This window comes from Gopherus flavomarginatus, chromosome 1, assembly GCF_025201925.1.
Source record: "Gopherus flavomarginatus isolate rGopFla2 chromosome 1, rGopFla2.mat.asm, whole genome shotgun sequence".
Classification (NCBI taxonomy): Eukaryota; Metazoa; Chordata; order Testudines; family Testudinidae; genus Gopherus; species Gopherus flavomarginatus.
The window spans coordinates 144,206,026-144,347,313 of NC_066617.1; the positions used below are offsets into that span (position 1 = coordinate 144,206,026).

At 48.2% G+C, this 141,288-nt stretch overlaps 4 protein-coding genes across 11 annotated transcripts; 3 read left to right on the forward strand and 1 right to left on the reverse strand.

Annotated features, from left to right (window-relative positions):
• The first annotated feature begins 1,477 nt into the window (after positions 1-1,477).
• On the forward strand, positions 1,478-62,895 carry LOC127046266 (alpha-2-macroglobulin-like). 2 transcript variants are annotated; one of them, XM_050943080.1, is made up of 36 exons: positions 1,478-1,610; positions 7,104-7,287; positions 8,330-8,486; positions 8,782-8,834; positions 13,406-13,426; positions 14,567-14,735; positions 17,006-17,090; positions 18,394-18,517; positions 19,917-20,031; positions 20,211-20,320; positions 20,785-20,946; positions 21,296-21,523; positions 21,906-21,969; positions 22,943-23,085; positions 23,597-23,746; positions 24,223-24,393; positions 25,280-25,397; positions 28,918-29,053; positions 29,707-29,935; positions 31,832-31,958; positions 32,576-32,697; positions 35,191-35,242; positions 35,846-35,929; positions 36,412-36,588; positions 38,547-38,631; positions 39,865-40,021; positions 40,366-40,440; positions 42,283-42,448; positions 45,971-46,194; positions 47,174-47,392; positions 47,693-47,820; positions 56,598-56,688; positions 59,921-59,989; positions 60,431-60,533; positions 61,457-61,498; positions 62,781-62,895. In XM_050943080.1, exons 1-36 carry the CDS (start codon positions 1,522-1,524, stop codon positions 62,804-62,806), a joined length of 4,455 nt encoding a protein of 1,484 aa, XP_050799037.1. In that variant the 5' UTR covers positions 1,478-1,521; the 3' UTR covers positions 62,807-62,895. The 2 variants fall into 2 exon arrangements, with proteins under 2 accessions (XP_050799037.1, XP_050799046.1); XM_050943089.1 differs by lacking the exon at positions 1,478-1,610 and adding an exon at positions 2,656-2,787.
• A 13,639-nt stretch (positions 62,896-76,534) lies between these two features.
• On the forward strand, positions 76,535-96,763 carry PHC1 (polyhomeotic homolog 1). Of its 4 annotated transcripts, none has more exons than XM_050943390.1 (15): positions 76,536-76,792; positions 81,868-82,027; positions 82,759-82,869; positions 84,239-84,316; positions 85,253-85,402; positions 86,456-86,611; positions 87,900-88,398; positions 88,803-89,566; positions 90,707-90,854; positions 91,096-91,304; positions 92,029-92,143; positions 92,762-92,870; positions 93,607-93,757; positions 94,344-94,575; positions 95,425-96,763. In XM_050943390.1, the coding sequence occupies exons 2-15, from the start codon at positions 81,914-81,916 to the stop codon at positions 95,577-95,579; spliced, it is 2,991 nt and encodes a 996-aa protein (XP_050799347.1). In that variant the 5' UTR covers positions 76,536-76,792; positions 81,868-81,913; the 3' UTR covers positions 95,580-96,763. The 4 variants fall into 4 exon arrangements, with proteins under 4 accessions (XP_050799363.1, XP_050799347.1, XP_050799370.1 ...); XM_050943398.1 differs by lacking the exon at positions 76,536-76,792 and adding an exon at positions 76,960-77,296; XM_050943406.1 differs by lacking the exon at positions 85,253-85,402 and having other exon boundaries at positions 76,535-76,792.
• A 9,720-nt stretch (positions 96,764-106,483) lies between these two features.
• Positions 106,484-115,979, reverse strand: M6PR (mannose-6-phosphate receptor, cation dependent). 2 transcript variants are annotated; one of them, XM_050944561.1, is made up of 8 exons: positions 115,519-115,979; positions 111,779-112,014; positions 111,490-111,663; positions 110,743-110,912; positions 110,547-110,656; positions 109,968-110,098; positions 109,287-109,413; positions 106,484-108,598 (listed from the first exon to the last, which is right to left on the reverse strand). In XM_050944561.1, the coding sequence occupies exons 3-8, from the start codon at positions 111,660-111,662 to the stop codon at positions 108,476-108,478; spliced, it is 834 nt and encodes a 277-aa protein (XP_050800518.1). In that variant the 5' UTR covers position 111,663; positions 111,779-112,014; positions 115,519-115,979; the 3' UTR covers positions 106,484-108,475. The 2 variants fall into 2 exon arrangements, with proteins under 2 accessions (XP_050800518.1, XP_050800513.1); XM_050944556.1 differs by lacking the exon at positions 111,779-112,014.
• An 870-nt stretch (positions 115,980-116,849) lies between these two features.
• Positions 116,850-133,166, forward strand: LOC127047002 (killer cell lectin-like receptor subfamily G member 1). 3 transcript variants are annotated; one of them, XM_050944802.1, is made up of 5 exons: positions 116,850-120,004; positions 124,321-124,416; positions 125,290-125,451; positions 128,407-128,510; positions 131,939-132,031. In XM_050944802.1, the coding sequence occupies exons 1-5, from the start codon at positions 119,887-119,889 to the stop codon at positions 131,948-131,950; spliced, it is 492 nt and encodes a 163-aa protein (XP_050800759.1). In that variant the 5' UTR covers positions 116,850-119,886; the 3' UTR covers positions 131,951-132,031. The 3 variants fall into 3 exon arrangements, with proteins under 3 accessions (XP_050800759.1, XP_050800755.1, XP_050800764.1); XM_050944798.1 differs by having other exon boundaries at positions 116,855-120,004; positions 125,290-125,441; positions 131,939-133,166; XM_050944807.1 differs by having other exon boundaries at positions 116,856-116,998; positions 125,290-125,441; positions 131,939-133,166.
• Positions 133,167-141,288: the final 8,122 nt, after the last annotated feature.

The following is a 141,288-nucleotide window of genomic DNA, read 5'->3' on the forward strand; positions in this document are numbered from 1 at the left end:
GCCCTAGGCAGGGGTCCTTCCACGCTCCCTGTCGTTGGCAGCAATTCTGTGGCGGGGGGGTCCTTCCGCGCTCCCAGTCCTCGGGGCACTTCGGCAGTGGGTCCCGGAGCAAGTGAAGGACCCGCCGCAGAATTGCCGCCAACGATCTAGAGCGCGGAAGGACCCACCACCGCCGAATTACAGCTGAGGGCAGCAAAATGCCGCCCTCCCAAATCCTGGCGCCCTAGGCAACCGCCTAGGTCACCTAAATGGAAGCACCAGCCCTGTGTCCCAGGGCCCCAATTTCTCTCAACAGACCTGCCTGCACATGTGTCAGGGGCTATTATTGGAGGTAACTGGCTAAGATGCTGGTGGAATGTGCTATATGGTATTGCCAACATTTGAGATTTGTTTGTGAGTGATGAGACTTCAGAGGAGGCTGGAGCTCGCCTCACACTAACACAGGGCACCCACATGGGGCCAGAGTTTCGGAGACTCTCCCTTCCCATCACCATTCTCACAGGAGGGGAGTGGGAAGAGGGAAGCAAATAGACAAACCATTTCAGATGGCTCCTCTGCTCCTCCACAGTCCCCTCTCCTCCCTTCCACATCTGGTCTGGGAAGGGGCAGGGGGGAGGGGAGAAGAGTCCTGGTACTGCCACTCCAGCCTGGGAGAGGGGGGCCGGGGCCCCACAGCAAGACCTTCCCCTCAGACGTTGGAGAAAGAGGGGTGAAGAGCCTCAATAACGACCAACATGAGGCTGGAGGGGGCTGAGTAGAGAACTGATGGAACTGGGGACTGATGGGGCTGGGAAACAGGATTAATGCCTGGGCATGGGACAGGCAGATGTGGGGGTAAGAGCTCCTGCAGCAAGGCCCCAGATCCCCTTAACCCAAACCTCTGGTAGAGTGGGTCAGACTGATGGTCTCTCACACACACTCTGGGGAGGGGTCCGGGGAGTTCAAATGACCAAAACCAAAATGTCTTTTTTATGTAAAATTTTAAGATTTTGTGGGAGCTAATCTGATGATGTTGAGGGTCTGACTCACGCTTTTTGATCTCTTGTGGTTGGCAGTACTGGGGATGGAGACAGGAAAGGTTTCTCTGGAAACACTGGGCAGGATTTGGGAGTTCATTCCAATGCCCACAGAATGCTGGACTGGCCCTGTAATGAGATAAAGAGCTTCTCCAACCACCGCAGAGAGCTGCTGGAGCGATACAAACAGGGGTTTGGGGTGAATGATTCAGACACAGGAGAATGTTTCACATGAACACCTCCAATAAATATCTTCCCTCCCAGTTTGTCAGGGTCTGGCCAGGGACAGTCTCTGTGCCATGAGTCAGAGCTGTTGGCTCTGGATCTTCCTCACGTACCTCTCCCCATTTCCCAAATGGCCCTGGTCGCCTGCCCTTGTCTCGCCCCTCCCAGGGGCTGTTTGCAGAGAAAGGTATAAAGAGGCAGACCTAGCAGACAGCCAGGGTGCAGGGAGCCAGCGGACAAGGCTGTGTGTCTGCCTCACTCACCATCCTCGCTCTGCACCATGGGGAAGAACAGGCTGCCCGGTGGCCCCAGCATCTTCCTCCTGCTCCTCTTCCTCCTCCCTGGAGACACCTTGCCCACCACTGAACCGTAAGCTGCACATGCAGGGGCTCGTGCTGCCTTCTCTTTTCTTTCCTTCATCCCCCTCACAACTCTGCGAATGCCCCTCAGTCCGACCTAGCCATCCCCTGCTGTTCCAGTCCTGGGCTCCCCACACAGCTCTGCCAGTGCCCCTCAGTCCTGCCCTGCAACCCCCTGTTATTCCAGTTTCCTTGCCTGTGAGCGAGAGCTCAGAAAAGTGTTTCTCTTTTCTCCTCTTCTTTAAAACCAGTTTGCTTCCCTTGGCAACCACAGACAGTGCTTGTTCCCAAAGGGAGTCTGTGACCTAGATTCCTGGCTGTCAGCACAGACCCTGGCAGTGCCACCTGGGGCACCGCAAACTAGCAATTTGGCTGCAACCTTGCCTCCACTGAAGGGCCTGAAGAGGGCACATGGCCAAACTCAGCCAGGAGCGGGGCAGACTCAGAGTATCCCTTTGGCAGAGTTGACTGGCAGAGAGTTCCTGTGGATGGAGCCCAGCATAGATTAGAGCGTTTTCCCTCCAGTGGGCACTCCCCTGTCCTGGGTGCTGCACTCCTCCTCACTGGTGTACATGAGCAGGTGCAATTTACAATGCCCTGATTCAGCGGGCAATGGATCTAGGGTTGATAACTTTCTATTCGCACAAAACCGAATACCCTTGCCTTGCCTCCTGCTCCTCCTCCAAGGCCTCGCCCATGTCCCATCCCCCACTCACTCCACCCCCCCCCCTCTCGTTCACTCTTCCCACCCTCACTCACTCGCTCATTTTTACCAGGCTGACTCGGGGCTGGGGTGCAGGAGACGGTGTTGCAGAGATGAAATTAAGCCGGTCCAGTCCGGTCCAGCATACTGGCATGAGCCAGTACACTGTGTCGGACTGGACCATCTTCTCTGGCAGCAATTTAAAGCGCCCTGGGCTCCAGCTGCTGTGGGGAGTCCTGGGCCCTTTAAATCCCTGCCCGAGCCCTTTCCTGCTGGGGTAGTGGCAGCAGAGCTCCTATAGTGATTTAAAGGGCCTGGAATTCCCCTGTGGCCGGAGCCCAGGGCCCTTTAAACTACCCCTGAATCCTGGGGCTCCCAGCCTCCTCTGCAGCTGGTAGCTCCAGAGCCCCAGGGCCTCTGAATCTTGAAAGGTCCTGCCTCTTCCGGTTGAGGCCACGCCCTGTCTTAGGACTCTGGAGTACTGGTAAGTCCCTTAAATTACTTTCCCCACTGATGGCTCCAGCTGGGGTGCAGGCTCTGGAGTGGGGCCAGAAATGAGGAATTCAGGGTGCATGAAGGGACTCCAGGCCTGAGTATGCGGTTGGGGTGCGGGGGGTGAGGGCTTTGGCTGGGAGTGATGGCTCTGATGTGGGGTGAGGGATGAGAGATTTGAGGTGCAGGAAGGGGCTCTAGGCTGGGGCTGAGGGGTTCAGAGTGGGGTTCAGGAGGGGGCTCTGGGCTGGGGTTGAGGAATGGGAGGGTAAAGCTCTGGGTGGGGCTGGGCATGAGGGGTTTGGGGTGCAGGAAGGTGCTCCGGGCTGGGATTGAGGGGTTCAGAGGGCAGGAGGAGGTTTGAGGCTGGGGCTGGAGGAGGGGGTTGGCGTCTGAGTGGGATCAGGGGTGCAGGCCCCAGGCAGCGTTTATCTCAAGTAGCTCCTGGAAGCAGCAGCATGTCCTCTCTCCGGCTCCTACGCAGAGGCACGGCCAGATGGCTCTGACTGCTGCCCCATCTGCAGGCACCACCCCTGCAGTTCCCATTGGCCACAGTTCCTGGCCAATGGGAGCTCCAGGGGTGGTACTTTGGGCAAGGGCAGCGTGCGGAGCCCCGTGGCTGCCCTTACGCGTAGTAGGAGCAGGAGTGGGGCATGTTGGCTCCTTCCTGGCAGCTGTGTGGAGTGGAGGTTAGCAGGGAGCCTGCCAGACCTGCTGTGTGGAACCGACAACCAGACCATCAACGGCCCGGTCAGCAGTGCTGACCGGAGCCACCAGGATGCCTTTTTGACTGGGTATTCCGGTCAAAAACTGGACACCTGGTCACTCTAGATGGATCTAATTCCATAACTCCAATGTCAGATCTCTTAATCCAATTAACTCCATATTGTTTTGAATTGCCATCCTGCCAGAAATTCTGACATTTCAGAAATTGGTTTCATTGCAAATTGGAACACACAGTGCAAATTTTTTATGGAATGGAAATCCCAGAAAAATTTTAGTCAGAAAAGCTAAACACTACCTTTTGATAATGTCAAAACATTGTGCTATAATAGAAAATGTTGCATATTATAATACATAAATATTCTATAACATTCATATCATAATATAAAAGTCAAAATAAAACATTTTTACATTATATAAATGAGAAAGTCAAAACAATTCATTTAGACATTTTTCCACTCAAAATGTTGTCAAAATTGACACGCTCCTGCAAAAAGTCTCCATTGTGATGAAACTGCATTTTCCAACAGAAAATGGTTCCATCCGAATTCTCTCCATTTAAAGGGCTCAGGGTTTGTACAGGGGGGTGCTGGCAGCCAATATTAGACCCTTCACATTATGCTTTTGCCCCAACCAACTTCTGCAGCCTCTGCCATCACCTCCAGGCTGCTTGCTCTGATACACTCTGAGCATGTAGTTTCATCTGGTCAGATGTGTCTGCATCCTGCACCTTTAAATGGAGAGAAGACCTCTCTGTTCTGCAGAAGCAACTGCCATTTTGTGTTCAGTTGCATCTTACAGGAGAGGCCCTGCTCTTCTGTCTCCATCTGTCTTACCAAGACCTGTCTTTAGTCCTGTCTCGTTCTCTCGGTCTAAACTAAAGTTTGTTCTCGCTGAAAGGGCAGAGGAAGAACAGAACATGAGGCACTGTCACCAAGGCTGTTCTGCTCTGTGAGGCATTTATGCACATTTTAATGAAATAATTTGCATATTTGTGAATACTTTGCATATGAGCATAAATTTAAGTTTGTGGTTGACAAACCCTGCCCCAAGCAGAGGGCAGGAGGGCTGGCCAAGGAGCTCAACAACACATGGCAGCTATGGAAGGTCTGTGCTTAAAGGTCTCTGGGGACAGAGCTGCTGTGGCTGGAACTCCTGGGATGCATTGGGCTGCACAGATTGAGGGTGGCTCAGGGTTTGTACAGGGGGGTGCTGGTGCCAATATTAGACCCCTCACATTGTGCTTTTGCCCCAACCAACTTCTGCAGTCTCTACCATCACCTCCAGGCTGCTTGCTCTGATCCAGCAGGGAGAGAGAAGGCACCTGGCTACCTCCTCAGCAAATGCTACAGCTGCCTCTAGCAGCCATAATATGCAGCTGCTGGAAACTGCCTGCTTCCTTCTTGCAGCTCAGCCCTAGGTCTCTATTCGATGTAGGCTCTCATACTGTGTTAATCACTGTAGTACCAGCGAGTCTGCCACTAGAGTGTTAAGGAACACCACTGTCCCATGTTGTTCCTTCTGTCATCCTCACCCCAAAGAGAGAAGCATGTGTTGTGCAGCGTCTGGCAGAGGGGGTGTCAAATGCTACCAGAGCAGAACGGTGCGTTTCAGGCTCCCTTTGCACTCACTCTGCACCAGGTGCCAGTTGGGGGAGAATCAGCCCTCAGCCTTTATTGGCTGAGATTGAAGGTAGGGAGAAAATCACTAAGGGCTTGATCCAAAGTCCAGTGAGGTGAAAGGAAAGAGTCCTATTGACTTCCATGGGCTTTGGCACATGCCTAACAAAGGTTGAAGTGGAATTTAATCAGAGCCATGTTAAGGCTGCTCCTACCTAACTCTGTCACTTTGAAATCTTGGCTAAGCAAGATGAACAGCCCCCCCGGCAGAAAGCTGGGTGGCCCAGGGAGCTTCACACTGCTGCACGTCCAGCCTCCCAGGAGTGATGTTCTGCCAGCGTCTCTGCTCCGAGTCAGCAGGTTGCAGCCACAGCCAGTGAGATCTTCTGTAGTAGAGTTGCCGGGCCTCCACTTTTTGGCCAGAACGCCTGCTTGAAAAGGGACCCTGGTGGCTCCGGTCAGCACTGCTGACTGGACTGTTAAAAATCTGGTTGGCCACCCACAGCAGGGCAGGCAGGGTGCCTGCTTGGCTTTGCAAAGCTCCCAGAAAGCTTCCGGCATCTCCTTCTGGCTCCTAGGCTTAGGGGCGGCCAGGGGAGCTCCACGCACTGCTTCCATCCCTCCCCGGGAACCACGGCCAATGGGAACTGTGGAGGCGGTGCCTGCACACAGGGAAAGCGCAGAGACTGCAGAGCTGCCTGGCCGCACCTCTGCCTAGGAGCTGGACATGTTGGCAGGTTCCTGGGAGCCTCCTGAGATAAGCGCCAGCCGGACCCTGCATCTCAAATCCCCTCCCATACCACAACCCCTTGCCCCAGCCCTGAGCCCTCTCCTGCACCCCCAAACCCTCATCGCCAGCCCTATCCCAAAGCCTGCACCCGCAGCAGGAGCCCTCACCCCCTACTGGACCCCACTCCCCTGCCCTAGCCTGGTGAAAATGAGCAAAGGTGGGGGAGAGCAAGTGATGGAGAGGGGGGGATGGAGTGAGCAGGGGCAGGGCCTCAGAGAAGGGACGTGGAAGGGGCAGAACCTCAGAGAAAGAGCAGGGTAGGGGGCATGGCAAGGGTGTTAGCTTTTCTGCCAAATAGAAAGTTGGCAACCCTATTCTGTAACCCAAATCACTCTGTTGTCCTTGTTGGTGAGGTGTGAGCCAAGCTGAGTAAAGTCCTCATTAACATTTGAACCTGTAAGCGAGCATTTTTCATCCAAAGTTCTCCAGGCACATGAAAAGGGGGAAAGTGGGTGTAAGCAGCATCTTCAGGATCCCCATATCAGAAATGGAGAAACTGAGGCACAGAGCTATGAAGCCCAGTAGCACATGGCATGTCACTGATACACCCAGGAATAGCAATGAGGTCTCTGGCCAAAGCCCTGTACACTAGGCCACGCTGCCCCTTTAGCACAATGGCCATTCCCTACATTCAGATGTCAGTGCACTCGCAGCTACCTCTACATTTGTATCTCTCCATTACTGAGGGCAGCAGGTGACACACCTAGATCGAGGGGCAGCTAGAGAGAAGGTTGGATTAAAACCCTGATCCACACTCCTGTGTAACTGTCTGCCAGACTCCATGGAGGTAGAACAAACATTTCATCTGAGCTCCCTCCCCCTGTTCAGATAATACAGCCGGGGGCTGTGGAATACACAAACCTCAGTTAACAGCCTGGAACTTTTCAAGCCATCCCCACTCCCTGCTGGGAGCCTGAACAAACAGCCCTTGGACAGCAATCGCTTTTAGCACAGAACCAACTCCTTTGCTCCGGGTGGTATCCTAGGTTCCTGGCTGACCGAGCAGACCGGCTGGTATGTTACAAAAGCAAAATGAAATTCACCATCCTGCATGTACAAATTACAGTGCGGATGGATGGTCAGGGATTTGGCTGTCGCACTAGCCCATGCCCTTTCATCAGTACCTGCTCTGTTCCCCATCCCCGCCTCTCTGACCTGTGTCCTTCTCCTTCTCAGGCAGTACATGGTGCTAGTGCCCTTTCTGATCCACACCAACGTTCCTGAAAAGGTCTGTATCCAGCTGACCCACCTGAATGAGTCTGTGACGCTGAGCGCCACGCTGGAATACGCAGGGGAGAACAGGAGCCTGATCGCAGAAGTGGTGTCAGAGAAGGACGTGTTCAAGTGCATCCCGTTCACTGTGAGTCTCTGACCCCCACAGGGTTTATTACCTGAGTCTGTAAGATAGTGACAGCCTGGGATCAACCCCTGCAAGGCCTGATACTATCAGAAGTCACAAACAGAGACAGGCTTAGCTAGGAGACACTCAAGTAAAACCAGGGTCCCTGGCTGACAGTGCTATGGGTGACTCATTAGGAGTGATCTTAAGTGGGTACTGAGCTCAGTGACCAGCATGATGCTGGGAGAGACTGTGCTACAGGCTGTGGTGTGACTTCCTTTGTTGTGTGGTTTTCTTTCTGACTCAGTGCTGACCTTACGGCTGGGGACTAATCTCCCATTTCTCAGGGGGTTCCACAAGCCTCTGAGTGAGACCAAAAAGAAAACCATGGAAGGAGGAGATTAGAGAACTTCCTCTAGACCATCAACATCAATGAGCTCTCTTGTACCTCTCCTGGGGGGCTAGTTTAGGATTTCTCCTTGCAGCTCTCAAGGCTGGCTGGGGGGACAGCAGAAGAAAATGGACCCAGCACAGAAGTAATTAAATGTACTTCCCATTTTCATCCATCACTGGGATCCACAGCTGGGGGGACACGTCTCACAGTCCATCAATGCTTTTGAGAAAGTAGCATAACAAGGGAAGGGAAATGACCCCCAGTCTGGCAAGAGGCAACACAAGGGGTGATGGACAGAAGGAAAAGCTGAGACTAAGACATTGGGGGACGTTCTTAAGATACAAGCTACTGAAGTGGAGGAGTCAAAGTCTCCTAGTAGGGAGGGAATGGCAGGGGGTGGCAAGCAGAGTCTCCTCTGGAGTAGGTGGTAGAGGCCTCATCACTGCAAAGATTCCAGCAGCATAGGGGAGACCTTAGTGGGGATGGAGGAGAAGAGTCCTGCAAAACCAGGGTGAGGTCAGACTGGCAGAGCCCCAGACCCCACAATCCCTGATTCTGGTAGGTACGTGGTGACCTTTTTGTTTTGGTTCCACGTACAACTCCAGGCTCCAAAGGCTCAGTGCAGAGGGGAGAGTCTCTAAGGCAAGTGGCTCTTTTGCTGTTCTCCAGGTCCTAAAGTCCAGCAGCTCATCATCAGCGTTTCTCAGAGTGCTGGTGAAGGGGCCGACGCTGGAGTTCAGGAGCCGGAAATCGGTGCTGGTCAAGAACTCAGAGAGCCTGGTCTTTGTCCAGACAGACAAACCCATCTACAAACCGGGACAAACAGGTACAGGGAATCTGGTGGGGAATTATTTACAGAGCAGGAAATCCTCCCTGCCTCCCCAGAGACCCCACAACTTGTCACCAAGTTAGTACAGCCGGCAGTAACCCTGCCTTCCCGCCTCCTCCCCGCTAGTCACAAAGCTGAGGGACTGTGGTGTATGCATCCAACCCTGCCATGGGTCATTGCATCAGGGCCAGCCATGCACACAGCAGCTGCCTCAATGACCGATGGTCCCTGGGTGAGTGGCTGCAGGTGTAACAGTGAAAATCTCTTCCTCTCTCAATCATGCCCTCTGCAGTTCTGTTTCGGATCGTCTCTCTGGACGAAGACTTCCGTCCTCTGAATGAGAAGGTAGGTCTGATCGCTGATCAGTTTCCATGGCTGACTTGGTGAGCACTGATAATGACCCCTTTAAAGTCCTTTGTGATTCCCCGGCAACTTATTTCTATTAACATCCGTCTAGAGCTGTAAAAGCAACTCTGTAAATCAAATGATCTCGTCTGACTCCCCACATCTTCTACATGGGGATCAATTTCTGCCATGATTTACACTCCATTCTACTTCATTGACAGAGTGTACATAGGACACAATATGTCCCTTTATAGCACAATATGAATTATTATACTATATTACAATACTATAATTCTGGCTAGTATATAAATGCACCACTGCCCTCTACTGGTTGGAATCTGAAATGCACAATTGTGTATCATATGTTTACTACTTTGTTGCAGAGGTCAGAGTGGTCACAGAAATTGTGAATTTCAATAAAATCCATGAAATCTTGCACATGGCTGTAAAAACTCATTTGTTTAGCTCCCAAAACAAGTGGTTTTGAGATCTGGCACATGGGAATGCAGCCCCACTCTGGCTTGGCCCATCTGACCCTCCTTCTCCATCTGTAGGGGGGTGGACAGGCCAAACCTGAGTGGCACTGTGACCCCATGCACCAGGTCCCAATGCCCAAAATGGGGAGTAAGGCTCGGTGCGGCGGGACAGGAACTGCCGCTGCAGGGTGAGCACAGCACCCCAGGGTGCCCCCCTCACTGCCCTGGGCCTCCCCTTTCAGCATCCTCAATATACTCTTGTGCATGTTGATGTAGTGCAAACTATATTATTTGGTGACCTTGCCATGACTTACCGTTTCCCCCCCTACACACACCACTGCTGTGAAATTTACTAAAAACTTCTTTGCCAAAATCGTAGCCTTAGCCATAGGCCTTATGCTGCAGAGAGCTAACATAGATTCTTCTTTGGATTCCATGGTTGAGTCCTGGGCAGATGGGTCAGAGTTCTGTGCCTTCTGCTGTTGCCATGAGTTTCAAAAGGCCATGGTGTATGGTAGAGTGACAGTCATGACATCAGAGATGGTCACAAATTTGCTATAATGTGGAACCCCACAATGTTTTTCCAGAGTCACTGTTCAGAGACTAAATCCCTCTGAAGTGGTTTTATGGACAGCTACAAAATAGCCAATCATCCTGGCTTCCAAATGGGATCGTCTCCACCAGCAGCCCAGCTACAGAGGAGACTATGGGGTTGCCTCCTGTCTGCTTCCTGCCTCTGCCATTAGATCTGATCAATAGGCTGGCATGTGAGGAAGTACCCCAAGAGGAAGCAGGATTAAAGAAATGTTTAGATGGGATGATCTTTGCTCTGAGATTCTGGGCCACATTCCTATCTCATTGTACCACTCTCGATCCGGAACATCTCCATTGATTTCATGGGCACTGGAGTTGATGTGAGATCCTAAATTGATGAGTGCATTAGTAATGCCTTAGACTGGCACCCCTTACTGGGCGCAAAATTTGTCCAGTGGGGCTAAGCTGATTCTGAGATTGTCTTGGCAGAGGTCTTGGGGAGGATGTTCATATTTCCCCTGGAGCAGGGAATGGAAATTGTCCTGTTAGGATCATGTTGCCAGAAGTAAGTTAATTGGAAAAAGTCCAGAGGAGAGCAAAAAATGAGAAGAAGTTTTAAAAACCTGATCTGTAAGGAAAGGTTGAAAGAATTGGGCCTGTTTAGTCTAGAGAAGAGAAGGCTGAGGAGAGACCTGACAATAATAATCAGATATGTAAAACATTGTTATAAAGGAGACTAATTGGTTGTTCTCCATGTCCAAGAAGTAATTGATTTAGTTGGCAACAGGGGAGATTTAGGTTATAAAGTAGGAAAGCCTTTCTAATTCTAAGGATAGTTATGCACTGGAACAGGTTTCCAAGGGAGATTGTGGAATCCCCATCATTGGAGGTTTGTAAGAACAGGCTGGACAAACAACTGGCAGGGATAGTCTAGGTTACCTTGGTCCTGCCTCAGCACAGGGAATAGACTAGATGATCTCTGGAGGTCCCCTCCTGCCTTATATTTCTGTGATTCTATAATTCTGTCCTACATGATAAATTGCTCACAGTTGGTGAAGCTAAGAACCATCCTCCATCTTCTGTTACATCTTAAAAATCATAAACCTCTGTTTGTGGCACCCTTACGGGCCCTCTGCATATAGGAAACAGGACTTTGGGGCAGAGGGAATGAGCAGCAGGGCAGATGAATCTCCAAAGGCTAAAGCACTATAGTGTAACAGGAAGATTCTGATCACTTCATCTGATTACAAGGAAACGTAAAACACTACTAGAGAAGTTAGTGCTTTGAATAGAATTGCAAAGAATAACTATCGAAGAAGAAACCGTTGCTTTCAACATGCAGAGTAAGACTGGAATAACTGGCTTCTCCACTGCTTAATTTGTAATGAAAGAGGTGTTGGGACTCAAGCAATTTTTTCATAAGTGATATGGCAAGCCCAGAGGTGCTGGGGCTATTTACTGCCAAGCCCAGAAGTGCCGGGGCTCAGCCGTGGCACAGATTAAGCACTGGGCTTCTCCATTTGATAAGACTGAAAATCAGAGACTTCAGTGGTGGCTTTAGGAACATACTAAGTTCCTGATTCCCCAGTGCTGTGCACCTTGCGATATCATTAACACCAGAGCAAAGCGAGCATAAAACATTGCCAAATGAGGCTGATTCTGTGTGCCCCACTTTGCACTGATGTGAGTGACAGTACCGGGGTGGGCTAGCAGTGAGTCAGGCCCTGAGGAGATCACTTCTATCTTGTGGGAAGCCATGTGACTGGGCCTCAAGACCCCTGTACCTGGCTCTGTCCCACCTTTCTGCGCATCTTACACTGTGATCTAGCTGACCCCCCTCCATAACCTCACTGTGAATTTGCAGGAGCAGGGATTCCTGAGGAGACATCCCAACAACAGGCCCCACCTGATGCTGCAGAGAAGGGCACAGAGAATTGAGTTGCCACCTGAAAGCCCTGGAAACCAGCAACTTTCCAAATGGCTACACTCTCAGGGGCACATTTCCAAAGTGCTTCAGTGACTTAGAAACCCAAGTCCCATTTTCAGAAGTGACTTGGGCACCTTGGGCCATATTGCCTAAGGGATTTAGATGCCTAAAGCTGCAGGTAGGTGCCCAGTGGGATTTTAAAAAGCACATAGGCAGGGTTAGGAGACTAACTCCCATTGGCTGCAGTGGGGAACTAGATACCTCAGCACTTGGAAACTCCACTCGGTGCCTGTTTGCATTGTTGGGCACTTACACACCTTTACAAATCTGCCCCCAAGTGTCAGTGGCTCTTTGGCTCCTAAACCACAGAACTGCAAAGGTACATAGGTGCCTGACTCCCATTGAAATCAGTGGGAGTTAGATACCCAAGTCCCTTTGTGGATGTGACCTAAAGTACCTAAATCACTTCGGAAAAAGGCTCCTGTGATAAATGAAGAGTGGGGGAGCTTCCTTTTATGGACCCCCAGCCAATCAGTTAGCTACAAAATCCCTGTTAGTAGCTGTTCTCTACTTGCTTTACCTGTAAAGGGTTAGAAAAAACCATCAGTAAAAGGAAGAGAGTGGACATCTGGCCAGAAGAGCCAATGGAAAGGCTAGAACTTTTTAAAATTGGGAAAAAACTTTCCCTTTGTCTGTCTTTTGTTCTCTGGAGAGAGGAGACACAGAGCAGCAATGCTGTGAAAGCTTTAAAGCAGGTATGAAAAATCATCAAATCATATCTCGAAACTACTTATCTGAAACCCCAGATATGTAGGTAGATCAGGGAATGTCTAGGAAGATGCAATTATTATTTCTTTATGGCTTATGTTCTAACCCTAGGTGTTTTTGTTTTGCTTGTAACCTTTAAGCTGGACCTTAAGAAAACCATTCTTGATGCTTAATTATTAATTTGCTCTTTTTTAAATCTAGCAATAGCGTATGTTCCAGATGTATTTTCTTCCTTTTGTTTTTAAATAAAATTTACCTTTTTTTAAGAACAGGATTGGGTTTTTGTATCCTAAGAGGTTTGTGCATATATTATTTATTTAGCTGATTTCCTTTGTTTTCTTTTTCAGCTTTTCCCCAGCAGGGGGGTGAAAGGGCTTGAGAGTACTTCACAGGGAGGAATTCCCAAGTGTGCCTTTCTGGGTTCAAAGGGGTTTTTTGCACTTGGGCAGTGGCAGCATCTACCCATCCAAGGTCAGAGAGAAGTTATAACCTTGGTAGTTTAACACAAGCCTGGAGTGGCCAGTATTAATTTTCAGAATCCTTGTGGGCCCCCACCTTCTGCACTTGAAGTGCCAGAGTGGGGCATCAGCCTTGACAGCTCCTAAGTCACTTGGGTGGTTTTGAAATTTTTACCTTGAATCCTCTAAATGCAGAACAAAGTGTTTAATTTCACAGCTGTGTTAAACTGACCAGTTCAGGCTCTAAAACATTAGAAGACTCTGCTGGAGTTTCTCATTGAGTAACAGAGAGCAAGAGGCAGAGGGAAATGCGGAGGAGAGACGCAGAAGTCCCCTGAACAGGATAAATGAGCCTAGTGCACGTCTGACCTGTATTTCTAACTCTGCTTCTCCCCGTTTTCCCCACAGTTTCCATTGGTCTTCATCAAGGTAAGTGGCCCATTGATTTTTACTCTCACAACCGCTGGCAGAAAGCTAGGGCTGTTTCAGGGATGGGCAGACTCCTGTGCTCCACAGCAGAGGGAGGGTGTAGTGTGGTGTTCATTGTGAATGGGTAGTGTAGTCACTAGGGGGCTCAGAGCAAGGACGTAAGGGTGAGCCTGTGTGAACAGGAAATAGAGTCCTGCATGCACCCCACTCACCCTCGGTGCTGTGTCTCTGGCATCTCAGCATTGGATCACCCAGAGATTTCAGTTCTAAGCTGCAGCACAACATTGGAACATGACCTGGAAAGGGGGAAAATGGGCCTGTGGCCTTTTCTGCTTCTTTAGGTTGTTTAAAGGAACCTGAAAAGGGTCTTTTGTGATGGTGAGCCCTGGTCCGCACACAGATTTCATTCCAGTTTAACAGTGTCAGTCAGAGGTCAGATTTTAGATCAAAGTAGTTATACAGGTGCAGTCACTAGCATGGGCACGTTTATACCAGCATAGAGGTGCCTTATATTGCCACAGATCATTCCCCTTCCTGTACAGGCATAAGCTATACTGGTCAAAGATATACTGGCTGTCTGAAGAGGAATAGCAGCCCAAACAGCATATTTAAGACCAGATGAACATTTCCATAGCCCATTGCCTTCCACATACCTGCCCCAGAGGTAACTTGAGTATTTCAATCCTCAGCCAGAGCAGTTGCCAGTTCTCAAACTGCAAATATAACATTAAAGCTCCAAGGCACAGAGAAACTCATCGCATCCTGCCGTCTGTGCTTTGGTCTTTTAGCCTGGCTCTCTCTCGTCCTCCTTGCCCACTCCATGCGGATGTGGGCATGTTGATCAGGTGGGCAGACAATGGAATAGATTCAGTGCTGGTATCTGGCTGTTTAATCACATGCTGATTGCGCAGGACTTGACTGCTTAATCCTTACAGACTACTAGGAAAGTACAGAGCTGGCCGCCAGGTGCGCTAACCTCATCTATAGGAGAGGGAGATGATCGCATATATCCTGTATCTCTGCTGAACATTGGACTGCAACTGCCATGCTCTCCAGCCTCATGCTGTGTAGACACCCTGCCTGTAAATGAAAGATTAAGAGTCATCCTGTCTTATGACCTTGTGCTCTCCTCACCTCTAGGACCCGCAGAAGAACCGCGTGTACCAGTGGCGAGAGGTGGAGTTAAACGTGGGTCTCACCCAGCTCTCCTTCTCCCTCACCTCCGAGCCCATCCAAGGCACCTACAACGTGGTGGTGCAGAAGGAGTCGGGGACCAAACTTCAACACCCCTTTACTGTGGAGGAATATGGTAAGGAAGGGTCCCACTCGTTCTGGGGCGGGGGGCGTTGGAAGCAGGAGCAACCGTCTGGGATTCAACCTTTCCAGGCACAAAAATCCAGTTCAGGATTGTCTGCGGGGGTAGCTCAGTGAAGAGTTGTCTGAGGAATGGGCCAGGAATACACTCGATGCTTTTAAGGGTTCAGGATCTGAGCCCCCATCCAGTGGTGTGTAGCTTTCTCCTCAGCACTTGAACTGTCAGGGTCACTGTTCACTGTAAGCCAGGGAGTATCTGGGTGTGAATACAAAGGCCTATCCCTTGGGCCTACTGGATTTGGGCTGTGATTCCAGCCTCAGTACAATGCAGCTTTATTTTTGTGTAGGGTCTTTCCTACCAGTTGTGTGCAGTATATGATACGGATGCAGAACAAACTACGTGAATGCTGCATTTCAGTGGCACAGTTTGCTCCCCCTGTGCTCAGCCAATGAAATTGGCTTAACTCACCTCTCCTTTCTCCCCTTCTCCCACTCTGGTCTTCACTCCTTTGTCCTTGTGGCCCCTGGCACCCAGAACATCTTCAAAAGCAGCAAAGAATCCTGTGGCACCTTATAGACTAACAGACGTTTTGGAGCATGAGCTTTCGTGGGTGAATACCCACTTCGTCAGATGAATACCCACTTCGTCAGATGACATGCATCTGACGAAGTGGGTATTCACCCACGAAAGCTCATGCTCCAAAACATCTGTTAGTCTATAAGGTGCCACAGGATTCTTTGCTGCTTTTACAGATCCAGACTAACACGGCTACCCCTCTGATACAGAACATCTTCAAACATTCAAAATAAATAAATAAAGACACTTTGGCTGGAGACCAAGCCTGGAAAACATCAGCCCCAAAGGACAAACGTTCAGAAGATTCATCAGGAAAGGAAAATGAGGCCAGTAGGAGTGGTAGATTCTCAAATAACTATAATTATAGTGGTTACCACTAATCACCCAAGGAGAGAGAAATTACAGCTCTGTCTAGTCTAGGGAAATGAACCACTCCAGCCCCATTCCGACCACTTGTGAACTGACCCTCAGAAGTGCTCCAGCCACTTACAAGCATTCCAAGAGCTTGATCTCAGCAAGGCTAAGAACCAGCTCATTCTGATCGGGTTAGTAACAGTGGCTCCACTAGTCCTCTTGCTGCTGTCCGACAGGGCATTCTGAAACTTCCCAGAATCCACTGCTTCCGGGGTCTGTGCTGGGAACTGCGGGATGGGTACCACAGGGTGTCACAACTGAAGGGCTTTAAAGCAGTGCTCTTGTAGGGCAAACCCGCAGAGCTCCGAACACCTGTTAGCATGGCAGTGGGGCACAGTGACCAACCTGTGTTCCAGCTGGGCCGATCTCACTGGTTCCAGTGCTCCAGTGTGACCTGAATCTTGACAGACTGTCGCCTCCTTCCTTGGGATGCCTCTTTGTGTGCCACTCTCAGCCATGCTGGCTTTTGCCTGAGCCTTATAGCTACAGCAGCTCTTCTTGAGTTTGCTCTCCACTCTCGCCCTCACCCTTCCCATCCTGCCAGTTTCTCTCTCCCATTATAACCCCCTCATTCAGTTAGTTCAGAACTTCTGAGAAAATTCACTTTGGGGGCTGAAACTTAACATTCTAGTGCCCAGCCAGGAGGCGAATGCAGTCTGTGAGCTCAGCCAGCAGGAAACAATATTTAATTTTAGTGTGTTAAGAAACAGCTTTTATCTGACTCTTTTCATGCAGGGATAAGTTTAAAATGGCTGAACTTTCGTGGCCAGATTCACTGGTGCAGTCTGTCTGCTTTGTACCACTCCAGAGATGCAAAGTAACCAGGCTTATGGCTGCTTTGCTTCACTGGAGCAGCACAGGAGCCAGAGCACACAGTGATTGTGGCCCTTTATATCTGGTGAGTGATGGTGGTGCACTGGGGAGTCGGACCCTCACTAGGTATCACTTGCGTAGCATAGTTTGGAATAGTGCCTATAAAGCAACGACAGCCTGGAGGTCGGGGTTGGGCAAGGGGAGCAAAGGGGAGAGGGACAGCGGTTATGGTGTCTTTCTCTTCAATTCCACAGTCTCTGGCCAGATCCTCAGCTGGTGTAAGCTGGCACAGCTGCACTGACAGTCATGGAGCTGTGGTGATTTATAGCAAGCTGAGGATCTGGCACCATGCGTTGGGGATGGGGGGAGGGAGGCTGTGTCTGTCACTCAATGGGGAAGTGACAGTGAAGTACATGTGTTCCCACCACTCTGCTCAACTCTGGCCCATCTCTCCCACTCAGTGCTGCCCAAGTACGAGGTGTCGGTGAAGCTGCCCAAGAAAATCACCATCCAGGACGAGGAGCTGAAAGTGGCCATCTGTGGTCTGTGAGTCGCAGGGTTTGAGTCACCGTTCTTTGTGCTCGTCCACCGTTGCCTTCCTGCTGCTACTCCAGAAACCAGAGCTGGAGAAGGTCCCTGGGGTCACTTTCTCTCCATCCCCAGGGGCCCTGGGCAGGATTGTTCCTACTGTCTAGTCTGCATCCAGCCCAAGCTTTAAATATCCCAAGAAATGGGGCTCCTCCCCCTGCCCCAGGAAACGATACCTCAGCTCTGTATAGCTCCCTCTCAGAATGTTTTTCTCCGTTATTCAACCCAAATTTCCCCTTTCTTAACATCATTCCATCCTTCCTAATCAGACCCCCAAGTGCCTCCTTAAATAATCCTAGCCCCTCTTCGTGATGCCTCCTTTAGACACTTATAGGCAGAAATTATGTCCCTTCTTAGACATCCCATAACCAGACTCTCCAGATTTAACTCTTCCTTCCGTCCGCATAAATCCCTCCCTCCAGCTCCCTGCTCATATTTCTTGCTCTTCTCTGAACTCCCTCCAATTTGTCAATGGCCTTTGGGTAAGAGGTGCCCGGAGCTGAAAACAGTGCTCCCGAGGTGTCGTGTAGCAGTGACGGGAGATGATAATCCTTCTCTATACAGCGTTAGTGCCGGGGCGGCTCTAGGTATTTTGCCTCCCCAAGCACAGCAGGCAGGCTGTCTTTGGGGGGTTGCCTGCGGGAGGTCTCCGGTCCCCTGGATTCAGCGGCCCGCCTGCGGGAAGTCCGCCAAAGCCGTGGGAGCAGCAGACCGTCCGTAGGCATGCCGCCGAAGGCAACCTGCCTGCCGCCCTTGCGGTGACTGGCAAAGCACCCCCCATGGCTTGCTGCCCCAGGCATACGCTTGACATGCTGGTGCCTGGAGCTGCCCCTGGTTAGTGCGACCCCACCTGGAAGACAGTGTTCAGCTCTGGGCCCCACAGCTCTGAGGAGACTGCACCTGGAATATTGTCTACAGGTCTCGGCTTGTCCGTACCAGAAAGGTTTGGCCAAATGGGAGGGAGCTGGGAGAAGGGAAACTCAACTGATTAAGGAGCAGAAGAGCTGGAATATCAGGCAACATTTCCTAATGGGGCAGGCCTGCTGGGTAATGGAATAATATCCCTCGGGAAATGCCTGGAACCCTGTCACTTGAGTCATTGGAAAACAGGACTAGACCAAGCTCCAGAGAATAGATATTAGGAAACCAGCAACAGAGTCCTCAGGGGCAATGGTATAAAGGGCCCCAAAAGGCCTCTTCTGTCTGACTCTGTCTCCCCGTCTAAGCACCTTGTGTCTCTTTAACACCTCTGTGGTTACAGATACACCTATGGGACCCCTGTCCCTGGCCTGGTCAATGTCCATGTGTGTCGGAGATTCTCCCAGTCCAGGTCACGCTGCTATGGAAGAGAGGCCGAGGCTGTGTGTGAGGAATTCACCAGACAGGTGAGTCCAAGGCCCATCCCATAGGCAGGAGGTGACGTCTTGAGGAGAGTGTTGAGATTTTGTGGTTCCCAATGAGTAAGATGCTGGGCAGAATCAAGAGACTTCGATTTGATGCGATTCAGTTAGATGTGATTCAACAAGGCTTTATTCAAAGTGCACAAAGGGAGAGTCTCAGGTACCAAAAATCAGGCAGGGTCCCTCCAGCCAGGAGGCCCTCCCCTTGCTATTTTATAGCACATGGCACTTACATAACAAGTTATATGACACAAACCTCTAACCAATCAGATCTGACCTTTCCATAAATGGATTTGTTTATCACATGCTCATAGTTCTCCATTCCACATGCTGAGCTTCCCCCCCTCCACCTTCTCTAGAATGTTCCTAGGGTGGTGAGGCACAGCATGCTTCCCTATGCATAAGCACCCTGCAAACCACATTTTATCCAAAATGAACACAAGCATACCCTTCAGAGGTGATCTGTGTCTGTCAAAGGGGATTGTTAGACCTCAGCTGGGATTCTGTGTTTTGGGCTGGGCTCTGTCTCACAGGAGGGAGGTATTGGTTAGAAGGAGGTGAAGCCAGGGCTGGGGGATATAAATTATGAAGAAAAACCCCTCGGGTGAAATCCTGGCCCCATTGAAATCAATGGCAAAACTCCCATTTACATCAGTCAGATCTGGATTCACCCCCAAATGTGCATTTCGTCCCTAGCTGGGAAAAAGAAGACCTTAAGAGGTTTTTGTATCAGTGAACGGGATTGAGATGGGAAGAGGAGCAGAGCAGAGCAGAGGAGAAAGCAAGAGGGAACTGTAGGATCTGGAAGAGAGAGAAAACTCGGGAGGAAGAAGAAAGAGAGAGACAGGGCAAGGAGGTAGAGAGAATGGGGTAGAGCAATAAAGAGAGAGAGGGAGAATATGAAGGAGAAGAAAGTAAGAGAGAAAATAGAAATAGGTTAGACAGAGATTGTTGGAGGAGAAGAAAGAGAGAGAAGGAAAGAGAGAAGGAGGAAGAGAGAGAATGTGCATGGAGAAAGAGAGAGGATTCCAAGAATGGATAAAAGACAATTGGATTTATCACACTGATGGGAAGTTGCAGATCTAGGGGATCTGATTTGAACAGTCAGGGAACCAGGTGTGTAACCTGGAGAACTGGTGATGAAATGCATCACAGAGGGCAGCATGTTGGATACGTCACTGGGGACCAGAGATGCCTTGATTGGTTTGGTGAAGAAGAAGGGAAGAGAAGGAGTCAGGTTGGGTGAAGCCAGTAAGAGGATGGGATTAAAGCAAATCAAGCAGCGGGCAAATGTCTCAGGTGCTGAGGTATCTGTTCCTGTTGCACACAGACCTGAATTGTACAGGGATTTCCATGGTAATTTCCTCTTTGGTCTCTGGCTCAGGCGGACGTTCGAGGCTGTGTCTCCAATGTGGTGAAGACTAAAATATTCCAGCTCAAGCGAAAGGGTTATAAGATGAAAATTGAAGTGCAAGGCAAGATCACAGAAGAGGGTACAGGTATGCATCATGCTGCCCTGATGGAGCTGTGGGGCTGCACTGCAATAGCAGTGGGTGTTGCAAACCAGCACTGAAGGGCACTGGCAGAGCTAGACAATGTGGGGGGCAGGACTGGAGCATGTGGAGATGTTGCAGGTCAGTGCATTAGTTCAAGCCCCCTTTGCCATGTTTTCTTGCAGGGGTGGAGTTAACTGGGACAGGCTCCAGTGAGATCACAGACACCATGAGCAAAATCAGCTTCGAGCAGGTGGACTCTCATTACAAACCAGGGATGCCCTTCTCTGGGCAGGTAGGGAACCTCTGAGAGCCCAGGAAATTATCTGACATGCAGTGTGCTTGTCTGTGGAGAATGAGAACTTGCAAATGGAAAAGGGAAAATGTGGGAGGATCACAGGAGCCATCTCCCTCTGCCTCTACACATGCTGTGCTATCCTTGCCATTGGTGGGATTTGCCGCACCTTCCTCTGACCCCCTGGTGCTGTCAGAGACAGGATACAGAGGAGAAGGTCCATTGCTGTGAGCTGGCACAGTCCTTCCCATGTTCCCAATCACACACTCTGTGAGGACGTGCCACCTCCTCAGGTGATTCAGACTCACCCAGCATGTTCATACACATCTGGCCCTTGGTCGGCTCTGTAAGAAACACCCTCTGGAGCTGTATCAGGGGAGTAATGTGGGCAAAGGGCCATGAGGACTGTGGGGACTGCTCTCCCTGCCTCGTATAAGCAACAGAGATTGGATTTGTACCTTTAGGTGAAGCTGGTGGATGGGACCGATGCTCCAATGGCGAATGAAACAATCCGGATTTCCATAGGGGGAAACAAATATGAAGACAACTACACAACAAATGAAGAGGGCCGAGTCTGGTTTTCCATAGACACTGTCAACTTCACAGACACCTCCATTCAAATCAATGTTAGTGGCTAAATCCAGGGAGCTAGAGGATGGGAGGTGTCACTGACTGAGCTCCAGAAGAGATGTCCGTGGGTTTATTTATCTCTCTGCCCATCGGAAGATAAAACAAAGAGTTTGTTGGCTGGGAATTTCAGTCTCCTCTTCTCTGTCTTGCTCTCTCTCTGTCTGCCCCTTGCTCTCTGTGTCTTGCACGCACTCTATCACTCTCTCTCTGGTTCTCCATCAATGCACTGTATACTGAAAAATCTGCCAGAACGCGTTTTTAGAATTACCCACTTTTTCCTTCTGAAATGCTAGTAGACTTGTTACTTACTTTTTGATTTGATGTAAAAACGTTCTTCTTTCTCAGGCAAACCATAAATCTGAACTGAACTGTTACGACACAGACTGGGTCACCCCTGTGTATGGTAAAGCCGCTCACACAGCAACACGCTTTTACTCCCCGAGTAAGAGCTTTCTCAAAATCGAGCCTGTGTCTCACACTTTACACTGCGGCTCCAATGAGATGGTCTGGATGCACTACATCCTGAAGCCAGAGGCCGTGAGGGAGCAGAAGGAAATCGTCTTTTACTATGTGGTAAGCCCGGACCTAGTGACCTCTACCTCCGTATACATGACACAGCACTGGAGGCCAGACACCCATATATGTCCCAGGCCACCAAACTGCCCCGAGGCCAGGTTCACTTGACTTTGACAATTACATGTAAAAGCCAATGAAGGAAATGCAGAACTGGACAGCCAGTGGATGGTTTCTGCAGGGAGAGAGAATTTCTGACTTGGTCGAGGTCCCAGTAAACTCCAGTCTGGGTCTGGGACTCTGTTTGGCTCTGCGGGATTTTCTGCTCCTTCCCCACAGAAAGGCATCTGTATAGGCACCCCCCACCCCCAGCATTCCCCCATGAGCATCCCCCATCTCTCACCAGGACCCCTGTAACAGGAGAGTTTCTTCTTCCTGGCAGGTGATGGCCAAGGGAGGCATCGTGAGGGCAGGCACTGAGGTGCATCCCGTGGGGGATGGAGAACGTGAGTAGAGCTGTGTGAATAACTGATTTCCTGGTTCGCTGGCCGAACCAGAAACCTCAAAAAACAATTGTTTGGGGGTGACTGAACCATTTCACTTTTGAGCTGCTTTAATCTTTTCAAAATAGAATTGAAGGGAAATTGTAAATGAGTTGTTTTGAATTGAAAAACAGAACCTTTCATTTAGGAAATGTCAAAACAAGACCTGCTTTGCTGCTGATTTTTTTTCTGACAAAAACCATTTGGTGAATTTCACACAAATCTGTGAAATGTTTTGGTTGATCTGAGTCTACATTTTTCAACAACAAAGAATCACCTGAAAAATTTCAGCTCATTCTCATTGTGAGCTCTCCCCAACCCTTTCCCTGTATATCCTGGGAGGCTGAGCTGCTGTGTCTGAAGGAGGTGCCGAGAACAGCACCCTTCTATCCTCTTCGCTTTCTCTCTTTCCTTCTTGTCTCACTAGTCATGGTCTCTCTCTCCCTTTGACACGCACACAGTTCCTCTGACCGATTTCATTTCATTAATGGCAGTCTCAAGGGAGTCCCAGTTTGACTGATTCAGGCTGGCTGGGCAAACTCCACCTTGAGGAACAGGAGTGTGGAATCCCACCCCCTCTGCAGCCCTGTGCACACAACCGTCCGCACAGAGCCGCTGTTCAACATGCACTTCTTGCCTCGCCTTCATTATTGCATGGGCAGGGGCATCCTGCACTGATGGAGGACAGTGCTAGACTCTAGCTGATATGGATTTAGGGGACATGCTGAGATCCATCAAACCCATCTCACCTGAATATCCCACACCGGGTGTCTGCAGTAAGAGTCAAAGACCTCAACTATGCACCAAAACTCTTACTCTTGGATAGCGAATTTTTCAGGGTGGCTGATATTGCAGCCATAATGAGGGAGCCTAGGGAAATGTGTGGCCCTGGAGCTGATTCTCTACAGCTTAGTCACCCCCCCTCTCTGTTTGCCAGTTATCCAGGTATTTGAGCTGAGGCTGCCCGTGGGGCCTGATATCGCCCCCCTGGCCCGGGTACTCGTATACACTACTTTACCCAGTGGAGAAGTTATCGCCAGTTCCGAAGATTTCAGGATTAAAAACTGCTTTGCCAATAAGGTGAGCATCCTGTTTCTATAACTCTCATTCACCCATGGACAATGGCTCACCTGTGGAACCTGGAACAGCAAATTTCAGGGAAGACTCAGGAAATGTTCAGTGGCTCCATGAGCCCATGGAGCACTGACCATGGATCAGCAATTGAATATGAGAGATGAATGCGCATCAGGAGTTATTTGCATAGGCAGAATTATGGAGGGTGGAAGCAGAACTGACGTATCAGGGCGCTGCTGGTCATGGTTGAAATGCATTGGCCAGGACTGAGGGGCATTGGCAGAGCGGTGTGCGGAGCCCAGCACTGGAATAGCAGGGGGCTGCAGGGCAGGACTGAGGAGCACTGGCAGGGTTGTGTGGGGAGCCCAGCATTGGAATAGCAGGGGGGGCTGCAGGGCAGGGCTGAGGGGCATTGGCAGAGCTGTGTGTGTTTGTTCCAGGACTGAGTTGTGCTGCAGGACAGTGTGTGAAGGTATCTGGAGAAGTAGCTCCTCTAACTCCTTTTCTGGGGTTGCAGGTCAACTTGAATTTCTCACCGGCCGAGGGCCTCCCCGCCTCCGACACTCACCTCCGGGTCGGAGCCTCCCCGGGCTCCCTGTGCGCCGTCCGTGCTGTGGACAAGAGCGTCCTTCTCATGAAGCCTGAAGCCGAGCTCTCGCCCAGCTCTGTAAGTGCCAGCCTGGCCCGGTGATCAACAGACACAAGAGCCGGTCTTGTCTGGGAAGTGCCAATAATCACTCGTGTGAGCTAGGGCAGAGCAGTGTGTGTTATTGTAGGGTCCCTCATCAGCACAGGGACTGCGCCAGCTGCTTGATCTATGTAGCGCCCTCATGAAAACTATTGCTGCACCCAGTGGTTTATAGTTCTGGGGCCGCTTGTGAGGACACAACCACACATACTGATTTATTACTGGAGGGCCACTGGTGAGCACTGGTCAGCACATACTCGGTTATTATGGAAAAGTCAGTGCTGAGCCCTGGAGTCAGACATTCTGCTCTGTTACTGTAGGGTTTGTTATTGTAGGGTCACTGGGATTGCACGTATGGGTGTGTTAGTTTAAAGTTGTGATCACTAAGGTGGCACATGCTGGTTTATTAATATTGGGCCTGTGGTCACTGACATCAAGACGTGTCATACCCTCAGGTGTATGATTTGCTCCCCGTGAAGGAGATCAGGGGTTATAATTACCGAGAGCACCATTTGGAGGAAGAAGACAATAACCCTTGTGTGAAACTCAACAACATCATTTTAAATGGATTCATCTATGGACCTGTTTCTCCTGACGGTGAAGGGGACGCCTACAATGTTCTCAAGGTGAGTGCCACATCTCCCTTTAGTGTGTGAAATCACTGTTAGTTCAGAAGATTTCCTCACTGGATGCTGTCTGAGCTGGATGCTTGTTAGCCAGAAGATTCAAAGTAATAACTTAAGCAGGGCCAGAAAACCCCAGATGGGAACACCGTAGGTTTGGGAACTGAATGCCTCTTTCCCCATCATTAATTTAAACATGACAAGGAGACGTCCTAACAGCTGGGGCAAAGAAATAGAGCCCAGAAATGGGCAACTCAGCCTCTGCAGCCATTTTGTCAAAGAGATCCTGTCTCACATGCTCTCTATCCGGTTTACGTAGGTCTCTGAAGTACCAGTCTCAATTTTATCTAGACACCCACACGCACACACATGCACACATGTGCGGAGTGTTGCTCTGAGCCAGCATCGAGGGTAATTACCCAGCCCCACCTGGTGAAGGTTTGGTGTCCTGCGGGATCTCAGGTTTGTTCCCAGTGGGACTCGCTCTCAAATCACCCAAACCCCAGCACACCTGACAATGACTGTTAGGCGTCTCAGCAGAGAAGCAGGGGATGGACTGGGCCAGAGAGCCTGAACTCCCTCCAAGGCAGGGCAAGCTGGCAGGTGCTGAGTGCATGGTGGAAGCTTGCACTGTTCGTGCCTCTGATGAACCTGCTCTGAGGACACACTCCAGCTGCTGGTCTGGCACCTTTCACTGACATAGACCTCTCCCTTGGCTTCCCGCCAGCCACACTGGCATTGACTTCTCAGGCCTTAGTATCTGCTCTTGCAGTGACCCATCCCTGCTCTGTGATAAGTCCGTCACATCCCGATCCAGACCAGACGGCACATTTATCTCCCGACATATGGTTTACTTTACCACATGGCTGTCTGGGTTATCTTTTTACAGGAGATGGGTTTAAAGGTCTTCACCAGCATGAAGGTCCATAAACCCAGACTCTGCATGGAGAAAATGTACCGTGTACCTGGACCTGGACCATATGTACCTGTGGCAGCTGGTATTGGCGGTAAAAGAGCCTGCTTTGTTTTACCCCACTTATATCCCCCTGTTAGGTGCGTTTCCTGCTCCCCTCCCTTTCACCCTCTCCTCTGCACGGAAACTAGACCAACTGGACCAGACTCTGTTCTCAGCTGTGCTGGCTGAAATTCACTAACGTCAGTCCTGAAATAGGAATCTGGTCCATTTCCACCTGCTCGCTCACCTACCTGTTTGCTCCACCTGCTTGCTAACCTTTCACCAGCTAAGGAAATATGCACTGTTGTAACTACACTGATGCAGTAGCACCTTGCACCCACTAATGTAGATTTGCTGCACTGGCACAAAATGGCTGCTAAATCTTGCTGATTTTGGTTGCAGCTGTCTCAGCCTGGGACAGGACAATTTCCACTTCCAGGTTTTCACCTTCCAGCAAGTGCTAGAGAAAAAACTAAACAGAAAGAGAACCAGCTTCAATGAGGAGGGAGTGTGAATCCAGGGGGAAAGTTTAGGATTGGGAATCAGGAAATGTGTACTCCATTCTCAGGTCTCCCATCAACTTGAACTTGGATGAATCATTTCACTTCTTTGTGCCTTAATAGTCCTATCTGTAAAAGGGAACTAATTATACTTAGTCTTGTGAAGAACTCTGAGATTGGATGACTAAATATTAGTGTTAATTATACTCTCAGCTAGTGGAAATGAAGAGTAACCAGATCAGATTACTGACCCCGTAATCCAATGTCCCTATTCCTACTGTAGAACATCAGACTACTGGTCTATATATGGCAGTCTCCTGCCTCCTGACCATATTGGATCAGCACTGTCGTCTTTTTAGTGCAGGATCTCTCTTCAGACAGTGGCCAATGGTGGCTGCTTCAGAGTAAGGTGGAAAACCTTGGTAATACCCCTCACTGTGCAGTACTGTGGGGCAAATTTCTTCCTGGCCTACGGCTTCTTATCAACTTGTATCCTGATATACAATGACTGATATCCCTGATCATGTGAATCCTAGCTGATGTCACTAGTGTTGCTGCTACTCTTAGTCATATACAAATACATTTTTTCCCCCGTGAACCTGACTCAGCTACTGCATCTATAATATCTTGGGGTAGTGAGTTCCACAGGCTAATTCCATATTGAAGTGGATCTCTCAGGGTTGCTTCAACACAGTCATTACTTCTGGGCTTCCCATGCACTCTGGGATTGGAGGTGGAGGAATAAATATGTCCATCCATCCATCCCACCCCTGTAAGGAGTGCAGAAGTCTTTAGAAAGCAAACAGTTTGAGATCACAGTAGAGCAATAGAGATGTTTTTTTCAATGGCTTTGAAAAAGGTTCTAAAAAGATGATGACTCTTGGAGTGGCATGCGGAAGAGAATGACTGATTGAAAGCATCAGAGGTGTAGCCGTATTAGTCTGGATCTGTAAAAGCAGCAAAGAATCCTGTGGCACCTTATAGACTAACAAACGTTTTGGAGCATGAGCTTTCGTGGGTGAATACCCACTTCCTCAGATGCATGTAGTGGAAATTTCCAGGGGCAGGTGTATATATGCTAGCAAGCAAGCTAGAGATAACGAGGTCAGTTCAATCAGGGAGGATGAGGCCCTGTTCTAGCAGTTGAGGTGTGAAAACCAAGAGAGGAGAAACTGGTTTTGTAGTTGGTAAGCCATTCACAGTCTTTGTTCAATCCTGAGCTGATGGTGTCAAATTTGCAGATGAACTGAAGCTCAGCAGTTTCTCTTTGAAGTCTGGTCCTGAAGTTTTTTTGCTGCAGATGGCCACCTTAAGGTCTGCTATAGTGTGGCCAGGGAGGTTGAAGTGCTCTCCTACAGGTTTTTGTATATTGCCATTCCTAATGTCTGATTTGTGTCCATTTATCCTTTTCCATAGAGACTGTCCAGTTTGGCCGATGTACCTAGCAGAGGGGCATTGCTGGCATATGATGGCATATATTACATTGGTGGATGTGCAGGTGAATGAACCAGTGATGGTATGGCTGATCTGGTTAGGTCCTGTGATGATGTCGCTGGTGTAGATATGTGGGCAGAGTTGGCATCGAGGTTTGTTCATGGATTGGTTCCTGAGCTAAAGTTATTATGGTGCGGTGTGCAGTTACTGGTGAGAATATGTTTCAGGTTGGCAGGTTGTCTGTGGGCAAGGACTGGCCTGCCACCCAAGGCCTGTGAAAGTGTGGGATCATTGTCCAGGATGGGTTGTAGATCCTTGATGATGCGTTGGAGGGGTTTTAGCTGGGGGCTGTATGTGATGGCCAGTGGAGTCCTGTTGGTTTCTTTCTTGGGTTTGTCTTGCAGTAGGAGGCTTCTGGGTACATGTCTGGCTCTGTTGATCTGTTTCCTTATTTCCTTGTGCGGGTATTGTAGTTTTGAGAATGCTTGGTGGAGATTTTGTAGGTGTTGGTCTCTGTCTGAGGGGTTAGAGCAGATGCGGTTGTACCTCAGTGCGTGGCTGTAGACAATGGATCGTGTGATGTGTCCGGGATGGAAGCTGGAGGCATAAAGGTAGGCATAGCGGTCGGTAGGTTTTCGATATAGGGTGGTGTTAATGTGACCATCACTTATTTGCACCATGGTGTCAAGAAAGTGGACCTCCCATGTAGATTGGTCCAGGCTGAGGTTGATGGTGGGGTGGAAGCTGTTGAAACTGTGGTGGAATTTTTCCAGAGTCTCCTTCCCATGGGTCCAGATGATGAAGATGTCATCAATGTAGCATAGGTAGAGAAGGGGCGTGAGTGGACGAGAGCTGAGGAAGCGTTGTTCCAGGTCGGCCATAAAGATATTGGCATATTGTGGGGCCATGCGGGTTCCCATAGCAGTGCCACTGATCTGGAGATATATATTGTCATCAAATTTGAAATAGTTGAGTGTAAGTATAAAGGCACAGAGCTCAGCAGCCAGTTGTGCTGTGGCATCATCAGGGATAGTGTTCCTGACAGCTTGTATTCCATCTGTGTGTGGGATGTTTTTGTAGAGAGCCTCTACATCCATGGTGGCTAGGATGGTGTTTTCTGGGAGGTGACCAATGCATTGTAGTTTCCTCAGGAAATCAGTGGTGTCACGGAGATAGCTGGGAGTGCTGGTGGCATAGGGTCTGAGTAGAGAGTCCATATATCCAGACAGTCCTTCAGTGAGAGTGCCAATGCCCGAGATGATGGGGCATCCAGGATTTCCGGGTTTGTGGATCTTGGGAAGTAGATAGAATAACCCTGGTCGGGGCTCTAGGGGTGTGTTGATTTCTTCTGGTGTTAGTGTAGGGAGTGTCCTGAGTAGATGCTGTAGTTTCTTAGTGTATTCCTCAGTGGGATCTGAGGGAAGTGGCCTGTAGAATTTGGTATTGGATTGAAAGCAGGGACAGGTCTAAGTTTGCGTCTGAACATGGCTGAAGTTTGTGAGGAAGGGTTATTAGATCTTGGGTTTAGGATCAGGCCTATCACTAACTGGAAACAAAGTGCCATGGTTTAGAATAAGGTCTAACATATTATGTTCTCTCTCCTCTCGCCACACCCTGCACCCCTAATGTCTAAAAAAGAACGTATGTCTGCGCCGATGTATGCACTCAGTTTGGATGCAATCGATCATGTGCCTCACATCATCGATCATGGCCCATTGGAGACTGTCCGGAAGTATTTCCCTGAGACGTGGATTTGGGATTTAGTTCCAGTGAAGTAAGTGATAATTGTGGGATGTGAGTCGTGGTCAACTGGGTTACACAGACACTCAGAAGAAGTTGCTCAGACACCCATGAGATGTGCTTATATCCTTCTGTGATAGATGGAGTACCTTTTGTAGATAGCCTAGAGAGACACAAGTATGAGGGATGGATAGGCAGATAGAGGAAAGGCAGGAAGTAACTAGTTCTACTAATACACCACATCCACTCCTCCGTCTCACAGTAACTGGGAGACAATTAATTGTGTGGATCACAATGAACAGTCCCCTGTTAAATGTGTGTGTGTGTTAGAGGGAGATGTAATTTCTTTTTGGTCCCAGCTCTGGTGCAGAAGTTGCTATTAGCTATGCATTTCATCCTTTTCTATAGCTGTGTGTCTGAGGGATTTTCTATTGTTCACCATGGAACCCCATCCCCAGTCTTCTTACTTGGATGATTCTTCTGCAGACTGGATGTAGGATGGGATGGGAGGAAGTGCTCTGCGGTGAGCCTACAATAGCCAACCAGCATGCACACCCCCAGTGCTCCCAAGGGACACTGCAGTTACAAAGTGAGGGGGTGTTAATTCAGGATGCTGTGAGGGACACAGTTGTTTCTCCCAAAGCTAGGAAAGCTCCTCCTGTTTCCTTGTTCTTGCTTTGTCACCAGGTCTGTCGGAAGTGCTGATTTGGCCGTGACCATCCCCGACACCATCACAGAATGGAAAGCCAACGCGTTCTGCACTTCAAGTGACACTGGCTTTGGCCTGTCCCCGACCGTGTCCCTCAGAGCCTTCCAGCCCTTCTTCGTGGAACTCACTCTGCCCTACTCTGTGGTGCGCGGCGAGACCTTCACACTAAAGGCCACTGTCTTCAGCTACCTGACCCGCTGCATCAAGGTAAGAGACACTCACAGCTTTGCTCAGCAGGGGCCAGGGAAGAGACCACATGGGCCAGTTGCAACATGGCTTCCCATCCAGGGGAGGCAGCTGATTGGCCCCTAGGAAAGTGTCTTATTACAGTGGAAAGAAATGGGTGATGGAAAGGAGGAATCTGGTTGGCTCCTAGGTGTATGTTACCATTGGGGTACAGAGTGGGCATTAGGAAAGAAAGAATCTGTTTGGCTGACAAAGGTTTGCGAGCTGCAGATATACCTGAGACCAACTTCCTGTGTGACTGAGGGCACCTGGCCTTCAACCTCCTGTGCCTATCTCATGACCCCATGGAAAGCAAGGTACCTGGGGTGACCAAACACTGTGCATCACCCCTTACTCTAGTGCAGTGGTTCCCAAACTTTAACAACCTGTGAACCCTTTTCACTAAAATATCAAGTCTCACGAACCCCCTCCTAAAAGTGAATATTTCCAGGGATTTCCTCCTTTACCTGAATTTAAATGATAAAAGCAGTGATCTTGGAAATATAAAATTTGTTTTTATGACATGCTTATTACACACTATTTATTATTAATTATTACAGTATTATTACATTATTAAAATGGCAACACCCTTCCAAGATCTCACTTTCATAGCTTGTGTTACTTTGAATAAGGCTATTATAAGACAAGGCTCCTATGTTTCATCAAGGAATATCAGATGTAAAACAGCATGAAGGTATTTAAGAAGCCAACTCAAATTGTTTCTCTTACAGAAGCATTCAGGTCTTGAGCAGTCCAGGCAAACAACACACATTACAACCAAGCTTAAACTTGTTTTTTAAATTATTATGAAGAACAATACTAGCTGCCTATTTAATTTTAAAAACAGCAAAAATAATCCACCTCCCTTTCCATTTCTTATAAGGAGTCTTGAAGTTTAAATCTACTCAATGTGATAGATATGTTTGCTTTGGTCTGCTTAGATCTTGGAAGTTCAGGAGCTTCGGGCTGCTGGCCCCGCGCTGCCCGAGGTCTCTAGGGACAGCTCTGTCCACCATTAGGAATTTTTTCCTGAGAACTCTCTATAACCGTTCATGAACCCCCAGGGGTTCACGAACCACAGTTTGGGAACCACTGCTCTAGTGGAAACTTCAGGCTTCCTGGAATAGACACATGTGCTTGGCCTTTGGCCTCATGCTGCACAACACCCCCAGCTGCACTACAGGCTCTGGGAAACTCGCTGGCCTGTTGCATCCATGGAAACAGCACTGACTCTTTAGCCCTCCTAACCTGCAGTATATTCCTGCTCCAGCACAAGGGACTGGAGGGGACTCAGGAAGGGGGTCCATGCAAAGTTATGGTGACTTTTCTCTCAGCTTTTATTTAAATAGGTTTCATTCTAGATAAAGTGAAGCAGGAACAAGCTTTACAGTGTTAAGGGCCCTGAAGGCCCTCTCATCTGCTTCCCCATCCCTTTCCTTCCCTTCACTGCACTCACTGATGGTCCCCAATTCTGTTCTCTTTCAGCTACTGCCAGATAGCCCCCCACTTCCCACAGCCAGCACTTCACCTCCTCCCCTAACAAGACACCAGAGGCTCAGACTCATACCAAGGTGGTAAATTTGGGGTCACCACTTTGTCTTTATTCCCACAACTGGTCCCGAGTCTCTCAGGCCCTGCAATCACGTGTTTCTTCAGAGTCATGCACTCAACTCTCTGCCCCTCCTCAGTCTCCTGCACCTCCCTAAACCACAGTACCTCTCAGGTTTCCCCACCTCAATCCCTGCCCCACCAAATCCCTGTGGCTCCCAAACTCCGTGCCCCCTCTCCTCCCCTGCATTGTCTCATCTCCATTTACCCCCAAACCTTTTGAACCCCTCTCTCTCTCTGCCTGATGGCACCTTTCTGTACAATTGACAGGTCAGCATCTCACTGGCTTCATCTGATGATTTCCGGGCTACCCCTGTGGAGAAGGAAGAAGAATCTTATTGTCTCTGTGTGAACGGATGGAAAACAGTGTCTTGGGCTGTGACCCCAAAATCTCTGGGTAAGAGACCTGGCCACTGCAGAATCTCAGGATCAGGGACCAATGGATGGCTCTAAAACGTCTGTGTGAGGGACCAAGTGTCTCCAAAATTTCTGGATCAGATACTGGATGGCTCCATCCTCTCTGGAAGGGACTGTTCTGCTGTGAAAGGAGGAAGGCTGGCCTGTGGCTGAGGCACTGGACTGGACTCAGGAGACCTGGACTCAGTGTCCAGCTCTTGGGCAAGTTAGTGTACCTGTGCCTCAGTTTCCCCATCTGGCTACTGTGATGTGGGCCATATAAATACCTGGACTGACAGACTGGTTGGGTCTGAAATTTCTGGAAAAGGAGGATGATAGCTCTGACACCATGCAGGGGTCTGGGCGGCAGAATTGAAGACCTGCCCCTGCACTCTCCTCCTCTCCATCTTGCCCAGCCCAATTTGATGTAGCCATTGGAGCCGAGGGGTTGGAACTAAGGCTGCTGCAGAGCTGTGCTAAAGTGCTAACCTATATGTGACTTGCACTCTGCCCTCTTTAGAGATGTTTCCATGTAATCAAAGCAGAACACCATGCAAATGACACTGGCACCCCTGTAACTGCAGTGCCTGGCAGAACACTTATCCTTTTTTGTTTCAGGTAATGTGAATTTCTCAGTGAGTGCTGAAGCCCTGAAGACAGAACTGCCCTGTGGGAATGAGGTAGTGGAGACCCCGGACAAAGGGCGGAAGGACACGGTGATCAAACAGCTGTTAGTGGAGGTAGGTGGGCTGTTTAGTCCCTGTGGTATAGAGAAGCCATGATAACTTACTGCTGTGTTGTGACAACTGATATAACGCTGCAGGTCTTCTTGGTTTATAGGGAAGCCATAATGACTTAATATGATCTCAGCAATAACATGTTCTCTAATGCTGTAAAGAGAAGCAGCGATAAGTTACTATATTAGCCAATATAAGCTGTAATACTGCATAACTTCTTACAGAAGAATACTGGTATCTTGTTACACCACATGACTGAAATAATAAGCAAAGGTGATAAGTTTGTCACAGCCATGTCTTTTGGGACAGAAACCAAAGGAGAGTCCAAGGAGAGCAACAAAAATGATAAGAGGTTTAGAAAACCTGACATATGAGGAAAGGTTGAAAGAATTGTGCATGTTTAGTCTAGTAAAGAGATGGCTGAGGGGAGAACAAGATAACAGTCTTCAAATATGTGCTATAAAGGGAATGGTGGTCAGTTGTTCTCCACGTCCAGCAAGGGTAAAACAAGAAGTAATTGGCTTAGACTGCAGCAAGAGAGATTTAGGTGTGATACCAGGAATAACTTTCTAACTGTAAGGGTAGGTAAACACTGGCCCAGGTTACCTGGGAAGGCTGCAGATTCCCCATGATTGCAGGTTTAAGAACAGTTTGGACAAACACCTGTCCAGGATACTCTAGGTGTACTTGGCTGTACCATGTTCTGAGCGGGATGGATTAGATGGTCTCTCAAGGTCCCTTCTATCCCTACATTTCTATGATTCTGTCATGTTACAGTAAATGTGTTTTGCTTTTGCTTTAAAGTTCTCCTATGTGCCAAGTGAAATTTGAATTATAACTTGGCTCCTTTTTCAACATATAGGGACCCAAAGAACTGTGAAACTTTTCACAAAAAAATTAAAAATAAATTATTTCTAAACCTCTTCAGCTGAAAAATATTCACTTTGCTTCCATCACATTAGTGGAAATGTCCAACTTCATCTTGGGCTGATCTGACAGTTCTGGAAACACAGAGATTATTTTTCTCAGAATTATGAGGGAGGTGAAAATTGGATTTAAAATAATAGGAGCCTAGTGGCAACTTTATGGGATGTAGAGGGTGTACTGGTCTTGCCCTGTAATTTTAAAGAACTGACTAGTGCACCACTGCCCTTTACCTGATGGAATCAGAAATGATCATCTGTGTGTGCTAGGCTAGCAAAGAATTAGAGCTGGTTGGAAAACAGGATTTTTTCCCCAGTGAATTTTCCACCAGAAGAAAGAATCTTTAAAACATCTTTGATCACTGCATTTGGATTCCCTGTGAAATGTTCAAAATTAAACTCAACAGCAGGTTTGTCACTGACATTAATTTTGAAAAGACATTTTGAAACAAAACAAAAAGCATTCATATTAACCTTAAATGTTGTTGTGGGGTGGGGGGGTGTCAACTTTTAGATTCTCCCCCTCCCCCCTGCCATACACACACACTTTTTAAAACTTTTTACTTTTTCCAACTGAAGAAAGAGAGGGAAAGGTTTTTTAAAAGTGTGAGAAAGTGAGGGAAAGCCCCTTTTCATGCTTGGCTACTGGTTTCCATCTGGCAAATGTTGGATAACAGTTATAAAAAGGGAGGGAAACCGACTATTCTCAGCATAAAAATTTGCAGGGGAGGGGTGTGTTCCAAAACCAAAAATTGATTTGACTAAACCCTCTGTTTTCACAACGTTTAGTTCCTGAGTTTTAGTCAGAATTGTTCTGGTCATTTCAATAAATAACACGGCTTCTTCTTTAGCTCAAGCCATGGGGGTCTGGGCCTTTGGAGCAGGAGGAGCTGAGTTCTCTCCCTACTGTAGCCCTACAGGACTAATTGGCCACAGTGCGTAATGGTGAATTTCTAGGTGGTGGCCCTGCAGTCATTACAATATGTCATTTCAGGACACTGAGCGCTTTGGGCCTGACCCAGCAAAGCTTGCTTTAGTTCAGGCACATGAGTTGTCCCATTGACCTCAAACAGGCTTAAAGATAAACACTTGGCAGGATCGAACCCCTACATCACTTCATTAGCATCACGGCATATTATCAGCACCAGCACATGGTGTAAAGCTGGAAGTTCTCTCTGTGTAACAAGGAAAGTCCAGATTTTACAGTGTGCTACCAGCAACTAATCACCCATGGTAGAGCACTGCAATATCCTCCCCTTGGGAGTGAGGAGGCGATAACTTGTTAGTAGCCAATTTCCAACCATTATCTGCTGACTTCATCAGATTTATTATTATATGAGAATTTGCAAGTCTCCCTCTTTCCCTGATTCATGCTCTGCTCTTCCTTTCTTTCTTTCTTTCTTTCTTTCTTTCTTTCTTTCTTTCTTTCTTTCTTTCCCCCAGCGTTTTCCCTTCTCCTCATCTCTCCCCATCACCCCTGGCCAGATGTTTCTGCCACCAGGTGCTCAGTGTCTCTGCAGGTTCTCACCTCTCTCATTTTCCTTCCCCTTCCCTTTTCCTCCCCAACCCGAAGCCTGAAGGACTTGAGAAGGGAACGACCTACAACTTCCTGCTCTGTGCAGCTGGTAAGAGCCTCACCCCTCCTGACCGTCCTCTGCAAAGGGAAGGTTGGAAACCCCGGGTGTCCGAGGGGAAGCGCTAACTGGAAGCAGTAATATGGAAATGAGAAAGTGGGACACCTCCAGCTGGATAACGAGGAAATGTTTCCTAACACTGAAGGGCTGGAATGGCCCCCAAGGGAAGGGCTGGAAGCCTAGGTCTTAGGGAACATTCCTGGCCTGGGTCCTGTGGGGATGGGCTAGATGGGATTTAATGGGGCTTTCCCCTTCTCTCACTCTCTGATTCCATGGAGTGAAATTACAAACGGGAAGGTACCAGAGAAAGAGCTGGAGACTGCAGTTCACTTGTCTCACCAGGTGGTAACACCTTGCTCCATGTGGAGGGCTGGGTGGGGGGGAGGGGGATCTGAACCTGAGAGGGGAGTTGCGGATGGGTGGGGGTTCACTATAAAGCTATGAAGGAATGGAGCTGCTTAAGGCAGGGAGCCCCTGTGCAGTGCCAGGGGAAAGACAGCAGCAGGGATAGTGTCCTAGCTCCTGTGCTGGGTCCTGGTCATTGTTACACAGGCGGGATTTTACTACAATCCCATCTATGTCACTTTTCCCCAGGAAAGACAGCACCACAGCCAATGTCCCTGAAGCTCCCAGAGAACGTGGTGCAGGGATCAGCCAGAGCCTATTTCTCAGTGCTGGGTAAGTGAGCCCGAAGAGCTCGGCTGTGGGTGCTGCTGCCGTTCCCTCCCCCTTCCTGACATTAGTGGTCTTTTCACCCGTTCCACTCCTCACCCCGTTGTGCACCCATCACAGCCCCTCCATTTATCTCCCAGCTGCCCACTGCTGTAGTCACTAGCTAGCACTTCACCTCTTTTTCTCTCTCCTTCCCCACACCTCTGCCTCTGGGCCCACGTCTCTAGCTATTCATCCAGCCTAGTGCTCTCATCTGTCCTTCCAGCAACATGCCCTTCACTTTGCCTTTCATGTGTCCCTTCTCTCTCAGAGAATAATTCTCTGTTTCCTCCTTTCTCTGTGTTGTGTGTGTCTCTCTTTCCCTCCTATTGCCTGTGATCTCACAAGCCTGTTATGGATGTCTCACACTAACATCCTTGCTCTGCGGTGCACTCTGCCTCAACGAGTCAGCTTTGTACAACACTGACTCCCTGTGTCTCCATCCCCAGGCGATATCCTGGGCACAGCCATGCAGAACCTGCAGCAGCTTCTCCAGATGCCCTTTGGATGTGGGGAGCAGAACATCGTCCTGTTTGCCCCCAACATCTACGTCCTGGACTATCTGAATAAGACAGGGCAGCTGAGCGAGGAGACCAAATCCAAGGCTATTGGATACTTAGTCAGCGGTGAGGAGGGACGGGGCTTTTGTTTCTTCACTTGCTCCCTTCCAAGGTTTTGCTGGGAGCTTTTTGTGTCTGCCTTGCTCAGATAATGCTCCCACTGGGAAGGATGGACGGACTGAGGGGACCACCTGTCTCTTGGGGGGAGGGGAACGCATTGTACCTCCTCAGTCCTTTCACCCCATTGCTCTCCAGTGTGTGAGCCCAGTGGTAATTCACTCTTGCCCCAGCAAACCAGACTCGGCTCCCAGATGGCCTGTATAGGCCTTTCCTAGCCACTAGAGTATTGGCAGCACCGTCACAACTGACCCTTCATCATTTACCTTTGAACCAGGGCCTCTGACACTCCCTCTCCCCAACCCCGCCCCAGAGGTCAGAGGTTCCCTTTCCCAGGAGTTACTCTGAGTAGTTGCTCCATTAATGGTTGGTGTTACAATAGATCGCTTTCCAACAGGGGGTGCCATAGCATGGTAGCATGCTTAGATCTAGGGTGACATCTAGGAACACAGAGAACTCTACTCTCTGGAAGTGCACGATGGGAGAAGATGGGTCCATGTGGACATAGCCTGGGTGCTGCACTGCACTGGGTGCATTTCTGCTGATGACATGCAAGGCGGAGAAGAAGAGCTGAGTTGGTTCTGCAGGCCTGGCAGCAGTAAATGGAGCAAAACCTGGGTTTAAGCCTTGTTGTCACTAGAGGAAATTTTGTTTGTAATACATTTAGCCAACTTAGAATCATAGAATATCAAGGTTGTAAGGGACCTCAGGAGGTCATCTAGCCCCATCCCCTGCTCAAAGCAGGACCCATAGGTGCTCCCCCACCCTGCCCCCGGCCTGGCCCCGATTCAGCCCCCTCCCTGCCCCATTGGACTCCTCCCCAAATCCCCGCCCCTGCCCCGCCTTCTGCCAAGCACACTGTGTTCCTCCTCCTCGGTGAGGAGCACCCATCAATTTTTCCCCATGAGTGCTCCAGCCCCAGAGCACCCATGGAGTTGGGGCCTATGGCAGGACCAATTCCCAACTAAATCAGCCCAGACAGGGCTTTGTCAAGCCGGGCCTTAAAAACCTCGAAGGAAGGACTTGTAGTTTTAATATATGTTTGCTGATCAAGGTAAACTCTAGGCTAAGGTTAACTCAATCAGCTAACATTTGTGAAACTACAAGTGCCTTGTCTGTGTTAGGATTGAAACATGTGTTAGCTGGCAATGTTGGTAATGCTCCTTTATTCCTAATGTGGCCATGACCTTTGCCAGTAAAGCCAGTAGCCATAATTCTGAACACACCTGGAGCAGAGCCGCTGAGTGACAAGGGGCCCTTTCCACATCGTAACTTTTCAGAAGAGCCCCTGTTTGGGTCACACCTTTGATTATTCCTCATTCTCCATTTCAGCTCCACCCTGTTTTTAATGAGCGTTAGCAATCTTTCAGAGACAGCCTTCCCATTTATTTATTTTAGGTGCTGCAAAGGGATCCTTGAACCTGGTATAGGTGGCTAGTAAATGCACATCATAACCCTGTTGCTTGTACCTTCTTTTAACGCCTAACAGAAGACCAAGGCCGCTCTGCTGAGACACTGAGGCTGTTTTTAGGAATGGGAGGCCTGTCTGGCTTGTGTACTCTACATCGGACCTGCTTCTGCATCTAAGGCTTGATCTAAACCCAGCTTTGTACCAGTGTAACTATTTCAGTTAGGAGGTAATAGTTTATCAAAATAATTGAATCAGTACAACCCCTAGTGTGGATGCAGTTCTACCCCCTTTCCATCTGGGAACAAGCTGTACTGGTATTAGCACTTTTATAGTATCCTAACTACATCCACTCTGGGGGAGTCACAGCATTTTAATGCTACGGGTACAATTAAAGCAGGATGTTTGTGTGTAGACAGGGCTGAAGAGTCTCTTTTCCTGGCTGACATCTACAGGTGGACTTTACTGCAGTGAAACACAATTTCATTCTCCCTTTCAGCTTACCAGACACAGCTGAAGTACAAACACCAGGATGGCTCCTACAGCACATTTGGGCCACGTTATGGGCAATCAGGGAACATCTGGTAAGATTTCAGTGCTGCTGAATTCTTTCCCTTCTCTTGTTATAACCTGGAGCTTGCCCACTGTTAACAGGTGCTGATCATGAAGGGGCGGAAGAGAGGGGAGGAGCTGTAGAGCTGATGATGTGGGATAAGGCAACTATGAGAGGTGGTAGGGAAGGGAGATCTCCTTTAGTTCGTATGCTAGAGGCCTGTGATTTTGGCTTAATAACCATTTACAGCCCCCTGATTCCCTGCTCAGCTCAGGTTAGAGCAGCCTGGGGGCTGTTCTAACTTCCTCCAAGTGGCCACAGTCCCCTGAGGACCATACATCAGCTAGGTGTGTCCAGAACACAGCACACTGCAGCCACTCACTCTCTGTACCAGGGGCTATGTAGAGGGTCGTGTAAAGGAGTCAGCCAAAGATTCCCCGGCTGGGTGACTTGCTGGTAGTTACAGCTCCCTTTGTGTTACCTGAGCAGGGTGCAGAGGTCAGAACAGGGCAGAGGATCCATCCCAAAGACCTGATTGTGGATACTTGTCCCTTCTGGAATTATATGTTCGATCCTCAACTAGGAAAGTTTAGCCACCACTGCCCTCAGGATAAGGAGGAGACTGGTAAGAGGGTGGAGCCATCCCAGCCCCTCAATGCTTAGTGCATGCCTGAAAGGGTGAACAAACAGGTTCTGCAGGGAGTGGCAGTGGGCAGCTCTGCAGGGGTTGCTCTTCCCTCTGCCACTATTAACTCTATTGCCCCAGTGTGGTGCTAGGAGGCGCTGTGCTGCAGGGAGCGGGGTGGGTGGCTCAGTAAGGCATATTGTCTCTCTGAGTGCTGACGCCAGTCTGATGCTAGGGGGCGCTGTGCTGCTGTTTTTATAATAAAATGCAGAGCCAGTGTCCTGGCCATTCCTGGTCACTGATGATTGTGCGGGCTGTTCTCTCAAGGGCTCTGGACAACCACCTTCTACCCCTAAAGTGTGCCCTGGCTGTTCAAAACTGATGCAGGAAGCTGGCTCACTTCCTGTCCTAAAATGGGCAGTTTTGCTGTGCCCTGTCAGACGGCTGCTGAGTCTTTCCCCCAGGCTCTGCTGCATGTCAGTAGGTGGCTGAGTGAGATAATTGTTCCTTGGCCCATGGCCATCAACTCTCCAGCCCCTGCTGCTTCTATTCAGGCTGGTGATGCCCCAGGACCCTGTCCCCTCCAGCGAGCACAGGGCATGGGTGGAAGCTCTCACCACTGCCCGCTCTCTGTTGCAGGCTGACAGCCTTCATCCTCAAGTCCTTCGCGCAGGCCCGCTCTCACATCTTCATCGAGGAGAAGCACATCCAGGATGCCCTGGCCTGGCTTGCTGGCAAGCAGAAGGACAACGGCTGCTTCCGCAGCTCCGGGACGCTCCTGAACAATGCCATAAAGGTGACGTATCCGCCCAGACAGCTTCCCGTGGGCCTCCTGGGACCCATACAGGACTCCAGTGACATAGAGAAAGCCTGCAACTGTGCATGGGAACAGCACAGCCACTGCAGCACATGGGGCTGGGGCAGGGGGCTTGGAAATGGGACAGATGGGATCTGCTAAGGGAGGCAAGAGCAGGGGAGAACCATACTGTACATGGAGTGACCGTGGCTAGGGGAAAGAAGAGAGGTAGGTACATGGAAGCTACTATAGTGTGGGAAGAAGAGGGATGTTTAATGCCCCTGGGAGGAGGGGCGAGTGGGCGGGGTTTATGGGTTAATGTCTCTCTCTGTGGTTCCCTGCAGGGTGGGGTGGACGATGAGGTCACGCTTTCTGCCTACATCACCATCGCGCTGCTGGAGATTCCTCTGCCCATCACTGTACGTACCTGTAACCCCTCAAGCCACAAACAGAGTTGGGTACCCCCAAGTCACAGCCTCCCATCCCAAGAGAGAAGCCTTTAAAAAAGGGGGAAATCCAGTCAGAAAAGACTTTAAATGGAGGTCCAAATCTGGAATTGGAATTTCCCTGCAGCTTCCCTTCCAGTCCAGGGTGTTGGTTCTGTCTCATCTCTAATCCTTTTATATGAGCTTTATTTAAAAACTTTTCAGGTGGTGTTTGCTTGATCTTGTCTTACACGTCTACAGCTTAGAGTTTTACAGATATTTAACACTTAACCCAAATGGGTCCCCATCAAGGGCTGATTTCTGTTCTCCTTCAGTTAGGTCTGCTCCACATCCAGAAATCGCACTGGTAAAAGTTTTATCATCAGCGAGCAACTAAAAAGACTATATCAGTGCAGTGAGTTCACACTGGGCCAGTTGTGCCAGCACGTTGTGGTCACCTAGTATCAGGCCAGATTGGCAAAAGTGTGGTGCATTGTGGGTAGGCGTCCCAGTGTCCTCTGTGCCGCTTTCAGCGGCATTGCTTTGTGGGGAAATTTTGCTGCTTAGCTTTCGCTGTGCTTGTCGGAAATATTCACTCAGCAGCATGTGGGAAAATGTAGCAAGTAGCAGGAACAGCTGTGGCTGTGGAGAATGTGCTGACTATGTAAAAGCCAGTTGGACTTCTCATCATTGGGACCTTTGGTTCAAAAGTGCTACCACACAGTCTCTGTTAAAGGGAATGTTGCACTGTGGGACTGCAGTAGAAGGACCACTTACACTGGTACTTCCAGTGAGCATGCACCTTATCACTGTGCTGATACAACTCCACTGACATGGGTCTAATGTTGTTCCAGAAAAGGGAGTCAGTATGCCCCCAAAAGTAGAGGATTTTTGTTGGCAGGCAAGTTGAGTGTGAACGAGTGCCAGGCTGTGCCCAGAAAAGATGAGTTCTGTAACTTGAGTCTAAACCAGGCTTTAGATGTGTGGTGCTACTGGCTGTGGTCAGACAAAACAAGTGAATGTGGCCCAACATGGCCTGCTTGTTAACTTTGTCCTGAGGAAGTGGCAGTCCCCATCCACTGTCATGAGACTAACCTGATCCTCTGTATTTAATTGAGGAAAGCTGATGTCCTGATTAAGCCCTTCTCAGTTAGGAGTATAAACCCCAAGGCATTTTGTTTACAAGGTTTTCCTGTCTCAAAACCAGCTGAGCTCATTCCCTCCAGCTTCCCAGAGAGAACCTCTCTCTTAGCAGACACCAAGGGCTAGGAAGGTTCAAATCAATACAGTTTGAAAAAGTTTCAAGCCACTGAAAATGGGACTGTCTGCTGGACTTTCCATTCTCAGCCATTGACGAAAACAGATGAACTGCCCTGTTGTGTATGCACCTGTGCACACTGGTATCACGTGGAATGTCATTACGGGAAATGTCTGATTCCAAACTTTGCTTCTCAAATGTTCCTAAGTGAGGACCGACCACAGGACAAATTTAAAGGGCCAGGTTCCCCAATACACCATCGCCATCCACCAAATTTGAAAGGCCAGACTCATTGGTTTGCTCTGGATGCTTAATGCAAGCCTAGTGATACAAAGCAGCTGTAAATCAGCCACTGCACATTGCTAGAGTGGTGAAAGTCAGCGAGTGTCCTGGGGAATATGGCTCTGAAAGATCAGTTATTGTGTAGAGTTACCTGTGTGTCAGAAAGTCCAGAAAAAAAATACTTCATAAAATGGAAAAAGTGCATATTGTTTCCTGCCTGTTGAGCTCACAGACTGAATTCACCTCCATGGTGACCTCGCCTCCCCCTCTCAGCCCATGTCTCTCTCCTCACACAGCACTCTGTGGTCCGTAATGCTCTGTTCTGTCTGGAGACGGCAGCAGAGCAGGGAGGAAACCACGTGTACACCAGGGCGCTACTGGCCTACGCCTTTGCCTTGGCTGGGAAGGAGGAGAAGCGCAGGGCACTGCTGGACTCGCTTGACAAGGAAGCTGTGAAAGAGGGTGAGAGTTCCCAATGGGCCCTTCTCCTGCATCCCAGGCCCCTGGTCCTACCTCCCCAACTTGTAAAGTGACCATGTATTGAGAATCATATACAGGGGCTCAGAGGGGAAACCACAGCAGAGGAGTATTACGAGGGCCAGCACCAGGCGGGAGAACATTATTTGACAAGAAAAAACCAGATTGAGAGAGAGGCAGCCCAGGCAGATTTCTGACCTCACAGCATGTTGTATCCCTGCCCTTTTAAGGACTCCTTGTTCTTTTAAACTGGGTCATTGATTGCACCCTTCAGTATCCAACCTACCTATTAGGTAAAATGTCAACATTCCCTTTTCATTTGTCTCTCTTGCATTTGCCCTTTCCCTTGTCCCTGCCTTCCCTCCATTTGCTTCCTTCCTCTACTCCAAGCTTGTTAACTTTTCCTCTGTTTGTTTCAGTCCGTTTCCCCCTTTTCTATACTGTGAAATAACTGGTCTCTCCTTTCTTTTCCTCCTGCTCTCTTCCTCCTTCCCCCAAGTCTCCAAATCTCTCTCCTCCCTCCTGCCTCCCACACCAAAAGCTCTCACATACTCCCTACTTCCCAGCACACAGAATCACAGGCATATTGTCCTGCTGCCTTGCACCCCACAAATCTCTCTCTCTCCCCACACACACACTGCAGCCTGCTTCAGGCACAAGCTAATGCACAAGCACATGCAGGGTTGCCCCAGGATCCACTCACACACAGGCTCCTTCTCCCCCACCCGAAAGCCATTCTCACACACACACGCAGAGGCTGCCCCCAACTGTAGTGAACATGGGACTTGTTATGCAGGGTCCCAGCACATGCAAACTCCAAGTTCCCTTCCCATCACATCAGACACCTGGGTTCTCTGTCCCCTGCCCCAGCCCCACAAACACAGAGCCTCAGCCGCGCACTCATAGGCCTCATGCAGGCGAAGAAACTCACTGTGTTAGAAAATGCATTAGTTGACATACTGCTAAAGACAACTCAGCACCCTGTCACAGAATCATAGAATATCAGGGTTGGAAGGGACCTCAGGAGGTCATCTAGTCCAACCCCCTGCTATTAAGCAGGACCAATTCCCAACTAAATCATCCCAGCCAGGGCTTTGTCAAGCCTGATTTTAAAAACCTCTAGGGAAGGAGATTCCACCACCTCCCTAGGTAACCCATTACAGTGCTTCACCACCCTCCTAGTGAAAAAGTTTTTCCTAATATCCGACCTAAACCTCCTCCACTGCAATTTGAGACCATTACTCCTTGTTCTGACATCAGGTACCACTGAGAACAGTCTAGATCCATCCTCTTTGGAATCCCCTTTCAGGTAGTTGAAAGCAGCTATCAAATCTCCCCTCATTCTTCTCTTCTGCAGACTAAACAATCCCAGTTCCCTCAGCCTCTCCTCATAAGTCTTGTGCTCCAGCCCCCTAATCATTTTTGTTGCCCTCTGCTGGACTCTTTCCAATGTTTCCACATCCTTCTTGTAGTGTGGGGCCCAAAACTCGACACAGTACTCCAGATGAGGCCTCACCTATGTCGAATAGAGGGGAATGATCACATCCCTTGATCTGCTGGCAGATCTAGACAGAGTTAGGTGGGGTGAAAAACGGCAGCTGGTTGTGGCCAACCAATCACATTAGCTGCCTGTGGTCACCTGAGGGCACCCCATAGCCTAAGTTTACAAACAGCAAATGAATTTGTAAGCCCAGACATCCCTGTCTATTCTAGGTGCTGAGTCATATTTACCATCATGCTGAATGCATATTCTCTTCTAACACAGAGCATTTCCCCGGGGTAGATGGACCTTCAGGCCTTGTCTTCACACAAAAGTCATTCTGCTGTATCTGTACTGGTATAATTAAAGTGGTGCAACTCCCGCAGTGTGGACACAGTTATAGCAGTGTGAAGGTGTTCATACCAATAGAACTGTTCTCGTACAGCCCTACCTGTACAAGGCACCTTTATGCTGGTATGACCATGCCCAGACTACAGGTACCAGTAGAAAACTCACAGCCCTAACCAAAATTGTTGTAGTGGCACAAAATCTGTGTGTTGGCCAGGTCTTAGAGGCGTCTTCTCTCCTTTCCACCCTCCTTGAGTGTCTCTCTCCTCCCTCCCACCCATGTGTGCAGATTATCCCCCTCCCTTTCCTGTCCTCCTCCCTAAGATCTCTCACCCAAGATTTTTCTTTCCTTCTCCTCTGGTTTCTTCTTCCCTCTCCCTCTCCCCACTCTTTTGGGTCCAGGCCGTCTCTACCCTCCTCTCCCTCTTTGCCTTAGGAGGATTCCTGTCCCCCCACCCCTCAGGACTGTCACCCATTTTGAGGAGGGAGCCTGGTGCAGGGGAACGAAGCCTCTCAGTGGCATCTAGCTTCATGCACCCCCCACCCCCAGGCTCTGGTGGCTACATCAGCCCAGGAGTGGGCCAGCATTGAGAGCAGCTCACGGGGCAGCAGGTGAGGCAGAGGATTGTTTGGTCCAAGGGGCATTACATGGAGAGAAGCATCAAGGGGGCACATTTTAAGACTCTGGGAGATGCCTTACAGCTCCCCAGACATAGGGGTCATCACCAGGGAGGAGAGAGTTGGGGCCTGGGTCTCCTTTCCCGAGGGCAAGTTCCTGTGGGAACAGTTTGATGGTGGCTTTTTTTTAAGGTGCTGAAATATTAATGTAAAGACAAAGGAAACTATTTAAAAACATGAGCTGGGGCCAGAGCTGCCGGTGCCTCACTTTGCAGCGACACAGGTGTATCTGTGGGTTCCCCCACACATCTGAGTGCTGTGAGTGAGCATATCCTGAAACCCTGACCAAATGGTACCATTCCCACTGAGCAATAGCACAGCTCTGCTCATATCTTAGCTGGCTCTGCTCCATTCCTCTGTCCAAGCACTGCTCCTCACTCTGGATACTCGTTCCATGGGAACAATGGCCCCTGGTCAGCACAGAGTGATGTCTGCTCCCTACAGCAAGAGACAAATGAAGAGGAGAAGCCTGATCTTTGGACTAATAAAATGAAAAAACAGATCATTCCAGGGGCCCCAAATTAAGGTTCTGGTGTCCCAGGAAATCCCAGGAAGAACTGGGACTGTGCTGGTAAGAGCAGGATTTATGGGCTGTTCACTCTGCTAGAGTTGGGTGCAACCGTCACTGTTGTAACCCTTCGGCCTTGAGCGCCTGGGCCACTTAGCGACCTCACACTTTTTGGATCAAAGAGCCCAATAAAGGCTGCTACTGTCCATTCCTGGGATGTCCCTTCATAAGACAAAGGGGACATAGGCACAGAGGTGGCAGCCTGATTAGTCACTGAGTGTTCGTACCAGAAGGTTTGTATAAATCCACTAGACCATCAAGTGAGGGACTATTTAATCGTTTCACGTCTCATGTCAATATGCCAGATGAGCACGGGGGGGGCTCTGTTCTCCCACCTGCAGCAGCAGCAGGTCAATAACGCCCTTAGAAATGGCATGTATTAAGCATCTGTATTTCCTTCTCTCCTGCCCTCCACTCCCTTCTCCCGCTGCAGATGGCTCCATTCACTGGCAGAGGCCCGGGAAGGAGCCGAAAGCCGAGCTCCCATTCTACCAGCCCCGTGCTCCTTCTGCTGAGGTGGAGATGACGTCCTATGTGCTCCTCACTTACCTCACCACGCAGCCGGCACCATCCCAAGAGGACCTGTCAATAGCAACTCAAATTGCAAAGTGGATCAGCAAGCAGCAGAATCCCAATGGGGGCTTCTCCTCCACCCGGGTGAGCTGTTCCCATCCCCAGCCTCAGACACCCAGGGCAGGGTGGGAGGCAGACAGGAAAAGGCAGGAGACAGACAAGCAACCTAGGGGAGGGAAAGACTGACCTGGGGAGAGGGAAGGGGTGGCAGTCCCCTGGCTGTATAGTTTAGTTTAGATCAGGGGATAGTCACAGCATGGAGTATGGCTGCATCAGATACCCACAGGCCCAGAGGGACTAATGAGTTAGGAGACTGGACAAATGATGCTGCTGTGTATGGGGGACAGAAGAGTCACCGTGAGCACTCACAAGGTAGTGCAGTGCCATCCCCAGCTCCCCCCAGCACTGACCCCATCCAGCCAGGCCAATTCAGCTGAGGAGCAGAGGCCTCCTCAGAGGCCCTCCTCACTGCTGGACATACCCAGAAAGAATGTGGGGGGGGGGGCAGCAGCCTGAGTGACAACCAAACAGGAGGTGCCACTTCCCCCTTTGAGCGGGTGCAGACCATGCTGGTGCTTGAAGGCTGGGACCTCAGGGAGTGACCTCTCTAGACAGGACCAATCATTGGACCCATGCTTCACCATTACCCTGGCTGGCTTAATACCCACAGGGCTGAAACACTTTATCATACTCCAGTACTGAGCCTCCTGGCTGCCTCACTAGGGTTCTCTCTGAGCTACAGGCATCTCCCATTTCACCTGGTCCTGAACTGTCCGTTTGGGTGGGTCCTTCAGGGAAGGGTGGTGGTATCTTCCCTCAGATGCCTGTGGTGGAGTGTCAGAGATACTAAGGCCTAGGTTCCCTAAGGTACTTAGACACTTGGCTGCTTTCAGTGGAGGATCTGGGCCCAGGGGAAGAAAGTGAATGGCTTACGAGAATGGGGAGTGGAAATGGGAAAATCAGGGCACTGCTGTGTAGGAAAAGCTGGTGGAGTAGGGGCTCTGGGCCCATACAAATGGCTCATTCATCCCCTTGGGCACTGGGCCCATCTCTTGTCTGGCAGGACACAGTGGTGGCACTCCAGGCGCTGTCCCAATATGGAGTCTCCACCTATGCCAAGAGCGGAGGAGCATCCACAGTGACTCTGCAATCCACAGGGAACTTCCAGTCCCAATTCCAGGTGGATCACACGAACCGTCAGCTGCTCCAGCGTATTGCACTGCCAGAGGTGCCAGGGGACTACAGCATGGGGGTGACAGGAGAAGGATGTGTCTACGTGCAGGTGAGGGGTTCTGGGGAAGGTTGAGAGGGAGAGGCTGCCGCTGAGGGGAGCCCGTCTCATTCCCATTGGAGATGGGAAGATGGGCTGGACTGGGGAGGGAGAGAAGGAAAAGAGAAGAAGAGATGGGGGAGAGGAGGAGAAAATAGGAAAGAGGTGTGAGGAGGAGAGAGTTGATAGACAGAGTCGGGGAACGGGGAGAGAGAGCGAAGAGATAAAGGAAAGAATGAAACTGAGCAGAGGGAAGGAAATTGAGGAGATGGACAGATGGAGACACACAGAGAACCCTGTATTCTCTTTCAGACCAACCTGAGGTACAATGTGCTCCCCAAGCTGGGCGAGGCACCGTTCGCGATGGAGGTGCACACGGTCCCTGAGACATGTGACAGCGCCAAGGCTCAAAGGACCTTTTACATCGCCATAAACATCAGGTAACTCCCCCTCACAGGGCTGGACCTTCCGGAGCAGCCCTAGGGCAGGGGACGAGTCATTTCAGTGGTGAGAGGAGCCCCCAGAAAAGTTGATACAAATCAATATTTTTCCAAAAATTAAATCCCATGATATTTTCTTAATTGCAATTGCTCTTTTCAATGTCAATCAGATTTTGTATTTCTGTGTTACTAGCTCTTTACTTTCTCCCGCTAAATTGTTGAATGATTGTTCTGGGCTTGTTTCTCTGAGGCTGAAAAAGACAAGTCAGCATCTTAGTAACACCCTGAGGGCTTGGCTACACTTGAGAGTTACAGCGCTGGTGGTGGCTTTACAGTGCTGTAACTTACTCCCCATCCACACTGGCAAGGCACATACAGCACTGTATCTCCCTGGCTACAGCGCTGCATGTACTCCACCTCAATGAGAGTAATAAAGAGAACAGCTCTGGTGCTGCAGCGCTGGGATGCCAGTGCAAACAGTGATTAATCTTACTATGCTGTAACTGACCTCCAGAATCTTCCCATAATGCGTTTAAGTAAAGATAACACTCTTTGTTTTGTTGTGATGCCTCTCTTTGTTTTGTTGTGAACTCGGGGCTCCTGGAGCTGCTTATCTAAAACACAAACACAGCTACTGTTTGCTTGAGCAGAGGCAGGCAGGGGGACCCTTTGGAATGTCCACAGCTAGAGTTTGCTCGAGGAGAGAAGCAGTGCAGTGGGCGGAGGCAGGGGGGTCTGTTTCGGAGCAGCTGCTTATCTAGTCTGTGAGGGAAAAAAAACAGAGAGGGCTATTTGCATTTAGTGAATGAGAGAGGGATGGGGGAAGGGGTTAGAACTTGCAAGGCAGGGAGCTGACTCAGCATCAGCTCCAAAAATCCACTCTCTCTGTCTCCCCCATGCCTCCTGTCACACTCCACCCCACCCCCCTCTTTTGAAAAGCACATTGCAGCCACTTGAACGCTGGGATAGCTGCCCATAATGCACCATTCCAAACACCGCAGCAAATGCTGCAAATGTGGCCACACTGCAGCGCTGGTAGCTGTCAGTGTGGCCACACTGCAGCGCTTTCCCTATACAGCTGTACGAAGACTGCTTTAACTCCCAGCGCTGTACAGCTGCAAGTGTAGCCAAACCCTTAGTGTGAGAGCAACACAAACTCAGACACAAAACTGCCCGGACAGTAGCCTGTCCTGTACCTGCAACCACCACCACCCTCCCACAGAGTGAACTACCCCAGTCACAGGAGCTGAATGCTTTGACCCGGCCATTCTCCTTCACCAGGATTTACAGGTCGAGTTCAATCAGACTTGTGCTCCTAAATCATTTCAGTGGTTTTACAATACTCACCCTTAGATGCCAAAAGATGGGCTTCGGAGCCTAAGGACAAGTCTACACTTAAAACACCACAGTAGCACTTAAATGAAGTCACTCTACATCGACAGCAGATCGCTCTCCCATCAGCGTAGTTATTCCACCTCCCCGAGAGGCACTAGCTATGTTGACAGGGGAAGCTTTCTCACCAGCCTGGCTTTGTCCACATGGGGGTTAGATCCGTATAACTACATCACTTGGGTTGTGATTTTTCACACCCTAGAGTGACATAGGTGTAGGTCTGTAGTGTAGACCAGACCTAACTTTAAGCTCCTATTTTTGAAAGTGAGTATCAAAAATCTCACAATGACTTAACTAGTGTATTGAAATAATAACTTCCTAGTGCTAACACGGAACCAGTTTGGATCTGAACTGACAGAGATTTTATGCCACTAAGGGAGAATTTTTTACAAAAAATACAGTTTATATATCCTAGTTTCAGGGCTCCTAAGAGGTTAAGGGGCATGCTCTTATTCCTGTTCTTTCAGTTTGCTTGCTGCTTCCATTAGTATCCTGTACATGGCATTTGTGTATAACAAATTTCTTCAATTCTTTTCTTATTGGAGGCCGTTAAGTTTGATTCATTTCAAGGACTATGTTTCATTTTGAGCCCCTACTATCAATTAGGATCCCTGCTTTTAAGCAATTTCTGTCACTTTCCCAGGTTATACCCTACTTTATATCTTCTAACATTTCTTCTTCCTTGTGCCAGACAATTCCTATTACTGTTAGACCACAGCAATTATTTACAATGAAAGCCAACAAAATCCCTTATAATCTTCTCAATTTGGAGGACATCCTCCACACATTCTTGTATTGTACATAAGCATTTCACATTATGTATTAGAACAAGAGATATTTTCCACATATAGAATGTTGCAAGTTTGAATTTAATAATGATTCAAGATTGTCAAATAACAAGCTCAAATGAGATTATTTAACCAAAGATTAATACAGCTGTGTACAGAATACAGAAAGAAGGTCCATCTTGCCCAATATCCTGTTTTCCAACACTGGCTGGTACCAGATGCTTCAGAGGGAATGAACGGAACAGGGCATTTATTGAATGATCCATCCCCTTTTGTCCAGGCCCAACTTCTGGTGGTCAGATTTAGGAACACCGAAGAGCATGAGGTTGGGTCACTGACCATCTTGGCTAATAGCCACTGATGGCTCTATCCTCCATGAACTTATCTAATTCTTTTTTGAACCCTGTTATATTTTGGTCTTCTCAACATCACCTGGTAACGAGTTCCACAGGTTGACTGCGCATTGTTTGAAGAAATACTTCCTTTTGTTTGTTTTAAGTTTGCTGCCCATTCAATTCATTGGGTAATTCCTGGTTCTTTTGTTATGTGAAGGGCTAAATAACACTTCCTTATTCACTTTCTCCACACTATTTATGATTTTATAGTCCTCAGTCATATCTCCCCATTAGTCATCCCTTTTCTAAGCTGAACACTTCCAGTCTTTCTAATCTTTTCTCATACGGAAGCCGTTCCATACTCTTAAATCATTTTTGTGGCCTTTCTCTGTATTTTTTCTAATATATCTTCTTTGAGATTGGGCAACCAGAACTGCATGCAGTATTTAAGATGTGGCATAAAATGGATTTATACAGTGGCATTATGTTTTCTGTCTTAATATCTATCCCATTCCTAACATTCTGTTAGCTTTTCTGAAGGCTGCTACACACTAAACAGATTTTTTTTCAGTGACTCTAAGATCTTTTTCTTGAGTGGTAACTGCTAATTTAGACTCCATCATTTTATATGTTAGTTGGGATCATGTCTTCCAATGTGCATTACTTTGCATTTATCAACACTGAATTTCCATCTGCCATTTTTTTGCCCAGTCACCCAGTTTTGTGAGATCCCTTTGTAACTCTTTGCAGTCAGCCTTGGACTTAACTATCCTGAATAATTTTGTATTATCTGAAAAGCTTGCTACCTCACTGTTTACCCCTTTTTTCCAAATCATTCATGAATATATTGAACAGCACAGGGCCCAGGACAAATCCTTGTGGGACACTGCTATTTACCTCTCTCCATTCTGAAAACTGATCATTTATTCCTGCCCTTTGTTTCCTGTCCTTTAACCAGTTACTGATCCATGAGAGAGCCTCATTTTTATCCCATGACACCTTAAGTTGCTTAAGAGCTTTTCGTGAGGGACCTTGTCAAAGGCTTTCTGAAAGTCCAAGAACACTATATCCACTGAATCACCCTTGTCCATGTGCTTGTTGACCCCCCTCAAAGAATTCTAATGGATTGGTGAGGCATGATTTCCCTTTACAAAAGCCACATTGACTCTTCCCCAACAAATCGTGTTAATCTATTTTTGATGTCTGTTCTTTACTATAGTTTACCTGATAATAAAATTAATTTTACCAGCCTATAATTGCCAGGATCGCCAATGAAGCCTTTTTTAAAAATTGGCATTACTTTAGCTATCCGCCAGTCATCTGGTACAGAGACTGGTTTAAACAATAGGTTACATATCACAGTTAGTAGTTTTGCAATTTCCTATTTGAGTTCCTTCAGAACTCTTCAGTGAATACCATCTGGTTCTGGTGATTATTTACTGCTTAATCTACTTATTTATTCCAAAATCTCCTCCATTAAATTCTCAGACTGAGACAGTTCCTTAGATTTGTCACCCAAGATGAATGGCTCAAGTGTAAGAATCTCCCTCACATCCTCTGCAGTCAAGACCAATGCAAATAATTCATTTAGCTTCTCCACAATGTCTTTGGGAATAAAGGGAAACAAGAAAACTTTTTATTAATACATTAGAAGCAAGAGGAAGACCAAGGACAGGGTAGGTCGACTGCTCAGTGAGGAGCAGGGCCGGCGCTTCCATTTAGGCGACCTAGGCGGTCGCCTAGGGCACCAGGATTTGGGGGGGTGGCATTTTGCCGAGAGGGCGGCAGGCTGCTCCGGTGGACTCCCAAAGACGTGCCTGCAGAAGGTCCACTGGTCCCGCGGCTCCAGTGGAGCATCCGCAGGCATGCCTGTGGCAGGTCCACCGAAGCCGCGGATCCAGCAGACCCTCCGCAGGGACGCCTGCGGCAGGTCCACCGAAGCCGCGGGACCAGCAGACCCTCTGCAGGAACGCCTGTGGGAGGTCCACCGGAGCTGCAGGACTGGTGAGCGGCAGAGCGCCCCCTGCGGCTTGCTGCCGTGCTTGGGGCGGCGAAATGGCTAGAGCCAGCCCTGCGCCTAGGGCGCCAAATACCCTGGCACTGCTCCTGGTGAGGAGGGAGAAGCAGTAACAGGAAACCTGGAAATGGCAGAGATGCTTAATGACTTCTTTGTTTCGGTCTTCACTGAGAAGTCTGAAGGAGTGCCTAACATAGTCAATGCTTATGGGAAGGGGGTAGGTTTAGAAGATAAAATAAAAAAAGAACAAATAAAAAATCACTTAGGAAAGTTAAATGCCTGCAAGTCACCAGGGCCTGATGAAACGCATCCTAGAATACTCAAGGAGCTAATAGAGGAGGTATCTGAACCTCTAGCTATTATCTTTGGAAAATAATGGGAGACGGGAGAGATTCCAGAAGACTGGAAAAGGGCAAATATAGTGCCCATCTTTAAAAAGGGAAATAAAAACAACCCAGGAAACTACAGACCAGTTAGTTTAACTTCTGTGCCAGGGAAGATAATGGAGCAAGTAATTAAGGAAATCATCTGCAAACACTTGGAAGGTGGTAAGGTGATAGGGAATAGCCAGCATGGATTTGTAAAGAATAAATCATGTCAAACCAATCTGATAGCTTTCTTTGATAGGATAACGAGTCTTGTGGATAAGAGAGAAGCGGTGGATGTGGTATACCTAGACTTTAGTAAGGCATTTGATACAGTCTCACATGATATTCTTATTGATAAACTAGGCAAATACAATTTAGATGGGGCTACTATAAGGTGGGTGCATAACTGGCTAGATAACCATACTCAGAGACTAGTTATTAATGGCTCCCAATCCTGCTGGAACGGTATAACAAGTGGGGTTCCACAGGGGTCTATTTTGGGACTGACTCTGTTCAATATCGTCATCAACAACTTAGATGTTGGCATAGAAAGTACGCTTATTAAGTTTGTAAAAGCAGCAAAGAGTCCTGTGGCACCTTATAGACTAACAGATGTTTTGGAGCATGAGCTTTCGTGAGTGAAAACCCGCTTCGTCAGATGCATGTTATTAAGTTTGCAGATGATACCAAACTGGGAGGGATTGCAACTGCTTTGGAGGACAGGGTAATAATTCAAAATGATCTGGACAAATTGGAGAAATGGTCTGAGGTAAACCGGAAGAAGTTTAATAAAGATAAATGCAAAGTGCTCCACTTAGAGAGGAACAATCAGTTTCACACATACAGAATGGGAAGAGACTGTCTAGGAAGGAGTACAGCAGAAAGGGATCTAGGGGTTATAGTGGACCACAACCTAAATATGAGTCAACAGTGTGATGCTGTTGCAAAAAAAGCAAACATGATTCTGGGATGCATTAACAGGTGTGTTGTGAGCAAGACACGAGAAGTCATTCTTCCACTCTACTCTGCGCTGGTTAGGCCTCAGCTAGAGTATTGTGTCCAGTTCTGGGCATCGCATTTAAAGAAAGATGTGGAGAAATTGGAGAGGGTCCAGAGAAGAGCAACAAGAATGATTAAAGGTCTTGAGAACATGACCTATGAATGAAGGCTGAAAGAATTGGGTTTGTTTAGTTTGGAAAAGAGAAGACTGAGAGGGGACATGATAGCAGTTTTCAGGTATCTAAAACGGTGTCATCAGGAGGAGGGAGAAAACTTGTTCTCCCTAGCCTCTAATGATAGGACAAGAAGCAATGAGCTTAAACTGCAGCAAGGGCGGTTTAGGTTGGACATTAGGAAAAAGTTCCTAACTGTCAGGGTTGTTAAACATTGGAATAAATTGCCTAGGGAGGTTGTGGAATCTCCATCTCTGGAGCTGTTTAAGAGTAGGTTAGATAAATGTCTATCAGGGATGGTCTAGACAGTATTTGGTCCTGCCATGAGGGCAGGGGACTGGACTTGATGACCTCTCAAGGTCCCTTCCAGTCCTAGAGTCTATGAATCTATTAATCCCTTTTTTCCTTGAATGCTCCTTTACCTTGATTGTCCAGTGGCCCCACTGATGTTTGTCAAGTTTCCTACTTCTGATGTACTTAAAAAAAATGCTGTTAGTTTTTAGGCCTTTTGCTAGTTGCTCTTCAGATTCTTTTTTGGCCTCCCTAATTTTACTTTTACGCTTGATTTGCCATAGTTTGTTCTTTTCTGTTTTCCTCTGTCAATTTGATTTCCAGTTTTTAAAAGATGTTCTTTTATTTTCTAACAACCTCTTCCACTCTGTTGTTTAGCCACAGTGGCACTTTTTTGGTCCTCTTACTTTTTTTTATTTAGGATATACATATAATTTGAGCCTCTATTATGGTGTTTTAAAAAAATTGCAGGCATTTAACTCTTGTGACTCACGGTCGCTATTCAAGTCAGGTGGTCAGTAACATATTCCTACTGCTATATTCTTATTATTCAAACATGGAATTTATATCCACAGGGATTCTATGGTACAGTTTGTTTCATTAAAGATTTTTACTATATTTGACTGTTTTCTTTCACATATATTCCCTTTTTCTGTACCTTGTGGAATGCTGAGAGTGTTCATTCCGAAACTAACTTTCCAACTCTCTTTTCTTTTATACAATATGAGATAAAGAAACTTCTTTTTGGAGGGAAAAGTACTTTCCCATGATTATTTTTGCCATATGTTCTGTTTTCCTAGTTACCTATGGAATTTCATTTATGGGCCTCCATTTACCTGACTGAGTAAAAAGGAATCTCTTATCCAGTCATTATTACTAACAGCTGTAACAACTGAAAGTTCTTAATGAGTTAAATACAGGTTCAATGGGCCATTATTCCATCCATTATAGAACCCATCTGTAACAACAAATACCTCTTATCAATCACAGAACATAATTGGATCATAAGCATCCCTTATTAATTACTCAGGCTTGTTTATGAGAACATACTTCTGTAGATAACTTTCAGTAGTTTTGAGGAGTTCCCTTCCGTGGCTGTCTGGGCTATATTAGTGAAATCGGGGTAAAAAACAGGGTAAACAATTGCACTCATTCCATCATCTTCCCTTCACCGTTAGGTTCGTTTCAATATGTATTTGGCAATAAATATATAGATACACAAAATGAAAAGGCTTTTGGTTAGTATATAAAACTATTACGAGAGTTTAACATACAAAAATCATAAAAGGTTAATATTTATTAGCAAGAAGAATGTTCAGCTTCTAATTTGGGGTGAAAGATTATGGTTTGGATTTCTTGGGGAAACAAGTAGTTTGACCTTCAGTCTTACAGCCACACTTTTGGTTTGTTTAACTTGCAGCTTCCCCACCCATCTCTTGATCCACTCAATGTGCAGAGGGCCACTTCTCATAGGAAAGCAGGGAATGACCCTTTCTGGATAACTTGGAGTTCTTTTTAGCTAGATTAGGAGGGAGAAAGAGGTTTTGTCCATATGCAAATAATGAGAGATTCTTTTGTAGGCGATTAACAATACTCTCATTAGCCATTTTAGTTTCTCTTCTTGGGGAGAGCAACTCCTGACCTTGGCTGAAGTGTGAATCCATAGACAAAGGGTCTCACCTGATGTGAACTATTCCTAAGAGCATCCTATTTTGGGATAAATAGAGGTGGATAGCTTTTGTCATTTTTGAGAGCTGGAAGTAATCATTAGTTATTAATCATTCAAACTAGGCCTGTTCTATATGTCCCCTACAGTTCCTGCTACACAGTTTGCAGAAATGGCACCTTCACTTCCAGGATTTTGTTTTTCTGTCTAAAAGTTCTGTCAAATTCAAATAGGATCCCCTAGCCGTAGTGGCATTTAGAAACATGAATCTTTATAACTTAGTTCATCACAAACTGCAATCTAAAGTAGCAATAACACCAATATTTACATTGGTTCTACAACCCCGCAACCCTATTTTAAATCGATAATTTAAAAAGAAACAAATGATTTAAATCCTGATTTAAATTGTTCCCTCCTCCTCCTGCCACCAATGATGGGAGTAATTTAACTAAACCCCTTATTAGAAAGGATGCCGTCTTGTTTCAGGGACTTTCAACAAACTTCCACTGCTCCAAGGGCAGGACTGAGGGGCACTGGCAGAGCTCTGTGGGGAGCCCAGGACTGGGATAGCAGCGGCACTGGGCTGCGGGGCAAGAATGACAGGTAGTGGCAGAGCAGGGAGCCAGGGACCAGGACTGGACTAGCAGGAGCCAGGCAGGGTGGAAGGTGCTGCAGGTCAGGATTGAGGTGCATCAGCTCTGTGCTGAGATGTATTAAACCTTGTTTCGTTTCCCACTTGGTCTCCCAGTTACACAGGGAAACGCCCGGTCTCCAACATGGTCATCGTTGATGTTAAGATGCTTTCAGGATTCATCCCTGTGAAGTCATCAGTGAGGAAGGTAACGATCTGTTCTCTGTATGGGTTGCAGCCCCCAGGGGCATCTGCCTCATAACCCAATGGAGTGTAGTTCCCCACAACCCCAGCCTCACCCAGTCGGCATCTAGGGCCCCTTGATTCCAACCCCACTTCAGGGATATCTGGCCCCAGTCAGTTCCAAACCCCAACCCCTCACTTTACTGGTGCAACCTGACCCCTCCTTAGTCCCTTGTCCAGCATCAGGCCACCTCCTTTGTCTCCGTCTTTCTGATCCCATCTCTTCTTTCTGACCCTCCCTTAATTCCTCACGCCTTCCTTGTCCCATCCCATTCCCCTGAGCGCCCACTCAGAGACTCCCTGATAAATTGTTACATACGAGGGGAACAGGCCTGTCTGGAGGCACCTCACAGTCTCCCCTGGAGGGGGCAGTGCTCCTGTAAGGGGAAGTCAGGCTCTGCTTGGGGGGTGCTTGGGAGAGAGAGTGATGAGCCCCCACGTCCCTGCATCCCTCTCTTCTCCCACAGCTTTAACACCTCCCCACCCCCCACACACTGCAACTCCTGAGCCCACCCTGGCCCTGCATCTCCTCAGGGAGACTCAGACACTGGGAGGTGTCCCTTGAGGGGCCCTGAGGTGTGATGGCATCAGACTAATGATGCCTGTGAACAGCACAGGGGAAGCAGTGCCCAGAGCCCCAACCCTGCCCACAGCCTCAGCCCTTCCCTCAGGGGATGGGTCAGACACTGCACTGATGCTGCACTTGATTGTGGCCTAGCCCCACAGGTCTCAAACCGTGGTACTTCACATCTCAGTCCACCAGGTGGGCAGGGCCATAAATAGGTGGTGCACGAAGCCCCCATTCGAGGAATCCCCCCCCCCACTCAAGGCTCTACCCCTGCCCTGCTCCTTCTGCCTGAGGCCCCACCCCTATGCCCCCATACTCTCACCCACTGGGGCCAGAAGAGCCCTGAGCTCCCCACCACAGACCGAGGAACCCCAACTGGCCTGGCCAAACAGCCCCAATCCCTGGCTCTGGAGGAGCTCTGAGCCCTGCTGTGGCCCAGCTCCGGGGCTGTGGCTCGGCACATTAGCAGAGGTTTGGGGAGGCTTAGCCTCTCCCAGCTGCATTACGCACTGTCCCTGGGGCCATAGTACAGATTTTGCCTCTTCCTTTAAAGCAGCAGCCAGAGGCACAGACTTTCTGGTTTCCCCGAGGGTGCTTGACCCCTGCTGTGCCCCAGGCTGTGCCTACACTTGCCACCTTCCCCTGAATACTGCCCCTGCTCTGCCTCTTCCTGCCCTGTTCCACCCCCTTCCCCAAGCACACCCTTCCCTCGCTCTGCCTCTTCCTGCCCCTGCTTCTCTCACTCCCCCCTAGAGCCTCCTGCACACCACTGAACAGCTGACCACCGGTGGGTGGAAGACGCTGGAGGGGAGAGGGAGGTGCTGATCAGTGGGCCACCATTGGGTGCTGAGCACCCACTATCTTTTTCCATGGGTTCTCCAGCCCCAGAGCACCCACTGAGTCAGTGCCTATGGCACCAGCTAAGAATCACAGAGCTATAGGCTAGAGCCTTGTGTGGGACTAGTGTAGAGCTCTGCAGTGGGTTTGGGATCCCGCAGAACCAGTTGCCATAATAGCCGGAGCGGGTGGGAGCAGGATTAAAGAATAGTCCCATGCAGGACTCTACTGTAGGAATGGGAGGGACCACAAAAGGTCATCAAGTTCAGCCGCCTGCGAGGAAGCAGGACCACGTAAACCTATCTCATCCCTGATACGTGTCTGTCTAACCTATCCTTAAAAATATCCAGTGATGGGAAATCACAGCCTCCTGTGGAAGCCTGTGGCAGAGCTTAATTGCCATTACAGTTAGGTTAGATATTAGGAAACATTTTCTAACTCTCCCTTGCTACAGATTAAGCCCTTTACTACTTGTCTTACTTTCAGTGGACATGGAGAGCAATTGATCACTATCCTCTTTATAACAACCCTTTAGAGTATTCTAATATATTATTAGGTCCTCCTTCCGCCTTCTTCTCTCAAGACTAGACATGCCCAGAGTTTTTACATTTCCATATAGGTCAGGTCTTCTACGTTTTTTTATCATTTTTGTGGCTGTTCTCTGGACTCTCTCTAGTTTATCCACATCTTTGCTGAAGTGTGGTGCGCAGAAGTGGACACAGTATTCCAGCTGAGGCCTCACCAACGCCAAGTAGGGTGGTATAATTACATACCATCTCTTACATATGACACTACTGTTAATGTACCCCAGAATGATATTAGCCTTTTTCACAACTGCATCACATTTCTGATTTATATTAAATTTGAGATCCTCTATAACCCACAGACCCTTTTCAGCAGAACTACACCCAGCCATTTATTCCTCATTTTGTAGTTGTGCATTTTATTTTTCCTTCCTAAGTGTAGTATTTTGTACTTGTCTTTACTGAATTTCATCTTCTTGTTTTTGGACCAATTCTCTAATTTGGCAAGATGGTTTTAAATTCTAATCCTGTCCAAAGTGCTTACAGCCCCTCCCAGCTGGTGTCATGCACAGATTTTAGAGGCATATTCTCCACTCTATTATCCAAGTGTTTAACGATCATGTTGAGTAGTACCAGACCCAGGACTGACCACTGCAGGACCCTACTAGATGCACCCTAGCAGTCTAACAGCAAACTGTGATAACTGCCCTTTGAGTACAGTCTTTCAACCACTTGTGCATCCAGCTTATAATAATTTCTTTTAGGATACGTTTCTCTGATTTCCTTATGAGAATGTCAGGTGAGACTGTGTCAGAAGCCTTATTAAAATCAAGATATATGGTGACTACTGCTTTCCTCTCCCTCCCCGCCCCCACTATCCACTAGTCCAGTAACCCTCTCAGAGAAGAAAGTGAGGTAGGTTTGGCATGATTTGTTCTTGACAAATCCATGCTGGATTTATCTTGTAATCCTGTTACACTCTAGGTCCTTACAAGCTGACTGTTAAATAATTTCTTTGGCTATCTTTCCAGGTATGAATGTTAGTCTGACTGGTCTATGAATTCCTGTGTCCACTTTGTTCCCATTTTTAAAGATAGATACTCCATTTTCCTGCCTCCAATCCCCTGGGAAATCACCCATCCTCCAGGAGATCTCAAAGATAATTGCTAACAGCTCTGGGATTGCTTCAGCATCCCATTCCTTAGGGTTCTGGGGTGGTTCGAAGGGGGCTCAGTAACATCCTGCTTCTCTCCCTTCACCACTGGCAGCTGGAAGGACATCATCACATCCATCACACAGAACTGAGCACCAATCACGTGCTGCTGTACATGGAGCAGGTGAGCACTCACAGGGAGCCAGGATGGGCCAGGGAGAGTCACCCCCTGACATACCTTTGATAGAGGCACTGAGCGGGGATCTCTCAGGTGTTGGCTGGGGAAAACAAACCTATGTATTCCTGCGCAGCTGCTGCTGCTGCTGCTGCTGCTGCTCCCCAGCATTTCTGTGCAGCTCTTCCTGCTCCTCCCAACATATAGAGCTGGGACCCTGTTCTCCCCCCAGCCTATGTGTACCACAGGGAGCTGCTTGTACCTGAGGGAGAGGAATTGGGGTGGCAGGGCTTCTCCCTTCTACCTCAGAGCCTGAATCCCTGCCAGACCCTGCAGCCAATGGGGGCAGATGCTGGACATGCAGAATGAGGGGTGGGGAGATGGGGAAGGAGAGAGTGAAGTGGCTCAGAGCATTCTCCTGAGTCTCATCTGTTTTCCCCTCGACCCCAGGTGAGCAATGTGACTCAGAGCTTCTCCTTTGCAGTGGAGCAGGACTTCCCCGTACAGAGCCTGAAGCCGGCACTGGTGAAAGTCTATGATTACTATGAGACAGGTGCATGTAGGGGTAGGGCTGGGAGGACGTTAACCTCCATGGGCCTGTCACAGGGAGGGGAGAGATCACAGTCAGAGTCACAGGGGGACCTGCTGGGCTCGGGATTGTGTTTGGCCTCGTTCTCTCGATCCACCTCCCCATCCCCATGATGCTTCCTGAGGGTGGGGACAGGCCTGGGGCTGAGCTGGGAACCTCACGCCAGCACTGCCTGCTCAATGACTGCCCATGGAGATTCAAGGGTAAACCCCATTCGCTTGTCCTCCTGCTTCCAACCCGAATGGCACTGTCACACCATCCCTGACACTGGTTTGCCCCACACAGACAGCTTCCTCCTCTCATCTCTGGACACAACAGGCCCATCTTAGCAGTGTCTCCACTCTCCCAGATGAGAATGTTGGGCACACTGGAATTATGGGCAAGGGATCATATTCCACTGGCCTCATGCTTGCACCATGAGCCCCAGACCCCTCCCACACTGTAGAGGGAAGGTGCCAACCCAGGTGGGTTAGAGCCAAAAGAGTCCTGGGTTCAGATCCTGCCCTGAGATACCAGCTCTGGGTGTGACCTGGGGGAGGCACATTTGCTCCTCCACCTCCCCAGCTAGGACATCAGGTGACAAAACCAGAGCCCAACAGCAACCCTAGTGATCGTGTGTCAGACGAGATGCAAACGGACATAGGGCACCTGGCACAGACCCACTGGAGATGCCTGTTGTGCTGTAGCCTTGGAGTAACCTTGGCCTTCCTCCCATGGAGCCTGGCTGATTTTCCTCCAGTGCCTCTGGAGACAGGGCTCCCTCCTCTCATGCCTGAGATCTCTGATGTGGTGCCAGCTCTCTGCCACAGGGCCTGGTGAAAGAGCAAGGAGTCCTGGTTGGGTCTCACACAGCCCGGATCACATCTCCCTTCCCTTGTGTCTTCCAGATGAATTTGCCATCGCTGAGTACAGCGCCCCCTGCAGCAAAGGTAGCGTATGAAGAGCCACTTCCTCCCCTCGTCCTCCTCATAGCACCCCCATACCTACTCCCCACTGTGAGAGCTCAGCTCCAAGTGTGCATCCCCAGTGCAGTCAGAGCTGGTGGCCTTTTTTCCCGTGCACAGGGGTTTGTTGCTTGCACTGATGGAGTCTTCGTTTATTTTGGGGGACAGATGCTCCTTTCAACCCTCACTTTATACATCTCCCTGCTGCAGCCTCTGCCTCCTGAGCTGTATTGAAACTGTGTCATTGCAGTGGTTTGTGAGAAGCTGTTCCAGGGTGGGGTGAAGGCTCCAGCCCAATCAGAGCCAACAAGTCCCTGCCATCTCACTGGGTCGCTTGTTTGTGTGAAGTTTTCAGAGATGGGCTGTCCGAGCTCAGATCAAATAAGAACCAGAGGCCGCTCAGCCTGTCCTATAAGTTCAGATTCCTTACACCCCCCTTTCCCCAGCAGCTGGGTCTGAACTTCCTGCTTCTGGCTAGGATCAGAGGAGCCAAAATATCTGTTACAGGGAGAGTGAATGAAAGAACCAAAGCACAGGAGAGCCAGACAGACAAGAGTAGGGGAGGGTCTCCCAACAGCAGAAGCTTCCTTTTCCCAGCCCTTGTTCTGCAGGTCTGAGAGGTCCAGGGATGGATCTCAGCATCCAGGGGCTTCTCTGGGCTCCATTCCCCCTGGTGCCGATCCACAGGCAGATGCTCAGTCCCAGTGCAGGGAGCTCCCTTCCCTCCCCTGATTACTGATGGCTCTTGTGTAAATTGATTCATTCCATTCTGTGTTGGGTCCCATAGGAACAAAGGGGTGGAGAGAGAATGTGCTCCTCAGATCAGCACCTTGCTCCCAAAGCAAATGTCTGAGCTGAACCTCAGCGTGTCTGTGGTAGCAAGTATCTTGTGGCTCCACATCCATCCATCCCAGCTAGGATATCTCCCTGCCACATGGCCACTTTGCAATGTCAGACACAGCAGGGATGGTTCCAGCCAGACCCTAGGCTGACACAGCTTGCGCTGGATCCTGTGTTGCAACTCCCCAGCACTCTGAGACACTCTGGGTGGAGACAGATGAGGCAAGACCCTGCCCGTGGTAGGGAGAGGTCAGGGCTATGGAATCTTCTGCCTGGGGCCCTGGCAGTGCTGTGCTGTGCTCCCTGCAGCAGAGCAGCCATAGCCAGCCCTGGATGTGTGTTGCTGGTTCTGTGTCCAGGCCTAGGGAAGGAGTGGTAATTCTCTTCTCTTAAACCCCTCCCATTCCCGCTCCTTTCCCCCTCACAGTGGGAGCTGAGCAGAGCAATGTGTGAGGGATGGAGTCGTGTTCCGAGCCTCCCGCGTCCCACCTGCTTAGCCCCTGCACAGGCTGAGGTGGATGGATGGAGCGACAGAGAGAAAACAGCAGCAAGAATTTGGAAACAAACATTACAAATAAATGAATTCACCAACCTGACCAATGGCTCCTGGCCTCTCTGTTTCCAACCCCCTTATCCCCATTCAGCCCCAGATCATAGCTTCACCCAGGACTTCTCAGACCAAGGTGTGTCCCATTCAGCTAGGGCTCTGCCCTCCACAGCCAGAATGGGGGAAAGGGTCTGTGGGAGAAGATCTGCTAAGCACCATTGTGTTCAATAGTCCTCACCTTTTCCAGCTAGCGACTAGTGCAGGATTGGTCCTTCTTGTGAACATGGACTGTAGATGCTCCCTGCCTGCTACAGGTTGGAAACAGAAATACTCAGTTGTGTGCTGGGGCCTGATACAGCTAACATGTAATGGGGTCTCCTTTGGATGAAGTGGTCAAGGTCTGGGGGTTTGGAACACCAGCCTGTAAGTTCCATCTGTGATAGTATCTTTCCTCAAATCTGAACCTTAGAGTCCAAAAGTTGGGGTACCAGCATGAATTCCTCTAAGCTTAATTACTTGTTTAGATCTGATAAGCTGCCACCAACCAGGAATTCCAGTGCCTGTTACACTCTGGTCCCCCCAGAACCTTCCCTGGGGACCCCTAAGACCCAGACCCCCTGGATCTTAACACAAGGAAAGTAAACTCTTTCCCTCACCCGTGCCTCTCCTAGGATTTCCCTCCCTGGGTTACCCTGGAAGATTACCCGTGATTCAAACTCCTTGAATCTTAAAACAAAGGGATTCCCCCTTCTCCCCTCCCTTCCCCTTCCCCTTCCCTGTTAAGTACAAACTCAATTCCCTTAAGCGTCAACAAGGGGAAAAAATCAGACAAGTCTTAAAAACAAAACTTTTAATAAAAAGAAAAGAGAATAAAGAAAATCACTGTAAATTCAAGATGGAATATTACAGGGTCTGTCATCTTATAGAAACTAGAAAGAAGCCTCCCCCCCGAGCAAGATACAATTTAAAAATACTTCCAGCAAACTACAATTTAAAATACTTCCAGCAAACTACACATTTGCAAATACAGAAACAATCAAAAGACTATAACCGCCTTTCTTACTAAATTACTCACTATTCTGAACATATAGGAGACTGTAGCAGGGAGATTGGCAAGAAACCTGGTTGCACGTCCAGTCCCTTCCAGGACCCAGAGAGAACAAAGCAAAACCCAAAAAACACAAACAAAGGCTTCCCTCCACCGAGATTTGAAAGTATCTTGTCTCCTGATTGGTCCCCTGGTCATGTGTTTTGGTTCCCTGTTTGTTAACCCTTTACAGGTAAAAGAGACATTAACCCTTAACTATCTGTTTATGACACCATCCCTGCTGCTCCCATGAAGTGCCAACTGGCCACAGTGCGAAGCATTGTGATAAGTGGTTTGTCCTAGAGTTAAATGACATGTTCTAGGGATTTATATAATACTAGTTCTAAGTGCCTCAGCTAATAGGACTTCCAACCCACTTCCCTTTGGAAAACTACTCCACAGTCTGAGAGCCCCTTCACAGTTGGAAAAATGCTCCCCTTTTCTCAGTTTCAGCCCATTTACTCTTAATTTTACCTGTTCAAGTCTCCTAAATATATCCCCTCTTCTTGAGTATTTACTCTTTTTAATTGCATGTACTGAATTATTGTGCCTTCTAGCTAATCATTATTTATCCAAGCTATGCATATTTGTTTCTTTCAAAATCTCTTCATAAGTTGCTTTATTCAGCCCTTTCTCAGCATGTCTGTCCCAGGAGTGTTCTCTCTGAACAAAGAAAACCCTGCATCTGAGGGTATGTCTACACTACGGGATAATTCCTATTTTACAGAAACCGGTTTTTGGAAACAGATCGTATAAAGTTGAGTGCATGCGGCCACATTAAGCACATTAATTTGGCGTTGTGCGTCGATGTACAGAGGCTAACATTGATTTCTGGAGCGTTGCACTGTGGGTAGCTATCCCATAGCTATGCCATAGTTCCCACAGTCTCCCCCGCCCATTGGAATTCTGGGTTGAGATCCCAGTGCCTGATGGGGCAAAAAACATTGTTGCTGGTGGTTCTGGGTACATTTTCCCCTCCCTCCATTAAAGCAATGGCAGACAACCGATTCACACCTTTTTTCCTGGGTGAACCATGCAGACGCCATACCATGGCAAGCATGGAGCTTGCTCAGCTCAAGACAGCAGTCATGGACATTGTAAACACCTTGCGCATTCTTGTGCAGTTTATGCTAAACCGGGACCTGAAAAACCAAGCAAGGAGGAGACAGTTACGGCAGCGCAGCGACGAGAGTGATGAACATGGACACAGAATTCTCTCAAACCGCGGGCCCCGGTGCTTTGGAGATCATGCTGTTAATGGGGCAGGTTCTAGCCACGGGAAACCGATTTGGGCCCGGGAAACAAGCACAGACTGGTGGGACTGCAGAGTGTTGTAGGTGTGGGACGATTCCCAGTGGCTGCAAAACTTTCGCATGCTTAAGGGCACTTTCAAGGAACTTCGTGACTTGCTTTCCCCTGCCCTGAAGCACCAGAATACCAGGATGAGAGCAGCCCTCACAGTTCACAAGCGAGTGGCGATAGCCCTGTGGAAGCTTGCAACACAAGACAGCTACCAGTCAGTCGGGAATCAATTTGGAGTAGGCAAATCTACTGTGGGGGCTTCTGTGATGCAAGTAGCCAAAGCAATCACTGAGCTGCTGCTACCAAAGGTAGTGACTCTGGGAAATGTGCAGGTCATAGTGGATGGCTTTGCTGCAATGGGATTCTCTAACTGTGGGGGGGGCAATAGATGGAACCCATATCCCTATCTTGGCACCGGAGCACCAGAGCACCCAGTACGTAAACTGCAAGGGGTATTTTTCAATGGTGCTGCAAGCACTAGTGGATCACAAGGGACGTTTCACCATCAACGTGGGATGGCCGGGAAGGGTTCATGACGCTCGCATCTTCAGGAACACTACTCTGTTTAGATGGCTGCAGCAAGGGGTTTACTTCCCAGACCAGAAAATAACAGTTGAAGATGTTGAAGTGCCTATTGTTATCCTTAGGGACCCAGCCTACCCCTTAAGCTGTGGCTCATGAAGCCATACACAGGCAGCCTGGACAGTAGTCAGGAGCTGTTCAACTACAGGCTGAGCAAGTGCAGAATGGTGGTAGAATGTGTATTTGGATATTTAAAGGGATACTGGCGCACATTACTGACTCGCTCAGACCTCAGCCAAACCAATGTCCCCTTTGTTATTGCTGCTTGCTGTGTGCTCCATAATCTCTGTGAGAGAGACCTTTATGGCGGGGTGGGAGGCTGAAGCAAATCGCCTGGCTGCTGATTATGTGCAGCCAGACACTAGGGCGATTAGAAGAGCACTCCAGGAAGTGCTACACATCAGAGAAGCTTTGAAAAGCAGTTTCATGACTGGCCAGGCTATGGTGTGAAAGTTCTGTTTGTTTCTCCTTGATGAAAACTCACCCCTTTGATTGACTCATTCCCTGTAAGCAACCCACCCTCCCCCTTCGATCACAGCTTGCTTTCTAAGGAAATAAAGTCGCTATCTTTTAAAAATCATGTATTCTTTATTGATTGATTATAAAAGGAGGGAGAGAACTGACAGGGTAGCCCGGGTGGGTTGGGGAGGAGGGGAGAAGGGAAGGAAGGAAAAGGTCACTTCAAAATTTGTTGAATGACAGCCTTTTGCTTGGGCTGTCCACTGGGGCAGAGTGGGCAGGTGCACAGAAGCTTCCCCCCCTTCCTGCGTTCTTACATGTCTGGGTGAGGAGGCTATGGAACATGGTGAGGGAGAGGGTTGTAGCAGCACTCTGTGATCTTCCTGCCGTTCCTGAAGCTCCACCAGACGCCGGAGCATGTCGTTTTCATCATGCAGCAGCCCCAGTGTTGCATCCCGCCACTGCTGATCTTCCTGCCAGCACCTATGATCTTCCTGCTGCCATCTCTCGTCTCGAGCGTCCCTCCTCTCTTCACATTCGTCCCTCCTGTCCTCACGTTCACTGGCATCTTTCCTGTACTTTGATACCGCGTCCTTCCACTCAGTCAGATGAGCTCTTTCATTGCAGGTTGATTCCATGATTTCAGTGAACATTTTGTCTCATGTCCTTTCTTTCCACCGCCTTATCTGAGATAGCCTTCGGGACGGAGGAAGGAGGCTTGAAAAATGTGCAGTTGCAGGAGGGAGGGAGGGAAAAAAAGGGAGAGAAGTATTTAAAAATATACAGAACAATGCTTATACTCTTTCACGGTGAACAACACTATTCACCTTACATAGCACATGTGATTTCAGTACAAGGTCACATTTTGCATCTTAATATTGAGTGCCTGTGTCTTTGGTGTTAGAGATCACAGACGCAGGTCCAGGCAACAGAATTCAGCTTGCATGCAGCCATGGTAAGCCATTGTCTTTCGGCTTCTGCAGCCTTCATATATCCAGCGCCCTCCTTTCCCATATACAAAGCAAAGCCCGTTGAGCCCTGCGGCTTTCCTGTTAATGTGCAGCAGCAGAAACCAAACTCCCTCTCCCCCATCCAATTCTCTGGGATGATCGCTTTACCCCTCCCCCCATCGCGTGACTGGTATCGTGGAAGATCACTGCCAGCCAAACGCAAAAAGCTCAGCGCCACTGCCTCGCCCCGGCTTGACTAACTGCAGGGAAGGATTTCTTTTCAGCCACAGTCAAACAGCCCAGTAGGAACAGCCACCTCTGTCCCCTTAATTAAATTCCCGTATTTCAACCAGGTTGCTATGAACGATATCACTCTCCTGAAGATAACACGGCGAGATAAAGAACGGATGTTGCTTGAATGCCAGCAAACACTGGGACCATACGCTGCCAGGCTTTGTCATGCAATGATACCAGATTACTTGCTACTAGTATGGCGTGGTCAAGTGCAGGGTTGGTGCAACCATTAGGCAAACTAGGCGGCCGCCTAGGGCACCAAGATTTGAGGGCGCCAAAAAGCGGTGCCCAAAATGTCTGGGATGCTCACCCGGTGCTGAGGCTTTGATGAGCTGCAGCTGGCCGGGAAGTGATGTCATTCCTCCTCCAGTAACCGGGGGCACTGCACTGCTCCCTGCTGTTCTGGCTCTGCCCCAGGGCCCCCGCCCCTGCTCAGCCCCGCCCCCACTCCCCTGAGCTCTGCAGCAAGGCCAGGCCTGCACTCACCGGCGAGGGGAAATGCAGAGACCCGGCCCCAGCCGCGCCGCTGGGGAGTGCTGGGGGGTGGTTCCCCCCTACCCCCAAAGCCAGCCCTGCCCCTCCTGAGGCATGCCCCCCTCGAGAGAAACCTGGGGTGCTTCTGCATCCCCCTGAGGACCCTCCCTCTGCAGAGGCCGGGGGCACCACACACACACCCCAGCAGGGGTGAGGGTGGCGTAGGGCCCCAGAATATCTAGGGACAGCCCCGGTACCCACCACCCTGCCTGCAGCTGGCCACTGCTGCACCCCCTGCCCTGCTCGCAGCCAGCCCCATCCCCCCGTCTCTAGCCAGCCCCTGCCGCACCCCCTACCCTGCCCGCGGTAAGCCACTGCTGCATCCCCTCACTGCCTGCAGCCAGCCCCGCACCCCCTGTCTCCAGCCAGCCCCTGCTGCACCCTCCTGCGCTGCCCGCAGCCAGCCCCACATCCCCTGTCTCCAGCCAGCCCCTGTCGCACCCCCTGCCCTGCCCGAAGCCAGCCCCAAACCCCCTGTCTCCAGCCAACCCCTGCTGCACCCGTCTGCCCTGCTACCAGCCAGCCCCGCACCCCCTGTCTCCAGCCAACCCCTGCCACACCCCCTCCCCTGCCTCCAGCCAGCCCCGCACCCCCTTGTCTCCAACCGACCCCTGCTGCACTCCCCTGCCCGAAGCCAGCCAGCCCCACACCCTGTCAGGTTATTCATTTAATTTCATTAAATATGTAGACTAAATAATGAAATTAATAAATTTTCAAGCTGAACGTGTATTAATTCTAATGAACAATGCCATATTATGCAGTATTCATTTTTGAAAGTTTATAATCAATGCTCTGGTGGGAGGGGTGGGGGTGGGAAGTGCAAGGTGGAAGTTTCGACTAGGGCGCAAGGTATCCTTGCACCGACCCTGGTCAAGTGTCCTACCATGGAGGACGGAATAAGGCTGCACTGCCCAGAAACCTTCTGGAAAGGCTTTTGGAGGAACCTCCAGGAGATCTTCATGGAGATGTCCCTGAAGGATTTCCGCTCCATCCCCAGACATGTTAACAGTCTTTTCCAGTAGCTGTACTGTATGCAAATGCATCCTAAGTCCTCAGGGCAAATTAATCATTAAAAAAATCTTGCTTTGAAACCATGTTTTATATTTACAAAGGTACACTCACTGGAAGTCCCTTCCATGCTTCATGGTCTGGGATAATGCCTTGGGAGGTTTGGGAGGGTACTTCAGTCAGGTTGAGAAAAAGATCCTGGCTGCTGGGGAGAACAGAGTGCTGTGTGATCTCCAGAAGCTCGTCCTCCTCCTCATCTTCCTCGTCCGCAGAATCCTCGGGCATAGTTGAGATTACCCCCTTTTCGGAATCAAGGCCGGCTCTAACATTTTTGCTGCCCCAAGCGAAAACAAAGAGTGCAGCCCCGCCCCTGAGCATCGCGTCACCCAAGTCCCCGCCCCCGAGTGTCATGTTGCCCCAGTACCCGCCCCCTGAGCATCGCATCACTCAAGTCCCCGCCCCCACAAGTGGCACGTCGAGCTGCCCAAGTCCCCACCCCCGCCGAGTGCCGCACTGCCCAAGTTCCCATCCCCCAGCACGGCGCCATGCCCCCCAAGCCCTGCCTCCCCCAGCACCGCTGGGCCGAACCAAAAAAAACAAAAACAAACCCCGAGTGCTGCCCCCTCCCAAGGTGCCGCCCCAAACACGTGCTTGGTAGACTGGTGTCTGGAACCGGCCCTGCTCAGAATCCATGGTTGGGGTGGGGTAGTGTGGCAGACCCCCCTAGAACTGCATGCAGCTCAGCGTAGAAGTGGCATGTCTGGGGCCCTGTCCGTTTGCTTCTTTGGTTTTCTGGTAGGCTTGTCTGAGTTCCTTAACTTTCACGTGGCACTGTAGTGAGTCCCTATTGTGGCCTCTCTCCAACATGCCCTTGGAGATTTTTTCAAATGTATTGGCATTTTGTCTTTTGGAACATAGTTCAGCTAGCACGGAATCCTCTCCCCATATAGCAATCAGATACAGTACCTCCCGTACAGTCCATGCTGGTGCTCTATTTTGATTCTCAGACTGCGTGGATACCAGCGCTGAGGAGCATTGCATGGTCACCTGTGCTGATCAGCTCTCCATGCTGGGCAAACAGGAAATGAAATTCAAAAGTTCGAGAGGCTTTTCCTGTCTACCTGGCAAATGCATCCGAGTTCAGATTGCTGTCCAAAGTGGTCACAATGGTGCACTGTGGGAATAGCTCCCGGAAGTCAATACCGTTGAATTGCGTCCACACTAACCCTAATCCGAAATGGCAATACCGATTTCAGCGCTACTTCCCTAATCGGGGAGGAGTATAGATATAAATATTAAGAGCCCTTTATATCGATATAAAGGGCTTTGTTGTGTGGACGGGTGCAGGGTTAATTCGGTTTAGCACTGCTAAATTTGAAATAAACTCATAGTGTAGACCAGGCCCGATTCTCTGACTTTTCACCTTATTTCATGTGTCCTTGACTACGTCTACACCCCTGAGCGACGTAGTTATGCTGTCCTAACCCCCAGTGTAGATAGCACTATGTTGACGAGAGAGCTTCTCCTGTTGACATAGCTAATGCCTGTTGAGGAGGTGGATTAAACACATGACGGGAGAAGTTCTCTCTTCAACATAGTAGTGTCTTTACTAAAGCGCTACATTGCCACTGCTGTAGTGCTTTATCTGAAGATAAGTACATTGTCTCCTGCTGTGATTCCCCATTATTCACACACTAAAGGTCCCATCTGCATTATGCTTTTAAAAAGACCTTGTCTACAAAATGAACTGGGTTTAAATTAGAGGTGAGAGAAAATGGGATGAACATTAGAAATAACATTTTTCACAGAATAAAAAGTTGCAAAAAAATATGGATTCAGAAATGACAAAATATTTTGTTTCAGTCTTTAGTGACATGGAATGTTTCCATACTCTCAAAACAAAACATTTTGTGCTTAGTTGTTGAACTGAATCTAAATGTTTATCTTTGAAACTGTTCCCCTTTGAACTACATCTGTGTAAGGTGCATGGCGCCTCAAGAGATGCAATTTGGGTTGCATATGCCCCCATTCTCCTCATCCCAGGTTAGGCTTCCGGCAGGACTACGTATCTCATAATGCACCTGCAGTCATGTGACTCTAATGATGCATTGCATGTCTAAATTAGATGGGTCACCCTTATGCACTATAGAAGGTGTAATCTGGTCAAGGACTCTTGCTCCATAGGGAGAATGGGGGCACATGGAGTGTGAACTACAGTTCCCATGAACCTCTATGCTGCCTAGATAGATGCAGTTTAAGGCTGCATTAACTTACATACCAAACTATAATATTATTTCATATTGCTGTCTCTTGTAGTTTTGCTATTTATATTTGATGGTCTTTTCTCCATCTGGCCCTTATTGTCCAACCATGGATAAAATCTGTTCTCTTTTTAAAAGTATGACAGTTACTGCACCTCTCTTTAATATGTCCCTCACCGTGGTACAGAAGACAGCACATATGCTGGTCACTATTTGGAATAGAAACTGCACATGATGAACAGGGAGCGCTGCACCAGAAATGGAGCAGAGCACCAAAGAACAAAAATTAATCTCCACAAAAAACAGAAAACAAGAAGAAAGAAAGAAAACAGGTACTCAGCTGCTAACTAACTACACACACTAGAGACACAAGCTAAACTAGCTGATGGCATCACTTGAAGAAACCGTGAGGTAAACTGCTCAGTGAGCTCTGACCCAGGCCCTGGCAAGTGAGAAGGAACCGAAGGGTTCTGGAGCAGCACTGCTCTTATATATCCTGGATGAGGGCCACAAAGTCATGCAGGGCATATATGGCTATTGCAGAGGAAAACTCTCTGCTCTACTCTGCTTGGTCCCTGCACATCTCAGTGGAATAGACAAGTGCAACACATTTTGAAGAACAAGATACAATAGAAATAAGGCCCAGGTTATACTACAGGGATAGGTTGACATAAGCTGCCTTGCATTGACTTAGCTGTGGAAGTGTCTTCACTTAATTGTGGCTCCTATTGACAGAAGGGCCTCTCCATGCCAACTTAATAACACCACCTCCCCAAGCGGTGTACAGTCACTGTCAATGGAATTAGGTCGATGTGGTACCAGTGTAGACACTGCATTGCTTACATCAACTGTTACTGGCTTTCGCAAGCCGTTCCACAGTGCCCCACACTGACAAGGCAATTGGTAAAAGTGATCCTGCTGAGGACGCATGCTGGCAACACAAGGGGCCAAGTGTGCGCACACACACACACACACAAGTGATTAAATAACTGCAGTGGCTGTATGCTGAAGTAACTTGGGCTGTAGTGCAGACATTGCCTAATTAACCATTATTTCTGAATACAGACAGATTCTTTCAGGAAAAACAGAGCTTGTCAAGGCTGATTCCCCACTCCGACACTCAGATGCAGAAGGTGGGGGCCAGTAAGAATTCTGAAAATTTATACTGGCCACTCCAGGCTTGTATTAAACTCCCAAGGTTACAGCTTCTCTCTAACCTTGGATGGGTAGATGCTGCCACCACCTAAGTGCAAAACCCCTTTGAATTCCACACTTGGGAATTCCTTCCTGTGCGGTACCCTCAAACCCTTTCATCCCCTCCTCTGGGGAAGAGCTGAGAAAGAAAAAGGTAATCAGCAGTTGCCACCAGCTAATTAAACATGTGCACATACCTCCAAGGACACAAAAATCCAATCCTGTTTTTAAAAACGGTAAATTTTATTAAAACCAACAAGAAAGAAAATACATCTGGAAACTTAGGCTATTGCTAGATTTTAAAAGAGCAAATACAAGGATTAAGCATCAAGAATAGTTTCTTGAGGTCCATCTTAAAGATTACTAGCAAAACAAAAGCATTTAGGGTTAGCACAGAGGTGTCCACAAGCCATAAAGAAATAAAAATAGATAAACCTAATCATGTCTTCCTAGACATTTCCTGATCTGCTTACACATCTGGGATTTCAAATGAGTAGTTTCTAGGTATGATACCGATGATTTTTTATACCTGGCCCAAAGCTTCTTACAGCATAACCGCAGCCCTGTCTGCCTTGCCCCAGGAACAACAACAGACCGACAAAAGAGGAGTCTCGTTTAAATTTTAAAAAGTTCTAGCCTTCCCATTGGTTCTTTTGGCCAGGTTCCCACTCACTTCCTTTTACCTACACAGTGAGACTTTTTAACCCTTACAGGTAAAGCAAGTAGAGAAAAGCTGCTAAGAGGAATTTTATAGGCTGGCTGGGTGTCCATAAAAAGGAGCTACCCCATCCCCTCTAATTTATTGCAGAACTAATGAGACATGAATATCTAATGTTAAAAAAAGTGGGTGGGGGATGGAAAACTTAAGAAAAGAAAAATGGTTTTTCAGGTCTTTTCTGTGCAGCATAAAGCAACATAACAAAGGCACAAGCCCAGCTCTTCCTTTCCTTTGAAGGTCACTTTTATATGTAAGAGCAGACAAAGCCTTGGAGAACAGGCACATCTGGTAACAATATATCGCACCACTGTAGAAATGGCATTCTTAGGCTTTCTGGGGTGGTCAAAGAAGCTCCTGCAGTTGGATTGCACACAGATCTAGTCTTGAAACAACTTCTTTGGCAACAAGCAGGAAGAACAATGAACAAGAACATGGTGTAATGTTCTACAGACATCTAGAGAGACCACTGTGGGGATGCTGTTTGTATAACAATGCCCCTTTTTCACTAAATGAAGCTTGATAGTCTTGTGGATAAAACACTAGCCTGGGACATTGCTGAGCGGCATTGTATTCAATCGTGGGTCTACTTCATACTTCCTGTGTTTCTTGCACAACTCACTTAATTTCTCGGTGTCTCAGCTCCCCAAGTGTATGGGGAGGATCATCTGAATGAACTCAGTGAATTCTCCCCAGGCCCTGACAGCTAGCTGGGAGAGGGAGAGGTTTCAGGAGCAAACTGTATTTACATGAACACACCTATCCTGCTTAGATATCCAGCAGATAGAGTGAGCGGTGTTGCTCAAAATAGTCAACTTCAGCTGGTGTTGGGTTACAAATCACTGCAGTACTCAATGCAGGGGTAGTGAATGCTGTTACCAATGTTGTTGTAATTATTGTAAGAATACAGGGAAGCAAGACTGTGCTTACCCTGTCCCAAATGAGAGGGTCTCCCTCAGCTGAAAGAACCTTGTTAAGCCAGGGGCTCAAATACCAGAGCCTTATGAAAAAATGGGAGATGGAAATAGATGTTCTAGTTAGAAGGCATAGTTGTTCTTTAGAGGTTTTTGCATTAGTTTAGCCTGTTACTCTCTGCTTTGAAGAAAGGGCTAAATATGATTCATTAGGAGCCTCTTTGTTATTTTAAGTGGTCAATTAGAACTGAAATCAGTTGTGGTGGGGCCATGTTTCTGCCCACTTTGGAAAGAGCTGAAAATCACTAAGAGACTGAGGTGCAGAGTTCATACCAGAGAAGCAGATGGCAGCAGAAAGTGACTGATGGTCAGCAAACAAGTTGCTGGCAAGGCAGCAAGCAGAATGAAGGGCTGGTGGGGTGGCCAGCAGAGAGCAATTGCAGTAGGCGGGTCAACCAGCTAGAGAAAATGTTCAGATGGCAGATCAAGCAAGGTGCTTTCTTCCCAGGGTGGGAGGTGAACTCACACAGATGCACCTCCAAACCCTGGGTCTTCACTGACTGAGGACAACCCCTGTGAATGGGGTATGGTGAGGGAGCAGAAAGGCACAGAAAAGGAACTGTGGTCATAGAACTCAAGAATGAGGCAGAAGGCACTGCCCCACACATTTTGGGCTGAGTCTCCTGCTCACAGTTTTATGATTATGAATCCTGCGTCTGGCATTTTAACTAATTAGCATCAGGTAACTTCCTTCCTTTCATTAAATGTTTCTTTTCTATACTCAGACTGTGTGCTTGTGAGTGGGGAAGTATTGCTTCTCAGAGGCATCCAGAGGTGGTGTGTAATTTCCCCAGGTTCCTAGCTGGAGGCTCAAGCCAGTTTTGTGTTATATTGTTGAAAAGGAATCCCTAGAAATTGAACTTGGCCCTGATTGCTGCCTGCTCCACCTGGCAGAAGGGTTACATGTAAAAAGGAATATTGCCTCTATATCTTAGAGGAGCACCTTGAAATGCAGAGAGTGTTTTCAGTTAGAAAGGAGTAGGTGGAAGTGTCTGGCTATCTTGCAGGATAGGGAATAGAATATGGAGCCTTTCCTACTTTGGGACCCTGTTTCCAGTCACTCCCAGATCAGGGGCTCTGACTGGCTCACAAGGAATGGAAAATGGAGCCCCTCATCACTAGGACCCTAGTTCCCACTTGACATCTGCAGCTTTTCCTCTGAAAGTTATTGGATGGCCCATGTGCCATGAACTTCTGGTTCTCAGTAGGGCATTTGTGTGAGTGTGCTTCTAGAGATATATGCTTGAACTCTTGCTAACATTCCTTTATTTTCTCCATGGATGATGCAATGGAAAGTTACTTTCTTTCTCTGTCACTTGCAGAGCCACAAAATCACAAATCAGTGCTTCCACCTATAAGTCAACAAACTGACCAAAAGTACCACAGAACTGCAAGATCCTCTGTCCCCCAAATCTGGTATGATGTCTTCTGTACAGGATTCTTAGGTCTGGTACCCCGCCTTCTGTCATAGTGAATCAGACAACTGGGCTGTGTAGTTGAGCATGGTTCCTCCAACAGCGGGTATACCAGATACTTTAGAAGAAAGATTGAGGCCAAGATTTTCCAAAGTGGAAACCTAAAGTGAAGCTTCTAAACCCATATTAAGTTGCCTGATTTTCAAAGGTGCTGAGTACCCAGCAGCTCACGTTGGCCTGAGCGTTAGCCAGCACCTCTGAAAATTAGGTCTCTCTGGGTACCTCTACAGAGGCGACAGCAGTGGGGCTCCTAGCCTGGGTCAACAGACTCAAGTTTGCAGAGTTCACGCTAGTGCTCTAACAATAGCTGTAAAGACATCACTTGGAAGTTGTGTCTTGGGCTGGGACAAATGCAGTTTTGCCAAAAAAGTCAGGATGTCCAGGTCTGGGCTTAAAAAGGAGACTGACTGTCCTGGCCAAGATGGGACGTATCCTGGGCATGTGTGTCTCTGACTCATTTTTGAACTCAGTGGGGTTGGCAATACTTGGGGGGAGGGGGGTGAAGCCCATTGAGACTTCAGCCCAGCAGCCAACGCTGGGAGCCGGTGGGTGGCTGGCACACCGAGCCCAGTCCACAGAGGGCCACTATAACCAGCCAATCTGCCCAGTCCAGAGCAAATCTGTCTGTCTACCGCGCCACGCTCCGCCAGGGGCCAGGCCGCCCCGCCACGCGCACAGCCCTGAGCTGCCTCCCCCCCGCCCCCGGCCCAGTCCGGCCTGCCTCAGCCCGGGCTCTCGTTTCCATGGTAACGACAAGCCGCCGGGCGGGCGGGGACGGTCACGTGTCCCGGAAGCGCTCCCTTGTGGCAGGAAGTGACGGCGGGAGGCGCAGGCAGCCCCGGAGGCAAAAAATAAATAAATAAAAAATAATAAAAGAGGGGAAACCCCCCAAACGCAGGACGCGGCGGTGGCGGGGCCGCCCGGGCCCGAGCTGCGGCACCCGCCCGGCAGACCGGCCGCTGGGCGCCTTCCCCGGGGGGCGGCCGCGCCGGGCTCTGCCGCCGCCCCATGAGGAGCGCTGCGCCGCGCGGAGCGGGCCGCTGGGCGGGGATCAGAGGTAACAGCCCCCCGCGGTGCCTGCCGGGCCGGCCTGGGGCGTCCGCGGCTCCGTCTCTGCTCCGCGCGCCGCCCGCCCCCTCCCCTTTGTGTCTCCGGCCCCGCCGCCGCCCGGGGAGCCCGGAGGCCCCCGACTCCGCCGAAACCCGCGGCCCCGACAGGCTCAGGGAGAGGCGGCGATTTGCCTCCCGAGCTCCGGCCTGTCCCTCTCCCCCCGCCCCGCGGGGGCTCAGGCGTCACGCTGTTTCCACTCTCCGCCCTTGCCAGGGAAGGGCCCCGCTGCGCTGCCCGGTTGTTTCATGTCCAGCCTTGAGGTTGCGTTAAAAACAGGGGTTAACCCCCAGCCCCCCAGGACGGCCAGAAATCGCCCTCTCGCTTATTTTAAATCAGATGGTGGCAGTTTGGCCCTTGCCCCCATGCAGAGCCCCGCTGAAGTCATTGGGGCTGTGCCAGGGATTAATTGGATCCCAGATACAGTTGCAGGATCAATCCTGCAAACACACAGGTGGGTAACTTTACTCATGTGAGTGGTCCCCGCACATAAGGTTACAGACATACAGGTAAGCTCTGGAACAGGTTACCAAGGGCAGTGGTGGCATCTCTATCATTGGTGCTTTGTAAGAACAGGTTAGACAAACACCTCTCAGGAATGGTCTAGGTCAGTGGTCCCCAATCTTTTCTGTGGGGTATGCGCCAGATGACTAGCCAACGAGGACCATGGCTGCCGGACAAGCAGCCGCTGAAATGCTGCCGTAAAGTGACAACGTCAAGAGGTGTCGCAGCCGAAATGCTGCTGTGAAGGAGCATCATCAAGAGGTGGTGCCGCTGAAATGCTGCCAAAATTTGGAAGGATTTCCGTGGTAGCACTTCTTGATGTTGCCAATTCTTGGCGGCGTTTCGGCGGCTGCTTCTCTGGCGGCCAGTAGGCGGGAGCACATGGATGTCCCGGCGGGACCCCTGGTCTAGGTTTACTTGGTCCTGCCCCAGTGCAGCGGCTGAACTAGATAACCTCTCAAGATCTCTTCCAACCCTTCATTTCTATGATTCTGTGTGTAACTAACTGCAGGATTGGGCCCTTTGACTGAGGGTTAAACTTTTCTGTCAAGGCAATAAATAAACAGTACATTGGTTTCAGAGTGGTAGCTGTGTTAGTCTGTGTCAGCAAAAACAATGAGGAGTCCTTGTGGCACCTTACAGACTAACAAATGTATTTATGCATAAGCTTTCGTGGGCTAAACCCCACCCACTTCATCAGATGCATGGAGCAGAAAATACAGAGGCAGGTATAAATACACAGCACATGAAAATATGGGAGTTGCCTTACCAAGTAGGGGTTCAGTGCTGACTTGGTAAGACAACTCCCATATTTTCATGTGCTGTGTATTTATATCTGCCTCTGTATTTTCCGCAAAACAGTACATTGAAATTCTCTAGTTACTTTTTTTCTCTGCCAAACTGTAGAGGTGAAAAGTAAACGAGCTCTTCAAAACAGATAACATTTTAATTAACTTAGGTATTAGTGTGGCATGTAAAGAGATTAGTATTCAAATATATATGTATGCCTTGAAGTCAGTAAGAGTTGTGCATGTGATGATCTACAGGATCTGGGCTATTAATTTTTTTAACCCAACAGTTAAAATTTCCAGTAGAGATTGCTTATGGCAGCTTCTTGTCTGCCATGGGCCAAGTCTGATCTTTACCTGTTGCTGTCCATTGATTCTGATCACAGTCTGTTTTAGCTTTGCTCCCCTATTCTTAGGTAACACCAGATTCTAGTGTAAGTTTCGTTTTAAATATTTGTGTAACCTTATTTTTCTTCCCCAGTCTCTGCCTCCAGCATACTGCAATTAATTTCCCCTCACTTTAACTGCATCTTTCTCTGCACTGGGGTTGTACTGGGTTGTTCTCTGCGTGGGCATGGGAGTGCACAGGTAGAATCAGAACTATTTAATGGTTTGCTAGAGACCTCAGATGGCTGACAGTTAATGAAGATTCTCCTTTAGTTGACGTGGTCCCATGCTTTTAGAGCAGTTCTATCCCTGCTCTTGCTATGATGCGCAACATAGTGACACCATGACATCCTAGATGATCACAGATTTGTGTCAAATGTATATTGTATAGCAAAACTCCTGTTGACTTCAGTGGGAGCAGGGTTGGGCCATATGGGATAAGACTTAGTATAAGCAAGTCAATGCAAGTATAAGCAAGTAAGAACTGAAGGGTTTGACCTGTAGAATTCAGAGATGCAAATGATCTATTAGACTATATTATGTGCATTTTCACATTCTGTCTATGCAGACTTATTCCCAACAATATGCAAGCAGTGAAGTAAAACTACAGGTTTTGTTGTACAGTAAACCCTCCCCTGCATGCTAACAGTTCTCTGTGCTCACATGTTATCTGCCTCTCAGACCCACCCCACAGTGATCCTTGGCTCCTCAGTTTTGTACTCTCAACAAGATTTGATTGGTGAGGCCCTGTGTACTCTGCATAGATGTTAAAGTCTTCCTGACACTTTTGAAAAATGATGCTTTGCCTACATGGCCCATACCCTTAACCACAAATATCTCTTCCCTGATGCAATTAACAAGCAGAAGTTGGTCCAGTAAAAGATGTTACCTCACCCACCTTGTCTCTCTAATATCCTGGGACCAACAAGGCCACAACAACAACATTGCATACAACATTGGCTAGAGAGAGAGACTTTTATGGAGCTCCTTCATCTCTGTCTCTATCCCCTACTATCTGATTGTCATATGTGTTTCAATCACTAGAATGCTGCTCTTCAGAAAAAGCTGCACAGATCACACTATATGAACCACTGGTTTAGGCGACTAAATACATGACTGATGGATCTGGGATGGGTTGAATTAAATCAGAGCTATTTAAATCACCGTGTTTAACTGTGATTTAAATCAGCAAGCTGGAAACTTTGATTTAAATAATTGATTTTTAATTTTGTTTTGAAATTGTACTTTCTAATTATTTTCCTAAAGAAAGGTTGATTCTCATTGGTTGGTAACCATTAAAATATGTTGATTTTTTCAGTTAAATATAGCCTTTACACTTAATTTGCTACACTTCGTTAACCAGGAGGAGACTATATCTAGACACATTTATTTAAGCTAATTTATAGCTTAAAATACACTTATTCAGATTCTTAATTTTTACCGTTTATTATTATTAGACAATCATGAATGGTGCATGTATTTATTAGTTTATTTTTTTACTCATAATTTGTCAAGCTCTTTTTAGATGGAAATTGAAATTCAATTAAAACACGCAAAATCAGCATTTTAAAATTGTTTTAGCTAACTAACAAAAACCATCAATGTTTATTAGCAATAGTTATCTAACTAACAAAAACCGTCAATGGAATGGATCATTTGATAAATTGCCCTGTTCTGTTCACTCACTTGAAGCATGAGGTACTGGCCACTATCAGAAAACAGGCTATTGCTCTGAATAGACCATCGATCTGATGCAGTATGGCCATTCTTATGTTCTCATGAATAAACTGAAAGGAAGAAAATATTCTCTCTGTACCTGCAGAAAAGGCTACTGCTGTCAAAATCTGGTTTACCGTTAACAAACTCTTGTTCCAGGTGTTCAGCCAGTGACTTCCACCAGTTATAGTGGTTGGACTTTAAAACTTCATCAGCAAATGTGTACTACTTACAATTTAAATAAATTAAAAATAATATTTAATTTATTGTAGTATGTTTAGGCCTTAACATAAATTGTCATAATTTCAGATTTAATTTTAAATAGGTTTATTTTTTTAAAGAAAATGTATTTACTTAAAATGTTTAAAAATCATCAATTTTTGTATCCTCCCTGGATGGATCTTAAGTGACTGCTGCATGTATTCTGATAGGTAATACCCTGTGAGTATACACTTTGGATGGGCGGGGCACTAGATCACAGACTAGGAAGGTGTGGGGAGATGGTTCAGGACTGGCATAATTCCTCAGCCTTTCTGGTTTCCTTCAGACATGCAGAGCCCCCATCACAAAATCTCCTCCCATTACCCAGTCAACCCATATCTCCTGCTCCTAGAAGCCCTGTATGATCACTCAGGCACATCTTTCCCTTTTGTCAGAAACCCTTCCTGATCCCCTGGATGAGGGCTTTCCATTTCATCTGCCTCCCTGTTGATGGAAACCCTCTCCAATTTCTCCAGTTCCCTATATTAACCTGACCTATCTTTCTACTATTGGAAAATCTCTCTGCCCCTCACAAGACTGCCCTTAGAAACCTTTTCTGATACCTCTGATATGCATTCTCCATGTGACCCATTTAACTTCCTGCTGGTAATCCCTCACCTCTCCATGTTCCTGACCTGATTCCTCTAGCTGTGCATTCTCCACACAACTTTTCACCCCCACTGGCAAGTCCCGATGTAACAGTTAAGTCAGAAACCATCAGGGGTTACAGCCCAGCCAGAAGTGCATGTCTGAGCAGGAGGGAAGAGCCAACCTGAGTGGGGGACCAAGTCAAGAAGTGAGGGGTTGTATTTGGGTGTTTTGCGGTGGGATAATGGAACTGGGAAGAAGAATCAGCTGGGAGGGGAAGACAAGTGACTAGGAGCACAATATTCTTTTCCTCAGTTCACGGATGTTTGAATGGAGATGAAGAGGTCAAGTAATTGAATAACTGTTTGAATAATATACAACTGGTATTTTCCTGCCTTTGTAGGAGTTCAGAGCTTGCTGTGTAACTACCTATTACAGCAGCAGCATGGCCATAAATTGTGGAAATTTGTTCATTTCACTTAAACTAATTGCGATAATAAATGACAGTTATGTTAAAACGGAACTGTGGGCCTAACCTCTGTGTGAATTGAGACTCTTTTCTCTGTGCTGCTGGGCAGGATTGAGGAGTGTAAGCAGAGCTATGTGGGGTATCAGCACTTGAATAGCTGGGGACTGAAGGACAGGACTGAGGGGCACTGGTAGAACTGTGGGGGGAACTCAAGACTGGCATATTCAAGTTAAAAGGATATCCATGATACAATGAAATCCTAGTTTTGGTTCTTTCATTAGTGTGACTTGGTTTCCAATTCTCTTGATTTAGGTCTTGAATCAGTCTCCACTGTTTGAGATCCCTGGGACCTGTCACCATGGAGACTGAAAGCGAGCAGAACTCCAACTCCACCAATGGGAGTTCAGGCTCTGGAGGAAGCACTCGCCCTCAGATATCTCAGATGTCTCTGTATGAGCGACAGGCAGTGCAGGTGAGGAGCTAACTGTGTTCTGGGTTCAATGGGTGAACAAGAGGGTGCAGGGAGAAGGGTCTTCTGCATCCCTCACTTTCTTTGTATGCCCATTCACCTGGACTGGGAATGGGATCAGAGGGTTGGCGTGTTTCAGGCTTAGGCAGATAAGGGTGGCCAAGTCTGGCCAGACATTTAATCCATGTAGTCCAGTATCCTGCTTCCTCTTTTACTGGAGCAGCCATTGTTTCATTTTTAGTACAGCGTGCAGCCTCTTATTCTATTGAATCACATTACTGCACAGCTCTAATCTCAGAGAAGGCCATTGGTTCATTTAGTTCGGTGTCCCAGCTCCTTTGGCTGCACTAGAACAGCCATTGGCCTTTCATGTCTGGTATTCTGCCAGCACTGGGTCAGAGCACTGGTCAACCTAGTCTAGCATGCAAACTTCCATCTTCCTGGAGTTTGTTAGATGTAGTGTATGAACTGGAGTACATCTGTAGTCCACTGAATCATGTATCCCCTTTAGGCTGTACCAGCTCAGGCTACTGATCCACCTACTCTGGTATCCTGCATCCTGCTCAGAGCAAATCCTGTGGCTGATGGCTCCAGTACATCCTGAGATCTTTGGATGATCTTTTGTCCCTTTTGACAGTTCCTTAGATCCTTCTGTCTCTCTCTGACTGCACCCATGGCCACATTGTGTGTGGTGGTGTCTGTTTTTTTTCAGAGTTTTTTCTCTCTTTCTCCAGGCCCTTCAGGCACTGCAGAGACAACCCAATGCAGCCCAGTACTTCCATCAGTTCATGCTCCAGCAGCAGCTCAACAGTGCCCAGCTCCACAGTCTGGCAGCTGTCCAGCAGGTGAGTTGTCACGAGACAGAAGGAAGGAATTTGCTGATACTTAGACAGTAAACCTTTGGGAGCCGGGGCTGTCTTTTTATTCTATTTGTACAACACCTAGCATGCTGGGATCCTCCTCCATGACTACAGCATCTAGGCATTACAGTAATACAAATGTTTATAAGCGGGGCTTTGGGGAGAGATGGAATTAACTTTCAAGTAAAGAAGAGAGCTTGGATAGGTCCTCCAGGTCTCCATTGGGAACACATTGCTGGGAGTCACCTCACCAGCCCCTCATCCCCTTTAAATAATAAATAGATTATTATGGAGACAGTGGGTGCAGGTACATTCCGAAATGGGCTCAGAATGGGCAGAGACTTGCTGTTTTTTTCTGAGCATATAGGTAGCCCTTCCAGTGTGACATTTCAGAGTTAGGTTTTCTACCCTATTGTATTTTATCTGTAATTTTTGCTTGGTTTCTTTTCAAACATTGTTAATAGGAAGTGTTAGTAATCTGTCTCTGGCTAATATTAGTCCATAACAGTCCAACTTTTCTGATGACTGATACCTTTTTAAAAACCACTGTCTGTCTACACACAGGTTAGTAGTCAGATATATCTTGAGAAGATCTGGTGCAACAGAGAATACATTCTTTTTTTAATGGAGGCTTATTTGTTTTGTTGTTGGCATACAATGTTCTCCATTGGCAGCTACATCTTTCTGTCAGATTGGTCCTACGTTGCAGATGATTTTGTGTGTGGTGGCTGACAGACTGTTGCACTTACTGGCAGATAAATTCTTCCTCAGTTGTGGCACACCTACAGGAATCCCTGCTCCCTCCCCTCTACATAGTGGAGAGGAGTATCTAGGAAATGGATACGCACAAATCTTAGTTCTGCAACAGTTAAGGTTGCTGTCCACAAAACACATTCAACCCAAAACCACAAAGGTAAAGAAATGAGAAGTGCAGTCACCTAACAGTACATTCCCTCTTTTCCTCCATTCTCAGATACACAATTTACCAGCATCACAATTGCCATACACCACAGAACCCACACACCACAACCTGAACTCTGCCCTCCATAAAAGCCAGCCTCCCCACCTGCAACATGCTGAACTATGACACCAAACATCCATAGCTAATGCTGGTGGGGAAAATAAGGGGGTGCGGTCAGAAGAGTGGGTTGAGGAGGCAAAGTTCAGGTCGCGGTATGTGGAGCTCCAGATCTCTGGGGTTGAGGAAGGAGTTGTCATAGTACAGAAGGGAAGAATCTGCTGATACGTAGATTGTAAGTGTTGGGACTGGGAATTCTTTTTTGGCTAAATGTTAGAATTGGATTAAAAGGTTCATTCCAGTCGATCATTCTCTCCCTCTATCCCTTTCTTACAGGCTACAATTGCAGCCAGCAGGCAGGCAAGTTCCCCCAACACCAGCACCCCGCAACAGACCACCACCACTCAGGCCTCAGTAAGTAACTTCCCTCTTCCCAACATGCATCCCCTCTTCCCTTCAGAACTCAGGCAGCCAGCAGCACACAGCCACTGGGGATGCCAGGAAGCCACAGGAAACTGTCAGCAGTAAGCGGGTAGGGAGCACTCATCATGTGGGGGTTAGAGAATCGGGAGAAGGATGCGCCCCTTGGTAGCAGAGAGATTCACAGCTGGAAAGGTTAAAAAAAAAATCTCTTGTGATTGGGAGAATGGGGATACTGTCTGTTGGGGTGAGGAAGGGATCATGCCTCGTGGGTGGAGAGAAGAAGAGGAGCGATGAGTAGCAGGCAGGTGGATGAGTGTCCTGTTGGGGAGAGGTAGAGTGCTGTTTGGGAGGAGGTCAGAAACTTGTGTGGGATTGAAGAATCAGGATTAATTAGAGGGGGAAAGAGAAATGGGGTGGCCAGCCGAAGGCTGGGGGAAACTAGTCAGAGGCTGGCAGTGTCTGGAGAAAGGCCCCCATTCCTTCATTAGGCTTTAGATCCTATTAGTAGTAGTCTTTGTGTCCATCATTATGAGAGTTTGATGGTAACTGGATGATGTGCAGTGTGTAAATGGGTTAGTGTCAACTCTGTGGCTGGCTTAGGATTCCAGATCCTCTTGGAACAAGGGCTCCTACCGTGAGCTGCTGAGGCTATGCTGCGATGGGGTCCAGAAACAATTGCTTGCCCCACCCAAGATAGTGCTGCTGGAAAGGGAGGGGATAATGGTGCCAAAAGTCAATCTCTGTCATCCTCTCCCTGATCTGTCTAGTTCTGGTTTTTGGAAACAGGGAAAGGCTAGACCTTAAAATGCCAGTTTCTGCTGGTGTGTGTGGGGGCTGGGGGTAGGGGGGGGGAGGGGAAGGGGCTGGGCCTCATCTCTTTTATCCCCATCTCTTCCTGTGTGATTTGGGGCTTTTCTCTGTTTTAAGATCAATCTGGCCACTACATCGGCCGCCCAGCTAATCAGCCGCTCACAGAGTGTGAGCTCCCCCAGCGCCACCACGCTTACCCAGTCTGTGCTCCTGGGGAACACCACCTCACCGCCTCTCAATCAATCACAGGCCCAGATGTATCTCCGGGTAAGAGACATATGCACACAACATGCCCCCACCTGCCTTTCACTGAGTCCAGTTCTCTGTCATACGGCCACCAGAATAAATCCCTGACTCTGGACCCAGTCTCAGGCTCTGATACAGCAGGACAGGGAATGGGTTGATATATTTTAAGCTTCAGGTTGAAAGGCCCTAGTTTCTGGAACCACCACAGGTTTGATTCTGAGCAGAGTTGGCTCAGCGTTCCAAAGCAGATGTACTGAGTTCAGTATGCTCTGCTGTGTAGGGGGAGCAGGTGGGTGAGATCTTTAGGAACTAGGCTGTCTGTACTTTGCATGGATGTTGAAGATCCCATGGCACTTCTCATTAGAGTAGGGTACATATGTGAAACATAAATCCCCTCTTCTCAGCAAATTACAGGTTCAGATGTATAGATCACAAAAATACATTTTCTTCCTCTCTACCGTTCTGGAACAAATATTTGACAAATTAATCTCTTCAACCACTGCCTGGCTCAGGTTCATAATTCAGAATTAATATCTGCCTCTCTTTCAATTCTGGATGCAGAGACAGGTCTGAAAAAATGTCCTCTAAACCAGTCTTGGGCGAGGCTATCCATCAAATATTAAACCCCCTTCTTAGGGACTCGGGGGTTCAGTTATAGAACTGAAAAATAATTCTCCCTCCTCTCAACCAGTGTTGGACTCGGGTTATAATTCCGTTCTTTTCAACCACTTCTGGTCTTGGATGTACATCTCAAATAGATACCTGCCTCAGTCAGTCCTAGACATACATGTGAAAATGAAATTCTGGTCTCTTAGCAAGTCCTGGATCGCCCTTTGGTAATCAGTCCAGCCCTGCGTGTGATGGAAGAGAGCTCCATAAGGAAGCAGTTTCTGATTTCCAGGTCCCAAGGGCTGCAGTCTGGATCACAGGGCTGGGGGAGGGTGGGTGATTTTGCAGTGTGTGACACGCCAGCCCAGTGTTGCTTTGTAATCTGTTTGCTTGTGGTTCGCTTTCTTTCTTTCTTTCTCTCCCCTCCACTCCTTCCTCCTCCACATCACCCAACCCATCCCACAGCCGCAGCTGGGGAACCTGTTGCAGGTGAACCGGACCTTGGGCCGCAATGTGCCTCTTACTTCCCAGCTCATCCTGATGCCTAACGGGGCCGTGGCCGCTGTCCAGCAGGAGGTGCCACCTGCTCAGTCTCCTGGGGTCCACACAGACACAGACCAGGTCAGTGATGCCCCCCTCCTGGGCTTCGCACTCCCAACCCTTCCCACACATGCACACTCACCCCACTCCGGATCTCTGTCTCCAGTTAAAGCTCTCCCTTTGTAGAAGGCTAACTCTGCCTGCCTTTCTGTATCCTTGGGCCCACTGTGGACAGTGGGTGCTGCAGGTTCCGTTCTCTCTTCTGCATGTTATTGTGCTGACTTTTCACTTCCAGAGACCAGATTTATTTCCTGCCTAATCTTCTGGGTGACCCACTAGTTGGGTCACTTCTATCTTCATGATTGATTGTTTGGTTACCTCGAGTGAAACAAATTGGTGGGTTCATAGTCCAGTTCCTAGTGAGGCAGGTGCTCCACAAGAAAGAGCCTTTGCCAGTATTAGTACTGTTTGGTCCTGTTCTCTGCCCATTGTAAAGAGGCCAAGGAGTGACTGGGCCACAGAGACTGGGCTTGCCTTTAAAAGATTTCCTTCAGGTCAAGGAGCACGAATGCTCCCCATCAGTTGTTTTGCCCCATCCCGACCATTCTTGGTATTTCCAGAGGCTTTTTTTGATCACTTGAGCTCCTGCCCCACTGCAGCTGCTTCACATCTGTCTTATCTGCTGTTTCTTTGGTTAAAGCCAACCATGATCACACTTGCAGGTAACATTGCAATTGGTGGGGGAGTGAGCACAAAGGATGGCAGCACCAAAGTGCAAAGAGAACTGGACAGCTCAGAGTGGGCTGCAGGCAATGAGAGGAGATTTGGGCCTTCCGGGTGGAGTGCCCTGTGCCCAGGGAAAGGAGATAGGCAGCCCAAAAATAAAAAGAGTTTTACTGAGCTGGAAAGGGGATCCCAAGGTGCTATAGACAAAGCTGATGTGGATCCTAACAGCTCGGAGGTTGGGAGGACACATACAGAGTCCGTCCCATGCCGCTCATGCAGTCTGTGCTGTTAGAACCTGCTACTGTGAGAGAGTGGTGCTATTTTCAAGTTCTGTTCAGAAAGTGCCATGAAATCTTTAACTTCCTCCAGAGCTGGGGCAGAAGGGAATTCAGGTTAATGTCACCTGTGAAGAGATTACCCCTCTAATAGTGCAGCACATTCAGTATTGCTCTGAAGTATGAGCCAAATCCCAGTGCAAGAGGCTAGAGCCTATGGACTGACTGACCGACTTTGCCAGTGGAGCCAGAATGGACCTTTTATGGTGTTTCCAGGCTCCCTGCCTCTCTCTGTCAAACTACAGGGAAATACATGTGCATCATTGTAATCTAAACAAATGGGTTGTTTTATATGTGTGTGTTTCTAGGTGCAGAACTTGGCTGTGAGGAGCCAGCAGACCTCAGTTGCTAATGCCCAGCTCCAGAGCTCTGCTCAGAAAGCAGCCCTTCCAGGAAACTCCCAGACTTCGGGCCTACCACAGGCCACAAGTGCCAGCCAGACCTTGGCAGTGGCTCAGGCCTCTTCTGGCAACACAGGCCAGTCCCTGAATCTGAGCCAAGGGGCAACAGGCAGTAATGGTGTCTCTGGGGGTGTGGTGGCAGGTGCTGGGAGTCAGGCCACCACAGGGGTGGGCCAGGCAGCCTCGTCTGGCCCTGGGGGCAGCTGCCAGAGGAAAGGCACTGGGGTGGTGCAGCCATTACCAGTAGCAGCTGCCCAGGCAGTGACAGTAAGCCAGGGGAGCCAAACAGAGACAGAGAATGCAGCGGCAACAAAGAAGGCTGAAGCAGATGGTGGGCAGCAAACTGTTGGCATGAACCTGACCAGGACTGCTACCCCAGCGCCCAGCCAGACCTTGATCAGTTCAGGTAAGTGATGATCCAGCCTTTACATCTGCTTTCTCCTTTTTCCCCCTTGCAGTTGCTGTTTAGCTCCCTAACTCAGCTCTGTCACAAGGGCTGACCCCTGAAAGCCCAGCAGTGAGAGCTTCCCACACATACCTCCCCTCCAGCATGCTCCCTCCAAGGAGGTCTGTCCCTAGCAGGACTGAGGGGGGAAGTCTGTCTCAGCCTCTTTAGTCCTTGGCTTCTCTGATGAAACTACCAGAAGTGGGGCTAGTTGCGGTGGTCGCTTGTAGAGAGATGGGTTGGAACCAGTGCCCTTGAGGTGAAAGGGTCTGTATCCCACATTTCCCACTACCTTCCTCTCCTGCTGCTCCCTTGTTGTTAATGCTGTGCACTCTCCTTTTCTTCTCCCCTTCTTTTGTCTCTAGCCACGTACACACAGATCCAACCCCACTCACTGATCCAGCAGCAGCAGCAGATTCACCTGCAGAAGCAGGTGGTGATCCAGCAGCAAATTGCCATTCATCACCAGCAGCAGTTCCAGCACCGCCAGTCCCAGCTCCTACACACCGCCACCCACCTCCAGCTGGCTCAGCAACAGCAACAGCAAGCTTCACCTCTGACCCAGCAGCAGCAGCAAGCTCCGCCTCCCCAGCAGCAGCCTTCCCCTCCACAAAATCAGCAGCAGGCTCAGACCCTTGTGGTCCAACCCATGCTGCAGTCACAGCCTCAGCCCATACAGCTTCAGCCAGACAGCCCCTGCCAGACAGCCACCAAGTCACCTGTTCCCATTCAGTCCAAGCCACCTTCAGCCCCCATCAAACCACCGCAGCTTGGGGCTGCCAAAGTGTCAGCAGCACAGCAGCCCCCACCACACATCCCAGTGCAGGTGGTGGGGAGCCGGCAGCAGGGCTCAGCCCAAGCCCAGGCACTGGGCTTGGCTCAGATTACCCCTACAGCGTCAGCTCCCCGGGGCATGCCGGCAGTGGTCCAGCCCATCTCCCAAGCCCGTGCCACTTCCCCATCATCCCAAGCTCCTGCCACAGCTTCCCCCCAGGAAGCCCCTCCACTCACTACTGGAGTCAACTTGGCACAAGTTCAAGGCACGGCCCATGTGGTGAAGAGCACGGCCTCATCCCCAGTCATGGCTCAGGTGCCAGCAGCATTCTACATGCAGCCTGTCCAGTTACCCGTAAGTGATGCCAGTGGGAAGCGGAATAGGACGGAGGTTCTTTACATTCACTTCTAGGGCACGAGTTTCAATGTGGCTCCATGCTAGTGAGATGAGATGGGGAATGAGGTATGAAGCCTTTCCACTCTAGGGCACTGATTCTAATCCAGCCAAGGAGTTAGTGACAAAAAGTCATTCTCTCTCGGATATGGCCATTCAGTGGCCTTCATGAAACGAGCTGGAGCTTAGTCCTCCCCAAAATGGGCAGATAGCATTAACTGGCCTCCTTGTTGTCAGTCTTGGCAGAGAGACCAGGGGCAGAATGGGCCACACAGACTGAGCTCTCCTATTCCCACTAGATGTGGGCCTCTCCAGGTCAGAGACCCTTTGGTGTGTTATATCAGCCTCAGATCAGGCCAGCTGTAGGCCTTTGAGGATCTCCTGGTGACAGGGGACTTCCCATTTTCCAGTGGCCCTCAAAGAAAGCAGTGGGGGTAGCTTTCACTGTCTTCATAAGGCTGCATGGGTCCCTATCTCAGTGTTCACAAGGACTTCATTTGGGGACCTTCCTGTGCACCCTACTGTGGCCCCATTGATTTTCTCTGGGTTTCACCAGGGTAGCTAAAGGTGGAATTGGGCCCCATTGTTTCTAAACTCTGCTGTCAAGACAGTGAGCTTCTGTGACAGCTCCCAGATTCTGCAGCCCTCTGTTCCCATCCAAGACAGTTCCCACCACCATATCAATCCCTGGGAGCAGACTCTGGCCAGTGACCAACCTATCTGGAAACTGGCAGATGGCTGCCATTCCACCTCCTTCTCACAGGGCCCATCACCACAAACTGGGACTTTGTGAGTCCCTGTGTCATGGTGCTGCTAAATCAGTGTGGTTGACATAGGAGGGAGAGATGTAGAGCACCAAGATGGTGATGGTGGCAATGCAGATGTCAGTGTTGTGACATTGTTCCCTAATAGGAATGCATGGCAGCCTAGGTCTGTGGTGGTGGGGAGCATGAGGGGTTGACCATGGGAAGGAACTAGGCTGGAGCTGGAGGGTTGAGGAGGTGCTAGCTGTTTCCCTTCAGACCTTTGGTATGTGTTCTGCTTTTCCCTGCACTTTGCGTTCCATCTCTCCCCTTACACGTTCCTGTTCCTCCTGCATAGGGTAAGCCCCAGACCTTGGCAGTGAAGCGCAAAGCAGAATCAGAGGAGGAGAAGGAAGAGTCGCCCAGTGCCACTACACTCCTGCCTGGCAAATCCTCTCCTGTGGCAGAGAGCCCAAAAACCATGGAGGAAAAGAGTGGCTTTGGAGGTGAGTGGGTAGAGAGAGGCTCTGATTGCTCTTGGTCTGTGGCCTGATGTTGTAAAGCAGAGGGACATGGTGATGGACAGGACACCAGGCTAGATGGGCCAGTGATGTGAAGTGGCATGGTGGACTGGATGGGCCAAAGGTGTGGACTGGTATAGTATAGCTGGCAGGATGGACTAGATGGGCCAGCGGTCTGATCCGTTGTGGTGAATCCTATCTTCCTTATGTGCTTTTATTCTTCCAGAGAAATCTGAACCTGTCCCCAGCACAACTCCAAATGCCCCCACAAGTGAAGCAGCTTCCGTCACCACCACATCTTCCCCTGCCCCTACCCTGGCGATGGTGTCGCGACAGACTGGAGACTCCAAACCCCCACAGGCCATCGTCAAGCCCCAGATCCTCACGCACATCATCGAGGGATTTGTCATCCAGGAAGGGGCAGAGCCATTCCCGGTAAGAACTGGGATTCCCAGGAAAAGGAGTCGGAGAAGCTGCTTTCTGTGGGGCTGGTATTCTTCCATCACTGGAGAAGTTGTTTCTTTCCCCACCCCTCTCTCCCCTGCCCCCCAGGTGTAGTGACAGAAGAGGGGAAGGGAGGGATCTGTGCTGTAATTACCAGGGAAGGCGGCAGAGGGATGAAAGGCGAGTAGATAGGCGGGAGGATGGAAGGCAAAGTTGGGCTGGTCGATTTCTCCAAAGGTCTTTGACACAACAAATGGGGCAGGGAATGTCAGAGCAGTCTTCTCTTTATGCTGACTCATCATACAGGGAAAAGGGGGCACTGCTGCTGGTAAAGTGCTGTAAATTTAAACCAGATAAGGGGAAATACTGCTTCATGTGGTGTGTCACTGCCCTTTGGAACTCGCTGCTGCAGGATCATAGAATCATAGGACTGGAAGGGACCTTGAGAGGTCAGGATATTCAAGGCGAGTGGCTTAGCAAGATTAAAGATCAAGAAGAGCATCTACAGTGATGCTGCCAGGATACAAATAATCAGTATGATTGGCTTCTTAGCAAGCACTGGGCACCAGCTGGATAGGTCAGGAAGGAGTGACCACTGTGTGGTTCAAGGTCTCCCCTTCTCAGTGAGCTCTTGAAAAGGATTGGGGCTGGGATCCCTGCTGGGGGCAAGGAGGCTCACTCCCTGACTGTCAGTTCCCTTCTCCCCCCTTTGCAGGTTGGCTGCTCTCAACTGCTGAAAGAATCTGAAAAGCTGCTCCAGGGAGGGGCTCCCTCCGGGCAGAGTGAGAACCAGTCCAGCAACTCCCCAGGAGGGGATAGTGCAACCCTGGGTGAGTCCCAGCTCCAGGGAGCCTAGCTTGTGTCAGGAAAATAACTTTTTGGCCTTCTCTTGTTTCCTCTTCCTGTACTTCACAGTTGGTGGTAGGTGCTGCTCTCTCCTTTCTCGAGGGACTTAGGAGCATGATACTCAAACTCGGGAATCTTCATTTCTTGGGTTTTGAGGGAGGGAAGGAGGGAGAGAAGAATCCTTGCACACTAACTAGAGATCCCTGCTCAGCACTAACATGGGCAGTCTGGATCCTCTCTGTTTGAAGCCTGGAGGTTCCAATGCAGTGCAGAGCCAATAGGGAGGGGTGAACTGAGGTGATTCCTGCCTTTGTGTGGAGGATAGGGGTGTCTGTTCTTGACAAGAGGGGAGACTCTGAGGCATTAGGAGAGGAATGAACGACTCTGTTTGCTTGTGTCTTTGTCCAATCCTTATCCTCAATATCTTAGTCAGTGGGATTTCCATCCCATCCCTCAAGGAGGCTCTTCCACAGCCTAATAGCTCAATAGACTGTCCCAAGAGAAATAGCTGAGATTGCTCAGTGACTCTGTGGTTCCTGGTGGTAATTGGGGGTGTGGGTCTGTGTGATTTTCTTTGGTTGTAACAAAGGATCTCGCTCTAGAGCTGGACAAGAAGACAAACCTGCTGAAGTGCGAGTACTGTGGGAAATATGCCCCAGCCAATCAGTTCCGGGGCTCCAAGAGGTTTTGCTCCATGACCTGTGCTAAAAGGTAACTCCAGGCTTTATCCCTCTCCTCTCTGACTGTACTTCCCCCACAGCTGGGTATGTTCCCTTCCCCAAGTTACAGTGCTCACTCCTCCTGGCCCTCCATGCAAGAACTACATTGGCCAAGCTGAGAGTTCTGTGTGCAGAGAGCCTGCTGGATTGGACCTATAACTTGACTAATCACTGCTGAGCATCCGTTCACCATTATTCCTTTGGGGAGGTGGATCAGGGTGTTGCACCTAAAGTGCTCGACTCCCTCAGGAAGTGGGGTGAGGGAATTGTTCTTCAACCCCCAGCAATGGTCAAGTCCACAGCTAGTTAGCAAAGACCTGTTAATAGCTCTCTACTGGCTTGTGTTAGCCCTGTGGGGCCCGGAATGCCCAGATCTGGAATGTGTGTGTTTTGTGGGCAGTGAGGGGAGGGGAATGTGGGAAAATCACGCCAGGAGTTGCTGCCTCCTGATAGGACACGACTCAGCACATCTTGCTTTCTCCACCTGGAGGGAGGGGTCTGGTTGGTCCATCAGCTGCTGAGTTAGTGCAAGATGCTGTGGTCTGAAAATGTTGCTTGTGCCAAAGGTCAGCACTGCTTGCTTTCAGGAGGAGGGCTGGAAGAGGGGGAACTGGCCTTGGAACCCAATGGCAAAGAGGAATTAGCCACCTTCTGTCCCCATCCAGGGGACAGAGTAGGAGATGAGCAGAACTGTTTCCTCACTACTCGTCTGCTTCTCTTTGTCTCAGGTACAATGTGAGCTGCAGCCATCAGTTTCGGCTGCAGAGGAAGAAGATGAAGGAGTTCCAGGAAGCTAACTATGCCCGTGTGCGTCGGCGTGGACCGCGCCGCAGCAGCTCTGAGATTGCACGAGCCAAGATCCAGGGCAAGCGCCATCGGGTGAGTTCACAGACCCATTTGCCCTTGTCCTGCCAGACCTCGAGCCTGGCATGATGGAGCATTACCTTACTGGAGCTGTTGTCTTTTGTACCCTGGACACACTCAGTCCCCATCACAGTACTATAGTTGTCTCTGCTGCTGGAAGTGCTGGCCCCTCAGGCCCTGGATGTGCTCCTTTGGTTGGGACTAAATCCAATGTCCTGGCCACTTGTGGGGCTTAAGCCAAGATCTGATGGCACTTTGGCCAAGAATGGATGTTCTGGCCTAACTTCATTCTGCCTCTCTAAGTCACTCCCTCCTCAGAATTTGAGTATTTCTCTCCCATGACAATGGTGTAATGTGAGGCACTACCTGTTTGAACAGTTGTTGCATTTCACCCCAAAGGTGGCTGCATTGGGATGTTCTCCCTGCTTACACAGCATGTGGAGAATGCACTGTAGGAAAGAAACTGCTACCAAGACCTGCTGGGGCTACTCATTTTGTCCAGTTTCTCAGATTTCTCCAGGCTTCTCTTGATGTTAATGAATTTATTTTAACCGTCTTCCTTTTTGTCCTCCCCCACTTCACTGGTGCCTGATACCTGTAGGGTCAGGAAGATTCCAGTCGAGGCTCCGACAACTCTAGCTATGATGAGGCTCTGTCCCCCACGTCCCCAGGGCCCTTGTCAATGAGGGCCAGTCATGGAGAGCGAGACCTGACCAACTCCAACATGGCCCCACCTACTCCAGACCTACATGGCATCAACCCAGACTTCCTGTCCAGCAATCCTAGCCGCTGGAGTGTAGAGGAGGTGTATGAGTTCATTGCCTCCCTGCAAGGTGAGGCCAAGCTCTTTGCCCTGTCCTATCCCCTCCCCTACATGTGTGACGCAGTAGAGCAGGGCTGGCCAACCTGAGCCTTAGAAGAAGCCAGAATTTACCAATGTACATTGCCAAAGAGCCACCGTAATATGTCAGCAGCCCCCCATCAGCTCCCTGACCCCACTCCCAGAGCCTCCCACCCACCAGGTAGCCCCGCTGATCAGCACCTCCCCATCCCTCCCGATCAGCTGTTTCAGGGCTTGCAAGAGGCTCTGGGGCGGGCGGGGGAAGAGCGAGGGCACAGCAGGCTCAGGGGAGGGTGAGGGAAGGGGTGGAGTGGGAGCAGGGCCTGTGGCAGTGCCAGGGGTTGAGCAGTGAGCACCCACCAGCACATTGGAAAGTTGGTGCCTGTAGCTCCAGCCCTGGAGTCGATGCCTATACAAGGAGCCACATATTAACTTCTGAAGGCCACATGTGGCTCCGGAGCCACAGGTTGGCCACCCCTGCAATAGAGCACAAAGGGCTAACAGTGCGTCTGACAGCCAGGGATGCAGGGTGCCCAGCATGGAGCTTGGGATGTGAGGAGCTGGGTAACCCTCTTGTCATTCTCCTTGCTTCACTCCTGGGGCTTCTGATTGAAGCAGACTCTGAGGTAGGGCAGGCAGTACAGCCAAACCCTTTGTACTCCCCAGCCTGCCAGGAGAGCAGAGGCCAGGGCAGATGAGTGGGGCAGATTCTTAAAAACATGCCCCCCTCCCCATCAGGATGGCCTGGGAGACTGGAAGTAGGAGCCCATTTTGAATGGAGTGGGAGTGTGTGGGTCAGAGACCTGTCTCACTTGGCCTTCTCTCTTGGTTCCCCTGGCAGGCTGCCAAGAGATTGCAGAGGAGTTCCGCTCACAGGAGATTGATGGCCAGGCCCTGCTGCTGCTTAAGGAGGAGCACCTCATGAGCGCCATGAACATCAAGCTGGGACCTGCCCTCAAGATCTGCGCCAAGATCAACATCCTCAAGGAAACCTAATGGTCTTGGCGCCAGAGGTCTCCCTTTCCCCCAACCCCAGTGGAACCGCCTGCCTCGGGAGTGCATGGTTGGGGGAATGGGACCATTTCCTATGATCTTGCATAACAAAGAAAAGAATGAGAAGGGAAGTTTTTTAAAGGAGTGAAACTGTCACTCGGAAGCCTGTCTCTTGGTCTCTTAAACGGTGCTACAAGGGGGAGGAAAACTCCTACCTGGGGCCTTGAAACTTTTTTCTTCCCTTCCTCAAATGCATCTCACTTTCTTTTAAACCTTTCTCCCCTTTCCACCCCACCCCCGAAGAACAAGAGAAGGTGAAACTCCTAGAAAGGGAAAAAGAGGACCTCCTCCCACCTCAGAGGCTCTTGGAGTAACCAGTTTTTTGAAGGGGGGTTTTTGGGGGGGGGGGGAGGGGGAGCTGAGATGGCCCCTTCCTGCCACAATGGGGCTGCTACATCCTCAGTTATTTCTTATGAATTTTTCACCATACCAGAATGTGATGCATGGAGTGGAACCTGCCCAGTGCTGATGCTGGGAGCTGCCTTGCTTATGTCTGTTGCTGGGGGAGGAAAGCTAGTGAATTCCAGATGTTAGGAGAGGTTGACAGGTAAGAATTGGCACTTAAAGTGCCACCTCCCATTCCACTTTCTTAAAGCCTCCTAGACTAAGGTTCTGAGTTGGGTTTAATAGCCATCATGGCATGGGTACCAAACCCTGGAGGCCCAGGGCAAAAGCAATAGCTTTGCTTTACTGTTTCCTTTAGCGGTGCAGCTTGAAGGCTGTAAATGTTGTAGTGGCCGCTCACTCCAGATCCACCCCCGTTGGGCCAGTAGAAGGGGGTTTAATTAGAGCACTTCCGCCAAGGAGTTTGGAGAACAGGGGGGAGCATTCATTTTAGGAGCCCTACAGCCTCAGATGTTTGTCTCTCTCCCCAAGCCTGGGACGTCACTTAATGGATCCAAAGCAGGAGTTTTCAAGAGTGCTAAGGCTCCAGCCCGTTCTATGGGACTTTTTATTTTAGTGTTCTCTTTTCAGTTTGTATTATTTTTGTATCTCTTCTCCACTCTCTGCAGAGAGTGTACGGGACAAAGTTTCAAGGGGCAGGATTGTACCCACCTGCCTCGGGTCTCTTATTTTTGGTTGTAAAACAAATATTTCTTTTCCTCATAAAAAGAATGCTTCAAAAATGCTTAATTCTGCTTCTTAATGACCTATGTAAACAGGCCTGATCAAAACCCAAGCTTTCCTCCCCTTTTAATTAGAATTCTACACTTCCTGCCCTCCTCTACACACAGAGTTGGTAGGCAGAATGCAATACTTTGAAGCTGTCAAATAAGTTTGCAGAGGTTCCCAGCTCCACTAATGGATTGGGCAGAGTTCCTGTTAAGGAAGCTTTTGCTTAACCCACCCCCCGCCACCCCCCCAAGAAAACAACATGCATTAAGGAAACTCTCAGAAAATGTAAGAGGTAAGGGTGAGAGTTGGTTGCTAGAGTGAAGTAGGATGGGAGTTTCAAAAGTATCTGGCACTGGCCTAACTCTGCTCCTGGGATGGATGCTTTTGGAAGATCCCTCCTTCATGCTCGGCAGTGAGTAAATTCAAGAGTGGGATTTGCTCTGTGCCACGTGTCTCAGCCCCACCTTCTGTCTCTGCATAAGAGCTACTCGCATAAATAGTCCAATGAAATTCAAGTCTACTCTGTATACATGAACAGCAATGGCATGATGCTGCAGGAGGTGCATATTGAGAGTCCTCCCAGCCCCCCCTCGCATGAAGCTAATAAGGTCTGCTAGGATGGAGTTATAAAACTAATCTGATGGCTGTAGCTAAAGGGTGTTCTCGGTGATCACTAGCAGGCAATTGCACAGATTACTGGAGGGCTGTTGGCCTGGCTGAAAGTAATGAAGCTACAATGTAGTTGAGTAGAAGGGCTGAGTCTTGCTCATAGACTTTAAGGTCAGAAGGGACCATTATGATCATCTAGTCTGACCTGCACAATGCAGGCCACAGAATCTCACCCCCCCACTCCTGTAACAAACCCCTAACCTATGTCTGAGTTACCGAAGTCCTGAAATCGTGGTTTGAAGACCTCAAGCTGCAGAGAATCCTCCAGCAAGTGACCCGTGCCTCATGCTGCAGAGGAAGGCAAAAAACCTCCAGGGTTTCTGCCAATCTGCCCTGGAGGAAAATGCCCTCCCAACCCCAAATATGGTGATCAGTTAAACCCTGAGCATGTAGGCAAGACTCACCAGCCAGCACCCAGAAAAGAATTCTCTATAGTAACTCAGATTCCACCCCATCTAACATCCCATCACAGACCACTGGGCATATTTACCTGCTGCTGATCAAAGATCAGTTGCCAAAATTAGGCTATCCCATCATACCATCCTCTCCATAAACTTGTCAAGCTTACTCTTAAAGCCAGATATGTCTTTTGCCCCCACTACTCCCCTGGGAAGGCTGTTCCAGAATTTCACTCCTCTAGTGGTTAGAAACCTTCATCTAATTTCAAGTCTAAACTTCCTAGTGTCCCGTTTATATCCATTTGTTCTTGTGTCCGCATTGGTACTAAGCTTAAATAATTCCTCTCCCTCCCTAATATTTATCCCTCTGATATATTTATAAAGAGCAATCATATCCCCCCTCAGCCTTCTTTTGGTTAGGCTAAACATGCCAAGCTCTTTGAGTCTCCTTTCATAAGATAGGTACAGAGAAGGGCTACTAGGATGATCCGAGGAATGGAAAACCTATTCCAGTTTGAATTCATCCTTCTTAAACATGGGAGACCAGGACTGCACGCAGTATTCCAGATGAGGTCTCACCAGTGCCTTGTATAATGGTACTAACACCTCCTTATCTTTGCTGGAAATACCTCGCCTGATGCATCCTAAAACCACATTAGCTTTTTTAACAGCCATATCACATTGGTGGCTCATAGTCATCCTGTGATCAACCGATACTCTGAGGTCCTTCTCCTCCTCTGTTACTTCCAACTGATATGTCGCCAATTTATAACTAAAATTCTTATTACTCCCTAAATGCATTACCTTGCACTTTTCACTATTAAATTTCATCCTATTACTATTACTCCAGTTTACAAGGTCCTCCAGATCTTCCTGTAGGATATCCCGGTCCTTCTCTGTGTTAGCAATACCTCCCAGCTTTGTGTCATCTGCAGACTTCATTAGCACATTCCCACTTTTTGTGCTAAGGTCAGTAATAAAAAGATTAAATAAGATTGGTCCCAAAACGGATCCCTGAGGAACTCCACTAGTAACCTCCTTCCAGCCTAACAATTCACCTTTCAGTACAACACGTTGTAGTCTCCCCTTTAACCAGTTCCTTATCCACCTTTCAATTTTTATACTGATCCCTATTTTTTCCCAATTTAATAATTCCCCATGTGGAACCGTATCAAATGCCTTACTGAAATCGAGGCTCTTCTATATAGTACTGATTTGTGAGACTTTGGTAGAGGGTATGTATCTGAGTTGCATTAGAAAAGGACAGAGCAGTGAGGGAAGGTGTTTAGAGGGGAGGACAGGAAATGAGGGTTGGTGCAGGAACCTTAACTTGCTTACAGTGAAGTACTGAGTTTGAATTTTATAATTAAAATTCTCACTAGTTTGGTAGGGAATTTCTGTAGGTTTTATTTACTTATTGAATACAGGCCTCAGGAAGCAGCATTACTTGTGACCCATCTTAGAACAAGTGCTCCATATTTTGAATACTTTGAGGTTAAAAGCTGCTCTCAAACTCAAACTTTAAGGTCAGAAGAGACCTTCATGATCATCTAGTCTGACCTGCACATTTCAGGCCACAAAATCTCACCTACCTGCTTCTGTAATAGACTCATAACCTCTTGCTGAGTTTTTGAAGCCCTCAAATCATGGTTTAAAGACTCCAAGTTACAAAGAACCCACCATTTACCCTTGTTTAAACTTGCAAGTGACCAGGGCCCCATGCTGCAGAGGAAGGTGCCAATCTGACCCAGGCAAAAATTCCCCAAATATGGTGAGTGCTTAGACCCAGAGCATGTGGACAAGACCCACCAGCCAGACAGCTGAGAGAGAATTCTCCATAGTAAATCAGAGCCTTCCCCAGCTAGTGTTCCATCACTGGCTGTTGAAGATATCTGTGCTAGCAGTCACAGATTGACTACAATGGCATGTAGTCAATCTCATCATACTATCCTCTCCATAAAATAGGCAGGCTCAGTCTTGAACCCAGTTAAGTTTTTTTTTGCCCCCACCAGGGCCAGCTCTTGGTTTTTTGACGCCCCAAGCAAAAAAATTTGTGGCTGCCCCCCAGCCCTGGGTGCTCCCCCTTCCCCCCCACCAGCAGCCCCTCACACACCACCTGCTGCCCCAGCCTTGGGCTCTACCCTGCCCCCCACCACCTGCACCCTCCTTCCGCTGCAGCTCTGGGTCACTGGTAACTCGCTCCCAGGGCAGGTCATTCAGCAGGAATTTTGGATGTGCACAAAACACAGGCAGGATTGGTTCCCATGTGGTTACAGAGCTGCAGTAAAGTGGAACAATTTTCAGCTTGTGTGATTGGAGGATATCTGGATGCATATTATAAAACTGTCCTCCATAAATGAGGAAAAGTTGAGGTGCCTTATTATTCTTTTGTTCCACCCTTTCTTTCTATGGAGAATTTGCCAATGCAATATCACTGTCTTCCTTTTAAACAAACAAACAAACAAAAAGGCAATGACTGTTGAAAATAGCAATTCAAGTCCTAATAACCACTGGGAAGCATTTCTTGCTCAATTTTATCCTACTTTTTCTACAGCAAGTTACAGTGGATCAGTATATTTGATTTGGGAGAAGTGAAGTAACAGCTGCCCAAACTGAGCTTGAGCACTCCTGAATTTTGAGATCTTCAAATCTAGAAGGCAGGTGCTGGGTGTGTGCGGGGGGGAGGGGGCTGTGGCTCCGCAGGGGAGCACGGCAGCATGTATGCAGCAGTATATCTGGTGCTGCGCAGAGCCAGACATGCTGGTCTGAGTGGCATGGTAAGGGGGCTGGAGGGTTGGAGAAGGGGCTGGAGGGGGCAGTCAAGGGACAGGGAGCGGGGGGGGGGGGTTAGATAGGTCAGAGGTTCAGGGGGGCCGTTGGGACAGGCAGCAGTTGGATAGGCATGGGAGTCCTAGGGGTTTGTCAGGGGACAGGTAGGGGGCGGTTGGGGACAAGGAGCAGCAGTGCTTAGATAGGGGGTGGGGTCTTGGGGGGCAGTTAGGGGCAGGGGTCCCAGAAGGGGGTGATCAGGGGACAGGCAGTGGGGGGGGATGGGGGGTTGGATGAGGTGGGGTTTCTGTGGGGGGCAGTCGGAGGGAGTGGATGGTGGCAGGGTGGGGCTACTCTTCCTCTCCATAGAGTGTCCTGTTTTTTGAATGTTAAAATATGGTTCCCTACCATCCACAGTGCAACGCTCCATGCACAGCACGCTGCTGCATGAAGTCCCCCTCCTTCCTTTCCAGTTGATAGAACTACATTTCCCAGCATTCCCATGGCCACTTTCTCTGCTCCAGGGCTGGCTCTAGAGGCAGGGAGCTAACCAAGGAACTACAAGTCCCAGAGTCCCTTGTTGGTTGTCAACTCCCATGCTGGATCCCTGTTGCCCCTGCAAATGGGCTGCTCCAAGGAGGTGCTTGCTTTGCTGGTGCCTTGAGCTGCCCCTGGCACCTACTGTTCCCTTTGGAAGGCTGAACTTCTCCGATGGTTAGAATCTTTCACCTAATTTGAAGCCTAAACTTGTTGATGGCCAGTTTATAGCCATTTGTTTTGTGTCCACACTGGCATTGAACTTAAATAATTCTCTCTATAAATGCATCAGAGGGGCAATCCTATCTCCCCTCAACCTTCTTTTGGTTAGGCCAAACAAACAGCCAGAGGTAGGTTTTCCATTTCTCAGATCATCCTTGTTGCCCTTCTCTGCACCTGTTCCAATTTGAATTCATCCTTCTTAAACATGGGAGACCAGAATTGCACACAGTATTCCAGATGAAGTCTCACCAGTGCCTTGTATAATGGTACAAACACTTCCACGTCTCTACTGGAAATATCTTGCCTAATGTATCCTAGGACTGTATTAGCCTTTTTCACAGCCACATCACACTAGCAGCTCATAGTCATCCTGTGATCAACAAATACACCCAGGTCTTTCTCCTCCTCTATCATTTCCAACTGATACGTCCCCAACTTATAGCAAAAATTCTTGTTAGCCCCTATATGCATGACTTTGCACTATTAAATTTAATTCCTTTTCTATTACTCCAGTTTACAAGCTCATCCAGATCTTTTGGTATAATTTTCTGGTCCTCTGTAGTGTGTCATCTGCAGATTTTATCACATCCCCATTTAGTGCCAAGATCAGTAATAAAAATAAGCATGGTCCCAAGGCTGATCCCTGAGGAACTCCCTTAGTAACTTCCCTCCAGCCTGACAGTTCACCGTTCAGTATGACCCCTTTACTGAGTTTCTTATCCACCTTTCAATTTTCATATTAATCTCCATCTTTTCCAATTTAATAATTTCCCATGTGAATGGGAATCAGATGCCTTATTGAAATCCAGGTAGATTAGATCTAGTGCATTTCCTTTGTCTAAAAAAAATCAGTTATCTTCTCAAAGATCAGGTTGGTCTGGAACAATCTACCTTTTGTAAAACCATGTTGTATTTTATCCTAATTGCTGTTAACCTCCATGTCCTTAACAATTTTCTCTTTCAGAATTTGTTCAAGACCTTGCATACAATTGAGGTCAACCTAACAGGCTTGTAGTTTTCCCCAATCACTCCTCCCTCCTTTTCTTAAAAACAGAAACTATGTTAGCAATTCTCCAGTCATAGAGTATGACCCCTAAATTTACAGATTAAAAATCCTTGCTATTGGACTTGCAATTTCATGTGACAGTTCCTTTAATATTCTTGGATGAAGATTATGGGGGCCCCCTGATTTAGTCTTATTAAGCTGTTTGAGTTTGGACTTCCACCTCAGATGTGGTAATTTCTATCCCTGTATCCTCATTCCCATTAGTCACTGTGCTACTACCCCATAGTTCTTCATTAAAAACTGAAGCAAAGTACTCGTTTAGGTGTTGGGCCATGCCTAGTTTATCTTTAATCTCCCCACCATCCTCAGTTCTTAGTGGTTCCACTTCTTTCCTTGTTTTCTTTTTATTTATATGGCTATAGAACATTTTAATTCCCTTTGCAAGGTCCAACTCTGCTTGGCTTTTTGCAGTTCTCATTTTATCTCTACGCTTTCTGACCTCCAAGAGGCAACTTTCCTTGCTGATCCATCCCTCTTGCAATCCTTGTAGGCTTTCTGCTTTCTTAATCACCTGTTTGAGATCCTTGTTCATCCACCTTGGTCTGCAACCCTTCCCTATGAAGTTTTTCCCTTTGGGATGCAGGCTTCAGACAGTTTTTGCAACATTGACTTAAATTAATTCCAAGCCTCCTCCACCATTCAGATTCTTGAGTTGTCCAGTCCACTTTCCTAAATAATTCCCTTAATTTTTTAAAGGTAGCCCTTTTGTTAAAGGACCCTAGTTGCAGACCTATTTTTGTTTATCCTCCCATTGAGTTTAAACTGAATTAGCTCATGATAATTCAAACGAAGGTTGTCTTCTACAACCAGTTCTTCAATGAGGTCCTCACTGTTTTCCAACACCAAATGTAAAAGCCCCTCTTGTTGGTTCAGCAACTTCAGTACAGAAATGTCAGCTATCACATCCAGGAAAATCTGGGTCCTACTATTATTAGTGACACTTGTTCTCCAATCTATATCTGGGAAGTTAAAGTCTCCCATAATCACACAATTCCCAATAGTATTTATTTCATTAAAAACATTGAGGCCTCTGTCCTTATCCAAATTGGATCCTGGTGAGCTGTAGCCTACCCCAAGCACTCTCCCAGGGGAACCTCTAGTAACTAGCTTTCTTCCCCAAAGTGATTTTAGTCCAAACAGACTGTCTTATCCATTCCATCATCATTTCTAATTTCTTTGCAGTCTAATATACAATACTACTCCATCACCCTAGCCTTTATTTCAGTCTTTCCTGAAGAGCATATACCCTCAAATCCCTGCACTCCAGTCATGACTATTATTTCACTATGTTTCTGTTTTCCTTATCTGTTTTTCACTTCTGCACCAGTAGTTCTAGTTCCTCCATTTTGTTACCAAGCCTCCTTGCATTGGTATATAAACATCTTAATTGTTGCTGCTTGGCTTCACCCACATTCCTTGCCTGATTAAATCAGTCATTATACTGCCGGTATTGCTTATCTGACTAATATCTGCATTGTCCTCCTCCTTAATGTTCATTCTCCTACCCACTGCTGTTCCTGTTAGCCATTACAGTACCCTCTCTTACATGATTTTCTTCCCTCTCAATGTTAAAATCAGGAATGGAGATTCCATGAGCATTTCCCCATAGTCTCCCGAGTTCCTAGTTTAAAGCTTTTTTTAATCAGTTGTGCCAACCTCTGTCCCAGAAGTCATTTCCCTCTCTATTCATGTGGAGTCCATCTCATGAGAACAGTCCTCTGTCCAAGACTGCCTTCCTGTGGTCAAACATCCCAAAGCCCTCCTTTATACACCACTGCCTGAGCCATCTGCTGATCATCGTAATCTTATCTCACCTTCACTCTCCTCTGCTAGAGAGGGTCAGAATCCCACTGATGATCATTTGAGCCTCCATTTCCATAAGCATCTTCCCCAGCGTGGCACAGTCTCCCTTGATAAGTTTCAGTGTGAATCTAGCTGCATCATTTGTTCCCACATGAAGGATAATCAGTGGATTCTTTCTTGTTCCCTTTAGGATCCTCCTCAGGTTCAGGTGCACAGCCTATATCTTAGCTCCTGGCAGACAGCACACCCTTCTGTTCTCCAGATCAGCTCTGGTGACAGGCCTGTCTTTCTTAGTAGGGAGTTACCGATCATGTAGACCTGCCTTTTCCTGGTGTTGGTGCAATTCTCTGGCCTTCCTCCTGTTCTTTCTGGCTGCAAGTCCTCTTGTCTTTTATTCTCCCTTGCAATCTTCCACTAGTCATCCTACATCCTCCTGAGGCTCTGGATATCTCCATTGGCTCTTCCCCTCTTCTAATAAGACTAGCCACTTTTCTTCTTCCTTGTCCTCCCTCCTTCAGTTACAGCCTGCTGTGCCCCTTCTTCATTTTCCAGCTCAGCAAACCTCTTCCTGAGCTATTTCTTCTTCACAAGTCACTTTTCTTCTGCCTGGTTCCCATAGTCACATGCTTCCACTGGCCACTTTCCTCACCCAACAGTCTTGCCTCACAGTTCTTCAGTCCAGCTTGCATCTGCAAGTCTTAACTTTTCCCTTCAGCCTCCTCTTGCCTTTGCACCATCATCTGTTTGAATCCTTTTTGAAACTCAGCCATATTTCCCAGCTGCATCTCCAAACCTCAGATCTTCTCTTCCATCAGCTTTATCAAATGGCACTTTATACAAATGAAGCTCTTTCCAGGTACTTGCTCCAGGATTACGTACATCCCGTAGCTTCCATATCTGGTCTTCTTCATTGTCTCTTCCATTGCTTGAGTTACTACCACTGCTGCCCCTGTCATAGCCTTCCCCCCTAAAGTCCTGTCAAGGAAAAAGGGAGGGCAACCCCCCCCCCCCCCCCCCCCCGCAAACACCACACACTCCCTCCACCAAACTCTCCTGCTTACAGCTGCTGGCTTGTGCCATTGGCTGACTGGTGTTAAAGGCAAAATGAGACAGCATTTAACAAGTTCTAGATTTGTGATAAAATTCACCAGCAACTAATGGTGACAGATAGGCCCACCTTACCTTGTTTGGCAGTGAGGGGAAATGACGTGTTTCTAGCCTCCTCTGCTTGGAGATCTTCAGAGGAGCCACCTTCCCCAGGGGTCAAAGTGAAAGCCTTCCGTAGGGTTCAAATGCACTCACATGCTCTGTTGCACTCCACTCGTTTGAATAGGAGATACCAAATTTTTTTTTTCCTCCTTCCCCTCTGGCAAGCATCAAACTGAACTGTCATTAGGGAGCTACAATAATAGGATCCTCTCTCTCTTCGAGCAAAAAACAGTAGACATCTCCAGTATCATCATGGGGTACATAAGTGAACACCTCGCTGGTAAGAACGGGACAGTTCCCACTTCTAAGTTACTGTTGCATGCTCTCTGCAAATTGAAGCATGCAACATGGCATTGGTTACCTGCCATTCACATTTAAGGCTTTCTTCCATACCATAACTACTAGAGTTTATGGGGGTTTTTTTTGGACAGCTTAGAGTTTGGAGCACATGGCAGGGATGAGAGGTGCCAATACACTGCATGGCATGCACATCCCTTCACAGATTGAATGGGAGAGTTTTGCTTAGACCTAATTAGGAGGCAGAGCACAGGACTCTGGCAGCCATGGGTTCCAGTTAAGGGGATGGTGCCTGTTCTGAGCAATCTATACAGACAGCAGCTTGGGCTTAGCTGAAACAGAAGGGACCTGAGTGAGAGTCACTCCCTTGGCAGAAAGTTGCTTTTGGATTAATAGAAAGCCCCTATGCTAGCCATGTTTTTGTAGCACCCACTACAGGCAATGAGAGTCTAGGATCTCAAGCAGCCAGGAAAGCAGGTAATTTCCAAGCCCCCTGGAACAGTCAAGTTATAGCCCTTTCCCAGCTGTATGGATAAGTAGCTGAAAAGTTAGGCCTGTGCTGGAAAGTTTCAAGCCAGACCATTTATATCATGTTTAACGTCCACAATACAAACTCTCTGACCTTAAATTTACAACATTACAGGAGGGGGGTTGGTTTTGCCCTCGCTAGCTGAAGGGGTGTTAGAGGCCTGGCACTGAATGTCATCCCTCTGTTCACTCACACGTCTATGCCCATCATTTCAAAAGCACCAACAAAGATCTTAGGGGTATTTTTGGGTCATTTTATTTTTAAAGTTGTGTTTTTGTACAAAAAAATGTGCATTTTATTTAAACACCACCATGAAAAACAGTAACAAAATTTCAGTGACTTCCTATTTCCCCATCTTGTGAAAAGATTTAATGAAAGTAATAAAAACCAAAGAAAGTAGGAATTACATTTGCCTGCTCCAAGCCCAGCCAAAAACAACAAACAAACAAAAAACACCCTGCTTTCTGCCCCTCAAACTCCACCTCCCCTGCCCCCCTCCTACTGGGCAGGCCTCCTTTCCAGAGAATAGGGAGCACAAGCCTCATCCTGCTCTTTGCAGGCTGTTTTTTCACCCTATAAAAATATATCCCCTTCCCTCAAGTGGTTCAACTGTGTCCTCTACTAGATAGCTCTCTGCCAGCCACTCCCCTGGGGAAGGAGACTGGCTTATTATTCACTAACAAAGGTTACCCCTTCCACACCCCACAAAAACAAAAAATCAAAGTGCCTGAATATTCCACTGACTTAATGAGTCCTATAATGGTCATCTGGAGCTCCTGGTCTTCTAATGGGAGCAGCTCCAGTGCCCCAGAAAACTGCAGCTCTGATTTCCCCAGCCAGCAGGGGGGCGCAGAAGCACCATCCTAGTGGCACAACTGAGCAGGGATGGAAACAATCTCCAGGCAGAGTTGACCTGTTCCATCCCTATGGCTCTGAAAGAGTGAATCTGACAGCTCACCCACTAGGGGGCAGTGCCAGTCTACCTGCTCACTGGAACAGCACAGGGCATGGCCTTGCTTCCTCATTACATTGCTTTTTAATGTAATGACTGGAGCCAGTTACCCTGGTGTCAGCATTTGATACAGCAGCACTCTCTTAAATGTGTTCCCCTTTTCAAGTAAAATCTAGACTATTCCACAGCAAAGTAATTACTGTACTAACGTACACCATCATTTCCCAGAAGGACATAGTCAGGATCACAATCTTAAAAATTCCTCAACTGTGCTAGCAGTAACATCTCTTCTTAGGGAAACCTTGTAACAGAAATCAAGTGACTCTGCTGTCTTTAGGCTCTTGCCTTGGCTCTGGAAGTCAGTTTCACTTTCAGGTTTTTGCTCAGCAGCATGTCATTATATTTGGCTTCTCAGCAACCAAGAAGGAGGTTTAAAGAGAGACACTATTTCCCTTGACCCCTTTCAATAGGAAAAAGTCAGGAAATCTTCCTGGCCCCTATTAGTTCTTCAGCACCACCACCACCCCTTCCCTGTTTAGTGAAATCGAGGTTATTTGGCGATGGTCCTTTGCGGTAACTAAAAAACTGCCTGCACTGTTCAATTCAGGCTACCATCAGGAAAAGGAAAGACTGTCAAGTGGCTACTGCCTGCTCTTGCTCCGCTAAGGATCTGGCTAGAGGGGAGAGATCCCTGCTATGATTACACTGGGCAGAGGGAGAAGGCGGGCAGTGAATGCTTTGCTTGTGTCACAGCACAGAAGCGAAAAAAGCAGAAAGTGTATTTAAATAATTGAAAACAAATCCAGTGTTTCACAGATTGAATAAACCTTACAGAGAAGACACAGAAATACTCCCCCTAATCCTAGCTGTTTCTACATCAGGATTCCCCCACCCCATGTCCACCCAAGGTTTCTTCCTAGATCTCATTGAGGGGACTCCCAGGCCTGCCAGGCACTGAATGCAGGATAAGCACTTTTGCCATCTCATAGCCACACAGAACTCTGAGCAAATACCATTCTTCCCAGTTGCATAGCACTCCGCATAAGACAATCACAGCATTACATTCAGAGGGCATGCCCTTGGGGCCAGTGCTGCTCTGAAATAGAGGATTCTGGGATAGCAGGGGGATGATACCAGCTGTGGAAGAAGCAAATCGTTTAAAGAAAACCAGAAGAGTAGAGCATGAAAAGAGAAGTAGTTAGGTAACACGTGGTTAAGTGAGTGGCAAGAGGGAAGATGGAAAGAGAAAAGGAACTGATGTCTAATGCCTGATCACATTGGTAGCAAATGGTCATCCCGTTCTTCTGATTCCTCCCCCAGTTGGTCATCACCCACACCACGGTATGCAGCTGGGGCATTCTGGGGCTTAGACCGGCAGATGAAATCACAACCATCCTGCAGAAACAAGTATTGTACTGGGATCAGACCACATGCAACAGATTAAGCTAAACAATAGCAGCCCCTCTCATGTTTCTCCTGTTCTGTTCTCCTGTTGCACCTATCACTGAAGTATTTGAGAGATCCCAGAACTCTTTACAAAGAGTAAATACACAATGCTTGTAATCCTGAAACCACCCACTTCTTGGGTGGAACATTGTAGCTGATTTATAGCACCAGGCAACAGTCTAGTAGGTCAGTAAATGAAGAATAATATCTCTGACTAGGACTGCTGGGAGTGAATTTTAGGGAGGCAAAGTGGAACTTTTCCCTGTTGGAATTTGGCCAGCCACTGAGGTTGCTCTCTTCCTATGTGAAAAGCACCATGTGAAAAGAATGGCTATGCTTGGGCAAGGCCTCTGGTTTACACGGCCGTTGCAGGATGGTACCTTCCCCAGCATTAGCACCATGGTGGAACATTAAGGCCAGCAGTGACTCAAAGGGGAGAATGCCCCCCTCAAATGAGTCATCTGCTTTCTGCTGCACCAGAGTTCTCTTTGGGAGGTCTCACATCCAAGAACAGTCACCCTGAGCAAAAAGCTTGTGCAATCTGACAAAAATGATAGGCCATAAGTGTAGGGCAGTTGCCCTTTTCTTTTGCCTTCCAGCTGGGCTGGATTGCCGATCTGCACTGATTTTCACTAACCGCCATCAGGTTGCCGAGATCCTGCCAGAAGGTAAAATGTGGGAACTGCTCCATGCCCTTTGCTCCCACCACCAGGCGCTGGTAGAGGAGTCCCCCAATGATATAGACTGCAACCAGCAAAGCAAACCTGTAGGAGAATGTTGAAACGAGAGTGAGAAGAAGCTGAAGGCAACCTCTCCTCAGCTAACTATCTGCCTCCAACTGGGATTGGAGCCAGCAGCTCAGTACCCTTCAGAAAATGGGGCCATAAATAGCAGCTGCACCTGCAGAAAAGGTACCAGAGATGTTGATCAGCATAAACCCCTCCCCAGCATTGCCTACAGGAAGTGCTGTCTCATGCTTAGCACAGGGGACTGGGAGTTAGAACTCCTGGATTCTATTCCCAGCTGTGTGATCTTGAGCAAGTCTACTCTCTCTGTGCCTCAATTTTTCCATTTGTAAAACAGGGGAAAGGGTAACGTTTCCATCTCTCACATGAGATATTCTGAGGCTTAATTCTTGTCAAGCTCCTGTAGATCACTGGACGAAAAGCCTTACACCAGGGCAGAGTTACAGCAAGCATTGGCCACGGACATGCAAGATGGGCCAGTGATCTGTTCTGGTATGTCACGTGCTATGTTCCTAACAGGTACAGAGGCCTGGAACTGGAGCCCTAATGGACAGGATCCTACAGTAACTCACGTGATGAGCAGGATGGACCCAATGCTGAGGTGGGAGTCCTCGGGTGGGCAGGCCAAGCTGCTGTCCATCTCAAAGAGGTACAAACACTCCTGCTCCTTTTCCCTCTCTTCTGATAGCAAGGTAAAGCCACTCTGGTTGGGTGGGGAAGGGGAAACATATGGCAGGCTAGACACAAATAAGTCCCCCTACTTGCCCAGATGCTCCCAGCTTTGCCAAAGGTTCCAGTAATCCCCCGACTCCAGAATTCTCACACACACATGCAGAGGCTCCCAGCTGATCCTAGCCTGCCCCCTCCAGAGGTCTCCCCCCAAACTGTCCCATTTCAGCCATTTCTAGAGCAAACAACATACCATCTCCTATTAGCTGCCTGCTAAGCCAGTCAAAAGGCAACACAACCATTATTGGTGGAAAGACCTAACACCCACTACACAAAACAAGTAAAACCCTCTGGTTGCTCCACAGCCTCCTCACCCACAGTGACACCTTCCCCCAATCTTTCTCAGATTCACTCCTGCCTCACAGCCGCGCACTCCTCTTCAACCTCTATACCTGGCCCCACAGTCCTCCCATGCCACTCACTGATAGTGTCTTCCGGTTGCAAGAGATCATTATCATGGCCTTCCTCTTCTCACCATGGCAGTGGCTGCCATACGAATCCCCCCCCTTATAAATCAGCATGATCCAGTCACCTACCAAGAGAAAAAACAAAGAGGGCTGCAGTTCAGGAGCAAGGTGGATTGGCAGAGCTGGAGAGGAGGGTTGAGGGGAGTCTTACTTCCATTGAAGACCTGTGTCTCATTGATTCTTCCAACCACTGTTTGCTTTTTGTCCTTTAAATTGATCTGCACCAGGCCTGATTGGGATAGAGAGCTGTCAACCTCTCTGCACACCTTAAACTTGTAGGTGTACCTCTCCTCTGGGCTTGAAGTCACGTTGCTTTCAAAGCTGTGCAGAGGGGACAGATAACAGACGCCTGCTTTATGAATCACACAAAGGTTATTAGATCTTTAACATTCAGAAATGCCTCACCACACTGTATACATTTCTAAGGTCCACTTACGACTTAAGCTAGGCCTTTCAGGTAAGCTCATTTGCTCCCTACCTCACCACTGGTGGGACCTCTGGAAACTGAGCTCCTCTGTTGAGCCCAGAGGAGGTAGAGCATGAACAGCAGCAATGCAAGCTCCTCCCTTACCATCGCACTCTTGTGCCAGGAGGCATCCACCTCTACAGGGAAAAGGGAATCCTGTCACTGTGGCCCATTCAGTCCTCAGAGTGACAGCCAAGACTGCCATGCAAGGAGCCCACTAGTGCGGATTGTGCTGGTGATTCTGTGATGTGGGCTCCTTCCCACCAGGAAACAGAACAAGATCCATCAAATCTGTCTCACCCAGGTTAGTTAGAACCAGTGTCCCACTCTTCAGTGCCCTATGAGCCATTCACTCTCTCGTGATATGGGACTGACCGGACAGGATCCAGATCTCAGTCTCTGCAGTGGGCCAGAGGGTTGCATGCACGGTACCTCGTGGAGCTCAGGGGTTCCAGCTTCTTCAGTAAAGCCTGTTCTCTTTTCGACTCTTTGCCCTGGTCTCCTACTAGGTCACAGTGCTTCTCTTCCACATCTGCCATCACCACCATGGCCAGGGCCACAAGGACAAGCAGTGCAGTACAGGTACAACAGTGAGATAGGAACATTCTGCATACGTGCCATTGCAGAGAGAGAGAGAGACAGGTACAAGAAGGATTAACACTTAAACACCTCATTCCCTCCCCAACACACAAACCTCAAGGTCAAAAAGACAGTGACTGACCACTTCTTCATGGCTGCAAAGGGAAGGAGCTGAGCCCAGGAACATCTCAGAGATCCTCAGGAGAATCCAAAGCCCAGCCTTGGGTACAGCCAGGGTCAGCTTGGGACTCACAAAACCACTGGCGCAATCTGCAAATCTTCCTTGACTTTACATTGGGTAGTAAGATCTTGCTGCTGAGTGCATCAACTGGCACTTGCTTGGCCAGAACAGAACCCAACATGCTTTAGGCTGGCCAGCTATGGAAACCAGGGTCAGTTTCAGACATAAGCCACTATTCATTGCACTCCAAAGGGGCATCTCTCATCAGAGACAGACTTGGTATCATTCTAATCAATTGTCTTTGCAGCTCTTGTGTAAAGAGCTTGTGGGGGACAGAGACTAGGATTAGTCAGGCTTTGTCTATTTCAAGCTCCTTAATCCTAATAATTGTATTAATTTATGTTGCCCATCCCTAGCTCCTTTCCACTAAGGATCTGAAAGTATTTTATAGGCACTGAGTTTCACAAGGTCAGGACTGGCATCCCTGATTTACATATGGGGAAACTGAGGCACAGAGGTGCCCAGTGTAAGGTCACATTTTCAGTGGCTGAGCTGGGAATACAACCCAGAAGCCTAGGTTTCCATTCACAGAATCATAGAATATCAGGGTTGGAAGGGACCGCAGGAGGTCATGTGGTTCTGCTTTGAGCAGAGAGTTGGACTAATCCCCAACTAAATCATCCCAGCCAGGGCTTTGTCAAGCCTGACCTTAAAAACCTCTAAGGAAAGAGATTCTACCACCTCCCTAGGTAACCCATTCCAGTGCTTCACCACCCTCCTAGTGAAAAAGTTTTCACTAATATCCAAGCTAAACCTCCCACACTGCAACTTGAGACTATTATGCCTTGTTCTGTCATCAGGTACCACTGAGACCAGTCTAGATCCATCCTCTTTGGAACCCCCTATCAGGTAGTTGAAAGCAGCTATCAAATCCCCCCTCATTCTTCTCTTCTGCAGACTAAACAATCCCAGTTCCCTCAGTCTCTCCTCATAAGTCATGTGCTCCAGCCCCCTAATCATTTTTGTTGCCCTCCGCTGGGCTCTTTCCAATTTTTCCACCTCCTTCTTGTAGTGTGGGGCTCAAAACTGGACACACTACTCCAGATGAAGCCTCACCAATGCCGAATAGAGGGGAATGATCATGTCCCTCAATCTGCTGGCAATGCCCCCTACTTATACAGTCCAAAATGCCTTCTTGGCAACAAGGGCACACTGTGGACTGACATCCAGCTTCTCGTCCACTGTAACCCCTAGGTCCTTTTCTGCAGAACTGCTGCCTAGCCACTCAGTCTGTAGCAGTGCATGGGATCTTTCGGTCCTAAGTGCAAGACTCTGCACTTGTCCTTGTTGAAACTCATCAGATTTATTTTGGCTCAATCCTCTAATTTGTCTAGGTCCCTCTGTATCCTATCCCTACCCTCCAGCGTATCTACCACTCCTCCCAGTTTAGTGTCATCTTCAAACTTGCTGAGGGTGCAGTCCACACCATCCTCCAGATCATTAATGCAGACATTGAACACAGTCCTGTGTCTTAATCATAAAACATCCTTTAAACATTGAGCTGATTGCTCAGAAAAACACACAATGACCTTGTCACTCAATAGCAGCCACACAGTCTATTTCCCTTCCCAACCACAACTCCCAGCGAAGATTCTAATACTGACAGAAACCAATTAATACACTGATCCAAAATTTTACAAAAATCAGGCTAGGGCTACAAAAACACAAAGAAGTTAACAGAAGGAAGGTCCAGACTGCTGACTAGTGAAGTTACATGAGGGTTATAGTGAAAGCCACACTGAAGATTTCATAGAGTTACAAGGTCTGCCACTAAGGGACTGTCTACACTAGAGTGGTACTGAGAGCAGGAGGGAGTGGCTAGCTGCCCAAGGGTGTATCCAGCATCTTAGATAGGAAGCATACTTGGTGTGGCTACCCCCTCCTGCCGCTCACACTGCCACAGCTACACTTCTGCTTTTAGCATGCTAGCTCGATCACAGTTAGCATGGGCTTGTCTACTTGAGCTGGAAATTACACCTCCAGTTTTAGTGTAGACATACCCTAAAGCTTGTAACTAGTGAAACCTCTTAGATCAGGGTGTATGGTGGACAAGTAAATCTAAAGAGGTTATTGTTATTGTATAGAAGAGGAAACTGAGGCACAAATAGCTTGTGACTTGCCCCTTACAAAGGCACACAAACAAGTCAGAACCAGCATAAGAACTCATGGCTTCCTGGCTCCCATGCTCAGAACACACCTCTCTTTCAACAGCAGCAAAGACCTTTCTGGCTGGCTGCTTTGTACATATTTAGTTCATGTGGTTGTCAAACTGAAAGTGATATAAAAATACGGGCGCCTTCTGGTACTTTAGCATCCCTCATGCAGAAAAGACCTCCACATATTTTGAAGACTGCATGTATATGAGATCCCCTCCTATGCCTGAAATGCAGCCATATCGGAATACAGTAGCCATGTAACAGAACCAAGCAATGCTATACAAGGGTTCAGGACAGGAAGTGAGGACTGAAACTGCTGAGGGAAAATTTAGAAGGGAGAATCCAGTGACCTTAGCTAGAGTTCAGGCAGGACACAGTATCAACAATGTATGCATAAAAAGTCAGGTTCACAACCAGTGTAACTACAGCCTGCAGCAGGCTCACCCTGGGGGCGAGTTTGGCCCAAGGATTGATTTTGAACAGGCGACAGTTTCCGTTATCAAAACACTCTAATTTAACCCAGTTCTTCTATCCCCACCAGACTGTTCACTTCCTGTTTGGGTCCCCTTCTGCTTTATAACAGGCCGCACAATTAGTCTCCACTTTTGCTGAGATGTAAAGCCCACGGCCAGAGCCACTCATGGCCATTAAAGATCACATGACATTTTTTTGCCACAGAATGGGAGCTAACCACAGTGTTCTGGTCAAATTCCAACGTGGATGATTATACCCCCTTTCCTTAGATACCCTCTGAAGATTAAGCTAGATCTGGTATTCTGCTTTCTTTCTGGACATAAAACTCAAATCGTTGTATTCTGTTGCCATGTGGCTATTAAGCTGCTGTGTACTGCCCCAAAGATTGTTGCATTTCAGTGACTGGATAATTTTGTGAGATAAGGACTGCGACATGTGTTAGGATGCATCCTATATCTGGATTCAGGAGTCTTCAGTGACCTTTTCCTCTCATTAGTTCCTTCTCCTTTACAAATTTCTTCCATCTCTTTCCTCCGTCCCAAGTCAGGAGACTGTGGGGGTGTTTCTGCCCTCAGTATTCACCATATTCTCATATAGATGTGGACAGATGGCCTGACAGCCAAGTCCTTTCAGCCCCCAGAATGGGAATTTGTGCAATGGGTACCTTGCAATACTCTCACACAGCAGCAGACCCCAAGGCCCTTGTAGTCACCTCCCCAAAGACAAATTGGCCACTAAGGACAATGGCGCTGCTGAAGCCGCATCCCAGTTCCCAGCTGTAACAAAGTAGGGTTCAATTGGCCTAAACTGTAAAGGACATCTTGAGAGCACTTGGGATTCCCCAGCCAGACATCATCCCCAAAGCCAGCCTCTTGTTGCACCCCCAATAAAATGCTCAGCCCATCCTCTTGACATCCACCCACCCATAGGCTTTCACCACTCCCAATTATACCACCACGGACAACTAACAGATGCTAAAAAGAAATTACTGGGGAAAAGGGAGAAACTCACCTGACACTAGGACAGCGAGGTAGGTGTGGCATGAAGTATCTGCAAGGCTGCACGTCACACCGTTGTTACACACCCACCCAGACACCGGTGTCTGCACCACCCACGAGGCCACGTGCCCTGCCACTAGCTCCCGTGGTCAGCCCCACGCACCCAAGTTATGCCAGCCCAGCTCAATGATCTGCCCGCATCAACACTGCCCGCGCCACGTGCGCCCACCCTGGGGAATCTCGCGTGCCGTCCGGGCCTTTACCCACCTAATGAATTATTAACAAGAGCTCATGCATAATCATCATGCATAAATTAATGACTAATTAGGTCCTCGTTCACTGGAACGGGAGCCCCTTCCCAGGCGTAAGTATCGGTGGGGGAAGATCTCCCCACCGCTACTGCCGCCTCGCTCACCACCTGCCTGCCCAGCGCCTCCCTCAATCCCACCCGGAGATCCGGAAGCAGGAAGTGGGCAAGGGGCGGGCGCTAACGCTAGGCAACAAGGACTGACCTCAGGCCCCGCCTCCCTTCCCTTTCCCCAGTGGAATATGAGAGCGGCCAAACGTGCCTCGCCCACGGGTACTTCTTGCCCAATGAGAGGTGAGGATAGAAGGTGTCTGGCCCCCACTAGCTCTCTTCATCCAATTAATGGTGACGATTCCAGAGCAAGAACGACCCTCTCTACCCTTATTTGTCCAATGGGTAGAGAGAAAAACCACAGAGGCCCCGCCTACGACTTCTCTTCTTCCAATGCAGACTGGGATTCAAAAATTGGCACATGAGAAGACCCAATGAGCGATGACAGACACAGAAGGAAGACCCACCCCGCAAACTCTCTCTTCCAATGGCGGCGCAGGGCTGGTTAACATCGCCACACCCCGACCCCCTCCCGAAGGCGGCTCACGAGACTCTCACGCGCTACTCAGGCGTCATCTGGTTTCCCCACCCCTACCCCTGAGAAGGCGGGCGCGGTGCCTGCTGGGAGTTGTAGTCCTGAGAGCCTGAGGCTCGCGGGTTGCTCTCTACGCGGAGCGCGGCTCTGAGCGGGCCTGGCTGGGATGGCACAGCCGGGTCACCGCGAGGGGATGGCGGGCGCCCCCGGGCCTTGGCGGTCCCCGCCCCCCTGGTTTCGCTGGCTGGCGGGTGTCCCCTGCCCGGGGCGGGTAGCCCTGGCGCTGCGGCCCAGGCCGTTACTGATGCCTGGCGGGCGGGGCACGAGCGGTGACGGTGACGCAGTTCGGAGCCTGAGCTCTGCTGGGCGTGGCTGCCCCTGGGCCTGGGCCCCGCCCGGCCCCCCACTCTTCCCCTGGGTGGGGGCGGGGCCCGCAGGGAAACAACCGGCCGCTTGGCGGGACCTGAGCGCTGCGAGCGCCGCGGTTCCGAGGGGATGTGGGCTCGGGCCTCACCTTTGCGGCTGGGCAGAAGCCTGCAGGTCTGCCTGGGGGTGGGGCGCTCACCCCTGTGCCCCCTCAGGGCTGCACCTGAGAGCCAGGTGACTGGACAGCAAAACGGCCAGTGAAATTTAATGCAGATAAATGTAAAGTAATGCACATGGGAAAAAATAACCCCAACTATACATACAATGTGATGGGGGCTAATTTAGCTACAACGAGTCAGGAAAAAGCTCTTGGAGTCATCGTGGATAGTTCTCTGAAGATGTCCACGCAGTGCACAGAGGCTGTCAAAAAAGCAAACAGGATGTTAGGAATCATTAAAAACGGGATAGCGAGTAAGAGAGAGAATATATTATTGCCCTTATATAAACCCATGGTACGCCCACGTCTCGAATACTGTGTACAGGTGTGGTCGCCTCACCTCAAAAAAGAGATACTGGCACTAGAAAAGGTTCAGAAAAGAGAAACTAAAATGATTAGGGGTTTGGAGAGAGTCCCATATGAGGAAAGATTAAAGAGGCTAGGACTCTTCAGCTTGGAAAAGAGGAGACTAAGGGGGGATATAACAGAGGTAAATAAAATCATGAGTGATGTAGAGAAAGTGAATAAGGAAAAGTTATTCACTTATTCCCTTAATACAAAAACTAGGGGTCACCAAATGAAATTAATGGGCAGCAGGTTTAAAACAAATAAAAGGAAGTTCTTCACGCAGTGCACAGTCAACTTGTGGAACTCCTTACCTGAGGAGGTTGTGAAGTCCAGGAATATAACAGCGTTTAAAGAGAATGGGATAAATTCATGGAGGTTAAGTCCATAACTGGCTATTAGCCAGGATGGGTAAGGAACGGTGTCCCTAGCCTCTATTTGTCAGAGGATGGAGATGGATGGCAGGAGAGAGATCACTTGATCATTACTTGTTAGATTCACTCCCTCTGGGGCACCTGGCATTGGCCACTGTCAGTAGACAGGAACTGGGTTAGATGGACCTTTGGTCTGACCCGGTATGGTCATTCTTATGTTCTTAGGGGTGGTACAAGCTCATAGCGGTGCTTTGGAATCTGCACTGGCTGCCCACGGATCTCTACATGCAGACCAAGGTGTTGGGTGTGATGCAGGGGTAGTTGATAGGCAGACTGGGGGCCAAGTCCAGACTGCTGGACACTTTGTGATGCACCAAAATATCTTTCTATTCACTTACTATTACTGTGGTGTGCAAATGTTTCTCTGGAGTCTGGACCTTGATTATGCTTTGACCAAGAAATTTAGACCTTCACAAAAAATAACTGACTGCCCCTGGATAAAGCCCTCAGTGGCATATGACCAGCCTCCCTGAGGGATCGCCCCTCTCTCTGCCTTACTGCCACAGCTGTAGACTTGGGGGCACTCCTGGTGAGCCCCCTAGTGAAGAAAGAGAAGGGTGGCTAGCATGGTGCTCTCTCTGTGAGGGCTCGGAGACTCGGGGATCTCCTCCCTCTCTTGGTCTGAAATAGTCAGAATCTGATTATTTTCCAGGAATGCTGCAAAAGACACCTGTTTGATAAGGTTTTTGGAGAGGGCTGAGGGTATGCTTCTTAGATGGCGAAGGGGAAGAAATGCGCTTCTCTAGGTGGCTGGCTAAGCTTCTGCTGATGTGATCATTTTAATGTTGCTGAGGTTTGAATTGTATTAGTGAGTGTTAAGGCACCAAGGGACTTGGATAGGCCTCTTTATAGTTATTTGTAAATTTAAATAAATAAGTATCAACCATTATATCTACACTAATGGCTCACAGATCTACCTCTCTTGTCTCCTGTCCTATCTAAAATCTAGGCCTGTCTGACATCTCCTCATGAATGTTCAGCCATCAGCTGAAGCTCAACATGGCCAAAAGAAAGTTTGTAATCTTTCCCCTCAAGCCTCTATCCCCCCTTTTTCACTTACCATGGATTATGCCACCCATCCTCATTGTCACAAAGGCCTGTAACTGGGTGTCATCTTTGACTTGGTCCCCTGTCTAGATGAGCAGTTCTCAATCCACAGGCTGCATACGGCCCAGTTAGCACACAGCTGTGGCCCAGATCAGCTGTGTGCTAAAGGCTGCAGGCTGCAGGCTGCCCTGCCACACAGCATGCTCTGGGTTCCCGGCTGCCCTGCAACATGGCGGGCTGTGGCATCCGGGCTCCCAGCTGCCCTGACGTGTACCGAGCTGTTGGCTGCCACTGGCCCCGCATGGTGGAGCTCAGGGTCCCAGCAGCTGGCTGCCACCCAGCCCACTCCACAGCAGGGCTTGGGGTCTGGGCAGCCAGCTGCTGCCCGGCTCCCCACACAGCATATGTGGCCCATAATGATAAATAGGTTGAGAACCACTGGTCTAGATACTCACATCCCAGTTGTATCTACTTCTTGCTGGTTCTTCCCGAATTATGTCTTTAAGATCCACCGTATAGATAAACTTCACCTTATCTCATGTCTCAACTGCAAGTTCCTCCTCTCTAGTCTTGAGAAACCACTTTTTGTTCCACTTATGTTCATTCAAAGCACTGCTGTAAAAATCATTTACTTGTTTTGTCACTTTGACCATTTCCTCCTCTGCATCCCTCCACTCTCTTCCCCCATCTCCACTGCATCAAACACTATTTTTCTTCCCTTTAAAAGGCCTTCATGGCCTAGCTTCACTCTTATCTGTCATCTCATATACACTTTTGAGATGTGACCATTGCCTCTATTTTGCCAGTGATTCCAGCTTTCGTTGCCCATTTGCTGAAATTGTTAGTTTTCCAAGAACACCTTTGCACTTTCTTCCATGCTGCCTGTATCAGCGTATTGGCTCTTGCCTCCATTTAAGCTACCCCTTCCTTGAATTAACTTCTTTCACACAGCTGCAGGTGGAGGCTGCCAGATTGCATTTTTTTTTTAAATGCAGCCTCAGGTTTCCTGTTTTGCCTTATTCTGAGCTCTTTCGCTCAACAGCCTGATTCAAACTCCTTGTCATACACCTCATCTTGGCATGGATGTAAGCAAGGCAGAAACCTCTATGGCTGAAATGAGTGAAGAAATAATCTATACTTCTGTACGGTTTTCACAGACACCGCCAGTCTGTGCCAACGATGTCGTAACAAATAGAGGTAAGCAAGCCAAATGAAGCTGGTGAATCCCAGAGCAAAGGCTCTGTCATACGGTATCTACAGGAGCTATTGCAGAAATGTTCAGAGCTAGTAGGATTATGTTCAGGCCCCTAGTAGGATTCTCAGGTTGGGCACCCGAAATCCGTAGCTTTCTTGAGCTTGACTGCATGACAACAGATTGGAGAATTTAAGCCTATGTAGATTAATAAAGATGAAGGTACAGATAAATTATTGGTGTATATGAATCATACATGAGAGAGGGAAAAGATCTTTTAGATCATTCTGTCTGTCTTCCAAAGGTGAGTGCAAGATTGTTCATTGTGGCATATTATAGGTTTTCAGTGCTTTCTGCAGTCTAGTTTTAAAATCCCCCCATGACAGAGCTTCCATCTCTTCTCCTGAGAGACCATTCCACAGCTCAGCACGTCTCACTATCAGGAAGATTTTCCTGGGATTCATCTTATATTTTTCCTTTCATAGTTTCCTCTCCCCTCTTGTTGTTTATACCTTCAGATATTTGCAGGCTGTTATGAAGTCTGCACCTTAGTTGTGGTTAAGTTAAGATTGAATTTAACTCTCTTAATTTCTCCTTATAACTGCTTCCTCCCAGTCCCCTGATCATTTTTGTTGCTCTTCTCTGAACTCCCCCCAGTTTGCTAATGTCTAATAATGAGGTGCCCACATGGAACATAATATTCCAGGTAGGATCTCATGAGAACTGTGTAGAGAGGGGCTATTGATTCACTGTCCCAAGAAGAGATGCTTCTGTGTATGCAGCTAAAACCCACATTCCTGGTGCCTGGGACTGTTGATGCCACATGCCTAGATATAAATCTGTTTGAACAAAGCCGCATAGGAAACTTCAAATATCCACCTGCCAGTGAAGTCTCACTCAGTTGGTAGGAAACCACCTTGGTTTTGGATATGTTTTCCAGCTGTATTTCAAGTCCGTTACATGGGAGATGGGGATTATATTTCAATTAGATGTTTGCAGTCTCTCTTTTGTTTCAAAATCTCCCTTTTCACATTGTCCCCTGCTGAACTAAGGCTAGAGGAACAGAAAAGGGGAAGCTCCTCTTCCACCCACGTCCCTCTGCCTCCCCAGGAAACAGTGTCTGATCACTGTCCACCTCGTTCCTCCAAATGAAGTATCTTTCTCTGGGCTGAAGCAAGGCTTTTACTACCTCTTATTGGGTCACATCTTGTCATTCCCTGGGGATCAATGCAGATCACCACAGTCAGCTCTCCAAGAGCTTTGTCCAGTCCTTGTTTAAATGTCCTGTGTGTAAAAGGGCTCCCTCCTCTTCCTTCGGGGAATCTCTTCTTCAGTCTCACAGGTTCTTCACTGTTAGGAAATATTTTGTGATTATCCAGTGTGAGATTTCCACCTCTTGTTCAATTTCATCTCATCTTGTTTTTTTCCCTTTCTCCACACAAAGCCTCTCTGCTCATGTGATACCACAACAGCTGAGATCAGCAGAGGCCCTTAGGCCTACGGCATCTTGGTTCAACAGGGCAGAACTACAGGCACTGAATTGTCACTGGAGGACCCTCAACTCTGGAGTTTGCTTTCCTTCTTAGTTGGATGGATCCTGCCAAGACTCAGATTCAGCCAGTATGCGCTGGTGCAGCATTTCAGCACTGCTTCATGCTGCTACCTTATTCTCCAAAATTTAAGTTTTCATGTGTTTTAAAAAGTCTCTAGCTGTAATGGTTGGTTGGGGAGATGCACTCACCTCCTGTTCTCAAGGCTAATGGATGCAGTGATCTCTATCTGTGTTTGCAGGATCTGAAACAATAACTGTGTGGTGTGAACTGCCCTATTTATCTCAGTGGGAGCCAAGCCAGATACACAAGGATAACAGTGTTGACATTTCAAGCATTAATTATTTCATTGCTCACCTATTGAAGTCCCAGGAAGGTGGGCATGCACAAACCTCCCCACAACTGGGCAGTGTGTGAATCGCTGGCTGGGGGAGACTAGCCCCCAGCCCTGCCCCTTCTGCCCAGGGCCTTACCCCTTCCACCGGAGCCCAGAGCCCTCCCACTGTGGCTGCCGGCCCCTGCCCAAGGCTAGTGCCCTCAGCCCTGGAGGGAGGGAAGGTGATGCCAGTGCAGCCCCCCGCCACGCCTGGAGAGTGGGTGATGCGGCCTCAGCCCCTGGAGCTGGGCTGCAATGTGGGAAGCAGCAGGGATCCTGGGAGTGGAGCATGGGAGGACCACACCTGTCTGGGGAGGCACAGCCTCTCCCAGCCTGTGATACCTGCTGCCCGTGGCTAAAGGCCCTTTTCTCAGGCTAAGGAGAGGAGCCACTGAAGCCAGAGCTCAAATAATTCTAGGTGACAACAAAAGAAATCAGCTCACTGTAAGAATGTAGGAGAGGAGAGGGCTGATCCTATTATGAAGGTCTGTGCAATCTACTGTGAGTGATGCCTCACTTTTGGCACCACGAGTGATTGGCCTTGGGAGAGTACTGCCACTTTCCCCAGTGAAGGAGGGGCCAAACCTAAGGAGCCCCTAGAGCCCAAAGGAGCACTTGATCCCTCCTGAAGGAGAGCCAAGCTCAAGAAGCCCAGTGGTGTATATGTGCCTCACTCAGGGGAAACCAAACACGCAGAGCCCACGGGTGTCTTTGCACCCCAGTGAGGGGGAACCAAGCCCAAGGATCATGCATGATCTCATTCTGAACATCTATACAATTGATTGTGAGTCATGTCTTGTGGCTGGATCTTGGAAGGGCACAGGCTTTATTTTGGTTTGTTTCCATCTGCACCATGGATCCTGAGTCTGCTGACCTTGATAGTCTGGTTCAAGACCTTTTAGCTTCCCCAGCCTTTGGGGAAGGGACAAGATTAGGAAAGTGTATGTGGGTTCAAGGGATATTGATTACTTATTGGGACTAACTGATTAAGGCAGATGAACTTATAGGGATACATTTATTTCTGGTTTGTGATTCTTTCATTGTACGTGTGCCAAGAGCCCAGTGAGAGGGCCATTTAAAAGTCAAAATAATAACATAAAGATATAATGAATAGGACATAGCCAGCACAGCTACAGTTGTAAGCAAACAAGGAATATGTAAGCAAGCAACTGTAGCGATCACGATTTTATTTTAGTCTTTCTTCATTCATATTGTGCTGAAATTAGTTTTTCATGGCAGCAGGAACTTTGGTTCTGTGGGAAAGATGCAACGTCTGGACTGGGAGGTTAAGAGCGGAGGATCCAGGATGCATACTCTTTTTTTTTGAGAAGAGGTGAGAGAGGGAGGAACTGAAAAGTTTGGACAAGTGACTTCTCAGAACTGTGAAACTAGACTTCAGTGTTAAGCGTGAGCTGATATTTATCTTCTATTTGAACTATTTTCTGTTTATAATCAATGTGTGCAAAAGATTATGTGATGGAGATGGAGCTCCCCCTTCCCTCCTAATATCAGGCTTTGCGGGATTTCTCAGGCCCTCGGACTGAGTCCAATATCTTGAGGCATCTCTACAGCCACGCTGTGCTAGTAAAACTATAATAATAATGAATTGTTATCCAAAGGTTTCATCCTAGGCATTGTATAGAGATGAATGAAGACAAGATCAATATCAGAGGAAGAGAGTAACTTTTCCATCTGAAACTTCAGGAAGAATTCTGGAGAGGCAGAATGTAGTTATATGATTAGGAACCTGGACAGGATGCTGAGGTTAAAACTACCTACTCAGGCAGAAAGTACCAGGACATCTTTAAGTCAACATGTGGAGAAGGCCTTATTTTTATACTGTATCTGAAAAGTAGCAGCTCCAGGAGCACAAAATCATTCTTCAGCACCACAGTGGAACATTGGAGTCAGTAATGATTCTTCAGGAACAACACTCCTTATTGAGTCATATGCACTATCCCCATCCACACAGCGCCCTATCTGGACTCTGAGGTATTGGGGTCAGTTCTGATTCAGAGGAAGGTGCTCCCTTATCAGGAGTGCTCCCTGCCACAAAAAATCCCGTAGCACTATCAGGGCTGCTGACTTCAGTGTTGTGGAATTACTGATGCCTGGGTCGAGCAGATGTAGGCAGCCATTTCTGGGTATGGATATATTATTAAAGGAACTACAGGGAGATGTAAGCAGTGCATTCCTTTTGGGGTATAAAATCTATAGCCTTCTCTGTAGCCATAAGCTGTTAGGGACAGGAATGCTATTATTGTTTTACCCATTTATAAATTGTCCGGTACCATGTGTGTGTACAAGGCTAAAAATACAGCTGTCAATGGGGATGCATAGTCAGGTAGGTATATACACCATACGTTTACCATGGTTCCTGTTTTCTCTCTTCCAGCTCCCCATCATGGGTCATCTGGCCTATACAGCTTGGCTGTAGGTGTTGGGACACTGATTGCCCTCATGGTGATTGCAGTGGTAGTTTGGAGGATTGGTGAGTGTCCAAAGAGAACTGATGTGAACAACCTGAGATCACAAGATGGGAGATCTGTTCTCAATTCACCTAAGCAGACAAGGCAAGATTCTGATTACCGTTATACTATGGCAAATCAGGAGTAACTCCACTGAAAACACTGGAGATACTCTAGCTTTTGACCCTTTAAAGGAAAGCAGAAACTTGCCTACAGCTTACTGAGGTCACCCCCTATGGAGACCCTAGAGGGTAGATCCTTTAACTAGTCCTTGTTTCCTAGTTAAAGGAAGAGCAATGAAATATAATGAAAGATTGGATTTTTTTTTCACATTTGTCTACTGTTAGTGAATTGAGAAATAAAAGTATTAGTGGTGTGACATTCTTAGTGTAGCATGCACAAGAAGGTGCTAAACCCTATATGCATATGCTACTGTGAGCTGTGGTCACACCTTTTCCACTTCTCATCCTGTGAAACGATCACACCCTTGGTATGTGACCTTTTCCCCTGTCTTGCTTTCAGAGGGCTAAGTTCTGCTCTCACAGGACTAAGTAACTGCATCCACTGAAGTCTGTGGAGTTATCCAAGTGCCAGAGGAAAATCAGCCCTATAGGGCACACAACTGATCAAATTCAGAGGTGATGTAAAGAGTGGTGCAAATTACACAAAGGGCCTGTGATTCCTTTGCCTTATATAGTTGTTTATACTTTTATTCCTGACTCTCACATCCCTGCCTTAATTACAGTCCATCCTTTCCACATGGCTGTCGTGTTCTGCCCAAGCTGGCTACATTTTCACAAGTGGGTGTGCAATCCCGGCATGTATCCCCGCTATAGAATGCTCTAAAATGCTTCAGAGTGAATGGAAAGAGAAAAGTCATTATGATTTCTTTGCAGATAGCTCCTGTCCTGGATGCCCTGATGAGTGGTTTGGTTACAGGAGCAGCTGTTACTTCTTCTCCGAGATGAAAAAGGATTGGAATTCCAGCCAGGCATCCTGTTCTGCAGAAGGATCACATCTCTTGGTGATCAATGATGCCAACAAAATGGTAAAAGTCTGTCAGTATCATTATATGAGACTCTTTCATTGTCTTGCAAATGCTCTGTGATTTGCCTCCAGTGCATGCTGTCATGCTGACACTAATTTACTATAAAGGGGCGAAAAAACCCTTCATTATAACCATGTTACGTAGGAGGCTGACATTTTCAGTCTACATCTAAGAGGTTCCCATGGGGAGGTTGTGATCAGCAGTCTGGGAAGGATATTGCGTGGGAGCCTTTTTCCATCCTCTGGCCCGTGTCCTTGCCCCCACCAATAGTTAGCTTTCCACTGATGAGAGTTAGCTTAGCTCAGCTAGTCTCAGCAACTGAACGCAGTTGAGTGGGTGATACTGGAAGCCATCTGTTTGTAAGCTCTTTCACCTCCAGGTGCCAGGTAGGGGACACAAAACTGATGACCATGAGAGTGTTTCAGGCACCAGGCAAACAAGGCAAAGCTAGTTGGGACTCTTGCTTAAGCAAATCCTGACTGCAATCCTTGCTGCTGGGAGCCATCCTCAACCTCCGTACGACCCATTTTTCTACTGCCAGAAAACCTCCCTGACCCCTCTGCTGAAAGTTCCCCCCAGTTCCTGGAGCCTCCCTTGATATCTCCTGTCATGAGTTCCACATACAATGGATTTTCCTTCTATAAATCACCCCTGTACTCCAGCCACATGCTACTGCATTCCTTATGCTGCATAGGCTGTGACCCATAGGCTCCCTTTTGCTCAAAACATTCTTTGATTTCCTGGAGATGTTTCCCAATCTGGCCTATCTCCACATGGCCAGAAGCCCACCCTTGTTTCTCCAAGCTTTCACTCCCCAGGCATCTCTCTGGCTCCTCCTAGTCCCTTGCCTCACAAAGACACTTCATTCTCTATGGAAGATGTCAGCTTTGTTGCTTTGCTTCCTTGCATCACCATTCCTGGCAGCAGGCGGCGTGGAGTATTTATTATGATTTAATTAGAAACACAGTGGGGCAAATTCATCCCTAGTGATTTCCTCAACTTTTGTGGATTTATTCCAAGGCGGAATTTATTGTGTACAATTATTCTTTCTATGAACAGTGAACACACGCTCAAAGTCAGACAAATGGAAATGAAAGCCTTAGGGCAAGGGTGGACAGACTACGGCCTGGGGACCACATCCGGCCCTCCGGATGTTTTAATCTGGCCCTCGAGCTCCTGATGGAGAGCCAGGCCCGGGGCTTCCCTGCTCCATTGCTCCAGCCAGGGAGCTGCTCTGTGCAGCTCCCAGAAGCAGTGGCATGTCCCCACTCTGGCTCCTACACATAGGGGCAGCCAAGGGGCTCCGCATGCTGCCCCCAGGAACCCCGGCCAATGAGAGCTGCAGGGGCGGTGCCTGCGGACAGGGCAGCACACAGAGCCACCTGGTCATGCCTCTGCATAGGAGCCAAAGGAGGGAGATGCTGCTGCTTTTGGGAGCTGCTTGAGGTAAGCGCTGCCTGGAGCCTGCACCCCAACCCTTTCCTGCACCCAAACCCCCTACCCCAGCCCTGATCCCCATCCTGCCCTCTGAACTCTTCAGTCCCAGCCTGCAGCACCCTCCTGTACCCCCAACCCCTCAGCCCCACCTCAGAGCCTGCACCTCCAGCCGGTGCCCTGACCCCCCACCCCCGCACCCCAACCTCCTGCCCCAGCCTGGAGCCCCCTCCCACACCCTGAACTCCTCATATCTGGCCCCAACCCAGAGCCTGCACCCCCAGCCGGAGCCCACCCCCCCTTCCGTACCCCAAGACCCAATTTTGTGGGCATTCATGGCTCGCTATACAATTTCCATACCCAGATGTGGCCCTCAGGCCAAAAAGTTTGCCCACCCCAGCTGTGGGGGAAAAGTTCTTGTGTCTTAATGAAACCTCAATGCTGCCCTGCCAATGCCTATTCCAGTCTTGTGCTCCCCACGTAGCTCTGCCAGTGCCTCTCAGTCCTGTCCTGTAGATGCACTAACTTCAGCCTGTGCACCTCTGTTCTGTCTTGATCTGAAATTTCCCTGTAGCTTTTAATGTAGGACCTGTATCTAAAAGACTCGGGGGTGTGTGGGTGTGTGTGTGCGTGCATGCGCGCATGTGTGCACACACTGTGAGTTCACTTAGTGCCCTGGGAACTTCCTTTGCAGTATCAGCACACAAGGCACCGCAAGTTGTGATTTGCTGCTTTCTGAACATTGTGTGTGCTACATGTTTCAAGACATGTTTCACTCCCAGGATTGAGCTGCTGCTTACCCCCTAATTATGAACAGAAGAGTTTGGGGAACACAAGGCAGGGACAGCAGCAAAGGAGACAAGCTATCAGCATTTCTTAAGGTGAAAGCAGAGGTCTTGCCACCCACATGAAGAGTAGTTAAGGTCCTTCATTTGCAGTTTTTGCTGAAAAATTCCCAATTTTTACAAAAGTAATTATTCGGTTTTTATTGATTTTTTTCATCCAGTTTTGGGCCACTCAAGTACACGAATAAGATCCAATGTATTCCATTAGTTAGATGTGTTTATGTTAATAAAGTTAGTCTGAGTGTGAGACTGTTGGTCAAAGTAAGGCAGTGTGTGGTAGACGATACGCACGCATGTGCATGTCTGTACATATAGTCACAAACTGTTAACGTACAGTTCTTTAAATAAACCACAGCATTAAACTGCTTTTACTTTCAATACTCTTACTTTTTTGTTACTTTTTTTCTGTCCTCCTGTCCCCCCCATATTACCAAGGATACTTACCCAGAAAACTGTCAAGTTTTTGCACTGATTTTCACATATTTTAAAATGTTTGTAATAAACAGAGATGAAATTCCCAGGAAATTTTAAACACAATAATCACTGAAAATAAAGGTCCTTGAGAATAGTCAGGCTTAGCTGGTATATTTTGCTCCCTGACATTTGATTGCTCCGTTTGCCTATCAGGACTTGACTTTTCAGGTTGATTTTGATTAATTCCTTTGTCTTTCCCCACTCCCTTCTAGCGCCTGTTCTTGGGAATGCACATAGATTACCACTGGATTGGTCTGAGGAACAGCACAGGCAGTGGCTGGACCTGGGAAGACGGCTCAAAACTCAACAATACAAAGTGAGTTTGATTTCAGTTTTTTTAAAAAACAGCAGCACTCTGAAGAGCTAGATCCTCAAATATTAACAGTATTTATCAGTCCTTACTCAGGCAAAACTACTGAGGTATAGGTACAGAGCCATAGCTATACTGGCATAACCCCACAGTGCAGATGGAAGGATTTATTCTGTCAGTGTAGGAACACCATATTCCTGGGGGATGCACAGGCGTCAACTTTTTTCTCTCCTAATGGGTGCTCCATCCCCTCCACCCTGAGCCCTGTCCCTATTCTACCCCTTCCCCCAAGATCCCCCTCTCACTCTGCCTCTTCCTGCTCCTGCTCCACCCCCTCCCCTGAGCATGTCCTGCCTTGCTCTGCCTCTTCTGACACCCTCTCTGCCCCTCCCCTTTAGTGCCCGCCGCTGAGCAACTGGTGGGTGCTGAGCACCCACTATTTTTTTTTCAGTGTCAATGCCTATGGCTAGGGGGACAGAAGCATTCTGTTGACCTAGCTGCATTGACACCAGGGGTTAGGTCAGCATATCTATGGCATTCAGGGAGTGTGGATTTTTCTCATCCCTGAGTGCTGTAGGTATGTTGACCTAAATTCTAAGTGTAGACCAGACTTTTTGCACTGTCAAATGCTACTCTGCTGCCATCAGCATGACTCCAAAGCCATTGAGCCTTTTTCTCTACCACTCTGACCCAAAACTCACTTAATGCTAACTGGCAAAGGGGTGCAGAGGAGCTACAGGGAACTCCTGGGTTTGGTATGTGCATTCTAGGTCACCAAAGAATATCATGTGAGGTCTCAAATAAAATCTGATGTCACACTGCTCAGCTATATAATTGTGAAACACATGTATGAATGTTATGTAAGGAGTTATGTAAATAGACTAAAAACCAAGTTCTTGTAGACCAGGGCGGGGTCAAACTCAAATGACCACGAGGGCCACATGAGGACTAGTGCATTGACCCGAGCCGCATCACTGACACACACACCTCTTGCTGCCTCTGGCCCCGCCCCCACTCCACCCCTTCCATTAGGCCCCACCTCTTCCCACCCCTTCCCTGCCCCATTCCAACCCCTTTATCTATATGGCTGTTTACATCCTAATTAAGTATTATGTGGTTCACAATGGGTCTTTTCTTATCAGTCTAAACTGAATGTTAATCATAGAACTGGAAGGGACCTTGAGAGGACATCTAGTCCAGTCCCCTGCACTCATGACAGGACTAAGTATTATCTAGACCAGGGGTCGGCAACCTTTCAGAAGTAGTGTGCCAAGTCTTCATTTATTCACTCTGATTTAAGGTTTCACGTGCTGGTAATACATTTTAATGTTCTTAGAAGGTCTCTTTCTATAAGTCTATAATATATAACTAAACTATTGTTGTATGTAAAGTAAATAAGGTTTTTAAAATGTTTAAGAAGCTTCATTTAAAATGAAATAAAATGCAGAGTCTCCCGGACCAGTGGTCAGGACCCCGGTAGTCTGAGTGCCACTTAAAATGAGTTTGCGTGCTGCCTTCGGCACCCGTGCTATAGCTTGCCTACCCCTGATCTAGACCGTTCCTTAATGAAGGATTGTAAAACATCACAGAGAGAAAAATAACAGGAAGAAGCACACAGTGGAGTAGGGGGAGAGAACACTATCTTGAGGTGCAAATCAAAAGTTTACTTTACTATATTTGGGAGACAAGACAACACCATGTCATCCTTCACCTAGGAAGTAAATGGGTAGCCTGTTTGCTTCATGAAAGAGGGGTCTTGTTCTCAGCTAGACTTAGTAGAAAACACTTGAGAGAACCGTGGGTGAGATAAACTTCTTTAGACAGGAGCGTAACTTGTTAGTTAAATTTAGTCTCTAGAAAGTGTGTTATGATATTCTTTTGTATGTAATCATTTGTTTCTAATACTCATAGTCACTATCACTTGCATCTCTCTGCTATGATCATAAATTTATTCTTGTTTTTACTATAAATACATCTTGGTGCTGTGGTGTTAAGCAAAATGCTGGTCCTGAGTTGAATCTGACAAACTATTGTACTGTTCCTTTGGGAACAGGAGGCCTTTTAATTCTGTGAGTGTCTAATATGTTGGGGCTGGACACTTCAGGGAAGGCTCAGAGGACTTAGGGTTGGTGTGTGCCTATTACTAACCTGTAGAGTGAGAGTGAGGCCTGAACGGCAGTTACTTGTGTTATAGCAGGCACAGGCAAGATTGCCTCAAGCTAATGGCAGGTGGTGGTGAGGTACCTCACAGCCCTGGGTTCTCCTGGGGAGCGTCACAGCCACTTTACACAGTATGAAGTCATTTACACCTGTGAAAAGTAGCTATAAAATCTTACAGCTCTGAAGTTGATGTTACCTGCATCTCTGTAAATCAAGAATTAATCTACTGAAGTTAATTGTGTTACGCTGGTTACAGTTTAGAGTCCCACTGGTGTTAAACTGGTTTAAATCAGATCAGAATCAAGCCCTACTTTTCTGATTTGGGAGCATTTCACACCCAGTTTGCACTGGTGCAAGTGGCACAAAAAGTTCAAAGCAGTGAAGAATAGATGTGCCACTTGGGTGTGAAAAATCCACTTGCCTGAGTGTCGTAGCTGTGCCGACCTAAGCCCTGCTGCCGCTGGGTCAACAGAAGAATGCTTCCATTGACCTAGCTACTGTCACCTCGGGACGTGGTGTTCCTACACTGGCATAGCTACGGCTATAGTCTCTATAATGTAGACATGGCACAGGCCCTTTGGCGTTAGTAAAGTTATTCTGGATTTATAGCAGCATAAACCAGCATTTGAGCCTTCATTTTTGCTCATTCTGTTGCCTGAGTAAGGACCTCAGGATTTGGCCCTGGGGCTTCAATGGCAGAACACTTTCCCTCTCTCTAGCACCTCTCAAAGTACTGCAGGTAATGAGCTAGCCTGACACCCTCTCTGTGGGAGAGCGCAGTGTTGGTATTCCTATTTTGCAGATATGGAAGGTAAGGCCCAGAGAAGTGAGCCAGCATGCGCAAGGTCACGCAGTGTGTCCCTGACAGAAGTAGGATGAGGCTCTCATGACTCCCCGTCCTATGCTCTAGCTACTTGACTGGTTTCCCTTTGGAATTCCAACTTTCGTGTTCTAAAGAAATCCTGGAAGGAAATTGTCTCTCGCTGAGGCTCCCTGCTTTGCCACTGTCATCCTGACCCAGATGGCCCCTGGCACGAACACACACATTGCTCAAGTTGCCAAAGTTATTCACTGCATCTTGTTCTTGGGCCAGGGGGGTTGTTCTATATACGCAGTCTCTATTAGTGTCCGTTTTGGATTCAGTGACAGCTGCCCCTTCTGCGGCTGTTCCCGTCACCTCCCCCCCAACAACCATAAAGAGTTTTCTGCCTTGCCTTTTAGTGATGACTTTTACTATTTCTCCTCAGTCTGTGTTCTCTGTTTCTCTTTTGCAGGGTCATCTCTAACAGCCCCGTGCAGCACTGTGGCGTCCTGGTGAAGGGTGCTCTCCTGGCCTCCAGCTGTGCAGTTGATTTCCCATGGATCTGTGAGAAATCCCCCAAGTAACCTTCTCCTGCACTTTCCCACAGAATAGTCTTCACTCACACCCGGCCAATGGATCTGGACCCCAGCAGCGCATCCAGACATGCCTAATCCTTGTTCCCAGTGAGGCCAGGCTGCTGATGCTCCTAGTAGGAGGTTTGTGTCACCATTGCCCTCTGCTGAAATTGCACAGCCATGTATTAGACTGAAATCTGATTCATGGACTTTCAGCTCCCTGAGGCTGGAGCTCTGAGGGTGAGTTATGTGCAGAAAACCTAGATCCATTTGCAGTCCTCATCTTTCAGGGCTGGGAGCATAGCACAGACCTGCTGACATTATCTTTGTTGCCATGGAAAAGACCTGAGTATGATTCCCAGTCTTAGTCTTTCTCACTCTGCCCCAGTACTTAGGTTATTAGTGTGACAGCGGCTGGGCCCGGTGACCCCATAGGGTTACACTTCTGTGTTGAGCGACAGTCCTGTGGCACCTTATAGACTAACAGAAGTATTGGACATGAACTTTCGTGGGTGAATACCCACTTTGCCAGCATGAGGTTGATGGATTTCCACTCCATACGGCTAAATGCAGTGCCTTGCATAGTGTAAAGTACTTCTGTGTTGCTGAGCAGATGATAGACTTTATTTTCAGTCCACATTTCTCATTTCTTTGGCACCAGGAATGCTGCAGAAGCTGGGCCTTCTGCCTCTACTGAATTTTTCTCTACTTGCTGTGCAGTAAAATGGCTTCCATTCCGCTCCCAAAATCCGTGTCTCATTTGTGCCCCAAGACCATGAGTGCTTTGAAGGGAACAGAGGAAGGTGAAATGGGAATGGGTGACCTTTGTCAGCCCAGAAATGAAAGTAAACTTCTAACTCCAATAGCTGAGGTGACACATGGGGCGGGGGGTGGAAATGGGTAAATGTTGATTTCACTATACACACAAACTGATGAAAAAAATCTTTCCATTGATCATCAAAATTTACAGAGGCAAAGTAAGAGAAATGCTGCTTGAGAACTTACTAAAATTTGATTTAAGGTTATTTGCTTTGTGTATTTTGGCTTGTGATGTTGACAATTTGTGTTTTAAAGATTAGACAGCTTTAACTTTTTGAATTTCAACATCTACTGTCATTAAATATTGCCTGACTTCTCCATAATTTGCCACAACTATGACATTTAAATAGATAAAAATATAAAATAATATTTAACATAGATATTAGCCTTTGAAATGATAAAATAATAAAAATCTAATTCTGCCAGACCTAATTATGGGTCTCCTTTAGCTTGAGTGGTTCAGCCTACACTTCTGGAGTAGTTATTATTTACTTAATAATCACGTGTATTATGGTAGTGCCTAGGGACCAGCTACGAATGGGCCCCCATTGTGCTCACCACGGGACAGACACAGAGTAATAGATGGTCCCTGCCCTGAAGAGCTTACAGTCCATGTAGGCAAGACAGAAACAGGGCAGAGAAGGAATAGAACACACAAGCAGAGCAAGCAATGGGGTGGCAGCAAATGCCATGTTAGTGCTATGATTTTTTTGTTTGAGGGGTAGCGAGGGGATCACCTATATGGAAAGAGAAGTTGGAGGGGGACATGGCAGCACTCGAGTAATTCTGGAACGCTGTGGAACAGCGTTATTGATGGACACAACGTGGAGGGAGGGGTGGATGGGTCACCTCACCTCCCTTGGCTGGCTCTGTGCAGAGACTCAGCAGCAGCTGTCGTTTCCCCTCTGGACCATGCCCAAGACAGCATAGCAGGGTGGCCCTCTGGTGGGGGACCCATCACTTGCACAGGAAGTAATGCACTGGGGCCTGGGCTTGGTACGTACTGTCCCAGCGAAGGGACATGCTGAGTCTAGGCACCTGGGCCAGGGCAAGGCACAGCTTAGAGAGCATGGGGGAGGTACCATGCAGTCCCCCGGGCCCTCAGCGCATCTGCTTCCCAACATCCAGGCTGCCGTCCTTCTCCCCTCTGCTGCCTCGCCTGGAGCAGAGAACTTGGGTTAGTGCCAGGGCCTCCCCCACACACACCCATAGTGCTGGAACACCAGCAGAGGCTCCCATGTTGGGAGGGGATGCAAGCATCCCTCCTTAGTACCTCCTGTGCTGCTGCCTGGGTGCGGCCGGGAGGGAGGTGGTGCTTGCTGGGTTTGTGCTCAGAGCTAACCAGAGAAGGAGAGGCCTGGGCCCCACTTTGTTGCACCCCTATCCCTCCCTTCCCTATAGTCAGGGCCACTGGCACCCTCTTCTCCCTCCCAACATGGGATGGGGTAGAACTGTTATGCTCCTGTACCAGATGTGGCCTGGCTACAGAGCTTGCTTATACACACCAGATGTGTTCATCATAAGATCCTTCAAAACTCTGCCAGGCAAAGCTGAGGGCAAGTCTATACTACAGAATTAAGTTGACCTAAGTTACTGTGGTGGCTGTACACCGATTTAATTAAATTGCTTTTGAACATCCACACTATATTCTTTGTATTGGTGTTGCGCGTCCTCACCAGGAGTGCTTGCACTGATTTAACTGTCATTGTGGGGCACTGTGGGACAGCTTCTGAAAGGCAGCAACAGTCAGTGTAAGCAATCAGCGTATACACTGACACTGTGTCAACCTAACTACATCGACCTCAGCACTACACCTCTCGTGGAAGTGGAATTATTAAGTCGGCGCAGGGAGCAAGTTACATCAATTGGAGCTACATTTTAGTGTAGACACTTAGGCCATGTCCAGACTAGGTATTAAAATCGATTTTAGTTACGCAACTTCAGCTACGGGAATAACGTAGCTGAAGTCGAATTTCTAAAATCGAGGTACTCACCCGTCTGGACGGCGCGGCATCGATGTCCGCGGCTTTCCGTGTCGATTCCGGAACTCCGTTCGGGTTGATGGAGTTCCGGAATCGATGTAAGCGCGCTCGGGGATCGATACATCGTGTCCAGACTGGACGCGATATATCGATCCCCGAGCAATCGATTTTAACCCGCCGATGCCGCGGGTTAGTCTGGACGTGCGCTTACAGAGTTAGGTCAACATAAGCTGCCTTACATCGACCTAACTGTACTGGAGACCAGGCCTGAGGTTCATCTAACTATGGTGTGTTACACACAATGCCAGCTAGTGGCTGAACAGTATAATACAATTTGGCTTTCCATTACATCTCCCCCTACCATTTAAAATATTTACACTATCATGCTGTCTTTGAGGTTCAGTACAGGTAAGTCTGTTAAGTGTCTCTGAATTGTACTGGTTTTCTAGTTATAAGACCTGAATGTGTAACCACTTGATCATCTGGCTATCCGTTAGTTGCAGCGACTGGCTGTGGTCAGTTTGGAATCCTTGAATCATCATTGTCTTCTACATCTGCCATCTGTACCATTTGCTCTGTTGATTGTTCTTTCTGAGGAACAAACTTTAGATGTCAGTGGTTGCTGTTGAACTCTCCACTGTTGGTCTTTATCACATATGATCTGGGAGCTGGATTATTTTTCTTTATAACAGCTGGAGTTGCCCATCCTTTTTCTCGATCCAATTTGACATGAACATGGTTACCAGTTTCTATACCTGGCAGTTCTCTAACTGAGTGATGTCTGTTGTAAAAGTGTTCATAAGCTTGTTAAGCCTTTTTACCCAACTTGCCTACTCTCTTCATGTCTGGCCACTTTGGAAATAAATTCTTTACCAAAGCTAGACCAGTAGTTTTGAGTTGTCTTCCCATCAGGATTGTGCTGGACTATATCCAGTAGTTGCTACTGATGTTTATCTGTAGCTCAGAAGAGCAAGGAATGGATCTTTCTGCTGTAGGATTTTCTTGGCTGTCTGTACAGCTCTCTCAGCCTCTTCAGTCGCTTATGGGTAATCTGGTCAGCTAGTAACATGATCAGAATCAATCATAATTAGGTTGGAATGACTAAAATTCGACTGCAATGAATTGTGCCCCATTGTCTGTCACTAGCTGGTCTGGAATACGGATGTAAGAAAAAGTATACTTCAGTTTCTCAGTAACATAATGACATGTAATATCTTTCAAGTACATTATTTCCATATACCTGGCAACCAGATAATGATGTCTTGAGATATACCAGGGCACAATCCTGAAACATAGTTCAGTCATGATTTCAGGTTTTGTTAATAATTTTACATATAATGTTGCTATGTGTATTTTGCCATGATATTACTGATCAGCAAATTGAGTTTTTAAATGATATCTCACGAGGCATACCTTGTACAGACATGATTATAATAGTGTGTGGACGCAGGTATATTCTGTCACATTTCCTCGCTTACAAAGCTGTAGTAGGGTGAGCCATTGGCTGCCCTGGAGACTGCAGCTTAGGGCCCTCTTTCCTGCCTAGGGCATCTGCCACCGTGTTTTCTTTTCTCTTTATATGTACATGTCATAAACAGATAGCTAAGGGTTAATGTCTCTTTCACCTGAAGCACCTGACCAGAGGACCAATCAGGAAACCGGATTTTTTCAACTTTGGGTGGAGGGAATTGAGTGTCTAAGTCTTTTGTCTGCCTGCCTGCTTTCTCTGAGCTTTGGAGAAGTAGTTCTACTTTCTAATTTTCTGTTTCTAAGTGTAAGGACAAAGAGATCAGATAGTAAGTTCTATGGTTTCTTTTCTTTGGTATTTGCATGAATATAAGTGCTGGAGTGCTTTGATTTGTATTCTTTTTGAATAAGGCTGTTTATTCAATATTCTTTTAAGAAATTGCCCTGTATTGTATCATCTAAATACAGAGAGAACATTTGTATGTATTTTTCTTTCTTTTTATATAAAGCTTTCTTTTAAGACCTGTTGGAGTTTTTCTTTACTTCAGGGAAATTGAGTCTGTACTCACCAGGGAATTGGTGGGAGGAAGAAATCAAGGGGAGATCTGTGTGTTGGATTGCTAGCCTGATGTTGCATTCCCTCTGGGGGAATAGGAAAGTACTTTTTGTTTCCAGGATTGGGAACAGAGAGGGAGATTCACTCTGTTTGGATTCACAGAGCTTGTGTCTGTGTATCTCTCCAGGAGCACCTGGAGGGGGGAAGGGAAAATGGATTATTTCCCTTTGTTGTGAGACTCAAGGGATTTGGGTCTTGGGGTCCCCAGGGAAGGTTTTTCAGAGGGACCAGAGTGCCCCAAAACACTCTAATTTTTTGGGTGGTGGCAGCAGGTACCAGGTCCAAGCAGGTAACTAAGCTTGGAGGTTTTCATGCTAACCCCCATATTTTGGACGCTAAGGTCCAAATCTGGGATTAAGGTTATAACAGTACAATATCCATATAAGATTATTGGGGTATAAAACTCCAATATAGAAGTCTGGAATTTGAGGGTACATCTACACTACGGGATTATTCCGATTTTACATAAACCGGTTTTGTAAAACAGATTGTATAAAGTCGAGTGCACGCGGCCACACTAAGGACATTAATTAGGCGGTGTGCGTCCATGGTCTGAGGCTAGCGTCGATTTCTGGAGCATTGTACTGTGGGTAGCTATTCCGTAGCTACCCCATAGTTCCCGCAGTCTCCCCCGCCCCTTGGAATTCTGGGTTGAGATCCCAGTGCCTGATGGGGCAAAAATCATTGTCGCGGGTGGTTCTGGGTAAATGTCGTCAGTCATTCCTTCCTCCGGGAAAACAACGGCAGACAATAATTTCGCGCCCTTTTTCCCTGGATTGCCCTGGCAGACGCCATAGCACGGCAACCATGGAGCCTGTTCAGCTTTTTTTTACTGTCACCGTATGTGTACTGGATGCCGCTGACAGAGGCGATACTGCAGCGCTACACAGCAGCATTCATTTGCCTTTGCATGACAGCAGAGACAGTTATCAGTCGTTCTGTACCATCTGCTGCGCCATTGTAAATTGGCAATGAGATGACGGTTATCTGTCGTTCTCTACCGTCTGCTGCTGTCATGGGTGCCCCTGGCTGATGTTGGCCAGGGGCACAAAGACAAAAATGGGATTGACTCCCTGAGTCAATCCCTCCTTTATGGTATCTGAAAATAGAGTCAGTCCTGCCTAGAATATGGGGCAAGTGTACTAGAGAACCAGTATATCACAAAACCAGAGAGCACAGCCGCTCCATGTCAGAGCCCGCAGAAATGATGAGCTGCAATGCCATTCTAGGGGTTGTCCCTGCAACAACCCCACCCATTGCTTCCCACCTTCCTGGGCTACCGTTGCAGTGTCCCCCCCATTTGTGTGATGAAGTAATAAAGAAAGCAGGAATAAGAAACACTGACTTGTTACTGAGATAAAATGAGGGGGAGGCAGCCTCCAGCTGCTATGATAGTCCAGGCAGTACAGAATCTTTTCTTTACACATGAAAGGGAGGGGGCTGATGGAGCTCAGCCCCCAGTTGCTATGATGAGGACAGTTACCAGCCGCTCTGTACCATCTACTGGGAATGACCAGGAATCATTCCTATTTTTACCCAGGCGCCCCTGGCCGACCTCACCTGAGGCCAGCCAGGAGCACTCACGGGCTGATGATGACGACGGACAGCAGTCATATTGTCCATCTACCACCGGGGAGGGAAGGGGAGGGGAGCAGATACTGCTAATCACTGCCACAGCATCGCGTCTACCAGCAGCATTCAGTAGACATAGGGTGACATTGAAAAAAGTCAAGAAACTATTTTTTTCCCTTTTCTTTCACGGGGGGCGAGGGGGTACATTGACAAGCTATACCCTGAACCACCCTGGACAATGTGTTTGACCCTACAGGCATTGGGAGCTCAGCCAAGAATGCAAATACTTTTCGGAGACTTCTGAGGACTGTGGGATAGCTAGAGTCCTCAGTACCCCCTCCCTCCGTCCTTCCATGAGCATCCATTTGATTCTTTGGCTTTCCGTTACGCTTGTCACGCCGCACTGTGCTGTGGACTAATCATATCCTGGAGATTTTTTTCAAATGCTTTGGCATTTCGTCTTCTGGAACAGAGCTCTGATAGAACAGATTTGTCTCCCCATACAGTGATCAGATCCAGTATCTCCCATACGGTCCATGCTGGAGCTCTTTTTGGATTTGGGACTGCATCACCACCCATGCTGATCAGAGCTCCACACTGGGCAAACAGGAAATGCAATTCAAAAGTTCGCAGGGCTTTTCCTGTTTACCTGGCCAGTGCATCCGAGTTCGGATTGCTGTCCAGAGCGGTCACAATGGTGCACTGTGGGATACCGTCCGGAGGACAATACCATCGATTTGCAGCCACACTAACCCTAATCCGATATGGTAATACCGATTTTAGCGCTACTCCTCTCGTTGGGGAGGAGTGCAGAAACCGGTTTAAAGAACCCTTTATATTGATATAAAGGGCTTCCTTGTGTGGACGGATACAGCGTTAAACTGGTTTAACGCTACTAAAATCGGTTTAAACGCGTAGTGTAGACCAGGCCTCAGCTTTTGGTTTTGTTTAACCAGATTAATGGCAAATGATCTGTCAACACTTTGAACTTTCTATTAAAAAGATGGGGCCTTAATTGCTTGACTGCCCACACTATGTCATAACATTCTTTCTCTATAACAGAATAATTTTGTTCAGTCGGTACCAATTTTTTTCTTAACAAAAAACACTCCACTGCTTTCTTATTTCCCCTTCTCTGCATCGGTACAATGCCTAGACCAATGTCTGATGCATCTGTATACGTTTCAAACATTTTGTCAGAATGTGGACTAGTTAGCACAGGCTTTTCAGACAAGATTTTATTACCTTATCAAAACCCTCTTGACATGCCTTCGTCCATACAACTTTTTTAGGCTTTGCTTTTTTATATAGATCTGTGATTGCAGATACAATGTCACCGAACCCACACACAAACCTTCTGTAACTGTTCACCAGACCTGTGAAAAATTGGACCTGTTTTTTTATTTGGGGTATAGGCCAATTTGCAAAATGGTTTCAACTTTCACGGGATCAGGGGATATTTGATCTCCCCCTGCCGAGTGTCCCAGATAAGGAACTCTGGCTGCTTCAGTTTTGCACTTGGAGACTTTTATAGTTAGGCCTGCCTCTTTGACCTTTGACAGCACAATTTTGTGATCAGTCCAAGCCTTGTTAAACACTGCGATGTCGTTTGCATACCCTTGCAAAGCTCAGCAAACCATTTAACACTTGGTTGACCAGCCTCTGAAAGGTGACTCCTGCATTATTAATTAACTCAAATAGTAATATTGTGAACTCAAACAGGCCCCTCTCCGTGCTGAAAGCTGATTTTTTCTGTGCACCTTATCTAAAGGAATTTGCCAATAACCTGTAGTTAAATCAAAAGAGCTGAGATATTTAGCTTTGCTTAAAATGTCCAACATATCATCAATTCTAGGAATGGGATACACATCTGACACTGTGACAGATTGAGTTTTCTGTAATTAACAGAAAACCTTACAGCATTGTCTGTCTTAGGGACCAAGACCACATCTGACTCCCACGAGCTGTCAGATTCTTTAATTACTCCCAGATCTAACATGCTTTGTATAGCTGTATGAATTTGTTCCTGTACCTTGCCAGTGCCCCTGTAGGGTCTGCTGGGAGGTGGCGGTGGTCCTTTCTGTAATAAGTCAGCAAGCGTGTCTTCCTTGGTTTGTTAGAAAATGCTTCTGTATGTTCTTCCAGCACAAACAACACCTCTGCCCTTTCAACTGGTGTTAATGAACTGCAGATATCAATGCTTTACAGAGAAGTCAGTTTGGCATTCAGCCATCAAATCAATTCAGCCATCAGTTTCCCCTTCTACACAGCAGGTCATGTTTAGCTGTGGGACATTACCATGAAGCTTTTAAATATGATGCGTATCTTCATTTACATCTATCACCTCAGAAGGTCCTTCCCAAGAATTGTGCATTGTGTATTTTTTTACAGAGCTTAATACTAACACCAAGTGTCCTATTTCAGTAGAATGTTTACAAGTATGTTTATCATACCACACCTTTTGTTTGGACTGGCTGTCTTTTAGGTTGTTTGGACTTGCATGTCTTTTAACTCTTGTCAGAACCTTTGTACATATTCAGTCACTGCCTCTCCCTATGCCTCAGTATTAGCCAGAGCTAATGCTTCAGGATATCTAGTGGCAAAATTCACCATCACCAAACTAGATTTCTTTCCTCTTTGAGTAGGATGTGGCATAGGGACCACAATGTCCATTGCTATGCTCAGAAATGCCTCTTGTATTACAGGTAAGGGACTTTCTGGGGTCCTCACATCATTCTGTATTCCTGGCCAGTAGACATTTTTCTTTTACCTTCATGAGTTCTCTGTGCCC

Coding starts and splice junctions, on each gene's coding strand:
- LOC127046266 (XM_050943080.1), top strand. CDS start 1,522: ATGGGGAAGAACAGGCTGCCCGGTGGCCCCAGCATCTTCCTCCTGCTC. Junction 1,611..7,103: donor ACCTTGCCCACCACTGAACC/GTAAGCTGCACA, acceptor TCTCCTTCTCAG/GCAGTACATGGTGCTAGTGC. Junction 7,288..8,329: donor TCAAGTGCATCCCGTTCACT/GTGAGTCTCTGA, acceptor GCTGTTCTCCAG/GTCCTAAAGTCCAGCAGCTC.
- PHC1 (XM_050943390.1), top strand. CDS start 81,914: ATGGAGACTGAAAGCGAGCAGAACTCCAACTCCACCAATGGGAGTTCA. Junction 88,399..88,802: donor CCAGACCTTGATCAGTTCAG/GTAAGTGATGAT, acceptor TTTTGTCTCTAG/CCACGTACACACAGATCCAA. Junction 94,576..95,424: donor GTTCATTGCCTCCCTGCAAG/GTGAGGCCAAGC, acceptor TTCCCCTGGCAG/GCTGCCAAGAGATTGCAGAG.
- M6PR (XM_050944556.1), bottom strand. CDS start 115,550: ATGCCACACCTACCTCGCTGTCCTAGTGTCAG. Junction 109,414..109,967: donor GGGTCCATCCTGCTCATCAC/GTGAGTTACTGT, acceptor ATTCTCCTACAG/GTTTGCTTTGCTGGTTGCAG. Junction 108,599..109,286: donor ATCTCGGCAACCTGATGGCG/GTTAGTGAAAAT, acceptor TTGTTTCTGCAG/GATGGTTGTGATTTCATCTG.
- LOC127047002 (XM_050944798.1), top strand. CDS start 119,887: ATGGATGTAAGCAAGGCAGAAACCTCTATGGCTGAAATGAGTGAAGAA. Junction 124,417..125,289: donor AGTGGTAGTTTGGAGGATTG/GTGAGTGTCCAA, acceptor ATTTCTTTGCAG/ATAGCTCCTGTCCTGGATGC. Junction 125,442..128,406: donor TCAATGATGCCAACAAAATG/GTAAAAGTCTGT, acceptor ACTCCCTTCTAG/CGCCTGTTCTTGGGAATGCA.